The 143,964-nt window shown below is 40.4% G+C and overlaps 3 protein-coding genes across 7 annotated transcripts in view; 2 read left to right on the top strand and 1 right to left on the bottom strand.

The window, feature by feature from the left end:
* Positions 1–7,491, top strand: part of LOC116780621 (COBW domain-containing protein 1-like) — a 19,967-nt gene extending 12,476 nt beyond the window's left edge. For 3 of the 5 annotated variants that reach the window (XM_032675825.1, XM_032675824.1, XM_032675827.1), the window contains 6 exons: positions 1,005–1,061; positions 2,989–3,040; positions 4,988–5,056; positions 5,147–5,212; positions 6,145–6,274; positions 6,960–7,491. In XM_032675825.1, the coding sequence (XP_032531716.1) occupies positions 1,005–1,061; positions 2,989–3,040; positions 4,988–5,056; positions 5,147–5,212; positions 6,145–6,274; positions 6,960–7,033 (448 nt within the window). In that variant the 3' untranslated portion in view covers positions 7,034–7,491. Of the gene's footprint in view, positions 1–1,004; positions 1,062–2,988; positions 3,041–4,987; positions 5,057–5,146; positions 5,213–6,128; positions 6,275–6,959 lie in introns of those variants that run through there. The other 2 variants (XR_004354541.1, XM_032675826.1) reach the window with 2 other exon arrangements.
* Positions 7,492–22,442: 14,951 nt separating this feature from the next.
* On the top strand, positions 22,443–97,137 carry PGM5 (phosphoglucomutase 5). The gene is made up of 11 exons (XM_032676057.1): positions 22,443–22,731; positions 29,194–29,356; positions 31,859–32,005; positions 36,176–36,301; positions 38,832–39,022; positions 39,841–39,995; positions 73,206–73,321; positions 82,472–82,607; positions 83,562–83,745; positions 86,997–87,131; positions 95,589–97,137. Exons 1-11 carry the CDS (start codon positions 22,471–22,473, stop codon positions 95,676–95,678), a joined length of 1,704 nt encoding a protein of 567 aa, XP_032531948.1. The 5' UTR covers positions 22,443–22,470; the 3' UTR covers positions 95,679–97,137.
* A 7,568-nt stretch (positions 97,138–104,705) lies between these two features.
* TMEM252 (transmembrane protein 252) lies at positions 104,706–107,337 on the bottom strand. The gene is made up of 2 exons (XM_032676889.1): positions 106,983–107,337; positions 104,706–105,138 (listed from the first exon to the last, which is right to left on the bottom strand). Exons 1-2 carry the CDS (start codon positions 107,255–107,257, stop codon positions 104,781–104,783), a joined length of 633 nt encoding a protein of 210 aa, XP_032532780.1. The 5' UTR covers positions 107,258–107,337; the 3' UTR covers positions 104,706–104,780.
* Positions 107,338–143,964: the final 36,627 nt, after the last annotated feature.

The raw sequence follows: 143,964 nt of genomic DNA, 5'->3' as shown, positions 1-143,964 counted from the left end.
AATGACACATAATGTCTCTTCCACGATTAAACATTCCAAAAGTGAAATAACCACAAAATTAACTTATTGGAATGTTATTTGAGAACATATCTTTTTTAATTAGGAGAGTTTGTCCCTCAAAAGCCCACATTTAGAAGGGACTAACGTAGCACTTCCTTGAGAGTTTTGGTATGATTTTTCAGAAAGCTACTGAGAACAACTGGCACCGAGCTGGTCATGAATTTTACACAGGAATTGTTTATGTGTATTACATTATAAATCTTTTATCTTAGAAACTGCTTTTTAAAACTGCTGTTGAATGTAAAAGTTTAATAATTCTGGCTATGCTCTGGAGGTGGCTTTTTTAAACCTCTCATCTTCTTTTTATTTAGCCACATGCCGCTAATTGCATTTGATAAGCTATCAGTTCCTTTTGGCAGTGAAACCTATTGTCTGTATTTCTTTATAAAAAAAAAGTTTCTTATGCAAGTTTATACGTAGCTGTTCTTACAAGCAAATATGATCAGAGTTGTATGTTCTGTATTACATTTTTCATTTGTCTGCTTCAGATTTTAGAGTTGAAATTCCACTTAGTAGCACTTGCCTCATATAGTTATTTCAGTTTTCTTTGCTAACAACATGTCAGTATAAGCTATATATATTCCAGGAGTTTGTGTCTGTCTTGAGAGAGTCAGGATTCCTTTTCCCATTTAGGGAAAATCAGGGTTTTTTTCAGGCATCCATTATAGAGGATTTTATCATATTTCTTGGAAATATTTTGTATTTTGCTGTATTTTTAAAAATTTTGTTTCTGTACTTACTGTGTAAATAAACACAGCATTTCCTTGTAGGAAACAGTACCAACCACCAACATCCAACAATAAGGCTAAGTATGTATGGCATTAGTCTGATAGACAGGAAAACAAACATAAGCTTCAGTGAACCCCTTTAAAAATTATTATTTAAGTATACATGATATTTAAATGCATCCGAAATACAAAGCTTTTGTTTTTCCTTCTTTTTAGAGTTGATCTCTCCAATGTCTTGGACCTACATGCTTTTGACAGTTTATCTGGAATAAGGTAGGGTGATAATTATGCTGTCTTCTATTAGAAATAATAACCACTGTATAAATACATATATGAAATAGACACCCTCAAATCCTGGCTCAAATTCACATTTGACTTTTTGTTAAAAATTCTAATTTAGTCACTTTTTAAAGTGACATCTTGATGACCTGGAGGCCTCTTTAGATTTCACAGAAAAGAATGAAGAACTGAGGTTCCACAGCAAACAAAGGCACTGGAAATTCTGGTTACTGTGTTCCATGGTCCTGGTTTTTTTTTAATGCTAGCTGCATGCTTCAGCATGTTGGATGGGTGCAAAAGTAAAATTGGAAGCAAGGGAAAAGGGCTTTCTGTTCATTTTGTGTAGTTAAGTTGTTCAGCAAAGAGAATGAGAAGTACTGGAGTAATCATAAAGGAAGGGAAGGAATATGCAGCTGAGGGCAGTATCAGCTTCATTTTTCTTCCTAGATGCAGACTGTTCACTTCAGGAAAGGAAATGTAGCCACTTCCTTACAGAAGGGAGAAACTGCAGGACATGCAAGTTAGTAACCTCTAGTAGATAAGGTGCTTATTAGATTTCCCTGTGAACTGGTGCAGTACTCTCCCAAGTGCTACCCTTTTTTTTTTTTTTTTTTTTTACTGGCGTCGGCTTTTGTCTGATCAGTGAAAAGTAGTGTTTGTTTCTTTTGTGCTCCTTAAATGGCCCACTGAGATTGGTACCAATGGCAACATCAGGGAAGTTACAGACTAGGCATCCAAGAGAAAGGAAGGCCAATATATCCTTTAAGGGCAATAGATAGATATTAGTTCGTAAGCCAGATCATAAACCCATGTCCTGAGTTCTTATAACGGGTCAGCTAACTAAATTGACTCGTCCTGGAGCCACACAACAGGGATAAAGCAGTAAGAAGATGTGAACCAGAAAAGAATTGTTCTTGATAATGTCAATTGATAGTTGGATCTGATTATATGTAATATTTGGTGGTGGTCTGCAAGGTTTACTAGGAAATGCTGCATTCTACAAATCTGAGAAAGTCCTTAAGTAGCTGACAAAAAAACCCAAAACCAAACCTTTCTTGCTTTCCTCAGTCTAGTCTTTCATATCTCACTCATAGTTCCTTTAGAGGTTCTTGATATTTGATATTAAAACAAAGGAAACACTCTAAAATGTCAACATTTAAAGACACATCCTAAAAGCACTAAGAAGATTGTAGACTGCTTAAATGAAGTTCAATTTACTTGATGGTTGAACTCTGTACAGCAAAATTGCTTACCCTTGTTTCAGTTCATAAATACAGAACCAGTACACTAATAAAATTGTTCTTTTAACTGCATACTGGAGTAAGGATTTCTACCAGCATAGCAGAGAGGTATAACATCTGATCCGTATATTTGTACTGGTAGAACCTTGCAGTCTGTACATCCCCTGAAGTCACAGGAAGCAGATCAAGAATTCTGGGTTCAGTGGAGGGCAGTATGAGAAGACGACAGCAAAGCAAGGAAGATGGGAGAAGTAGGAATGTGAAATGTTACTTCAGTAGCCTAGAATGCCTCTTTTCCCCACCATTAAAGGCTTCTTAAATTTTACAGTCATCAAATTAGGAGGAGGCATTTTTATGGGCAATATTCTTACACAAAGGAACATCCAGGGTCCTATACTAATTGAAGTATACATATTTTTAATACCAAAGACACTGCACATCAGGACTCCGATTCTGTTTATATTTTAAAAGAACATAGTTTTCTAACACAAATAGTTAACTATATCAAACAAATACAAACATTTCTATTTTGAGATTAAAATGGAATTAACAGTTGAAGCTTTTTCTGAGTATATATAGTCTATTTTTGATACTTTAGTTTTGCAATACTGGAGTTTTTAAAATTTTGAAATGACACTTTGCCCACCTTTACTCAAATGTGACATTTAACTTGTTTTCAGTTTGCAGAAAAAGCTTGAGAATGTGAAGACAACACATGCGCATCTGGATAAGGTATTTACAAAAAATACTCCTTCCATGTTTTTGTAACAACAGGGTTGTTCAAGGTAATTGCAAACTTTGCATGCTAATTATGGTACCTTTTCAGAAGGCTTCAGTTAGGAAGTAATGTGTTCTAAGATATTTGGAAGATTACTTAGAATACATAAAAGAATGTGCTTTGTTTTAGACAAGATTCTAAATGGCTGTATTGTCTTTCAAAAATAGCTTAGAGGCTTCCACTGCTCCAGACAGTCACATCGTTCACTGATTCACATAGAGGGTATTACTGAAATAAATAGCACTACTCTTTTTAATATTTGTAGAAACAAATCCTAAATTTGTAGCCAGTCTTTATCTTGTAGGTTTTCTGTCTAAAACAAAATCTTTGTGGTTCAACTGTGGGTCGCAGTCCTCCCTGGGGTATCCCCAGATGGGTGGGGTTCACCCATAGGTAACAGTTCCTTCAAGGGCTGCAAAAAACCAAAAACTTTTATTTTTATAAGTTATCTTAGAAAAGTGTACTTTCCTTTTAGAAACTTGCTATGATTAAATTTAATTTTAAGGTTAAAATATGATGCATACAATGCCTTCCTTTTTCTTTTTGAACTGCAGATCTTGACTGTGAAGTTACTAGTCTTGAAAACAGAAAAAGGCAAATCTAATCTCCTTTTGGAACTAAGGATTAAATATAAAATCAGTTTCATGCTTAACTATAATTGCTATGACAGTCTTAAGTTCATAGTTTTTGTTTCATTAAAAGTCTTAAACATGCTCAGTTATAGAGTCTTAATAGATCCCTAAAGTAGTTAAACAAGTTAGGTAGAAGCCTTCCTGAACGTTACAAGTTATAGCATCCTTGTATTATTAAGGAGATTATTGTTAGTTTTGTAGTGTGGAGCCATTCAACCAGTAGGAAACAATGAGAGTTTATTGCTACTGTCTCTATTTAGTTTAACACCCACATATTTAAGATGATTGTTGAGACAGACGAGGCATAAATGAGAGCAGAACAGCTCTCATGGTAGGCTGCAAGTCCTTGTTGGCTGATAGTGTGTGCTTATTATCTTCATGTGGAAGGTCAACAGAAGTAAACTGCATTATGTGTGAAACCAGTGAACTTCTGTTGTGTTTTGAAGCTGCTCTTGTGTTGGCTTTTGGTGGTTTAGATTACTTTACTTGGTCGTTAGATAGACATTTGCTGCTTGTTGCTTTTATTTTTTTTCCTTAAGTTAGATGAGTCAACTGAAAGTAATTGTTTGAAAGAATTTTAAGTTGTACCGACAGTTATTCTTTATTCTTCCATGCCATTGAGAGGTAATAGCGACAAAAATTAAACACATTATTCATTTTTTAAATAAATTGTTAATTTTATATTACATGTTTTATTTTCATATTCTCTTTTGATAATAATAGTCCTGAGCAGTAAGCCAGTGGTTGCTTTGGAACAAAACATAACTTCAGACATGTTTATTTTCCGAATCTATCCCTGCATAGTCTGTTTGTAAAAAGCTTTTCATAAGAGGCAAGTGCAGATGGATGAAAACTATCTTGATTATTTTTTGTCTGACAGAATTGTCATGAAGATCAGTATGCCAAGAAAATAGCACTTATCCATATTTGAAAGATAGAGCTTACTATCCTCCAATAATTAAAATTCTTAGGCTTTCTTTGAGAACAAACATCAGCTACAGCAAAACATTGCATCTTAGAAGCTAATGGCATTAAACTATTCAAAGTATTGTGTATATTAACTGCACACCCAAACAAGTAACAAAAGATAGAGCATAATTTAGAAAATTAGAGCAGAACAGAGATAGAGATTTCTTTTTTTGATTTGAAATGGGTATATAGTTGCTATTTTTCATGAGGCCAAGTTACAAAGAACACCTTTTGAAATTACTGTAATGAGATGTTTATTCAGTTTAATAGGTAATAATAAGTGGATCTTTCAATTTGCAGGCTATAACTACAGTAACATTTGAAGTTCCAGGAAATATAAAAGAAGAAAACTTAAATCTCTTTATTCAGGTAAGTAATATATCACTGTCAACTCAAAAATCATTTTGTAGATATCATCCAATGCTGTTTTGTTTATGAAAACAACATTTCTTTTCATAGAATCTTCTATGGGAAAAGAACATGAAAGATAAGACTGGACGCACCATGGATGTCATAAGACTGAAGGTTAGTTAGAAATTATCAGCTGCTTTTTCTCTTTACTAAAAAACTAAAGCTGCAGTGTTTTGTCAGTACCAGACCTTTCAAAGGTGTTACTGGATCACTGTCACAGAGCCAGCTGTCCCATATGGCAAAGCAAATGACCCCCAAGTAATTCATTACAGAATGGGTTCCAAAGTTTGTTGCTTTTATATTTATTTTTTATCTGCAGTCATAATCCTTTTGGCAGTAATAGACATAGAATTCAAACTGATAGGTCAAATGCAGACCTTTATATATTAAATATTTTTAACCTTTTTTTTTTTTTTAGGGGAAGTATAAGACAAGTTTTACAGAATGTGTTCCACTAGAATATTTCAGAAAGTTTTACTATGAAGTGATGAAAACTGCTTTAATAGAACAGTTGATATGGGGTTAATGGGAGGTTAATGGACTCTCTCTGACAGTAATCTCTTCTAATTATTTTACTAGTTGTTTTACTTCACTTCTTTCTCCAGTATTCAAAGTCTGTATTTCAGAAAAGTTGAGCATGAGAGCTTAATCAGAATAATCTGAAAACAAGTATTTTGCTCATTTTACGTCATTGCTGTCAGTCAGGCTTTCATGGGCTCCCATATCATACACCATATATATACTCAAGGTGGTGTAGTAGCTGATGACATTTTATTTTTGCCCAAGCATTCTAGGTACTGACCAAACGAAGGATAGAAGGCACAGTATGGTTAAGTGTAGTTATTAGTCTCTAACAAAATAAGGAGGTGTGAGAATGTATGTTATGAGTAGAAGTGATGATAATACATGGTTATTTTGACTAACAGGTGATATTGCTAGAAATATTATTCTCTGCTGGGACTAGTTTCAAAGGTTTTTTCCCACCTCTTACACACTTTATTTTTAAAGGTTTGTTTATATATCCTAACAGTTATTTTTCTGATAAGGGACTGGTATCTATTCAAGGCAAATCTCATCAGGTGATTGTCCAAGGTGTCCATGAGCTCTATGATCTGGAAGAGACTAAAGTAGCCTGGAAAGAAGATGAAAAGAGAACAAATAGACTAGTTCTAATTGGTAAGAGGAAATTACACATCTCTTTGTTTGACTTTAAGAAGCTGTTTTTTCACAGGCAGTCCTGTAACTTGTCCAATGAAAAGCAACCAGATTAAATTTGCCAGAATAATTGCAGTATGTTCAGCATAACCTCCAGTCAAAGGTTTATCCATCAAAACTTCCTGCAGTTTTAATATTCCAGATGAGATGGATCCACATGGTCTGTTTTAGTGACACTAAAATAAAATTCCATGTAGTTTTAAATTATTTTGGCATCTTTAATGTTATTTTTAAAATCCGTAGTTATAAATTAGGTGATTGGGATGGTTTGAATGAATCAAATATTTAGTAACTGTAAGGAAAGTGATTATAGTGATTAAAATGTGTAAAATCAGTTTTGTTTCTCAAAAGCTTCATAGCAATGTGCTGTGTTTCCATTTTCTACTTACTAGTCTCTGCTTTGCAAAGTGTTTTATGATCAAAAATAACCCAGTTTTTCCTCCTTTCCCTTGTACAGCTTGAAGTCTGCTGTTGCCCATAAAATCTAAAGTTACCTTGTTATCTGCAGCTTAATTTTATTACTGCTGTTCTCATTCATTTGTATAATAAATATTTTGTTTGCTGAGAAGACTGGTGGGTTGCTACTTACATGCATTTTTTCTAATGCACTTTAAAATACAGTTAGCTATTTTATTTCTCTTTACAGGCAGGAACTTGGACAAAGAGACCATTAAAGAAGTATTCATAGCCACTGTGAGAGAAAAACAGCGAAACAGTTGACATCAAACTACAGAAAAGATTAAATGTCTGTTCTTAATCCTACAATCTGTTTATGACAGAGAAAACTGAATGACATGGGATATAGCAGTTTCTCTGTCCTTTTTCAGTTTATACAACAATTAAACCCTGAAGTCTTCCTAAGAATCCAAGCTGACTGACTACTTAAACATTAGCTCCTATGGTCTAGAATCAAACACAGTTCTACCATTTTGGATTTGGCTTAAGTTATGTCAGTAACATCATGCACCTGTGCAGAAGTGCAGATAGGCAAAAGACTGTTGCTTATGCTATACACGAAATATTGTAATAGGGATATGGTAAATGTGTTTGAAGCCTAGTGCTTTCCCTAGCTAACTGTCTTCTACTACTTGAAATAAAGCAATAGTGATTATTGCCAGTGATGTAATCACAGTAAAAATTATTTAGTGTTTACTATTAAACTGTCTTCCATCTTTCCACTTGTATTGTGATTTTTGAATGAATATTCATCGCAGGTACCGCTAAACCTGTTGTGTATATGAAACTAAAAATACATAAATAGCAGAGGCTCAAGACCACATGGAATATATGCTATCTGCATAAAAGCTGTGAATGCAGTGTTTGGTCACATAGTCAATGGGCTGAAGGATGTAGCTGAACTCTTAGATCTTCTAGGCCATGACCCTCCCAGTCCAGGATTTGAGAGACCAGCAACAGCACATTTCCACTGTGTTGTCCAGGCTGCCCTGCGTGATTTGTTATGGGGTTCTGTGACACTGCTTTGAAAACTTAGTTTGATGGTTTTTATCTCTGTACTTGTTACAATTTAGAATTGAACTTCCTACCCTGTACCATCTGCAGTATTCTTCCTTCCCCATTAGCTTTAGAGATAACAGCTGGGTGAAAGCAAAATGAGTGAATTCCAAAAAATAATGTGGAATTAAAAATGTTTCTAAGTAAAACACTAGGAGATGCAATTCTGAAGAATGAAGACTTACTACATGGTTCTACATGAATGCTTGCTGATGTCTAAATAAGTAGAAATTTGTTTTAGGTATTAGAGATCTGTTACTTGTCCCATACCCAACATGAAAAAAAAAGAAAGGGCGCTGTTGCCTTATCAGCAGTCTTAAAATTTTTCATTTTGCTTTTATTAAAATATATGACTTCAGAGTTTGTTTTTGAAAGAGCTGCAGAAGGAGACAATCTTTTGCTGTCAGGGGTTGGTGTTTCATTTGATTAAAATATTTGTCATGTTCTTAACTAAGATAGAGCTCTTCAGTCTCCCTGTGGATATGTTAGCAGGCATGACTTCATTCCTCACATTGAAAGTAATTTTAGATAGCTTGAAGTAATTTCCAGAAACTATTTTCTCTAAACTAAAGCAAGGTAAAAAGAAAGAACAACCTGCTTACAACGTTCCTTTCTGTTTAGCAGAGCTTGGTGGCATTTCAGTGAAGTGGGTATATTTCTGAGTGATACTGTGACAGTTTACCTTAGCAATTGCATCTCTTCATTTTGAAAACTAATCCGTGTTCTCACACTGATATATGTTTTGGACTGCATAAATGACACAGTCCTGCATGAAAATTTGTCAAATGATTGCCATCAGTGTTATTGACTGAATAATAAGATCGTGTATGCGCAAAATTATGGATAATGCATTTGTATTTTTTGCTGCTCTTTTTAATTCTCCCATTTGTCATAGGGAAAGTAATCAAATACCTTCTATCTTTAGCAATGCCTCATGTAATTGAAGAACTCTGTTCTCTTTAGAAAGATTAGTCTCTGAAATGCCCAGCTATCATTAACTTTCTGTTTGAAAAACAGTTCAGAGATTTAATAAGAAGAGCTTCAACCATGAGTCATAAGGGCAAAAGCCACTGTCATATTTTAGATGCTTATATTTTAATATTTACTTACCAGCCCCACACTCCTACACACTCTAAAATTCCCACAATGACTGTCAATACACTGGGTTATTTTTTTGTTGTTGTTGTTGCTGTAGTGGGGCATCTCTGCAGCCGGAAATCTTTATAGCTCATCTTGATGCTACTCTTTCTCACTAGGACTTTACCTGCCTTGCTTGCAAGTGGTAGTGTCAGAGAATCTTTAGTCAATGTGCACAGCTTTGTCTCTGCTTGTCTCTTGTAAACTGCCTTCATATTTCCAGGGATCCTTTGGGATGGAGAACAAGCAGCTCCCAGGCAGGGTGGGAGTATGTACGCCTCTTGTACTTGCTAGCTGACAGGAGGCCCAGTGCTTTGTCTTCCATTCTCTTGACACATAATGATACTGGTGTCACAGCCAAAGGCCTCATCTTTATCCTCTTCTCCCAAGAAGACCACTGTTTTCTTTTCTGGGATATTTGTTTACCAGTGTTTTCTGGTCTGTTCTTCATGTCCAGCCTGGGGTCCTAAGTCTTGTTTTGCATCATGCCAAAATGGAAGGAGGAGGAAAGGTAAATGACAGCAGTGAAAGCTGCCTGTAGTGAACTGATTGCAATACTTGTGTTACTGGGAGTTATGTCAAGGATGCCCTTCTCCAAGGAACTGGAATTGGTTTAAGGTGAGAGTGTGCAGGAGGCTGGAGGGGACAGGCTGGCACCACTCGGTCCTGTCCTGAGGTTGTGGTGGCATGGATGGTGGGGCAGCTCAGGGATGCTCGGGATGGGATGAGGAGGAGTCTGGTGAGGAAATGCGTTAGCATTTCTCCCCTTGCAGGTCCTGAGAGGGTCGTAGCAGGGAGCAAGCTGAACCTTCTCCTAAAGAAGTGGTGGCCACCCACATCTGGGTTTACTCCCAGCCAAATAACTCCCAGGATAATAGTGGTTTGTGCCCCTCCACCAAAACACATGGAGTAATAGGTACAAAATGATCTTGTCAACAAATCACACACATTTTGTTGCTTAGCAAAAGCGTTTCTGTCCTAGAGGCAAATTGCAATGATTTGATCACCACTGTGCTTTCAAGAATATCAAATGTCTACAGAAATCAACTTTCCATAACAGTGTTTTTCTCCACAGTATTCTACTTTCCACATGTTTTTGTAAGCTCTATTAAATGTGAAACTAACATAATGTTGCCCTTGCACTAACTCTTGTGCCATTTGTTTATATCACCTGTTGGTTTTAATCTTCAGGAATGGTCCAAGGAGATGGATGAGGTTTAATTTTTCTGTTTTATTATGCCCTTTAAAATTTAAGCAGTTCTGAATTTGGTAGATTTGGCACTAGATTCTTACTTCTTAATCCTTATTTATAACCTCTCATTGCACTGGAGCAGGTTGTTTTGCATGTCCCATCCCAATCCCTGTAGGCAGGATGTGGCTAGAGGGGACAGGAGAAATGGTGTTGGGGTCCCAGCCTCCTGCTGTCCCCATGAGCCACCCTGTTTCTCTGCTGCTGTGATCAGCCCAGGTGCCCTGCAGAGCCCACAGCAGCAGCACCTGCCTCCTCTCATGGGACACTCCTGCTGCCAGGAGTGTTGGCCCAAGCAGTGTCCATTGTTTCTTCTTCCTCCCTAAAATCCACTTGGGCATCATTTTTTGTATGTTTGCTACCATGCTTTGCTGATCCTGCACTGCTCTGCAGCTTCACACTGCATCCAAATTTACTATATAAATTATATATACATTATATACACTATATACAGGTCCCAGTCTGCACTGTTTGTAGGTGAATTGTTTATAACAGTGGCATTCCAGTGCCTGTGCCCTTTCTTATTCACCTCATGCCTCTACTCCACTACACCAGGTCCTTGTCTCTACTTCTCAAGGCCACTTGAGAACTGTATCAGTCGTGTTTCTCTATCCTGCTTCATTGCATTACAGCCATAAATACCTCATCCTACACAGAATGGCAGCTTATTACTGCTAGCTGTAAAAAACTATGGTTGTAACATAAGAATAAAAAAGTAAAACACATTAGCAATTTATCAACGGCCAGTTAGAGAAACTGCTGTCACAGTTTCTCTTTGTCACACAGAAGTTTAGGCAGGTCAAGAAAAGATTTGCCAGACCAGATGTGACAAACCTCAGCCCTGATGTGCTGCACACTCAGTTCAAAGCTTATGGCCTGTTACAGACAGTGGCAGTGGCATACTACATGATGACAAAGTTACACCCCAATGCCCTACACGTGGTCCTTTGTTCTTCCAGCCGTCAATAAGCAGGGAAGGGGAACAAAGAGGAAGTCCAAGTCTGGCTATGGCCAGCAGCTTCACAAAGACAGCCTGCTCAAGGCATCAAGGCTCCAGTGCACTATGATCTCAGTCCTGCATCCACCAACATCCACAGAAATTTTGGGAAAAGAATGCAACTGTAGCAGATCAAGCATCAAGCAGTCTAGGATGCCTGTTAAGAAATGAAAAAAACCACTTGTTGCTTGTATTTACTTATAAATATTGGTCTAAAATGTGGTTTGTATAACAACTTAATGCCATTCTAATGTTATAACAAGATGAAGGGACCTGATTGTTGTAGACTGATATCGCTGTCATCAATGTAATGGGGGTTACCTGAACCAAGGCTGGACATTCATGTGACATTTAAACTGTATTTTCCAGGAGGACTCAATTATAACCATAGAATTAGAGAATTATAAAATAGTTTGGTTCAGAAGGGACCTTTAAAAGTCATCTAGTCCAACCTCCTGCACTGAGCAGGGACATCTTCGACTAGGTCAGGTTGCTTAGAAATAATAGCCTGGATAAATAAAGCTGCCTAAGTCATAATATTTTTATTTGCCTCTTTGTAAAAATTCTGCTACTTGTTCCCAAAAACACACCTGTGGGATCAGCATTTGCCTTAGAAGGAATTGGAGGAACGTGAATAAAAATCCAAACTGACACAGTTTCTGGAGTTCCGGTTTGCAAACGAGACTATCAGAAAGCCTAATATCTCAGAGGACAACTCCTTGAAAGTTAAGACTGTAAAGCCACGTTACCTAGGCTAAAATAAATAATTTACTACCCAGTAAGTAAATTTTACTCAATGAAGAACTGTTGTCTCCATGAGAAACAGAATTTGTTTCCAAACGGGGATTTATCCCGGCTCCTCCATTTCTTTACCTGTTTTTGCCTTCTAGTAATCGATCTGCTCACAGGTAGGAAAATGTCAGAGTAAACGGATATTTGCTGTCATCTAGTGGTAACATTTATTTCAGCAACTGTTTGTTAGCTTTGCAATGATGTGGATTTAGTCTTCTAGAAAATTCTATGTCTGATTTTAATTTTATGCCCTTTCTATATAATAAAGGATTTATGAAGACTAAAAAAACCTGTATCCCTTTACTGATGGTTCAGTCTAAAATCACAGTGAGAATTTTTTCCCTGCAAATTCTTTCCCCTTTCTTCTAACATAGAGAGAATACTGACTTTACATTTTTTGAAGGACTTCACTGACATCATTACAAGATTGAATTTTGATGTCAAAGGTGTCTGAGAAGGTAAGCTTTAGCTTTCCACACCCTCCACTGTAGGAAGAGGGATAACCTTAACCATGGTCTTTAAAAACTGGACAGAGTGTTTTCTCTATAGCATCTTTTTAGTTTATTGTTCTCCCACTCTCCCTAGTTATTCCTGATGTTACAGGATGTACAGTGGCATATCATCTGTAATCATCTGTACTCTCATCTGTAATATACTACTCATGGTGTAGTGGTTTACAGCTCCTGTTGCTTGGTTTAGCTTTGCATATATCAATAAAGCTGCATCAGCTTATGCTCTTCGAAGAACTGCCAAATAAAGCACCCCTGCTTTGCACCAGTTAAAGGTAATTACACTGACAGAATCAGGAAAATCACAGATGTTAAACCTGGGATGCTGCATTCTACCCAAGGTTGGCATGCAGAAAAGGATGCATACAGCGCTGCTGGGAAAGGGTAGGATGGATGAAAAATTACACTCTGCCATAATGCACCCTTGATTTAGAGATTACACTACGAAAATGTGTATGGGGTCCTCAAAGACCCAATTTCAAATTTATGTGAGCCTCTTTCCAACTATTTCTAACAATGACTATTGTAAAGAAGAAATTGTCATATGTTGTTAAGTATGCTTCCAGCACCTTCCACTTGAATGTGATCTTAGGAATACTGAAAGACAAGCTTGTAAACTTTGGCCCAAATCATGACAGAAAAGTTATTTTATCTTAAGGCAGGGATAGCTTCAACACTGGAGAAAAACTAAAAATAAAGCTCCAGAAGCCCCAGGACATTGCCAGTCTAATAGGTGTTTGCTCATTAATCATGTGGCCATGGAAGAGACTAGATGGGAACTGGCATTATTGACATAATCTGATTCAAAGTAAAACCTGACAGGTAACAGGGATGGGGTGGGGGATGTGCCACCACAAAAGGTCAACAAGAGCAAGTCAAACCAGCACCCTTGGTAAAAGAGGTAGGTAGAAATAACCCTCCACTTCTGGGCAAGAGGAGTATCCTGGGAAAAAGAACTGGTAATTCTAGAATAAGTAAGCCAGCATATTAATTCCCTAAATGCATTGTGGTCTAAACATGACAGACTTGTTCAAGCCAGTTCCATGACAGATTCATTTTTGCAGCAGTAGGTGCTGAAGACTTCAACACAGGTGTGGACTACAGGTATAAATATATATACTAACTCAGTGTCTCTGGCAATCTAGAGGAAATGCCCTACTTCACACCTGCAATTTATTATTTTACTTCAGCTATCTTTTTATTGCAACTGCCAAGTACAGCCACACTTATTTTCCGCAGCACACCACATTTTTTTTTCCACTTACACTTTCATGGAATATAAAAATATAAATAAGAAAATCTGAAGTTACCCTGGGTTTATCTGAGACTAGATGAAAGGTTGGGCAAGACCAGGAATGGAAGATACACTAAAACAAAAAGTCAGTTTGTCTGACAAAAGTTTCCAAAGGTGAACATTCAAATGATTATCCCTAACCAAGCACACTTCCTGGCTTGCAGGTAGTGAGAAGTGAGAGTAAACTTCTCAGAGATGAGCCAGAGGACATGGTACATAAGGGAAAATGAAATCAGCCTTTTCCTGTGGGCAGAGCCTCAACAGAGGTTGACGGAGAAGATATCCCCACAGAAGGAGGCACTGCTCGACCACTTTCCACACCTCATGGTGGCACCTGCAGCCATATGGGGTTTTCAGCTGCAAACCAGGGCTCAGACCCAAATCTCTTGAGGTATCTGGAAATTACATCTTTGACTCATTTTGTCTGATTTTTGTTTGGACCTTAGTTAGTAGTTCCTTTTGGACTATTTGTATAATTTTGAAGCACTGCTTTTATGTCTGTCTAACCTCATTGGTAGCCAGAAACAGACTCACTTGGATGTGGAAAGGTTATTGGCAGATATGGTATGTTGCTGTGAGAAATTTTTCTTCTTTTCATCAGCTATTGTCAGAGGATACAAAAAGTTCCCTGGCAAAATCAATTTCTCGTGTAGAATTTGGATTATGTATGCTGAAAAATTATTTGACCTTTGACATGAGGTGGAGGAGAAATCTTAAAAAGAGAAAAATCTCACGTGCTTTGTCTGAGTCAGACAAAGCCCATATAGTGAAGTTAACTATTCGTTTTTCAGTGGGTGCAAAAACATCCAAAGCAAACAGTTAAGCAACTATGCAAAGTGATCAAACCCATAAAATTGACACTTTTTAAGGATCACTGGAATTCTGTTTGGGAGCCTTGCTTAAAATAGGGCGTTTTAATCCCTAGGTCTCAAAGTGCTTTCTAAAACGCCAGTTAACTTGATTGGTAAATTGAGGGACTTAAACATATTGTGTCTTCCCCAAAAACTCCCAAATAAAGCTACTTTTAAAATCCTCCCCCATTCAAAGGAGCTGTTTTTACATACTGCTTTGAGTTCTTGTCAGAGACACTGAGACTCAGAGCAGGGTAATAGCATTTTGCTTTACTTAGCTTGCTATGTTGTTGTAGAAGCTGGTATAAGACAAGGAATCCCTGAACCAATCGTTATGCTGAGTGTGTATCTTCCTTCAGATATGTTTGTGAAGGGGTGTTGTGGAAAGATTTCTTCCTCTGCGTTTTTAAACTTTTTATAGGCTTTGACTTAATGTTAAAATCATGGGCTTCTAAAATGGATGAACAATAGATCTCTACTATAAATTCAGTCTCTGTTTCATGTACTAATCTGTCAGTACAGCAAGAAACCTAGCAGTTTTCCTGCTACCTTTACTACTTAGCATCCCTGGGCTAGTAGGTAGATAGACAGGATGCATTTGAGAACAAGTGTCTCATTTCTGTATTATCACTACCCAGGCTCCCAGGATTAAACAAATCATTGTGTCTCAGCTGAGATTTTCATTCAGTAATTTTCACTCAGTAATTCCACCACTGAGAAAGATAGACATACATAGAGAATGTGCTCACTTGTAAGGAGTGGAGTTTAGACCTTGAAGTTATTTGTTTGCCAGGAATTTGCAGTGCACAAGTGGGTTATGATGTGGAAGAGGTGTCACAGTCTGATGAGACTGGAATGTTTACTAAAGAGGATGAGTTATGAGATAGACCAAACTTCTCTCTCTCAGCAATTGTAAATTCAAAATTAAGGGGCTTTAATTGAGGAAGTGTGGAAGACAACCAGAAGAAGTAACAACCCTTTATTAAAAGATATATGTATGTTGGCAAAAACAGTAACAGAACACAAAAAAACTAGACAGTAATCCTAGAAAACAAACAAACAAACAAACAAACAAGTCTGAATGAATACTTCTCTGTCTTTAGCGCAGTCCTAATCGTGGCCTGCAGGGGGCGCTGTTGGATCGCTGGAGGTGCAGAGCCTGCAGTACCCTGTGTGACCTGCAGGGGGCGCTGTCGGGCTCTGGCGGTCACCACACGGGGAGGGGTCTGGGGGGTGGTCTGGGATCGCGGGAGGAGCCAAAAGGAAAACGGAGACCCTTCCCCTAATGGGAGAAAGGCAGAAGGGAAAGCAGTTCACCCCTGCGGGACTCACTGTTCCCAGATGACGGTGTTCCAAGGCTCTCCCCTTCTCTCCCAGCAAGCACAGACCTCTCCGATCAAAAAAAAAAAACCAGTAGATGCCGGCTGGAGTCACGAGGCAGTGGCAGCACAAGGCCGGTGGTCAGGCCTCACCAGGACGAAAGAACCAGAAAGACTGGCTCCCAGCCTTTTCCTCCAGAAATGCCTGGACACAGTCCCTGTCTCCATCCCAGCGGGAGAACTCCACGGTCTGACCTGTCCTCTTTCAGGGTGGCCAGCTCCCCAAATCTCCAAAACCTTCCCCTCCTCACTCCAGCATTCGATGGGCCATTAGCATGGAATGCAGCCTGGCCAGCCATTTCTTTTGTAAGGCTAATTGATTCCCTTCCCCCTTCCCTATTCAAACTCTGTTTCTCTTACCAGGAAACAGGGAAAGAAAAATTTCTCTCTCAGATTTATAACCTATAACAAGAGACCATTCAGTTGGCAGCATCTGTAAGACACATTTTGTCATGGTTATAGAACATGATGCCATCTGAGCATTACAGCCTGGAAGGCCAAATCATATGTCAGTCTCATTGGATGCAGTGGTGAGGGGCTGGTAGTACCTATTTCTTGCATCTCTGAAAATCACATCTAAAATCTGCAGGTCTGCAGCAGCAGGAACAGTCTGTAGGTTGTGCTTTGTTCTTTCCATATTATGTGCTGGAACGCCAATCATATAGATAAAGTTTCCACTCTTAACTCATGACATAACTGGTAAATAACCACAAATGGAAGTGTGTCTTCCACAGTGTATATGAAGTAAGTTCTTCCTAAATCAGGCCTTGATTTAGGTGCTTACTTGGCAGTACAAACAGCCTTCTCCTCCAGTCAGAACCCCAGAATATTAGAATATTCTGAGCTGGAAGGGACCCACAAGGATCATCAAAGTCCAACTCCTGGCCCTGCACAGGACACCCCAAGAATCACATCATGTGCCTGAGAGAGTTGTCCAAACGCTTCTTGAACTCTGTCAGGCTTTCTTGAACAGAGTTCAAGAAAGGAGATCATGAGGCTGTATACCACCTTCCTGTCCCTAGCCTTTTCCTTACTCATTATAACTCCCCATTATAACTCTTTCCACCCTTGAATCATGTTACTTCCCAATTGGTATTTAATTAAATGACAGCAACAAACATTGCATGTGCTGATGGGTCATCATTCTATTCTGAACTTTCTGGTATTAATTTATTTTTAATCCCCACTAAAAAAAGATTAAAAAAACCCCCTCATGTCTGTGTATAATTCCCAACATAAACTCAAGTGAAAAACCAGACTTTCTTCCCAGAAGATGCACTCTGCAAATGTCCTAAGTGGCTAGTGTGAGTCCAAACAATTATACAAATTTTACAGCTCATTTGACTGATTGAATCTAGCAGATCTTAAACAAATGTTACTGAACAATACCAGGAAAAACTTGAACCATATATTACTTACAGTATTTTTATCAATTAAGCATTTATTCCACCCTTGATCCCCTTGTGCCAATCCAGATAGTCTGCCTAATGAGAAGCTGTCCAGAAGCATATCCACTGTGTCCTGGAGTTCAGATATTCAGCAAAAGTCATTGCACAGCAGTGCCTGGTTTGGTCCACATAGTCATCTAGCAAATCTAGCACATGGAGTAAGACTTCAACTTATCAGTTTTTATTTTCCTTAACCTACAAAGAATGCATAACAGGTAGTGGATCTAAGCAAGCTGTGTAAATAAGCAGAGTGGTGCTCTTGCTAATGAGGTGACATATTCAGAGGAAAAGCATTGCATATCGCCTTGCATGACTGGAGAATGAGCTTACTTCGACTCCCAGAAATAACATTTTGTTTTCTCTCCCATGCTGGTGAGTCACATTCCAAGCTGCTGTTAAGGTAAATTAAAGAATCAGTTGCTTACTCCACTCATGGCAGGACTAGAGTGGGGACAGAGACCATGGCTTGGGTCCATGTTCAGATTCTGCTTCTTCCCCACATTGTCCTAGCATTCAATGCCCTTGCATGAGTATTTCTGTGGAATTACTTGTTGAAAACAAGAGTGATGGGACTGGTCTGTCAGTAACACTGGAAAAGAAAAAATTAGTCAGTGATTCTAAGATACCTAATTTGAGTGAGCATATTGTTGTAGTTTTGAAATGGACATTGGTCTTGATTTTCTCTGCTATGCACAAAATTATCTGAATAAACTTCCTGCGGTATTTGGACATTTTGGAGGATGTTCTTTTTACAACAGTTGCTTTTTCTGTTAGGTTAATGATTGATGATTATCCTGTCTCCCTTCCTCAGTCCCTTCCTTCCTTCCTTCCTTGTTTCTCCTGATTAGATGAATAGTAACAGGCAATTTTGTAAGTCGGACCTGACTTATACAACATCACAGAGCAGTGATGTTGACAGTATTAAATCAGTTTTCAGTTATCAGAAATATGTTTTCAAGGAGGAATTTTTCTTGTTTGGGTTTTGTAAATCAATTTGCATGCAAGTTTCTGTGAAAATGTTCCTTAGAACAATTTCACAGTAATTAGAAACTTACAACTGTAGTGGTGACTAAGTAAAACTTCCAGAAAACAACCTGAGTTGTGGTATCCATGAGACCATACTTCTCAATAAAGGTCCACTACTAGGGAACTAACTTTCCTATAAAAATGTAAAATACAATTTCTCTGCCTTTTCTAACCATAATAGAAAGGCTTGCATTGAAAGACTTTTATTTGAGAGCTGAAAGACAAGAAGATCAAGTCAGTCAAAATACCTACAAATTTTTCAATTTTTTCTCTTCTAGATTATTTTTAAAGTCTAAGTAATTTACATTTTGAAACAAAGGTCATTGCAAAAAAAGTATTCACATGTAGGAAATGCCTCATTTAGAAGTACTGGGGTTTAAAACTCGTTTTGCTTTTATTAGCAAAACAATACATTAATTGTATTGTAATTCTTGGAGTGCTTTAGATAAGTCAATTTACTTTTAGAAATTTTTTGCAAAATACTTTTTTCAATAGCTCAGGTTAACAATCATCATCTTATAGTAAGTGTATGCCATTCTTCAAATGATAACTGCACTATAAGAGGAACTGGAATATCCTGTTCAGTGGCAGAATGAGAATTTGAACTTCAAAATACAGCACCATGGGGAACAGCTGAATTAATTTTGAGTATCCATCTTTCTATCTGAAAGACATTTTACATGAAACAACTGTAAAAATATGTTTTCATCTAAAACTCAGGTGTACTATACTAGTGATGCATTATGAGCTTAATGAAACTGAAAGAGCTTGCTTAGTTAACTTGCTCAGTTAATGGCGCTGGTTCAGTTCTGCTGCAACATTTGCAAGCTGATACAAAATATTTTTCATTAACAGAAAGTAAGCTTCAGGTCCACAGCAAGTTCTGTTATATTAGCATCAAATCAGAGCTGGGCTGGGCTTCCATAATCTAGCTTTAAGAAGATCCATCAGTAACTTCTGCCATTTTGCAGAGAGGACACCTCAGGTCACCAGATCAACTGAATCAGAATTTTGTGGCTATAAAGGGTTTTTGTTGCTATGGGACAGACTTCTTTCCTTCGAGTCAACACAGGTAACAACCCAATTCCCAGTTCAGTGCATGAAAAAATTGGACCTAACAGAACAAGCAAAGACACCAGCACAGTGCTGGTAAAAAAAAAAAAAAAAGATAAGGAAACATAAAAATTGTAGCTCTTAAAGTAAATTAACATTGTCTTGTTGTCACAAGACAAATGACTTATGGTAAACATTTTAAGGCTCAAGAATTAAAAGGGGTGAAAATATTCTTGAACCAGACAGCATACATCAAACCAAGTTTCTAAAACTGGCAGTCAGAAAGGTAATTTTTGACTTGGAAATGGAACAAATTTAACATGTATCTTATCACTACCTTAAGTTATTTTTTATTTTAATAACCTCTCAAAAACTAACTCACAACACACTACGGTAATATGAAGAATAAATTTAGCTGTTGTTTTCCAACAAGACATTCCAGACTTTTAATATCATCCCACATTGATAATTAGTCATTTGTTAGAGATACACAGCAGTAATCACTTAATGCACTGCAATACTGGCCATTTACAGAGACCTTCACTTTTCAATGAAATCTGCTGAGAGTAGAACTGCTTGTGGGACTTGCGTTGATATAAAAGACAAATTGAAGCACTTTTACATGGATCAACATAATGCTACTCTGGGTACTGGGAAATTGAAGAATTTATTTTAAAAATAAGAATTTTTTTCTTCAGCTTTTGTACTAAAATGTTCAGGCTCTCTACACTAACTTTTTCATGCTTTGTACTGTTACTGTGAAGGCTGGTAATTTTTTTTTTAAAACAAAACCTGAGCTCCTCCTGAAATAGCATGACTTTATGAAACTGAATTTTGCAAAGTATTACAGAAATCACAATGAAAGAGGGGTGATGTATACTTTTGCTTGGGCTTATCTCAAGCAGAGCTTGAGACTGAACTAAAAAATTTACAGTGCTCATTTCAATACCCATTACACTTCTGGTAGAGCCCTTGTCAAGAGAATGCTTGAAGACTGTAAAACACACTTTTTCATTATTCTTCAGCAATGTTTACATAAATGATATGAGTTGAGACAAACAGTTCTGGAAAATTGTCACTGATTGTCCCTTTTAAATGTATATTCTGGGAATGTTTGCAGAATTTTTAACATTGATTCAAACTGATATATTTTCTTCCAAATGCCGAACACATTTCCCTAGTACTTACGAAAAATACAGTCTACTCTTTATTCAAAGACTATTGCATTTCTTCTTACTTTGGTGATATGTTTTCCTTTATTTTGCATTTGGACATCATAATTTGTTCTTTCTAATGTTTCTGATCTTTGTTGCTGTTTCCTTGTTGGGTACTTGCTGTGGTAGATAGCAGTTATGTGATTCTATTTCAGCTTTCACTAATGCAGACTATATGTCATAGTTTCACTGGTGGCAGTGCCCAAAATTATTTGAGATATAGCAATCTCATCTATAGCTATGCCTTGTTTACAGCACGAATATGAGATCTGGCATTTCCACAGGACCGATTTGTTTCCTTTTGCTTTTTAAAATTAATTCTGAATCAGTACAGGAAGCCACAATCACGACTACAGGCTAGGAGGTCTAACAAAGAGAAGAGATTACTTCTTCCCTGTACGTGCTCTGGTTCTCTGCGAGAATATATGGCCCCATATAAGAGCGTTCTGTCAATGGAGCTAGAATTCCTGTATCTGCTTCAGTGGATTAATTTATTTAAACTTTAAACTTTATTTAAATTTTTATTTAAAGTGTTAGGCCTTGCCTACCGTAGCATGCATAGTGCTCTACTGCAATGGCAGTGGTCCTGGCAAAGGGATGGATGTGTAGCAGATAGTTGTATCTGAAACTGTCACACTCTATCTGTTATGAACCACCAAAGGGTCTGTAGAAATAGAGGTCAAAACCATGACTGAATTCCTCTCGTTACCATTCATCAGGTGATGCTCACTGATTCCTAATGAGCTCTTAGTCTGTGTAAGAGATAAAAGCAGTTTACCCCATATTTGCCCAGCCACCTCCTGTCACAGAACTAACGTGTTGTCTTATTGAGCCAGGACACTCTGTTGGATTTATACGCAGTTGATGAGCAGTCTCTCTCGTAGAGAACAGAAAAATGCCTTACAAAATTGCTTTTGCCTGCTCAGGTGCAGGTGTATACCAGGGATTTCTTTAACACAAGAATGACATCGAGGTTACACGACTATTTTTTCCAACTCTCCAGCCAACAGGGTTGTCCTGCGCGGGTGCAGTGTGAAACCAGCCTTTGGATGGCAAAATTCTGCTGATGTTTGAGAGTTACAGGCATCTGTAACTGTTACGGCCTTTATACAGGGAAACACCAGGCATCTTCAATCACTAGGGCCACCACCTCTGCATTTAATCAAAGCAGAATGAACACATATGTCACTGAACTAAGCTTTGCCGCCGGCTGCTCTCCGTGCCCGGAGGTAGGGGGCTGCTGCGGCCCGGCGGCGGCCGGCGGCGTTCGGGGGGACGGCCCCAGCGCTGACAGACCGTGATCCCCCCGAGCAAGTGTGTGGCGCTGGCTCGCCCGCTCCTCGCTGCCTCCAATTACATCCCTGGCAGGAGACGCAGCTCTCGGCTTCGCTTTCCAGGGTTATTTTTGGCCGGGGCCGCCGCATGGTGATGGCAGCGGCCTGTCGAGCCGCGAGCACCCTCGCTGACGGCCAGGCGCCGGCGGGGGCCCCGGCGGGGCGGGCGGGGAAGGGGCGGTGCGCACCCCGCGCCCGCCCCGGCTCCCCCGCGGCGCCGGGCTCCCGCCACGGGCCGCCGAGGGCTGAGCTGGCCCGCCCCCGCCGGGGAGACGCCTGTGGGCTCCCCTCCGCCTGCTCGGCACCCTGCGCGAGGGCTGCCGCTCCCCAGCGGAGCCACAGCCGGGCGGGCGGCGGCCGCCATGGAGCGGACCCCCATCCCGGTGCTGACCGTGCAGACAGCGCCCTACGAGGACCAGCGGCCGACGGGCGGCGGGGGGCTGCGGCGGCCCACGGCGCTTTTCGAGAGCCAGCGCAACTACCTGCCCAACTTCGTGCAGAGCCTGCTCTCCTCCGTCGACCTTCGCGACCGGCAGGGCTGCACCATGGTGGTGGGCAGCGACGGCAGGTACTTCAGCAAGACGGCCATCGAGATCGTCGTTCAGATGGCCGCGGCCAACGGGGTAAGCGGCCCCCTCGCCCTCCCCTTCGCCCCCTCCGTGCAGCGGGACCCGCGCTGTGCCCGCACCAGCGGTCCCGGCAGCGGGAGGCGCGGGGCAGCCCCTGAGCACGGGGAGAACCTTCTGGTGTCGTCACCCGGACAGCGCTCAATATACAAATAAAACCAGGAGGAACTTCGCGTCCGGCTGTTTCGGCGCTCTACCCGTCAGGTGCCCGAGCCAGCCCCGTGCCGGCTCGTGTGTCCCTTCGGCTGGGCTCTGGCATGGGTGGTGGCTCCGTCGGGGTTTGACGGTGGGGATGGTGGCACCCTCAGGAGACTGCCAGCCGTGCCGTGCTGTTTCACTTTATTTTAGAAGGAGGAAGGAATGGCAGTTGAAACATAGGGTTCACTCTGAAGGAGAAAATGTAGTAAGACTTAAAAATATGTGCGTGGGAAACAAAGGTATCAGAAATGTGTTTGCTGCTCAGGATATTTTAGAAATATTCAAGGAAAATGGTACTATTGAGGGAAGAGAAGTTCAGCATTTTGGCTGCATCTTAAGAAAATAATCATTCTTTTCTATTGTGCACTTGCAAACAAATTACAGAATGCAAGAAGACTGCAGTCGCAGAAACCTTTGTGGCCACATGGGATACAGATTTCTCTTCTACAGTTTTGAAAATAGGAAAGAACTTGAGTAGAAAACTGTTGTCTTCTGCTAGATACATGCGCATTCGTTTGTGGATATATATGTACAGACAGCTGGAAATACCAGATAATGTAGGCTTGAAGTTCCCACTTCAAAGCAGAACTGAAGCTACTATCTCTTGTTATGGTGGCTAAATTGATCCTCTAGATTTGGCAAAAGGAGTGATATGGTTTTATAGATCTTCTTTTGGTAGGGAATTTAATTTTTTTCAAAAGCTCATTCTTTCAACTTTGAAATGAATCTGTGTATGTGTCCAAATTTTTTCCTGCTGATTTGTTGTCGCATACAAGCTATATAGACTACCCAGTCTGATATAAATAATGAGTATTTTAAAATTATTCCTAAAGCATGTTCTCAGCACACTGATAGCATCGAGCTGATGCTTAGTGATACTGGAGATTTCAGAGAGACTGTTTATGTTACATACTGGCTTCCTTGTGCAAAATAGCCATTCACACAGGGAGTTGGTGCATAAACCCAGGGTTTATGTGACCCTGGGTGTGAGAAGGGCTGTCAGGGGGACACTGGTTAAAGTGAGGACAGTGGCAAGGGTAGTACAGGTGGGATAAAGTGCAGCAACAATTAAAGCAAGAGTCTGGCGGCAAGAACTGCCCTACTGAGGCTGAGATCCTTGCCTATGCTTGCACACTGGCAGGAGAGTGGGTTACAGCTGCAGGGTGACCACAAGGACTGAGGTACTGAAAAAGAAAAGAAATTTAGAGTATAGAACAGCAGGGGCTTCTCAACCAGGTTATGCTGACTAATTTTTTCTGTCAGCCTGCTTCCTTTCTGCTGCTTTTGTCACACTCCCCATCTTGCTCTTTCTTCCTTGAATATCTTTCTGACCTCAGGAGAGTTCCAATTTCACATGTTTCTGGCACCTTGCTATAATAATGATTCCACGTCCTTAATTTACTGCAAGTTTCTTGGAAACAGTTTCTCACTAGTGTTTTCTGAAGCCAATCCCCAAACTTTTGTGCTCACAGTTCCCACAAATATCTGAATTCATTCATGATACTTTTACTAATGGCACAGTCCTCACAAATTTGGTAGGCCAGCTGGTGGGGAGCTACTAATACTGAAAAGACGTACCATTTCCATCTGCTAATGCTTCTTTCCTTCTCTAACATCTTCACCCTGGTCACCCTCTATTTCTCTCAAGCACACTATAAGTGCTTAAGCCTCACATTTATTTAGTGAGTAGTATTGGTGTGTTTTGGTTTTTGGCTGTTAAAATACACCTGGTGGGAAAATATCTAAACCTCCTTGATGGCACTGTTTAGTGCTGTGCTATGTAAGTTAAGAGAGAGGAAGGAAAGACCCATGAGGGCAAAGATCTCTCCCCTTGGATCATGTTAATGTCACTAGAAGGAATGTAGGCCCTATCACAGGGAAAGAAATGAACTGAGGTAGGCAGGACTGGATGAAATGTGTGGAAGCCTTGAAGCTGCATTGAAAACCTTAAGCCACCCTGAGTGCCAGGAGAGGGATAGCCACATATTGCTGAGAAACTGAACTTGAATCTCCTTCCTAGGAGACACATACTGAGTGTAACTGTTAGTTGTGCCTGCTGAGTACAAAAATAAAAATGGCTTTCTATTATCAACTGTAAATGTATTGCCCTTTAGAGTTGCTAGGTTCCTCTTGTTCTAACTCGGTGACTCATCCCACATTCCCCCTGTGTTAACAGCCTAGCACAATTGGCATAGGCTCCAGTACAAGGAATGAGATGAGGTCCCCTTCCCAGTCAGCTGCCAGTGCTTGGCCTGCCTTCTTCTCATCCTCGGTCTCACTGGCTCATGCCCTCCAGCTCGGGGCTGAAGGTACATGCTCCATAGCTATAGCCTGTGTAGACTTCCACTGGTGGTAGCAGCTATAGCCTGGTCCATGCTCTGCAGTTGCAAGCAGCACATGTGCCCACAAATCTTTCTGTTCAGAGCTGAAGATGGCTAATCAGGGTCACCCTTAAATGGGGCACACAGCTGGGGCTGGAGCAAACACATTCGGGTAACATGGGAGGGTGGAGCAAAGTGAAGAAGGCCAGACAGAGGTTCTGTACCATTCTGGGTTACAACAAGCAGTTTTACAAAGTAGTAGTAGGACAGTATCTGAGGCTCTGTTGCTCTTTTCACCTCTGTCCTGCCAGTAGTAGCATCCTTCAGCCTTAATGTCTGGAAGAAGTGAGGTAAAAAGCTCCAACAGTTGCAATACAGTTCCTCTACAACTTAGATGCAAATATTCCATTAGACCCACCAGCTGTATAGGGTGTCTCATTTTTGATGCAAAGTTTAAGATAGGTTTAAATGAGAAGCTGCTATTTGTGAGTCTCAGTGGCAGATCAGAAGCTGACGATCATCCACTGAATATGGAAAGTCATGACAACATGCTAGAGAGACTGTAGAGTAATGCTGTAGAAGTTTGAGATGGCAGAGAGTTGAGTTTTACAGTTGTATTCTATATAGTACCATGTTGTTTTTAGTTTCCATGGCCTTCCATGCGAATCTTGGCCTCCTTTCCTGGCCGTGTGTGATTGATTTATTTGCTTCTACATTGATTATAGTGCTCAGTCATCTTTAGAGTATTATAGTAAATGATAGGAGGACACAGCCCCATGTTGTTCAGGATGTAATTTGCTTGCTTCATGTTCTTTTGAGTATAGTTGACAGAGGCATATGAGAAATTACTTGAAAAAATAATTTAAAAAAGCATTAAGTGACTCCATGACAATCAACTGAATTGTCTGAAAATGCACAGCTGCAAGCGGTAATATTGCATAAAAATGTTCTTGTAAAGTACTTGTTATTTTATTCTTTCAGCTGTAACCATTTGCTGAGGATCTTTGTTTCTGCTGTTGCTACTAAACGTAGAGTGACAAATTATAATGTGGCGTAGGCACAAAGTATTAGAAGAGACATGACATGCCTGTGATCTTGTAGCCATGCAAGTTTTTGAATTCCAAAGATAATCTTTCAACGCTATGTCCAAGTTTTTCAGAACAATGTTACTAAAACTTTAATTGTGAGTCAGCGTGTGGATAATATTTGGTTACTGTTTTAGCCCAGATTGTGAGAAGTCTATAAAATCTGATATTAATTAAATTAATTAAAGAATTAACTAAATGTCCATTTAGTATTTGGTTCAGAGACAAAATTAAGAGCTTCTGAGCCAAGGGAAGATGACATTCTGCATTCTTGCCATCAAAACAAAGAAAGCAGAGGAAGATGGGTAGCACATTTACACCTCTAAGATCTGCAATGTCTTCAGGGAGTTTTGTAAAAGCACTGAAGACCTTAATATAAGGTGAAACTTTATAGTAGTCACTGCAAATAAAATACCAGTTTATCATTCATGTAATTTGACTTCAAAATCCTTAATTTGAAATACTAAGTATTGCAGTATTTCTATAGTATAGAAATTAGTATAATAAATACTTCTAAGTAGTATAGAAATTATAGCCTTCTGAAAAATACTGAAGGCAAAACAAATTACTCATGTTTATATAAATATTTGGCATCCAGAAAAATGGGTAAACTAGTTTGTGTAACTCCAGTTGAACAGGAAAAATGAAATATGGTAGGTGCTAGGTAATTTATGCATTCTGAATAATCTAAGTATTAACTTTTAAAAATACAGTTTTGATGTGCACGAAGGCAAACACTTAAACTCACTAGTTTGGAAGTACAGAAAATGTACTCATGATAAGCCTGTAGGCAAGTATAAATGCATTTATACTTGAGTACCTTGAGACAGATTTAGTTTTGTGGTTTTCAAGCATTATGTAAAATGTTATCGCAGTGATATTCCTTTTGCTTACCCATACACAATGCTGTTTTAAGAGCTGGCACCCATTTCTGACAGCTGTATTTGGAAGATTGAGTCATTGCTCTAGCTTTCTACATGCTTCATAGTTTAAAAAAGGGAGAGACAATATTCAAAACAAACATTTTCAGTATTTATTTTCATCATGTTTTTCTTTCCATAATAATCTTTTTTTGTTTCTTAACTTTTTTTCCCCTCTCCTTTGGAATTGTTCCAACCTGGGAGAAAAAAAGACAGTGAAACAAAACATTTTTCTAATAGTAGTAAGAACAAGTCAAATGAACCTTGAAGATTTACGTGAACTGTATTTATAATTTTGATAGCTCTCCTGTTTTCCAGCAACAATCAATGGGCTTCAAAATTAGCTGCAAAAACTGTGAAAAGAAAACCAGGTGGCCAATCAATCATTGTATTCTTAGATCTTGAGGTAGAAATCTCAGTTAATAGAATGCATTTTCTGTGCATTTTTTTTAAATTTGAAAGCAGATCTTTTACTTCTCAGTGAAAGAGAAATGGCTAACCATAGCCTGTGCTTTGTGAGGGCTGTCAAAAAGTAACTTGTGCTTACTTTAGAAGTTGATATTTCTTTGTAGAAATCCTATTTTTTTAAACTAAAATAGTTCACAAAAGCAGGCTGAATAAATAATCTATTAATCCTTTGCTTTTCTGAAATTATTTGGAACTGCACTTCTGAGTAATTAAGTGCTTCACATGAGTGACCAGAAGGTCATCTGTATGTGAAGGAACAGCTCTTTATGGAAAGGAGAAAAGTAGCACCTCATGTACTGCTGCTTTGCCACACAGAGCTATCAAATCTCCTTCAAACTTAAGAACAAAAACTGAAGTTAAACTCCCAATCTGTTTTCAGATGGGGAGTGGGAAGAATTCAGTGTTCTGGCTCTCCCTCTGCCCCCTCTACCCACTCCCTGCCCCTTCCCAAACTACTACTCAATATTGGTGGGGGGTGGGGTTGTTTTTTATAGTGATGTTATTAAAAAACCCTGAACATTAGCGATACACTTTTCAGCTCTATATGCAGTTGCATCAGTTCTCATCTGTGACACTAACCTCCCCTTCTCTGTTTTTTTTTGTGTCTGCCTGTTTCCCAGAAATTGGAACTCTTTTGTATTTCTTTGTAAATACATTTCTGGTTGGCTTCTAGATTATTTATGTTCAGCTGAAGCTGTAGTATCTGTGTAGGGGATGAAGGCAAGGTTTTGAAATTGGAACCTTACAATGGAACTGCACATAATACCAAACACATTGAGTCAGTGTTTAATAACACTGCCTATAAGGTCTTTTTTAACTTTAAGAATGGTGGGAACTTCCCCTGCTCGACTGTGCCCTGGGAAACACACCCTGTTCATTTGGAATAGCCCAGGAGTCACTGATGGCTGAAAGAGGAGCAATGCTTTCTATGGAGCAGAACATGCAATGGTGCCTTGGCAATAGAGGTGTAACTGCAAGAGACTGGCGGTCCTAGTGTGTAGTAATGCTTGTGGTTGCACTGAAAGGCTGCTCTTTGAAAGGCTATTCTCTTTCATGCTGGTTAAAGCCCCAGACCTGAAAATTGCGTCGACACAGTCAGCGCTAAATTATATTGGTATCTGAGGGGGTTTGCTGATTTGTGAGGATACCTGGAAAGGTTTGATAGCAGGATCATGGCCCAGTGCTATGCTCGGGAGCTTTGCAAATCGCTGTCATGACTGTGCTCTTGCTTTACTGTCAGTACACAGACCACTGGTGTTTAATGTGCCAGGATACAATGTTTTTTGTCAGTGCTCCAGATTAGCATGCAACCAATGCATGTATGTATATTTCTCTGCAAAAGAACATGTTCCATACTAGGACTTTACCATTTGTATTCTGTACATAAATACCCATATGTGTGTGTTTATATATTAATTTTTAAAAATGCAGTACTATTCAGAGTACTTCGGCTTTTTTTCCACCTAGATCGGCAGATTAGTTATTGGACAGAATGGTATCTTATCCACACCTGCTGTTTCGTGTATCATCCGAAAGATCAAAGCAGCTGGTGGAATTATTCTAACAGCTAGCCACAGTCCTGGAGGACCTGGAGGAGAATTTGGAGTCAAGTTTGAAGTTGCCAATGGAGGTATGGGTTTAGCAACATACTACAACATTGCATCTTAGTATGCTGAAAATATGCTGACAAGGATAACTAGCTGCCTTTATGTGTTTTTCACTTTCTCTATTAAAACTGTGAAGAACACAGGTGTCTCTTTTTCCTTTTTTTCGGTAATAGGGGTGTATTTGTCTGCACGGATCTGTACAATAAGCATTAAATCCTTACTGAAGTCCTTGTAGTAGATGTGAGATTTCTATAAACAAGAGGTTTGCTATCCTGTTTTTACAGTATTTTATGTAGTCTCTCAGATCACTGTAACAGTTCCGTATAAAGATACTTTTATAAAGATACTTATGAGGGGGAGCTCTGTTCTGCTCATATTTGTGTTGCTTGTCTTGGCATTTACTTTAAAGCATGTAATTTCAGAAATGCTGTAAGCAGTATAACTCATTGTCTTGTATGGAAGAAAGCACTTCTTATGTTTACCCAGGAAGTAACTGGTCTTACCCAGGGAAAGGGTTGTACAATTTTAACTACTGCAGTTCCACCCCTGAATAACGGGATTTGGGTATATAGCTAATGTCCTGTTTTCCAAAACTGACAAGCTAATGCAGGTAGGTATGTTACACATTCAGTATGTTTTATATTATATATCTGTGTGCACCCATAAAACATTATGGTGGCAGTTGCTGACACCTTGTATACCTCATACATATGGAGTGTTTTCTACCTGAAAAAACTGATCTGAAAGTGTTTTTAAAATCTTTCCTTCCCCATTTTGGAAGTGGGTGAACTTGAGAAGAGGGTGCTTCTCCCTTGTCCCTTTTTCAAAAAAATGTCCATGGTTAAATGAATGGGATTTTATAAACAGAATAGCCTTGAATCCCAGAGAGATTAGAGGGACTGCATAAGGGCATCCAGTGAGAAAGCCAGGGTCACAGCACACACATACCAGAGCCAAACTGTTAGATGCATTAGCACTCTATAAACTTTAAAACACCACATATACCTAAAATCTCTATGATAAATGGGAAATGGTGGGGAAGTCTTTTTAATGTGCTTTGCCTTTTTAAAGAGAATTCAAAAAGTCTGTTAAGGTTTATATATGAAACACTCCTCAAACAAAAATCACAAGGTTCAAGTATTTATGTTAATCATTGGGGACATAATGAAAAGCAATTAGTTTAAGTTACAGCTGAGAAAATGTGGGCTGATAATAGGTAAGGCTTTTGAAGTAAGAGAATGGCTAGACACAGCAACAAGCTCCTAGGGAAGGTTATCGTTGCTCTACGTTATTTCTCAATCTATTGATCCAGGTCAAGCAGAAGTGGTTTGTTTCTATAGCTGTACAAGAAAACGTAGGGTGACACTGTGGGATCTCCTTAGCTGGAAATATCAATAGATAAGACATCCATCTATCAAGGATGTTCTGCAGCTAATGAAACCTGTCCTCACCCTTTGGATGGGTTTGAATTAGATGAGTAAGAAATAGTATTCTAAGCCGAATGAAGAGTTAAGTGACTGTTACTTATTGTATTGGTTTGGAACATCTGGTACACTGCATCTGAGATGGAACACACTAATTTACATGGCAAAGCTACATGGCATATAATGGGAAATTAGCACTGAAAAAATCTTCAAAGGCTCTTTGGCATAGGAGAGAGAACACATAAAAGAGACTAAAGGAAATAATTTTTAGAGTGAAAGCATGGCTTTAGTATAAGCTATGAAGAGTCAGATAAGCCAGAAAGGACTTGCACCACATATGGCATAATTCATCTAGTAATTTTTGCATCAAGCCTGCAACTTTTATTTGGTTAACAGTAAATCTTTAAAAGTAGAACCATTTTTCAGGCTTTGGCAGTGAAAGTAATTCACAAGTAAGATATGTTTTCTGTTTCTGAATGACGTAATTATTTCAGGTTGAGATTGCTAATTGTTGAGCAATTAAGGTATTTTAAATTCCAACAAAGATAAATTTCATTAAGCTATTGGAGGAAAACTGCAATACAGCACCACTGTCAAACTGCTAAGGCATTTAAAAGTGATCATTTTTTCTAATGAAATAATGTGGAACACCAAACTAGCAGACCTTCAGAAGTGTGCATTTGCAGAAAGTGCTATGAAACAACAGAAACTGCTGCTGAAGGATAGGCTTTCCTTTAATAACTACATTGAGATTCTGTGAAGAGTAAAAAAAAGGCAGTCGTTGAGCAATAAACTCAAAGAAAGATGACTGTGTGTTTTTTGCTTCCCTCATCCTCCCTGCTCCTGGGTAATGATTGATTTAAATACTCTACGTAAATCAAAATGTTGTGTGTAATGCACTATATTTCCATGTTTTATTTTTTAAAAAAACATTTTAAGCTTGTGTTGTGGTGAAAGAGCGGACCTTATTTACTGTAGTACTTTGTGTTTATTCCGTACTAACTCCAATATATTCTGAAAAATGTTTGCTGTAGCACTTACTTTTAAAATAGGGAACCTTCATTTAACAGAAATGACCCACCACATTATTTTCTCTTTTAGGACCTGCTCCAGATATGGTTTCAGAAAAAATCTATCAAATCAGCAAAACCTTGGAGGAATATGCAATTTGTCCTGATCTCAGAGTTGATTTATCACGCCTGGGAAGACAAGAATTTGATCTGGAGAACAAATTCAAACCTTTCCGAGGTAGCAATGTCTGCTGTTATACATGCTAAATACATTGAGTCTAAATATTAGTATTGCTGCAGAATTATAATGCGTAATTAGAAAAACAAAACTTTAATTCTTCAAAATGCCTTACGAAAAGTTATTAAAGTAAAAGTCAGTACAGAATCATAAAATGGTTTTTATTGGAAGGTACCTTAAAGATCATCTCGTTCTGACCACCCCTGCCATGGGCAGGCACATCCTCCACAGGTTACTCAGAGCTCCATCCAGCCTGGCCTTGCACACTGCCGGGGATGGGTCATCCAGAACATCTCTGGGCAACTTATTGCAGTGCCTCACTGCCCTCACAGTAAAGAATTTCTTCATAAAATCTAATCTAAATTTCTCCTCCTTTAGTTTAAAACCCTTCCATCTTGTCCTACCCCTATTTGCTTGTGTTGAAAGTCTTTGTATAAGCCTCCTTTAAGATATTGGAAGGCTACTATAGGGTCTCCTCAGAGCCTTCTCTTCTCCAGGCTGACCAATCTTACCTCTCTCTCTCAGCCTGACATGACAGGAGAGGTGCTCCAGCCCTCTGATCATCTTCATGGCCTTACCTTGGACCTGCTCCAACAGGTCCATGTCTGTTTGGTGCTGAGGACCCTAGAGCTTGACACAGCACTCCAGGTGGGGTCTTATGAGGGAAGCATAGAGGGAGAGAATCACCTCCCTTGACCTGCTGGCCATCTGTCTTGTGAGGCAGCCCTGGATATAGTTGGCTTTTTTTGCTGCAAGTGCGCATTTCTGGCTTGTGCCCAGCTTTTCATCCACAAGAACCCCAAGTCCTTCTCTGCACGGCTGCTCTCAGTGAGTTCTCCCAGTCTGTATTCGTGTCTGGACTTTCTGAACCTCAGGAGGTTCTCATGGACCCACATGTCAAACTTGTCCAGGTACTTCGCTTGGCACCCCTTCCTTCTGTTGTGTCAGTTGCACCAACCGGCTTTATGTCATCTGCAAACCTGCTGAGGGTGGACTTGATCTCACTGTCAATGTCATTGATAAAGGTATTAAAGAGCATCAGTCTCAAGACAGACCCCTCAGGGAAACCACTCCTTGCTGGCCTCCACCTGGACATAGAGCCAGTACCCACAACACTCTGGTTGTGTCAGCCAACTGATTCCTTATCCACTGAATAGTCCATCCATAAAATCCATGTGTCTCCAGTTCGGAGATAAGAGGTCACGTGGGACTGTGTCAAAGGCCTTGAAAAAGTCTAGACAGATGACATTGTTCTGTCATATATCATCTGAAAGATCAAAGCAGCTGCTAGAATTAGTTTAACATCTAGCTAGGGAGACTTGGAGGAGAGTTTGGAGTGAAGTTTGAGGTTACCAATGGAGGTAGGTTTTTTTTTTTAAATAAAGCAAAGGTCTCGTCAGCAGACTCCGCTGGTCAAGTGGCCTGTAGTAGACCCCAACCACGAAGTGTCCTTTGTTGGTCTGCAGCTTGATGTTCAAGCCCAAGGTCTCAGTCTGTTCATGGCTGTTTCTCAGGGACAGCTCTTTGCAATCTCTCCCTTCCTTAACAGAGAGCGCAACACCCCACCCCTCCTTCTAAGCTTGTCTCTTCCAAAAAGCTTGTAGCCCTTACCTGCAGTGCTCCAGTCATGTGACTTGTCCCACCATATTTCTGTGATGGCAATTAGGCCGCAGTTTTCTAATTGAACCATGGTTTCCAACTCCTCTTGCTTGTGTCTGATGCTGTGTGCATCTGTAGGTAAGTGTTGCGTTCGTTTTGCACATAGGGAATCTGAACTGCAGACTTCAAGTGCATCAGGCCTCAGCTTTTAGCCAAGTATCTTTGCCAAATATATGTGCTTATGCTTGCTAGTAGTTAAACACCAAACAAAACCTGTTTTGGGCTAGGAATGGTTTGCTTATGGAAGTCTGATTGACAGAAGAGTTTGTGAGAATCTAAGTTTATTCATTCTTTGCTCACACTTTCTGAAAAGTTGTGGCACTATGCATCCAGTGACTCCAAATCTAAAGAGAGTGCTGAAGCACGTTTAATTTTAAGCATGCGAATACTTTTATGCCTACACTTGATTCAAAATTATCTAACTTAGCTATCTCCTTGAAGGAGTCAGAAGCAAAGGAAGGGGTTCTGACATATATTTCAAATTTTGTATCTATTTCATATCTATTCCATCTCTATTTCATATATTTCAGATACTGTAAAACTCTGCATGGTGTCAAAAACTTTTGCTCGTTCCTGATGCCGTAGAATTAAAGCTAGTTTTTTTTCCACCCAGACTTTACATTTTGAGAAATAAAGTTTTTCATTAAAAAACCCATTCAGTTATGTTTTGTTTTATTTGGTTTGTGTTTGGGTTTTTTTTTTGTTTTATTTTGGATTTTTTGGTGTTTGGTGTTTTGGTTTTTTTTTATTTTATTGCAAAGAACACATTTGGGTTTTTCAGGCAAACAAAAAGCAAAGAAAATTCAGCTCCAGCACCACTCCGGAATCAAAAAATTGCCAGAATTTTAAATTTTGGTTTTTTCAAGCTTTTTAATCTCTCCAAATTGTATGTTTCTAAATGAAAATGAGACAACCCTCCCCCACATTAGTATAAAAGTGCATACAAATAGTTGCAATTTTTCTGTATGTTTTTATATGAAAAAAACATTTCCCAATCTTGTCTTCTAACAATACATCAACCTGAGACAGTAGAGCTACCAGGGAACCCTGCTGAAGCAATGCAATTGGCCTATAAGTACATGAGTAAGTGTAGTTTACACAGATTTGAATGCAGGTTGAAAGTGCAGAAAGAATGAAAGTAATTTAAAAAGTAATTTAAGATACTATCTGATGTATTTAAAACTTCTGCTTTTTCTGTTGTATGAACTAATTCCTGTGAATCAAACCTACACAGGTGTTGAAGCAACTGAGTTGGGTTTGGTAGGAGCTAAAATAATTTTTGGACTTTAATCCTACATGCACTTTGTATTGACGTGTGTGAGCAGCTCCACTGCAGATGCACATTTGTTCATATGTGTAAAGCTTAGAGCCTACTAAAATACTGCTAGGAGCAGGGCATAGAAGATATGCAGTGATATCATTTTAGTGAAAGCTCGAGACTTTCAACATATACCATAGAACTGACTAATTTACAAGTAGGTTTTAGAGATTGTTTTTCATTCTTGAGAGCCTTTTTTTGTTTCTTCCTTCAAGCATATTGTCACAATCTGTTCTAAGTGTTTTACTCAGGCTCAAAAAATGTCTGTATCATTTTCATGTTACCTGAAAGAAGAACATTAGGGCAAGGTTAGTGTTTCTGAGCAAAACTGGCTGACATTCTAAGTAATAATTTAACTTGTAACTAAAATATTTTAAGACACTTATTTAACCAGATGAAAAGACATTTTTATAACATATGCTTTTTAATTTAATCAGGAAAAATAATTCATTCCAAGATTACTGAGAAGCATGGCTTTTGACAGTCGTTTAGTAACTGCTTTCCTTATGACAGACTTATTTGCATTGATACATTTTAGTTTAATGTTTTACATCCAAAAGAACTAGTAGTGCTCTGCTTATGAATTTAAAATTCAAGTTATCAAGGCCTTAATGAAAAACAGATGTTGTATCTGAGCCTTACTTTTCTAAATCAGTGAGGTATACAATGCAAAAATATAATGTTAGATTGCCAACAAACTGGACACAGATATTCCTGGTGCCAGAATTTAGAAGAATAGGCTGTATATCTCTCTTGATGGAATGATGCAGATAGATACTGCTATCAGAAGAATAGAATGTCTGGTGTCAATTTGTCACGGACATCTTCATCCTCTGAGAATAAACCTATTTAGCTTGGAAAGTTTTTCAGCGGCTTAGTGAATGATATATAAAGAGTTTACTTTGATAGAATGTACTCTCTTTAATGTTCTCAGTGAAATACGAACTGTCAACTTACATTATCTCTGCGGTTTTTTAGCAGGCAGAACTGTTTATCTTTTCAGCTTAATGGTCACCACACTGAAGGCAGCAAGAGTCTTTGACTTTGCCTCTATGGGCTTCAGAGCAAATCCATGTTATGTAGAGGTTGTGTGCTCTGACATCAGTTGAGTTACATGACTGGTGGAACTGTGCTGGAAGAGAGATTTTCTCATGCGTGAACTGTAATCGCTTTTTTCTCTGTAATTTTTCTAGTGGAAATTGTGGATTCTGTGGAAATCTACCTCAATCTCCTTCGAAGTATTTTTGACTTCAATGCGATCAGAAATTTGCTGACCGGACCCAACCAGATTAAAATAAGGATTGATGCCATGAATGGAGGTATGAACTTAAGTGGCTGTCAGGACAGAAATAATTTCCTGATAAAAAATGTTACACGGCAATGGTTTCTCAATAACAGTACAGCATATAAAAGTCAGACTTTTATATAATGTTAAGGGTAATAAGAAAGGATTTGAACCTTATACTACCAACAAAGGCAATCTTAACGATGGGTTAGATCCCTTACTAGGCAAAGGAGTTTATCTTACTTCATAAATAAGCAAAGGCATATGTATCCAATTAAAGTTCTCTTTCTGCATTTGGAAGGAAGCAGGGTGAGGTAATCTTGCCATGAGAGGGTGATGAAGTATGTTGCAGTATCCAGTGACCAAGGAGACTCTACTAAGAGCAAATTCTAAATGTTATAAAACTAGATAAGTCTGAATAAATTGTACCCAGAAGCCCTTACAGAGTTGGCTGAGACTTCTGTCTCACTAATTTCAGTGTACTGCAGACAAGTTGAAAGTGTCACAGAAGACAGCAAGGGGACCAGTATTAAAAAAAATATAAGCTGTGTCACTTGGGAAGACATAGATCAGCATGAGATCTATCTTAGGCTATAGTATCAAAATGTCAGTAAAGATTTCTACAGATAATGAGTTGAAGGATAGGAGCATAAGTAAGAATGTTCAACATCATCTTATGGAAAGCAAATTCCATCAAACAAAACAGGTTTCATTCTTTAATGGGATTACAAAAATCAACCAATAAAGGGAGCTGTATAGACTTAGAAAACTTACGTAAAGCATTTTAGTCTTGGCCTCTAATACAGTGTGATAGTCTTCAAAATATCATAGTGGGTTCACAGTCAGTGTGAACACCCAGTTCACAGGCCGTGGCCAAGGATTATAGTCTGCATCCAGTCAGTGTGAACACCCAGTTTTGTCAGGCTCTGGCAAAAGGGCAAATCGTGTCCTCGAACAATGTAGAGAGAGCAATAAGAAAGACACTGCCCACTGTCATGTACAGTACTGGAGAGAACGTTACCCAAATACTTTGTAGAGCTCTCAGTCCAAGTCTGTTACTGAGTGTTAAAAATTTTTGCCTGTGGTCAAAGAGATGCATAGTCTGGCTTAGGGTTAGACAAACTGATGGAAACAAAAATTTTAAAGGACTAAGTTTGTTGAGTTTGTTTCTTTTTTACAAGGTAATGACCTTTATTTACAAGCTTTGTGACCTTGCATCTTGGTGCAGTAATATCCATACTATAATATAAAGTACACATAGATTAAGTGTATACAAGACTATTTCTTTGTACAACAAAGTAAGTTGGTGGGGTTTTTTTCTGCAGAAAAATTATTGTTCAGTCTGTTATTCCCAAAAATACCAAAAAGAATCAATAGAGAGAGAAGTTGAGTACAGGCAAATCCAGATTGAAATGTCGCTCACATATTCATGGGTAACGGTGAATAACTGTTGGAGCAATCTATCAAAGGTAGTTGGGGTTTGCCCTTCTCTTGATGGCATGTGATCAGAAGACTTTGTGGATGAGATGCATTAGCCAAAAGTGAGTCACTAGCCACAGTGTAGTGAACATTGGAGAGGATCGCATATGTATGTTGAAAAGCTGTCTTCTGAAATTTGTCTTCGATTTGCGCCTCTGGAATGTGGTTTTATGCCGCAGACATTGGTATTTTAACACTGACATAAAAAAAGAGTAATTTGTCGGGAGTCTACTTTTGATAAGAACCTGAATCATGGTATGTTATACAGAGTTAAATTTTCTTGAAAACAAGGTTCTCACATGGTTTTACCTTTGGTCACAGTTGTTCCAGTTAGCAAGATCTCGGAATAAGGTAGGAGGAAGAGAGGGCATGAGAGACAGACTAGTCACTCATATTTTTTCACCTCTGAGGCACCTTTTCACAGAGTGCTCAGTTAGTGACTGATTAGTCACCAAATGCATACAATAATTATGGTATATAATAGCACAAACTAGGGTCTTAATTGGCCATATCTTTAACAAAAAAAAAAAGAAGATAAATATTTTGCAGTTAGTTTTGAGAAAGCTTTTATTCATTATCTGCATGGTAGCAACTAAAATATACTAAAATTCTTTGATGTCCAAATCTATTGCAATTTTCACGTGAACGGGAACATTAAGGTAGGTGTATTTACCATTTGCATTCCCCTGCTGTTTACTTTTCTTGCTATTATGTGTTAAACTGTTGTCTGCATCCCAGGACACATAGGATAGCGTTTTATTTTCATGCTAGTGAGAAAAAACCCTTTATGCATATGATAATTTCTTTACTTAATAATGGAGAAATAAAAATTTCATCTTTCCCCATTCAGTGATTACTTTTTCACTTTCTGTAGAGGTGAACTGTGTGTTTTATACTGAATAACAAATTAATTACTCATTGGAAGAACACTTACATACTTCTCTGTGAAATAAGAGTTTGGGTTTTGTTGTTTGGACAGATGTATAGAGTTGCTATGTTTTATATCAGCTCTCCACAGTGCTGTGAAAAATTTCAGTGTCAAGCATACACTTTTGTGATTGCATGGCAGATTTCTGTTTTTGCAGTTATGGGACCTTATGTGAGAAGAATCTTGTGTGATGAGTTGGGAGCTCCTGCAAATTCTGCCATAAACTGTATTCCTCTGGAGGATTTTGGTGGACAGCCTCCTGATCCAAATTTAACATATGCAACTGCCTTGCTGGAGGCTATGAAAGGTGGAGAGTATGGATTTGGAGCAGCTTTTGATGCTGATGGAGTAAGTATTTTGATCTGTCTTGAGGTTTCACTATCGTTGTTTTGTCTGAGGTCAGATATGGGAAATGTAAGTATAATTTATTTGCTTTTCAGTAACAGGTTTAAGCTGAAAGTGGTATTACTTTCAGGTACAGATGGTAGAATTTACAACCCATCAATCAGAAACATATGTTGCAATTTGCCTCTGCAGATGATTGCAAATCAAGCAGGATTTGAAGGCAGAATTATTTAGAAAGAGACGGCATGTATACATAATATGGATTTGTCACAGTAAGACCTAACAACGTTAAGTCCATTTTGGTTAGCATCATAAATTAAGGGATTTTTAGCTAAATAAAGCATTGAATCATAATCTCTGTTTATTTTAATTTTAATATCATATTATCAACGTTATAAACAGCAAAGTATTACAGAAACTTTTTGCCCTGACAGGGTGGGAGAAGGTTGAAAAGGTTCTGAAGAGCAGAAGCTGTTTTCTATTGTCAGTAAACACAAAACACCCTCCTACTCACCTAATAGTGTGTGTCATTGGCAAAAAGATTCCCCTACACAAGCATTCCCTTGGCAGGAACAGAAGTACTGAAGTGACATGTAGGCGGCTGGAGCTAGAGACTGATCTGGAGCTTTGATTTGCAAGGCAGGAGGGAGTGATGGTGTGATAGTGAGATTGTAAACCTGCCAGGATGATGCCAGTGAACTATTCTACCCAAAGAGGGACGTGAGTAAGCCAAAGCCTGTTCCTTGGATCTAGTAAAAGAAATTACAGCTCCACAATACACGGAATTATAATTTCTTTTTTGAATTTCTTCTCTTCTCCAGGACCGCTACATGATTCTTGGCCAAAATGGTTTCTTTGTGAACGCATCCGATTCATTGGCTATAATTGCTGCCAATCTGTCTTGCATTCCTTACTTTTGTCAGATGGGTGTCCGAGGATTTGGCAGGAGCATGCCTACCAGCACAGCCCTGGACAAGTAAGATGAAACATTTATTTGTATCACCTTGGTCATTACTTTAGTTATCTCTATTTTTATTACATAGCAGTTCCATCATTGTGAAGTCTTTTGATAAGAGCTTCTAATTTTCACCAGCTTTATATGCTTTATGGTTTTAACTAGTTTGATGGCATTTTGATTTTATCTAGACTAATTTTTCCCATCTTAACTTGCATGAAAAGAGTTTAATTCAATCTGGAAAAGAAATAAATAGGTTAAATCTCATGTACAAGTCTTTGACTGGTAATTCCTTTTCCAAAAAACTTGACTCTTTTTATTAGTAAATAATGTTTTACAGTTTATCTGGTAGCCCTTCTTATGAAAGTCACGGAAGTTTAAAACAGATAAAGTACTAATTCAGTACTCAACAAGTATTAAAAAAAACAAACCCCTTCTCTCATTATAAACTGTTGAAATATATAATCTGTTAGATTATAAAATGTCCCAGAAGTGACTGCAGGCAGTCATGAAATCCATTCCCAGTTTCAAGACAGATTAAAAGTATATCTAAAGCTATTTCTGACAAGTCCAGTCTACTCTTTAAAGATTTGCTGGATGAGCATCTTGTGTTAGCAGCTCAGCTTTGAACAAGTCTCATCCAGGCCTCAATTTTCTGTGAATGTCAGGATAAGATGATTAAGCTAAATATTATTGCTGTATATATTCTGTGTGAAAAAAGCGTTCGCTAAATCCATTGTGTCTCAATGTAGATCTGATTGCATAGCTTTACTAAGACAAGAGTGATCTGCTGCCCCCATTAAATGTGTCTAACCAGGAAACAGTTATTTTAAAATTAAATGTTGCTTGTATAAAACGGTTGATTACTCTCTCTACAGTTTGCCTATTCAGGAAGTTTCTAAAAGTTACTAAATTCAGAGCTTTCAGCATCCTCTAATACTAGACAGAGTCTTCAGGAAAATGTTCCTTACTTGTGGGTAGATCGTCTAGTTTAAGCAAATACTGTTAGGTCAGTGTATGATGTATTTTGTTTATTCAGCTCAGAGATCCAAAAATCTCATTGTTTAAGTGACAAAGACAATGTTATATTGAAATATGATGTAAAATAAATAGAGTTCATTTTGTATATGAACGCCATCATATCTTAATTCCTGTTAGACTTGAAGGAACAATGACATTTATATATTTTAGTCTGTCTTCTTGTCGTGAAGTTTGATAAATATGTCAGAAAGCATGGACTGGAGTCCCCTTCAATAACACTGTGACTGTTTGAATTATGTTCTTTACAATGTTTACTTGACCTTCTGGTGCAAAGATCGTCCTGTGATGATTACTGCCTTATTTAGTTCTGTGGAGCTAAGCCTCATTATTAAATAAAACTGAGCAATTGATAATGATGCAAGGATGTAAATATTTTCCCAGCTGTTTTTACAAATATTTATTTTTATGAGGTTTGCAGTCTGTGTCCAGGACACTTGATTTTTTTTTTTTTAATTTCATTTTCTGGTTTTCTTTGTTTTCTTGAAGCCTTAAAAGTTACATGTTGTCATGTAGTTCACTGTAGACCATCTAGTTCCAACCCCTTGCCACAGACAGGGACACCTAACCACTAGACCAGGTTGCTCAGAGCCCCATCGAACCTGGCCTTGAACACTTCCAGGGATGGGACTTCTACAACTCCTCTTGACAACCTGTTCCAGTGCCTCACCATCCTCACAGTAAAGAGTTTCTTCCAGATAACTAATCTAAACCTGCTCTCTTTCAGTTTGATGCCGATCCCTGTCATCCTGTCACTACATGCCCTTGTATAAAAGTTCCTCTCCAGCTCTCTTGTAGACTCCCTTAGTTGCTGGAAGGCTACTTAGAAGTCTCTCTTGGGCCTTCATTTCTCCAGGATGAGCAGCCCCAACTCTCTGATCTTGTCTTCATAGGAGAGACCAGCCCTCTGATCATCTCTGTGGTCCTCCTCAGGAACAAATCCAACAGAGCCACATCTTTCTTGTGCTGAGAACCCCTGAGCTGCATGCTCAGTGAGGTCTTACAAGTGCAGTGTAAAGGGTTGACCTGCTGGCCACCCTTCTTGTATTGCAGTCCAGTATACAGTTGTTTTTCTGGGCTGCAAGCACACATTGCTGAGTCATTTTGAGAGTCTCATCAACAGCACCCCCAAGTCCTTGTCCACAGGACTGCTCTCATTCAGTTCTCTGTCCAGCCTCTGTTTGTTCTTGGGTTTACCCTGACCTTCATGCAGGACCTTACCCTTGGCTTTGTTGAACTTCAAGGGGTTTGCATGGGCCCAGCTCTCAAGTTTGTCAAGGTTCCTAGGGGTGCCATCCCTTCACTCCAACATGTAGACCACACCACTGTAGTGGGTTTCTATGGCTGGGTTTTGGTAGTGGGGGGGGGGCTAGAGGGGTGGCTTCTGTTAGAAGCTTCCCCTGTCTGGTGGAACCAATGCCAGCCGGATCCAGGATGGACTTCCTGCCGCTGGCCAAGGCCAAGCAAATCAGGAGTAACAGTAATGCTTCTGTGATAACATATTTAAGAACAGAAGGTTGTTGTGCAGAAAGAATTCCAGCCAGGGAAGAGCAGAGTGAGAACATAGGAATAACAATGTAGACACCAAGGTCCGTGCAGAAGGAGGGGGAGGAGGTGCTCTGGGAGCTGGAGCTGAGACCCTGCAGCCCATGGAGGAACATCGGGGTGCAGAGACCCACCTGCAGCCCATGGAGGAGCCCATGCTGGAGCAGGTGGATGCATGAAGGAGGCTATGACCCTGTGGGAGGCCCAAGATAGAGCAAGGTCCTGCTGGAGACCTGCAGCCCGTGGAGAGGAGCCCACGCTGGAGCAGATTTTTCCTGAGTAGGACTTGTGGCCCCTGTGGGGGACTCACATTGGTACAGCTCACCCATGAAGGACTGCACCCTATGGAGGAGTGACCCATGGGACAGCAGTTTGAGAAGAACTGCTGCCTGAGGGATGGACTCACGCTGGAGAGGTCCGTCAAGGACTGTCTCCTGTGGGAGGGACCCCACGGGAGCAGGGGAAGGGCTCCTCTCTCTGAGCAGCGGCAGAAACAACAACTAACCATAATCCCCATTCCCCTTTCCCCTGCACTGCTGGGTGGGAGGAGGGAGAACATGGAAGGAAGGAGGGATGGGGGGAAGACTTTTATTTCTCACTCTTTGGCTCTTATCCTGTTAGTAATAAATTTAAGTACTATCCCCACTTTGAGTCTGTTTTGCCCGTGAAGGTAATCGGTAAGTGACCTCTCCCAGCTGTTATCTCAACTCATGAATCCTTAGCTGGTTTTTTTCTCTCTCCTCTGTATAGTTGCAGAGGGAGAGTGAGAGAGTGGCTTTAGTGGGTACCTGACATCCAGCCAGGGTCAACCCACTACAACCCCAAAGACTGGTGTCATCACGAACTTGCTGAGGGTGCACGCAGTCCCACTGTTCGTGTTGTCAACAAAGCTGTTAAGCAGTGCCACTTCCAAGACCAATCCCCAAGGAACGCCATTTGCCACTTCAACACTGATCTATTGATAACTCTTTGAGTGAGAGTATCCAGCCATTTCCTTATCCTGCTGAGGTCCATCTCTCAAATCCATTTCTTTCCAATTTAGAGATAAGGATGCTGTGCAGGACAGAGCTCTTCCTTTATCCACTAACACTGTAAGCCTGTCATAGAAGGTCCCCAAATTTGTCACGCACAACTTGCCCTTAGTGAAGCCATGCCGGCTATTACCAGTTGCTTCCTTATTTTCCATGTGCTTTAGCATAGTTTCCAGGAGGATCTGCTTCATGATCTTGGAAGGCACCAAGGTGATATTCACTGGCTTGTAGTTCCTCAGATCTTCCTTTTTTACTTTTTTGAAAATGGGGATTATGTTTCCCCTTTTCTAGTTATTGGGAAATGACTTCACCGGACTGCCATGATTTCTTAAATATGATAGGTAGTGGCTTAGCAATTTCTTTCAGCAGTTCCCTCAGGACCCATGGATGCATCTCATTTGGTCCTGTGGATTTATACACCTTCAGGTTCCTTAAGTGGTCTTGACCTGATCTTCTCCTACAACATGCAGTTCTTCATTCTCCAAGTCCCTCCCTTTGCACAGTGTGGCTGGAGTACTTGCTGGTGAAAACTGAGGCAAAAATGTCATTGAGTACCTCAGCCTTCTGCATGTCCTGAGTAACCAGGTTTTCCATTTCTTTCTGGAGAGAGTCCACATTTTTCCTAGTCTTCTGTTTATCACTGATGTATATATAGAAGCTTTTTTGTTGCCCTTGACATCTCTGTCCAGATTTAATTTTGTTAGGGCTTTAGCTTTCCTAACCTTATCTCTGACTACTCAGACAATTCCTCTTATTCCTCCAAGGCTACTTATCCCTGCTTCCACCCTCTGTAGGCTTCCTTCTTGTGTTTATGTTTGTCCAGGAGCTCCTTGTTCATCCACACAGGCCTCCTGCTGTTTCTACCTGACCTCTTCTTCATTGGGATGCATCGCTCTTGAGCTTGAAGGAGGTGATCCTTGAATATCAACCATATTTCTTGAGTCCTTGTTTCCTCCTGGGCTTTATCCCATGGTACTCTACCAAGCAGATCCTTGAAGAGGCCAAAGTCTGTTCTCCTGAGGTCGAGAGTAGTAAGCTTACTGTGCATTCTCCTCACTGGCCTGAGGATCTTGTACACCACAATTTCATGGCCTCAGCAGCCCAAGGTATCCTTGAACTTCACATGCCCCATCAGCCCTTCTTTGTTGGTGAGAACAAGGTCCAGCATAGCACCTCTCCTCATTGGCTCCTCTATTGCTTGGAGAAGAAAGCTTTCATCAGTGCACTCCAGGAACCTCCTGGGTTGATTGTATCCTGCTGTGTAGTCTTTCCGACAGGTATCAGGGTGATCAAAGCTCTCCATGAGCACCAGGGCTTGTGAACGTGAGGCTGCTCCTATCTGTAGAAGAGCCCCACTATAATGTCTCCTGTCCATGCCCTCCCTTTAATCCTGACCCATAAACTCTTGGTCAGCTCCTCATCCATCCCTGCATGGGGCTATATGTTGGCTGGCTGCGTGGATACGAACAGAGTAACAAGTGTCATAGGCACCGTCCTTGGAGTTTCACTGCATGAATTATTGAGCCATCGTGTCTTCCAGAATTCCCATTGAATCCCACTATAAAAAAACTGATTAACTTCAAGAAAAATGGTTTTCTGTAAGATACACTTCTCAGTAAAATTGTAGAATATCATTGTCTGAAATCCATTATATTGCTTGAAGGAGAGGATAACAGGGGTTGATTCTCAATGTAGGTTTCAGGTTGAAGTGAATCGCAATTTCGTGTGTCTGTAAATGTAAGGGAAAATTCCATTAGTGTCAGTGAAATCTTGCAGTGGGACAGTGGTGTAAAAGAATATGCATAAGACATTCATGATTCCATTCCCATGGACTAAGTAGCCAGCTTGTGAGAAAAAGAAAAAACCTTTTAGAAAGACAAGAATATTTCCAGTACAGTGAAGCAAAAAGAAAAAAGAATTAGCACACCAGTATAACGTTTAGTATTAAAATTCTAAAACCTCAGCCTGTACTTCTACCATAGGAAGGGAAAACCTTTCACTTACAAAATATTATGTTTCATGGTGGACAGCATGTTGTTTCTGTGTTGGGACCTGCATGTTTCAGCTCCAGTATAACAAAATCAGCATGGAAAATATTTTGTGCTCTGAATACAACATTCAGAGAACAGTGCTTAATCCTACAGTAGGCTTCAGGTTACTGCTTATAAGTGTGTGCTTTAAATCTATTGTGTATTTTGTTTCTTGATCCCTTTTATTCCTTTCTAATGGACTGGTCCTACATGCTTCAGGGACAATTATTACAGAACTGTTTTGTATATCTACCTATAAAGTTCATGATTCAAGCTCACACATTACAAAGAAAATATAAAAAAATAATTAAAAAACTGTACTATGACTATTAATTCTGGCAGAAAAGAATAAAATAATCACAGAATAGTGGAGGCTGGAAGGGATGCCTGGACATCATCTAGTGCAACTCCTTGGTTCAAAGCAGGGTCAGCTAGAGTGTGTTGCTGTGTCCACACAGATTTTGAGTCATCTCCAAGGATGGAGGCTCCACAGTCTTTCTGGGTAAATTTTGCCAGTATTTTACTAATCTCAGAGTAGAAAAGTTTTCTCATAAGTAGTAACAGAATTTGCTGAATTTCAGTTTGTATCCATTGCGTCTTGTTCTGTTACTGGGCACTGTTAGAAAAATCTGGCTCTGTCTTTGTTACTCCCCAAGCCCCAAATTGGGTATTTACGCACATTGGCAAGATTTCCCCACCCTTAACTTTCTCTCTTTGAGATGAAAAATGCCATCTTTCTCAGTCTGTCCTGATATGGTCCAATCCCTTAGTCAACTTTGTGTCACTTTTCCGGAACTGCTCCAGTAGGCTCAGAACTGGACTCAAACCCCCAGTTTGCCTCACCAGTGGTGAGTAGTGAGGAAGACCCAATTCCCCACATCTGTTGGCAGTGCAGTTCTAATGCTATCTAGGATACTGTTGGCTTTCTTTGCCCTAAGGGCTTATTTCTGGCTTAAGGTCAGTTCCCTGTCTACCAGGACCTCAGGTTGTTTTCTGCTGTCCTGCTGTTTGGCCCCCAATATGTGCTGGTGTTGGGAGTTATTCCTCTCCATGTGCAGGGCTTGGTGGCTTTGCCCTGTACTGACTTTCATGAGGTTCCTGTTTGCCAGTTTTTTCAGCCAGTTAAGGTCCACCTGAATGTTAGCACAATCCTCTGGTGTATAACTCCTACTAGTGTTGTATCATCTGTAAACTTGCTAAGGGTGCACTCTGCTCTATTGTCCAGGTCATTAATGAAGACATTAAACAGTGTTGGTCACAGTACTGTTCCATAGGGGGAACCCCCAATGACTGACCTCCAACTGAATTTTTATGCTGCTGACCACAACCATTTGAGCCTTGGAACTCAGACATTTTTCAGTTCACCTCTGTTGTCTCAGGCTTTCTATGTTTATCATTTTGTCTGTGAGGCCTGAGGGAGAGACAGTTAAAAGCCTTGCAAAAGTCAAGATAGACAATATCTACTGCGCTCTCCTTATTCTCTGAGACAGTTAACTCATTGTAGAAGACTACTGAGTTGGTCAGTCATGATTTCGTCTTCATAAATCCATGCTGACCTCTCATGGAGGATCTTCTTGTCCTCCCTGACTTTGAAAATGACTGGTTGCTTCATCACCGAGGGATAAATGTGAGACTGGTTTGTAGTTCTCTAGATATTCTTTCATGACACCCTTGGAGATAGGAATGTCTGTCAGCACCTGAGACCTCATGGACTACTGTATGTCTGGTTTGTTTAAGTGTTCATCAAGGTATTCCTGCTCTTCTGAGGGTAAGTCTTCTATGCTCATCTACCGCGATCCAAAAGGGAGAGGGACTGTGGCACTACACGGGTCTGGGACACAAAGGTGGGATGCAGGTAGAATGCTTTATTCATGCGTGCACCCGGTCTTTTATCAGCTCGGGAGGGGAAAGGGCCAGAACATAGGGCGGAGCATGAGACAGACAAGTGGGGGGACAAACCAGGATAGGGACACGGGCAAAAGGGGGAGGAACGTGGGAGGAACCGGGGAGAGAAGGGGCAAATGGAGGCTGTCCCCTCTCTGCAGCTTCTCCAGCCGGTCCGCAGGACATACCCGGGAAATACAAATTTTGGGGAAGCATACAGTGTGTATATACATAACTGTAAAGTCTGTATCATAAAGTCCTTTCAATCACTGTACATCTTTTTCCACTTCTGAGATTTTCCCCATTCTGATTCCTGGTCCTTCACACTCATCCCTCACCTCACTCTTGTCTTTAGAAGACTCTTGTGTTACATAGTGCTAGTTATAGTAGAAAGTATAATTTGTTAAGGTGAGTGAAAAAATTATCTGAGAATGAAACCTTGTGGATATTGCTCAAAATGGACTTCATGAAATAAATCCTAGTGAACTTCCATGTAGTGTTTTAATGACATAAGCTGAAAGTTTTGAGTGAAATGTTAAGAATTGTCTGTCATTGGATGTTAGCTATAATCTATCCTGTTTGCATAACTTCCCAAAACTGCGTGGCTTTTACCTTCTTTGCAACTATTAAATAATTGGACCAGTGTGGGCTCTCCACTCACTGCATTTTCTGTCAGAAAATATCCACTTGCTCCACCATTGTTCTCTCCATGGGCTGCAGGGTAATCTCTGCCCCAGCACCTAGAGCATTTTTTCCTCCCCTTCCCTCCTGTCTGACCTTGGCATTCACAGGGCTATTTCTTCCTCAATCCCCACTTACCCTTTTAAAGTATGTTTTCCGAGAAGGGCCACCAGCTTGGCTGCTAGGCTCGTTTGTGTCCAGCTGGTCTGTTGAAGCTGACTAGAACTGGCTGTGTCTGGCATAGGGCAGCCAGGGCATCTTCTCATAGAGGCCACTCCTGCAGCCCCTGATTAACAAACCCTGCCTTGTAGACCAAAAACAATATCTAAACCAAAAACCTTAAATACCGAAATATTTCTCTCATATCTGGCATTAATTAAAATTAGCATTTATTCCATTTGAGGTAGTAGATACATAGCAGATCTTCATATATTCAGAGACTAAGTGGTAAGTTCTGTTCTTATTCATGCTAGTCTATACCTGTGGGTTTCTTAGACATGTCCCACTTACCTCAGTTCATTTAATCCTAAGTATGACAGCTTGAATTAGTCATAATTTGGCCTTTAATGCATGTTTTGTATCTTTCAGTTCCATGGAAATAGTTGTTTAAAAGTACTTTGAAAAATCTATTTTGTTAATGAGTTTGAAGAAATAAATAAAGGAAAAGGACTTTCAGGCCAACTGTTATCTACATCATGTAATAGTATGGACAAGAATAAGAACAACATCTGATTAACAAGGGAGGGAAAGCATACTTCATAAACAGAGTATTAAAAAAAATTCCGCTGTGCTGTTGAGTGCTATTTCTTATTTTCTGTATTTTGTTCTAACACTAGAAGTAGAAAAACTGTGTTAAAATAAAGATGATTGAAAATGACACAGCAATATTTATAATAGTAGGTGCAGTAGGATAGCAGAAGTAGTGCCTAGGAAATTAAATGAAGCTTATATTTTGCTTATTTCTCTTTCTGAAGAAGCTAGGAATTCTAACTTTAAGCACATCTAACTAGGATTAAATAATACAGTCACTACTCTATGGGAAACTAAAACAATTGGAAATCTTTTCCCAACACATGTTACTAGAATATAGAAACAGATAATGGTGACCAAAAGTATCTTGTATGTGAACATCCCTTCATGTTCTTTTTGTGAGAAAAAGCTGAATTCTGATAGAAATACTTCATTGTATTTGATAATATCATCTCAGTATCTCTGAGATAGCAGTTTTTTGGTCTTTAGAGCCCCACTATTACCTGAATGGTGTAATTTGATTTGTGTTTACAAAATGAATCTTTCTGTAGTCTCTTTTGGCCTTCTTCTGGACCTTGGTAATAAGAGTAGCTCTTATGTGGGAGAACTGGATCAATTCTGTCTACTTGGCTACTCTATTCTGAGATTATGGACATCTCCCCTGAAGTATGTGCTAGAGAGCAAATGAACCCCACCTCTTCTTATGGTGTGTCCATATTGTGTGCCCACAATTATTGAACTAGAGCTTTTCCTTAGCTATATTAAAGAAAAACATCGTACACAGTAATTTAAAGAAAGGAGTTAGAAAATCTGATCCTTTTTCACTTTTGTGCATGATGATGTGTTGTGTAGTAGTTTTTCACAGTGCATTATTAAACAGAAGGAAGCAATAATCCAGAGTACTCTAAATATTGCTTAGGAATACAGCATGAACAAATGGAGCAGTGGATTACAAGATAATTCACTCAAAATATTTAACATTTGCATATGTTTGCTTAAAGTGACTGCTGGAATATACTAGTATGTGCTGTAGGGAGAACATAACACTTTACAGGAAACATCTGCTTTAATATGCTCCAACATCAACAGGACTGTGGCAGCACGTCTCCAGGCTTCAATTCTCTGGCAATACGTACCCTTAGGTTGGTGTTCTTTCTCTTGTGGGGAATGTGAACCTGTGTACCCTGTTCAAAAAACTGTTCTTGTTTCATATCCTTGTATTCTGATTTATCTGATGTCTGCATAAAAGGAAAGGAAATGAAATACTGAGATGTTAGCTAACAGTCTACAAAATGAGAATCACAAGGGTAAGTAAAAATTGTTGCTGTAGGAAATATGAAGCTGGGTGTGTGGAAAATAGCAGTCAAGATGATTACTACAGAAAAGAGTTTTTGAGAGAATACTGCTGTGACTAGCATCATCTGCTACCATGTTTCTACAGCTAGGTAGTTTCAACAGCATGTACGTGCTCTGATTACACTTAGCCAGGGTAAAGCTAAGCAGTTTACTGTTCAGAACCCTGCCACTTTACATCTGGGAGCCCATCTTCTAATGCAGCTTTAATACGTCAGTGTTCTGTCTGCTGATTGTCTGTTCACTTTCTGGTCATCTAGAGACAGGTTTTAAGGGGGCCTGCCGTGACGATGAGTGTTCTGAGACGTTTAAAGAAACATCTTGATGCAGTGAAGGGCAGAGATGCTATAAGCTCTAAACAATGTCTTGGGTGCAAGAAGGAGGTTGACCCTTGTAGCAAGAAACATTTTGTCTGAAGCACACCAGGAACTTTGCTTAAATCATAGAAACATTTAGGTTGGAAAAGACTCATAAAATCGAATCCAATCACTTCTCCCAGTCTTCCTATTCTTCTTCCCGTTCCTTCTCCTGCTCCTTTCCCCCACTTCCTTCCTTATCTCCCTCTTTTTCTTCCACCTTTTATTTCTTCTACTCTTTTGCTAAACAATTCCTTGTATTTTTATCCGTCTTTGTTCTCCTTCTTATCTTTTACGTTTCTGTGTTCTTCCCCTGTTCCTCTTTTCCCATTTCTTTGCCATCCAGTTTCTCCTCCTTTTCTTCATATATATACCTCTGACCATAGAGAACAACACACCACATTGCACTTGTGCCTTTGTGATTATGTCCTTGAATTATTATATTACAAGGCTGCATGGATTTTTTTGTCTGTCTTTTCATGTACATTTCTTCTACATTGTTGATCATCTGAAGAAGTTTGTGCCAGAAGCAGGTTAGGCACTGTGAATTTCTTGTTCTCTACATGTGTGTCCTTTACTGTTGAGTTGTAAGGGATTTTCCCCACAAAATTACTTCTCCAAATTATAAATACGTCTTTGTACATGGTTCATACTGCATTCACTTTGTGACTGCGATTTGTTCAAGTTATGCCAGTCATGACCTCACTCTTTTTATCTTCCTTCAGTAGGATAATTCAGTCTCACTGTCTCTTATCTGAAATAGTCTTGCTGTGCATTTTTTAAGACACCTCTGTCAAACTGAATGCATGTCACATACAAGCAGTTTTTAAATTAGATAGAGCAGAAGGACAATTTATGTTCTGGAATACTGCAGAAGGACAACTGCATAAAACCTTCATGACTGTAGTTTAACGTTTGAAACATAATAGAAAGTTCTGGAGTTTTTTCTGTATCAGCTTTCAAATATATTCTAAATGTTTTATTTACACAGATGTGACATGTTTGAGAAGACTTGTGGAGGAAAAAACAACCATCATTGCAAGGCATGAATGTTCTTTGATTAGCTGTGCCTCTTAGTTTTACAGTGTGCTTGTACTCTAGCTGCTATCCTTTCATCCCTGAATGTTTTCTGAGCAGTGGAAGTGATTTATCATTGCAGATATTTTAAAGGATATCTTTAAGGAGTTGTCGTGGTCTTTATGTTTTCTTTGATGTTTGATTTGGCATGCTTTAGTGTAGTGTGGTTTATTTGACTGTTGCAGGCCCACAATATGCTTGACTACCCAGTCTTTCATTATCCTAGCCTGCACTGATGAAAACATGCAGTAATCATGACAGGCCACATTTTTATGTATGTGGGGTAAATGTTTATTCTTGATACTTTTCAGAATAGCAGCAATCAGACCCTCAAATACTTTGTCAGTGAAAGATAAGAAGTAACATATCTCAGTGTATTGCATACTTTTGAATTTTCCAGGAGAGAATTAATCTTGTGTGCAGTGGCTGCTCGTGAAGAAAAGGACAGAAAACACGTTAGTGTCCTGTGAAATATCAGTAGGACACTCTGTGTTGTCCTTTATGGATGAATGGTGAGAGACATTAGGCAGTCCTGTGGATTGCTTTCTTTCACTTGGCACTCAACTTAGTTTTTAGGTCTGAGAGGGATTTACTGGCCAGTTCTGGGCCTGGAGGCAGCTGTTCCATATTGAGAGTGGGAGGCTGCAGGGCAACCTTACACAACATACAGCTCTTACTCTCACTCATAGGTAGTTGCATTCTAGCCTGTGCTTGGAGAGAACTGCTACAGCTGCTTAGCTTAAAATGAGCAGCTTCATTGTTTGTGCAATGGGAAGCTTGCAGGACTGAGCCCAGAAAGGTGTACTGAAAGCTTTCTTCATTTAAGAAGAAAACAAGAGTTAAAAACTATGCAGTGCTCTGTTTCCAACTTAGGCTTTGGCTGAAAATGAGGTCAGTTTTTCAACCAAAGTTAGAGAGCGTGGGATTTACATTCTGTAAAATTGATTCACTCCTGTTAAGAAAGAAGTATGTGTATTTGCAGTTTTAACAAACAGGCTTAATGTGCTGTATCTGAAAAACTACCTGAGAAAAAGAAGCTTTTTGCAAAATCTTGCCAGCAGGCCTTGCACTGTGCAACAGACAGATGTTGGGTAACAGAAAGTCTACACTTTTCTTAGAGCTGCATCTGTCTTATATCTCAAAAAATATACAGCTGTGAACAAAGAACAGGAATTCCTACAGATGTTCTCATAAAAAGTCCAAAAGTGTTTCAGTTAAAATACTGGAAGGAATCCTGCAGCAAGTCACAGAAGACTTTGTGAGTACTAAAGAAAGTTTGAAGGCCCCTTTTCTTTCAAGGGCTTATGCAATCTTGCATATATACGCTTCAACCTAGAAAGGCTCCCATGTGTCTGAACGTGCTTTGCCTATGCTGGACAGTACAGCTGGTGTCAGCCTGAGAGCAACATCTCCTATCAAAGGATTTTTTGTAAATGGGTGACACTTAGGGAGGAGACTTCCTTCTGATTTCAAAAAAAACTTTCCTGGCACAGAATTTCAAAACAGTGTGTTTAAAATTCTGCTTCTACTCTGTATTAAAGTATAATCTTCTTACACTTCTTCTTTACAAATTAAGAAGACGAGATTGTTCTTTACATTCTATGTGTTTTGAAGAAGATCTCTGTAAGACTGTGACAGAGCCAGGGTACTTAACATTATTTGAAGAAATTTGAAAGTCCTGTTAGAACAGATCTTACTTTAGGTCATAATCACTTGAATTGTTATATTAATTTTGAAGGAGAAGAAACAATGTCTTCTATTTTCTTTTATGGGGAAATGAAAGAGGCCTAAAATATTTCCAACATCAACAATTCTGTGATTCTGTAGTAGTAGTCTATATCTATGACATATTGTAGTTTCTTCTTCTTTCTGAATTTTTTCTGTTTCTATGAACACTATCATAAAGTTGTGAAACTGCTTTTTTCATTTCCCTTCCAAGCCAAGTCTCATAATCACACAGAGCACTTGTTAATTTTCAGTGTCTAAAATCCACAGAACAGTTAGCAAGAGAGAAAAAGGAGAACTAGTGTAAATAAGACAATCCAAATTTAAATGGCATCATTAAGGAGCTGCTGGAATCAATCGTATCCAGGAAACTTGATTACCTGGATGATAAAACAATTGAATCTGTTGATGAGGTTGGGATAGCAGATGTCCTTTACTGCCATTTTAGCAAAGCTTTTGAAACTGTGTCCCACAGCATTCTTGTACCCAGCTCAGGACTTTCTGATTTGGATGGGTGGACATAGGTGGGTAAAAGTCTGGTTTGATTGTCAGATTCAAGGGCCATTGGTTAATGAACTGGTAAAAAGTGGGGTACTGCAGGGGTCTGTTCTGTGACCTGTCCTGTTTAACATCTGTATCAGTGGTCTGAAGGAGGGGGTGGAGGATACTTTAACCAAGTTTACAGATTACACCAAATTGGAGAGGTGCCTGTTGGTGTGCTGGAGAGCAGAGCCACCAGTCACAGAATCATAGAATCATCAAGGTTGGAAGAGACCTACAAGATCATCCACTCCAACCACCACCCAACACCACCCCTGTAAGCCTATACCTTATCACCAGATCCAGATGAGTCTTGAACACATCCATGGATGGTGGCTCCACCACTTCCCTGGGCAACCTATTCCAATGCCTGACCACCCTAAGAGTGAATTTTTTTTTTCCATCATCTAATCTGAATCTCCCCTGTCTCAGCTGAAGGCCATTTCCTCTTGTCCTCTCTCTGCAGGCACAGTAGAAGAGATCAGCCTCCACCTCACTACAGCCTCCTTTCACGTAGTTGTAGACAGTGATGAGATCCCCCCTGAACCTCTTATTCTCTAGACTAAACAAACCCACATCCCTCAGCTGCTCCTCATACAACATGTTTTCTATACCCTTTATAAACTTCGTTGCCCTTCTCTGGACACATTTCTGCATCTCAGTGTTCTTCTTGAAATGAGGGGCCCAAAACTGAACACAAGATTCAAGATGCAGCCTCATCAATGCCTAGTAGAGAAGGATGATCATACTACCCTAGTCCTGCTGGCCACACTATTTTTGATACAGTCAGGGGAACCTGGACAGTTGGCAGGAATGGATGGCAAAGACCTAGTGAAATTCAGCAAGGACAGACCATGAATCCTGCCCTTAAGAAGGGAGAGCCTTACAGTGATGCAGGCTGGAGCAGAGGAGCTGAGGAGCAGCTCTGCAGAGACAGCCTAGGGTCCCAGTGGACAGTGGGCTAGGCAAGGGCCAGCTATGTGCCCTGGAATTGGAAGAGCCAGAGGCACACTGGGATGCATAAGAATGTGGTACAGAGAGTGGGGGAAGTGATTATTCTCTGCTCACTATGTGTGAAACCACTCCCAGATACTGTGTTTGGTTTGGGGATCCCCACTACAGGAAAGACATCAGTAAACTGGAGTGAGTTCAGCATAGGATCACCAAGAGAAGTGAGGGCCTTAAAGGAGAGAGCCCTAAAAGGAGAGGCTGGGGAATGGAGTTTGGTCAACCTGGAGATGGATGGCTTTGGTGGGACCCAACAGCAGCTGTCTATAGCTGCAGAGTGCCTGTCAGGAAGCTGGAGCCAGACACTTCACTGCTGCACATGGTGGAAGGATAAGAGGCAATGAAATTTGAAAGAGGGAAGTTGTTCGATGTCCAACTAGATAAAACCATGAGAAACTTCATCTTATAGTCAGGAGGTTGGACAGAGACCTCACATGGTCACTTGCAATCTGAATTATTAATAGTACTGTGTTCCTATGAAGAGACCTATGTTGAAAAGTCCTAATGCTACCAAGACTATTGAGCCTGCCTGCACCCTTGCAGTCTTGTAGTTACTATGTAACAGAAAGATGATTTATAGAAAATGTTCATGTTGCCTTAAATTGTTTACATTTTAATTTTCTTTTGAACTAGGAAATTACCCGTCTGGAGAAACAGAACTGTTTTTTCCTAATTGTCTTCATTCTCTGCATGAGAGGATGGAAGTAGTATTATAGGACTTGAGAGGTGAAGGAGAGGCTGTGGAAGGAACCAGTAACTTCTGATATGTACCTATAGCTATTCTTTCTATTATTCAGACAATTCAGAGTACCGATAATACAATTTGAATTGCTGTCAATATAAAGTTTTGTAACACTTGTGGTGATTATATTGACATCTGGCTTGCATCTTCATCTGAACACAGGCACAGTGAAACAGCTGACCTCATTGTAATATGCCTGAAAAGGCTAATGATTATGGACTGTATGTACTCCTGAGTTAATGGAGGGTCTTTTCCCTGTACTTAGTTCATAGGATTATTGCATTTCCTGAAAAAGACCACAGGTCTTGCCACCTTTAGTTATGACATTACTGAGGCTCACCTCAGTAAGTATCTGCAGAAGGATGTAAGAAGAATACCTCTTTCTTTATTACACCTCGTAAATTATTATGTCACTTTTCTGGTATAATAAAATATTCCTCATGGTTTCTATAGAATAAGAGAACCTAAAAATGCTTCCTCCTTGCCTTCATAGAGCACTTTTATTGCTGCAAAACACATGGGCTCTGTATGCAGCAGTAACTCTGAAGAACTCAAGACCAGAACACAAAGTATCCCTTTTTGAGGGTGGGAAGATGTGAAGGCTTTAAGTGTTGGTTGTTCCTTGTTCAAGCCTTGAACCTCCTTTAGTTTTTCTACGGTTTGCATGCATTACAGACTCTTCTGTTATTTCGTTGTTATACTGAATACGAAGCTTTTGCCAAATCCTTAATGGGACAAAGTCCACTGCTGAAATAAATTTGTGTCATTTTGTGGTCAAGTGTGTCTTATGTTAGTAGGTAAGCTTCACTTTCCAGGGACTGGCTTGCCTTAGTCTGCTTGAATCTTTTTGTTTGTTTCTGTTACTTCCATGCATTTAGAAGGTTGTTCCCCTACTTGCCTTATTCAGTAAACCAGCCATAAGTCAGGCTGTTAATACTGCATACTACAACATAGCATTGATATGTGTTCTTCTGGATGTATATTCAAAAAGCCCTGACTTTGCTTGCACAGCTGAGCTAGTCACAGGTCATTCTCTTGGGAATGGGGCAGACTGTCTAATACAGTTAGTTGCAGTCATAAAAAAAAGTGGACAGGATCTTTGTCAAAACAAGGCATAATCTTTCTGCTGCCGAGCCATGGCAGAATTTGGAGGCTAAAATAAACTTGGAATCTTTACAGGAATTACCTTTGTTATGTAAAAGTTCACAAAATGGTAGAAGTTACCATACCTGATCACCATGCATTCTCTTGTCCTTTAATTTACTGACAAGGAGGAGTTAACTTACTCAATAAGCATATGAATGCTGAAATAATAATGAAAAGAGATTCTTGTGTTTCAGTCAGGAAAGTAAAGAAGGGCATGAATAACCTTAGGCATTACTGCAGTACATCTGGAGAGCATGGCCACATGCTTGCCAGATGGTTGGACTTTTCTTCATTACTACTATGAACTTTACAATCAAACCTCAAATACTCTGTTGATCTACAGTACATATGTGTGCAATTTGTCACTAGAACAGGCTCCCCAGGGAAGTGGTTGCAGCACCATGTCTGCCAGAGTTCAAGGAGCATCTGGATGATTCTCAGTCATATCATTAATTGTTAGGTCATCCTGCAAGGAGTAGGGAGTTGGACTTGGTGATCCCTATGGGTCCCTTCCAACCTGAGAAATTTTATGATTCTAATTTCACCTCACAGACACTCTGAGCACTATGCCAGCTGGTTTTATTATTGAAAAAATTCTTTTGGAGTATGTTGCTGCCAAAGCACATCTCTCACTCATTATATACTCACAGAAATGCGTGTGTTTGCTAGTTGTCTGTAGCAAAGCAGCTTTTGTCTCTTGCTTTATCCTTACTTTTAGCACACCCATACCTAGATACTGTATATGTCATCAGCTGTTTCTAATCATTTTATAAGAGCTCGTGTGAAGGGGACAATGAAATATTCAAAAGGCAGGGAGTCACAGGCACTCTGTCCTGAAGGTTATACTTCCTTTGGGAGTTGACTCTTGAAACATTTACAGAAGAGGGTGCGAAGTTATGCGTTTTGGATCTGAATCTCAAACTGATGACTAAAGCAACATGAGACAGCATTTAGTGTGGAACATCATGATGAGTACACCTGTTAACATCCCACACACGGAGGAAAACAACCCCATAATGAAACAAGAGTTACACAGACTGCATCTTATGCAAAGCTTTCCAATATGTTTGTAACCAAGAGAAACAGTTGAAAACAAGGTTAGTTACTGTAATACTTTAGAAGTTTTCAGATTTGTAAGTTTGAGTTTGTGGAAAAGTACATTTCAAAGGCAGTGATGGCACTTTTCATGAAATTGCATATTATACATGGGGGTTGCGTTATTTATGTCAAAAAGAAGGAATGTTTCCCATATATGTAGCTTATGACTGTAATGCATAAACAGTCTTTTACTCTGACTGATTTGGATGGGAGACCAGTGAGAATCTTCATGTTTTCATCACTTTTATCAGTCATATCAGTCATTTGAGTTTATGACAAGAAGTATGGGCTTTCTTGTTGATGAAACTTACTAGAGTTTTGCTGTCCAAGTATCATTTATTACAACATAAAGCAACATCATGAGGATGCCAAAATGTTACAGGGTGGACTAAACTATAGTCTGTAAATTTCCTTAAAAGATTGCTCTTTTTTTAAAATTTCATTTGTCACTGTGGATCTCGGGTGTGGTGTGTGTAGTTATGGGTGGTTTGACTGGCCTGCAGAATCTTTTTGTGATGCCAGAGAGCAATAATATATCTATGGCAAATGTCTCCATGCACTTACTACTGAGTTGTGTTAGGAAATTAGCTTAATTGTAGATCTATTTGTAAATTGTAGAATTAAGTTCTTTAGCAGCTGCTCCTGACTGTCTGATCACTCACTGCTGGGTTGTTTTATCTCTGCACTCATCCAGTGTCACATTTTTCTTGGTATCTTTCTTCCCAAGCGCAGATTGATTTCTTAGAGAAGATGGGACAAGGATAGCTCATTTGTGGGACAGTCAGCATTGATTGTCAGCCCTTGGGCACACCAGCTCTTGGCTCTTGAGTCTTCCAGAATCAAGAGCTAATTCTGCACCTCTCCCAGTTAGAATCCCTAACTCTCTGGTTAGAATCCTGTGTAGATTGTTCTTCAGAAACACGAGAAACTGTTGTCTAAAGTCGTATGTTCTCAGGAACGCTACTGTGAGTTGATTGTTCTCTGAGATTACTTCCTCTTGTTCAAGTGAATCAAATCCCAATCAGGTACAACTCAAGCTCTCTTTGCTTCTTTTTGCCAAATCTCTGCACAAATATGGTTTGTTTTTCTCCTTCTCCCATCATTTAAATGGCTTATGATGCTTGATTCATGCTTGTTTTTGCCAATTCGAGAATCTTGTTTGCACTGTTAGCAGTCTGTGAGCTGTGTGCTCCTTGTCCGTTTTAAAACTCTCTTTGCTCCTTTGCAAAAATTGTCTTTGTGGTGGGCATCACTCAGGCAGCATTATTAGAGCATTTATGTTCTTGTAACTCACTGAAATGAAGTAGTGGTAGATTGTCATGCTGAGTTTACTGTAATAATACTTAACTGCAGCTTGAACTAACCTGTCAGACCCTTTCTTTTCTGTCCTTGCGCTACTATCAAATGCAGAATGTATCAAGTCCCACATGTCACAGTTTTCAGAGAACTTTATTATTTGTATCAGATCAGTCAGTTCTTTGTTTCACTGGAAAGAATTGTCGAAAGCCTGGCAATATCTTTTTTTAAATTCTTCAAATGGATCATTCAGCACATTAAAAGTTTGTTGTTAATGAATGAATGAATTAGAGTCTTGGTAATGCTTCAGCATGTCTAAGAGTATTGCCATACCTGAGACAATAATGGGCAAGGAGTCTGTGTTTCTCCTGTGCCTCTTGGTATTAGTTCAGCAACATAATTAAGCACAGTTAACTTTTGGACTCATGAGAACTCCCAGAGATCTGAATGGAAACATGAAAACCTTTTATAAAAGTTTATTAAAAAAATAAATTGATGGAGAACATAGAAAAAAGAAATTTTGCACAAAAGTAGTGTTTTTTCCATTACTTTGCTGTTTTTTCTTTTTCTCCATTTTGTTATGTACTCATCTCTTTTTGGCACTGACCCCTTGTATAAAACACTTCTTGTCCTGTAAAGGAGAAGTTGAAGTTGTGCTGTGACTGAGTCAGCATCCCCCAGTACAAACCTCTGAGGTTGCTTCTCTTCATAAATATCAGTGTGGGTGACATGATGGTGCAGGGCCAAAAACATATAAGAAAACATGGAAGGAAAAGGGTTAGGAAGAGCACAACTCAGAACATTATGAACACTGCTCCATTTAAGGAAAATACAGTGCAGTTAATTCAGCAAAGCCTGAATTATGGCTGCTTCACACAGTGCAGTGTTTTTCATTGAAACCTGGATAAGTCCGTATGTCTTCATGGTGTCATATAGAGCAGTGCAGAGATATTGTCTAGAGTCCCTCCACCTATGTGTTTGTGCTAGCAAAGCACCAAACTTGGTCTTTGAAGGAAACCAACAGAGACACAGTGCCATACTGATGGGACCAGATTAACAGGTAGCTTCTTCACCCTGAGGTTGCAGATACCTGAACCATGCTCAGTTGCTCCATGTGGCATACACCATTTGCACCTTGAGAGGTGCGTAAGGTGGGTGAGTATCCAGCAGAGATTCTATCACTCTAGTCCTCTTCTCCCACAAAAATTTTGCCTACAAAATTTGTGGAGCTGCCCCTGAAAAATGCTGCACACTTGTTTCTGGTCTTCTTTCTTGTTTATTCCCATCCTATCAGGTCTGTGTTTTCCCTCACACACAGCAGAAAAGAACACTGTTGTAAATATGGCACTTAAAATAAATGTTTGCTCTTAGCAAACTCAGTCCAGATACAGGCATAGAGGTTGACAGTCTGGGTTAGCTTTAGATACAGGGGATTCATTCTGAATTGTATCATTCAGTGGAAGAGAAAGAAAAGATAAGTGCTGGCAATGTGAGGAGTTCAAAAGGGTAAAATTATTAATAGTTTAGAAAAGGAGTTTTAAACTTAACTAATTCCTGGTAAAAAGTACCTGAGAGTCTTTTCTAGCACTTAAATGTGAATTCACATAAGACCTGGTTCTGTTGATCATAATAAGAGCACAAATGCTTCATCTTAAATTAAAGGTTTTGCATTATTATTAAATTAACTTTTCTTTTAAAAACAAAGGCAGGAATATTGTCTTTTTTCTTGACCTGCTAATGTACTTATTACAGGTGAACAAGATAGTGGTCCTTAGTAGCTCTACTCATAGCAAGCACCACTGAACCAGTATTTATTCAGTTAAATTTCATTATTATTGTCTAAAAATCTATCATCTAGTAGTTGTGTCCACTGTCTGTCCACTTCTGATTCCTTTCTGAAGATCCAAGATCTGCTCCAAACTAAAATCTGTGCTGTGATTTTTTTTTTTTAAGCTGACAGAAGGGATTAAGGTGGGGTTTTTTTGTTTTTGTTTTTTGTGTTTTTTTTTTCTGGAGAGTGCAAAGAATTGTGTTTTGTGGTCTGACCTACACTGTTTTCATGCTGACAGCAGTGTCTATACCATAATAGTCTGACTGAACAGAAACAGATGCCATAGACTTACTGGCCAGTTTCCTGTATGAATTAAGGAGCTTATGATAAAATCCAATTTTTTATGATGGAATTTTTTTGGGGCTGTATTTCCTCAAAAAGAAGGATAGTTCTTAGTTTCTGTATGTACAAATTTCAATTACATTGAATTAAACATTTAACTCTTCAGAGAACTTTTTTCTTCTGTGGAATCTCATTGCCTAGACTCTCTATTATCATCCAGACTTCAGAATGGAACTTATAAGCCAAAGCTGTACTCAAAGTCTTAAAACTAAGGCTGTATATTGGTAAAAAGTAACTTTTTAAAAGTTCTTGTGACTTCTTAAAAGTAATTTAACTTCCCAGAAAACAGATTCTTTAATGATTCATGCTCACAAACTGAGAATGGTAACAATCTCACTGTGATAATACATATGTAACTTGCATGCCCTTGGTAGTTTTAACATTGACAGTAATTTCATGTCTTGATCATAACAACAATAACCTATTTGCAGCACCTGCAAATATGGGGTGAAAAATTCCAGCTTTGCATGCCATCTGCTTTGTGTATTTGTTAGAGGTGCATTTATCATCCCTGTTCACCAGTGAATTCTGCATCAGTGGCAGTTCACAGCAAATTAGTGAGACTTGGTTAAAGTACAGTGCCCATAAAAAGTACCTTTGCACCTCCTGCCCATAGGGGACAGGATTATCACATTAGTTTTGAAGGCAAAGGCAGACTCAGCAAGGAGCCATGCTAGCTATTTTTATTTTGCCCTCTTACTCCCTGAAGAGCAGGGAGGAGGCAGTAGCATTCTGCAGCCCTTTCTGAGATCAAATCAGAGCTGTGCTGCAGCTATTGGGCTACTTACAAATGCATTTCAGTTCTGCACTGCTCCCCTGGCACTGTAGCTGGCTATGGAATTAGGCACATGAATTTACTTTTACCCCCCTGAGTTGTCTGTTGGGACTGAGATACAAATTAGTTTTCCATTATTTTGTAAATGTATCAAGTACTTTTAAAAGTGCTACCTTTTTGATTTGTTGCACAAGGTGCTTGTAACATTTGACTGAGGTATTACAGAGCCTGTGTAGGAAAACTTGGTATGAAATACAGCATTATGTGTTCACATCGTGACCTACAGGTGACAACAAGGAATATGATTGACTGCAGTGCCTCTCTGTGGGTGTTTGGGAGCCTAAGTTCCCTGGTGAGTGTTCTAATCACCCTTGTGATGGTGCAAGCCTTTTCAAGTCTGCTCCCAAGAGAGACGGATAAAGTCCGATGAACTTGAACTACCCAAAGGGAGGTACTAAGTTTTAAATTTGTTGGTTTAGAGATTTAAAGCCAAGCAGCTGGTATTCCTCACAGTAGTCCTTGAGTATGGTGTTCATTGTGCTGAACATGGATGTGTTCCATGTAGCTGTTTCTACTATGTATGTATGGTTGCTTAGTATTACAAGACAAAAGCAAGATAAATTGTGTTTATGGGATTTATTAGAGAAACCAACGAAAGGAGAAGCATTACTGGACCTGGACCAGTGCATATGAACTCATTAGAGACGTTAAGATTGGAAGCAGCCTAGGCTGTAGCAACCATGCCTGGGTTGAGTTAATGATCCTGAGGAACACAGGCCTGGCAAGGAGCAAAGTCTGGACCCTGAATTTTAGAAGAACACGCTTCCAGCTGTTCTGTGGATGTGATCCCCTGGGAAATTGTCCTTAGGGACAGAGGAGCAACTCTTTAAGACCACTTTTCTTAGCACACAAGAGCTCTCCATCCCAGTGTTTAGGAAATCAAGCAGTGCAGGACAGAAACTGGCATGGCTGAGCAAGGATCTGCTCCTCAGACTGGGGAATAAGAAAGAAGTGCACAGCCAGTGGGGGCAGGGACAGGTGACCTGGGAAGAGTACAGAGATATGGTTTGGGTGTGTAGGGATGGGTCAGGAAAGCTAAGGCACAGATGGAATGGGTCTTGGCAAAGATCTGAAGAATAATAAGAAAGGATTCTATAAGAACATAGGTCAGGAAAAAAAGACCAAGGAGAAATGAGAAGGGAAAACTGGTGAAAACAGATATGGAGAAGTCTGAGGTAGTCAGTGAGTTCTTCACCTTAGTTTTCACTGGCAGTTGGGCTTCCCATGTTTCTCAAGTCCCTGAACCTCCAGGCGGGGGTTGCAGGAGTGAAGTTTCTACCACTGTCAGCAAAGAGCAAATGTGAGACTACTTGATGAAGCACAAGATTATGGGATCTGATGAGATGCACCCCAGGGTCTGGAGGGAATTGGCTGATGTTGTTGCCAGGCCACTCTCCATCATACTTAAAAGGTCATGGTGGTTAGACGAAGTCCCTGGTGACTGGAAAAAGGGAAGAATCAGTCCTATTTTTAAAAAATAGAGAAAGGAAGACATAGGGAGCTACAGACCGATGAACCTCACTTCTGTGCCTGGGAAGATCATGGAGCAGAACCTCATGGAAGCAATGCTAAGGCACATGCAAGACAAGGCGACAATCCAAGGCAGCCAGCATGGCTTTGCTAAGGACATGTGCCTGACTGGTCTGATGGCCTTGTATGATGGAGTGACTACGATGGCTGACAAGGGAAGACCAACAAAGGAAGACCATCAGATGTCATTTATCTAGTTTTCTGTAGTGCCTCTGACATGGTCCCACATGGCATCTTATCTCCAAACTGAAGGCAATGGATTGAATGGATGGACTATTCAGTGGATAAGGAATTGGCTGGATAGATGCAGCCAAAGAGTTGTGGTCAATGGCTTTATGTCCAAGTGGGGGCTGGTGACGAGTGCTGTCCCTCAGGGCTCTGTCTGGGGACCAGTGCTCTTCAATATCTTTACCAATGATATTGACAGTGAGGTCGAGTGCACCCTCAGAAGGTTTGCAGATGACATGAAGCTGAGTGGTGCAATTGACACAACAGAAGGAAGAGATACTATCAAGGGGGGTGTGGACAAGCTTGAGAAGTGGGCCCAGGAGAACCCCATGAGATTCCACAAGTCCAAGTGCAAGGTGCTGCACCTGGGTCAGAGCAATCCCAGACATGAGTACACACTGAGAGAAGAACTCATTGAGAGCAGCCCTGTGGACAAGAAATTGTGAGTTCTTGTGGATGAAAAGCTGGACATGAGCTGGCAATGTGTGCTCACAGCCCAGAAAGCCGACTACATCCTGGTCTGCATCAAATGATGTGTGGCCAGCAGGTCAAGGGAGGTGATTCTCCCCCTCTACTCTGCACTGGTGAGATCCCACCTGAAGTACTGCATCCAGCTCTGGGGTCCTCAGCACCAGAAAGATGTGGAGCCATTGGAACGGGTCCAGAGGAGAGCCACGAAGATGATCAGAGGGCTGAAGCACCTCTCCTATGAAGTTAGGCTGAGAGACCTGGAGTTGTTCAGCCTGCAGAAGAAAAGGCTGCGAGGAGACCTCATTACAGCCTTCCAGTACTAAAGAGCTCTTATAAAAGGAGTGAGAGCAGCTTTGACATGGGCAGATAGTGACAGGACAAGGGTGAATGGTTTTAAATTGAAATACAGGATGTTTAGAATAGATATTAGGAGGAGATTCTTTAGCATGAGGGTAGAGCGGCACTGAAACAGGTTGCCCAGAGAAGTTATGGATGCCCCATTCCTAGAAGTGTTCAAGGCTGTTAGATGGGGCTTGGAGAAATGCGATCCAGTGGGTGGCATCCTTGCCTATGGCAGGAATGCTGGAACAAGATGACCTTGAAGGTTGCTTCCAACCCAAACCATCCTGTGATTCTATGACTCTGTGATTCTATAACTTTGCCTTTCTGCTGGGATAATTTTTAGTTTTTCCTGTTGAAAGATTTCAAACATAGAGAAAGGCCAATGTGAGACTGAGCAGCAGGAGACAATACTGGAACAGCTAGTTGGCACTGCAGTTACATTACATGAGTGCCATGAGACTCCATTGATAGGAAGTCAATTCAAAGTCCTGATTAGAATCTAATGATGATTTCTGCAATGATTATTAATGCCTAACTGTCCGCGGAACTATTGTCATCCAAAAAAATCCACCTAAAGTTACCAATTTTCGGGACAGAAACTACTCCTGAACGCCAGAGCTTGATTCAGCATACCTTCAGTCCAACTGCATGAGTACTTTATTTAAAGCATTGCAGGGGTTGGAAGGAAGCAAAACAAAAAACAAAAGCTAAATTTTTTTGATCCTTTATAGTTAAATTGCCTTCAGATGCTTTTTTAAAATTGATTTGTGATTTTAATTGATTTTTAATTGCTCTTTTTGAGATGTAGCATACTAGAAAGCAAAAAGTAAAAGCATTTGTTTACTGCCTATTGTTTTCTGCTTTATGCTCCTGACAGTCTCTCTGCCAAAGATGACAGCTTACATCTTATCTTAGTGATGTGTCCTGGTTATCTGTGTTGTGTGCAAGGGCTTAGCATTCCACTGCTTTTTTACTTAATAAATTAAAGACTGGGAAGCAGTAACACTGTAATACTTGACCATATAAGGGAGGTGGCTGTTATAGCTCTGCTCCTTGCACAATATGCAGTTGAAGCCTTTTAAGGGAAGGTGGTGCAGACAGAGTGAAAACATCCAGAAGCAGAACATCCATTTCACATTATACTTGGTGCCAGTGCTGGTGCTGTCATTGCTACTGCTGTGAATTTCTTAGTCTTTTGCAGTTGCACAGATAAAAAGGGGAGACTTACAGATGGGATTGAAAATAGATGTTATAACCATTTAGTTCATGACTCTTGCATTCTTGAGAAATAATAAGAATGAAGAGAAACTGACCAAAGGTGAGCTGAATTAGACTTCAAAAGTTGAAAAATGAAGTGGCAAAGAGCTCTCAAGCATCAGGAAGAAGAGACCACAGAAGAACAACTGGAGACGTCATGCAGTGAGAGTAGGCTAGGTACTTGATGACTAAAAGGGCAATTAATATGGTGTCAATAAAGTTAATTTTTTTTTTAATTTTTTTTTTTTTTTTGTAAATGAAATCTAAATGTTGAAGAGGGTACTCCAAAAGAATGAGCCCATTAAAGTTTGGGTCTGGTTGCAAGTACACTGAAGGAAAAGTCTATATTATATAGTTAGAAAACAGCCCAAGCAGATTTTTATTGAAGGGATGGAAAAATAACGTAGGCAAACATAATCAGTTGTGTTGATCTCAGAAGTATCCAGAGTGTTAGAAAAAAAATTCAAGCAATTCAGGCAGTAAAATGTCAGATACAAAGATTTGTATGCTAAGGCTAGACTGTGTGAAGACTTATTTTTAGCTAGAGAAATTATTTTCTTAATAAATCAGATGTGGATCCTTACTTGAGATACCTTTAATTCTTTTCCTGAAGAAAAGAAGAGGAAAGTAAAACAAGTTTTCTTAATTTCAGTCAAATCGTAATCTTGTCTTTGAAATAAAATATTCAGACCTTAAATCAAATGAGGCTTTTATCAGCTGGAGATTAGATAGCACAGGCTACTTCAGTGGCTAAGGAGAGATTTAGAAAAAAAAGGGAAACCTTTTTTTTCTATAGCCATAGTAACTCTGAAAGAAACCTTTACAGAGGTTTGATCTCTTATCAGATGCTGCTGCCACACACTACCCTTCAGTGGCCCTCATGTCTGTCCCACAAATTCCTTCAATTCCTTATTATCAGGGCCTGACAGTGCTTACCCTTCTGCAGAGTAAGGCTTGCTGGTCTCTAAGTTACAGCACCTTGTCTTCCTTAGTGCTGGCATCTAAGAGGAGTAGGATTGAAAATAATTGTGTCCACGGAACACCAGTCTTTGTTTTGAAGCCTGTTCATCCAGGTGTCTGTGAGCATCTTCCACATGTCAACTGATACTTACAGGTGGTGGAAAGTGGGAGACAATGGCATGCAATAGCTGCTTCTCTAGTGGTTTTTTTTTTCATTTCTATTTATTTCTTCCTCCAAGTTAAGACTCCAGAATTAATGGATTGCTGCAATTTACCCTAGACAGTTTATCCCAGTTTACACTGGCATTTCACCTGCAATGCAAAGCTCTGGCCAGTCATTTGCATCATGAGGCCTGTCAAAGAAAGCCTTTCTCCCAGTGTTATGACCTTTATCTTTGTGATGAATAGGCATCACAACTTTGGCAGGATAATTTTGTTCGATTGACGCATCTGGTCTTGGAGTTTCACTGGGCACAAGAAAGTCAGCTTGCCACAGGCCATTTATTTTATTTGAATGACTTGTATTCATAAGGAGGTTTTTGTGGCATTATGTAGATTAGGTTGGAGAAAACTTCCCTCTGACTTTTGTTAATGTAAGTCAGGGTAATTCTGCTGATTTCAGAGATATTTTGCTAGTGCAAAGCCACGGTGTCTGGGAGATACTCTCAAGGACCACTTTGCTTTGTTAGTCCACCTGAAAAAAATAGTCTCTTGTCTCTACTGAAAACTAGAAGAAAGGTATCACAAGGATATTTCTTTAACACTTGTAAATAAAAGAACATTTTTTTAATGGAAAGGTATCTTTTTACACAGCTTAAACAGGCTAGTATTTTTACTGTAATTCAAAGGAAAATAATGTGGACTATCAAGAGTCCTATACCCTCTATTTTCCTAATTAGGTGACATGTAGGTGGCTATGAAGTATAAGGAAGAAGACCTGGGATATTCAGCTGTGCAGCTGTACAGTTAGTAGTTCAGTTGCCTGGTGCAGAAGCAGTAATATTAGAACTAGCGGTTAATTTTTTTTTTAATCTGTCAGCAAGTTTGTAAAAATCCTGATCTTTGTTATGAAGGTTATAATTAATGTTCATTATTACCTTTATTATAACTGGCAAGCTCATGCTTAGGTAAGACTTATTGTAGAGTTTAAGAATTGGCTTAACATTTCTGTTTTGGTACTAAACTCTCCAATAATTCTGTTTTCTAGGGATGAAACTGCTTCTCATGGTTGCATTGTATGCATTCTCCTCGGGTTTGAAAGAAAAGAGGGCAGTCTGCACAGGTAGTGTGGGACTAGCTCTTCAAAATAAAAATGACAGTGAAACTGTACAGTAGGAAGGTAAATTTAACTATATAACAGTACAAGAATTTTTATTCTTATTTTAACTCATTTTATCTCCGCATTTAAAAGCATCTACTCCTGCTTTTTTTAATTTCACAAAATATAGTTTTAAATAATGGGTGTAATTGCAAAAAGTACAGTTCACTGTTCTTTGATTCATCTTTTTCTCCTTAATTAGTATTTCAGCATCCTGGGAACATAAACACCCTTAGCTCTGATATGGTCAGAATAACTAAGGTATTTTCAATTTAGTTTCAAGTGTAAATACTCTGTTTCCTAGTCTAGCAAGAGCTAATTAGTGCTACACACAGACTGAAGAATCTTTATTGTGTAATCTCACTGATGTAGTGAAAGAAGGTAATCAAGAGGACTGTTTGAAGTCAGTCCCATTAAATGTCCAAGATGACAAGAACCAGAATGTCTGTGGTCATTTGTATTGTTTCTACATAGTTCATACTCATGGAACACATAAACACAGGTATATCAACTGTATGGTTAGACATAAATAGAATGCCTTTACTTCAAACAAGGAAAATGAACCTATTCATAGGGCATATTTTTACCCAGTTTTTATTTTAAATTGCTCTGGAACTATATTCCATCTATCAAGTTAGACCTTTTGACAGCCTACGCCCCAACAACTCAGAGCCTGAGGTTTTGCCCTTACAGGTACACTACTGCATCAGTATCTTATACATATATCCTTATACAAATATAAGGACATACAAAGTTTACGCTGTTGAGTGAGACCTCTGCAAGATATAAACCCTTTGCAGTACTAGTTCCGAAACTAACTTTCTGAGAGAAGTAGTATTCTGTCTCATCAAGAGATCTCATATAGACAAAACTCTTTTTCTTAACCACTTGATTTTCCATTTCTGATTCCCCAAATTTAGGGATTCCAGTGAAAGCTGGAAAGAGAAGAGAAACTTGAAAAGCTGTACATACATAATCTTGTTTGAACTGTCCTGTGAAGGTACATTGCTGAAAACATCATAGAATGTAATTAATGGATCTGTGATTTGTTATAGATGAAAATCCTTACTGTGACTTATCAGCAGTTGTTCTTGCAGAATTACAAGTTCCTGAAACCCTCATCCTAAGCATTTTTTTGCCTAACATCTGTCAAGCTTGTCATGAAGCCATATGCTGCATTAAGTAGTGCTGGAAACTTCCAGTGTTACATAGAAACTAATTTCCAAATTTTGGTCCACAGGGATTCTACCAGTCTCAGCTGGAACTTCTTCAAACAAAAATCTGGCTTTTGTGACTGAAAGCTCTGATTTAGTTGTTTTGTCTACAGAAAAGCAGATTGGTTAAGTAAAAAAAAAAGTTTTAGTAAATGAAGGTTATATGTATTTTTTTAATTTCTCTCCACTGAAGTAATACCAGTCACATTTTTTGTTTAGAAAGATGTAGATGTAGGAACATTAAAAAAAAAACCCTCCCCTTTCCTGCATCTTATCTCTGTTTTCCTTGGCTTTGAAGATCTCGTAATTTTACAGTCACATATTAGTTTCCTTCCTCTGAGGCTGTTTTCCTGTATTTTGTGTGATTATTTGTTTGATCTGATGCAATACATTATTTCTCTGAGTCTGCAGCTTTGAGAATTTTTGCATCTTCCTGTGGGAACCCTTTTCGTGTTTTCTGGGTGGTCATAGGTTGCATAAAGTCACATTCTGCACTTATTGAGACTTCCAGTGATGATTCTTTATTTCAATAATATCAATAAAAAAGAAGCATGCCAACAGAAAAAACATTTTTATTTTCAGTGCTAGGCTAGTGTCTAGAAATCTTTGAAAACTGCTACAACCTCTGGAAGTTTTTCGTGCTTACTGGTCAAGGTAAGTTCATTCTAGGCTGTTTATCCTCAGAGCAGAGGAATACAGAAAAGTGAAAGGGAAGTGATTTCCTTCTCCAAAACCAGTACCGGGATGTGGGAACATTTCTGCAAGCAAACATATTCCTACTGTATTGTTAGACTACCTCGAGAGAACTGGTTTTGTTCTTCCAGCATGTTAGCTATTGTTTTCTGGTTTATTGTTTTCTATTTTTTGGCAGTACAGTCCTGTTTCCAGCCTGCAGTTATTGTCATACAGACATTAAATCCTTTTATGTTCTTGATTTTTTTACAGAGCCAGACAAAATCCTATTCTGCTGCACACTCTGAAACCTCCCTTATGCAGCAGCATTTCTAAGGGTCAATAATATATATAGTGCTGTATAAACACAAGGAGGTATACACCTACCTCTACCTCTAAACCAGACATTTGAGAGCTCAGTTTAGGATTAACCATTTTGATAATACTTTTTTCTTCATGTACATCTTCAGCTCTTTTCAAATAAATATCAGCAATGGTTAATCTGTCTCATTTAAAAATCACTCTTTTTAGGTGTAATACGTAAGTACAAAAATTAACACCTAGGCTGAATAGGAGGAAACGTAGATAGCAATGGATATTTCTTACATAAAAGAAATGTTTATTTGGGGACTTAATATCAGTGTTGGTTAACAATGTAAAGATTTCGGAGACAGTACGTAAGGGCTGAACTGTCATGTCACCACTTACCATGGTGAATGGGACTAAGTCCAGTTAGTGGACGGTCACTAATGGTGTTCCCCAGGACTCAGGATTGGGGCTGATCCTGTTTTAACATCTTTATCAATGATTTGGATAAGGGGATTGAGTGCACCCTCGGTAAGTTCACAGATGACACCAAGTCAGGCAGGAATGCTGAACTGCTGGAGGGTAGAAAGAGTTTGTAGACATGTCTGGACAGGCTGGATCGATGAGCTGAGGACAATTGCATGAGATTCAATAAAGCGAAGTGCCAGGTCCTACACTTGGGTCACAACAACCCCAGGCAGCACTACAGGCTAGGGAAGAGTGGCTGGAAAGCTGCCTGGTGGAAAAGGCCCTGGAGGTGCTGGTTGACAGCAGCTGTACATGATCCAGCAATGTGCCCAGGTGGCCAAGGAGGCCAATGTCATCGTGGCCTGTATTCAGCAATAGTGTGGCCAGCAGGACCAGGGAAGGGATTGTCCCCCTGTACTCAGCACTGGTGAGGCCCCACCTTGAATCTCGCGTTCAGTTCTGGGCCTCTCACTACAAGAAAGACATGGAGGTGCTGGAGTAAATCTAGAGAAGGGCAATGGATCTGGTGAAGGGTCTGGAGCACAAGACATATGAGGAGCGGCTGAGGGACCTGGGGTTATTTAACGTGGAGAAAAGGAAGCTGAGGGGGAACCTTACTGCTCTCTACAACTACCTAAAAAGAGGCTGCAGTGAGGCAAAGGTTGGTCTCTTCTTCCATGTCTCAAGTGAAAGGACAAGAAGAATGGCCTTATGTTTTGTGAGGGAAGGTTCAGATTGGATACTGGAATGTTTATTTTCACTGAAAGAATGGTTAGACATTGGAATAAATTGCTGATGGACGTGGTGGAGTAACCATCTCTGGAAACGTTGAAGTGGCCTCTGGAAGTGGCACTTGGGATATGGTTTAGGGGTGATTATGGTCATTCTAGGTTGATGTTTGATCTAGATGATCTTTGAGGTCTCTTACAACCTTGATGATTCTGTGATTCTGTCATTTAGGTAGTTTTTGAAGGGGTTAGTGCTGGCATATTTAGACAGTTCATCCCATCTACTTTATGTGCCTAATTTAAGACAAGAGTACTGTACCCTCAGAAAACAGGTGTCTCTGTTGATCAGAGTGATGACTGCTTTCACCTTGATCTGTAACTTCTGGGTGGATTGTATTGTGTTGAATCCAGCTTTGATTGATTTGCTTTGCCTGGGCTTGACTGCAGTTAAAATTATGTAAATTTTCTTGCTTCAAGAAATGTTTGTTAGGTATGAATGTTGGAGCAATCATAAGGTCTTTGTTAGTTGGTCAGATTGCTTCGCTCTATATCAGTTCTTATTTTTCATATTATAAAAGAGTTGGTCCTGAAAATCCTAGGCACACAATGAAAACCAGCAAATGTCATTAGAAAAAAGAAGATTGGTAATATTCATTCTACATAAATCCCATTTTGGTGGTGAGTTCTTTAGAGTTGTTGGGTGGGTTTTCTTTCTTTCTTGTTTTTTAGTCCAATAAGGGATTTTTTCATCATAGCTTATAATATGAATTATAATGAGTTAACAACCTGGGGAAGAGAACACACATCCAGATTATATGGTGGTTAATTTTGGTCCTTGAAAATACTGGCACGTCATCCAGATAGTGAGAGGGCCCATCTTGTGTGTCAGAGGAAACAGGGGAAATCAGGGAACAGTTCTTGTTCAGATTCAGTCTGAGACTGGGAAAGGTTTTTAAAGGGCATTCTGTATCATGGAAACATCCTTGTATTGTCTTGGGCTTTGAACACAGTAACAGAAGTACAAGTCTTTCAAGCATATTTATTTTGACCACCTGTATTTTGTAAAGGAAGGTAGTTCAATATGGTACTTTAACTTTCATTAAAAATATTAATAAAACAAAACCATGTATCTAGAGTTAACTGTTTCTTGCTCAGTAAGAAGAGAAAGATACTGGTAAAGCCTATTGAGCTAACATCCTACATTTTCCAAAATACTGCACTTAGTGTATAAACATACCTGGGTTCTGGTTGAAGTTGGGTTCTGAGACAAGGATCAGTTTTGAATGGTGGTGTTGATCTGTTCTTGTTTGGTTTTTTTAACTTATAGCCCAGCTGTCAGAAAGTGTAGTGAGACCTAGAATATTCCCCAAATGACCTCATATCATACGTAAGAAAAGCACTGTCTTAATCTTGTGATGTTTTATTCCAGAGTGGCCAAAGTAATGAAGGTTCCTGTGTATGAGACACCAGCAGGATGGAGATACTTTTCCAATCTTATGGACTCTGGACGTTGTTCACTTTGTGGAGAGGAGAGTTTTGGCACTGGTAAGTAATACATACTCTAAAATTGCCACAGACTTTTATTGACAACTTTTAATTTTCTGGATGCCTCAAGTCAAACCCAAAAGAATCAGAGAATTAACTGTTTTGTGCTGGAGAACTGTCTGTTGTTCGCATTTTGAGGGTCATCTTTCAACTGTGGTGTCCATCACCTCCACCAGAAGTGTGAAAAATGTAGAAGACAGATGTTCAGAAGTGACAGGCAAACTTATTACTGTGCAGACAGCTTTTGAAGGTGCCTGGCACTCTCTTCTGACTTGAACATAATGCAGAAAGGTTTCACTGGTTCCACTGTAATAGTCTTTTCACAGACTGCAACAGCATTTGGAGGGATTTTGCCCATATGGAAACCACATGGTTTTTCCTAATGTGATTAGGCGTACAAAGTATGAGGATTGGTATTTCCAATGGTGTGTCTAAACAAACCTGTTACAGGCAACCCTTTTTGAAACATCACAATTAGTCAAACCTCAGATAAAATCATCAGTAGAAGAAATTCAGTTACGTATTACCATCTCTGTTTTCCCTGGGTATTTCTCCCTTATCTGTCACAAGAACCAGTCAAGCAACAGAATGCAGAATGAACAACAAATTTGAGTCATCAGAAATATAGTGCTGACAGGAAGCATTAGAGCAGACAATTAAAATATGTAGTCTGTAAATCTGCACAACTATGGCTTTAGTTTATGAGGAAAACTGCATAAATTTCAGAATGGGTCTTTTTTTTCTTTTGCTGGATTCTGGCACAGGATCATGTACCGGAATAACTTAACCATATACCTGGTTAATAGTTTATTCTATATTTTGATGTGAGTTCCATAGAGTTCTTTATTTTGAGTGTGAAATTCTTTGGCTGCAGCTTTTAGTAGAAAATTATTTACCATGCAGTGACACTTGTTACATTTTTCTCTAATTGAGTTAAGTCAAGTATTCAGTTTGTTGGTTGAGGTCAATTAGAGCAGAATGCTACTTCTTTAAAAATGAGGATACCTTTAATCCATAGACATGCCACTCTATATGTCATTTACTGTATAGATCTGAATAGACTATGATGGAAGAACCAAAAATGTGTTAGATTTCTTTAGATGTCTGTAAGTAAGAAGAAAGAGAATTTAAATTAATAATGAATGTTAATTTTCTTTTTGTTGTGAATGATAACCAATGTCCCATGATTAGCAACCTGGATGCCTTGACTAATCACTGTGAGTGGCACAGGTTTGCATTGCCTTGAAGTATCTTTTGAATAGATATTTTCTCTACGGGGTGTTCTGCAAGGTCACTGAATGATTTTTAATTTGAAGAGAAGGGTAGGAAGATCTTGACCTGTCAGAATATACTATTTGTTGTGGTGTGTTGTTGAACTCTGCCTCTGTTTGCCCATGAGAGGTGTGAACTGGGAGTTTTCAACTCTCACTGCTTTTTGATGCTTTTTCACCAGGCCAGTTCTGTACCTCTTCTCTCTAAATATTTGAAGTTCCTCCTGCTCATGCAAAACCGGATACTTTCACGAAACTTCAGTGGGTTTAGAGGCACCAGGATGACCTCATTAGCACCCCAATTATTTTGAAAAAATATCCTACCGTTAACATCATACTGAAGAAAGGGAAGTGTGGGTTTTAACTGGAAGGAACTTGTATGAGTTTTGATGGTGAGTTCCCATAGGCTGAAGTACATCTAGATACCTTAGCCCACAGAGTGCAGCATATCCTTTTTCATGCAGGTTTATCTGTAGAGGTATGTAAAACAAACAGAGGGGTTGAGATCTTGATCTACTGAAAAGTGAGGACATTGTGATCTGTATTGGCTAAGTTTATTATCCTCAATATCTGATAGTGGTTTAATTTGGGAAGGGAAACACTCATGGAGGTCAAGGAAGGGCATCTGGGGTTTGTCTGTTCCAGATAGGTAATAAAATTCCCCTCACTTCTCTCTGTTCTTGCCCTTGACTTTTTCCTTTGCTTGTATCTTTCTCTAGGGCCCTGAAACAATTGCATTTTGTGCTATAGCCTCTCTTCCAAATTTGCAGCTCCTGTCTCCTGATCTCAGAACAGTCTCTGCATTCCTAGCACTCTCTGTATTCTTGTATTAATCTGGTGCTCCTATCCTGTCCTTAATTCTTCAGATTACTGATAAACCCTGTCTCTTGGGAATTCTAAGGGTGCTTGAACAACGTATTGCTGCCAGCACGGAGAGCTGTTCTACAGCAATATCTCTGCATCGCAGTATGTTCTTGTCAGATGAACTTTATTGTACCTGCAGCACTTCAGTGCAGAAGGCCTTTTGACCTCCAATTTAATCCAATTCCATCTAAAGGCAAATCTGGACCCTCAAGATTCAATCCCATGGGCATCCAGAGAACTTGAGCATGGGGTTTAAATTCTTCAGTGCATGTGTAGTTGCTGTGTAAAAAACACAGATGACAGGAAGAGAGTTCCTCAAGAGGTTGTGGAGTCTCCCTCACTGGAGACATTCAAGAACTCTCTGGATGCAATCCTCTACCATATGCTCTAGGATGACCCTGCTTGAACAAGGAGGTTGGATCAGATGCCCTACTGTGGTCCCTTCCAACCTTACCCATTCTGTGACTGTGTGACTATGTGATACTTGCACAGGCAATTATGCAATGATTATGATGCCTAAAGTTTGTTTTGCTCCCTGCCTCATTTTCCTTATCATCTTTCAGTTCAATGCAGCTGTCTGAAATGTGTCCTCATAAGCCAGCAGGTTTATTAGTAAAACATAGTCTGGTTTGTAGATGACCAATACTTTAGCAATGTGAGCTATTTTTAGCAGCAAATATTTATCTCGTTGCGAATCTTTTAATAATGTCCTAAGCTGTGTGACCCTCACAAGTTTCTGCCAGTATTGGGCATTTGAATCAATTTCACAGCTTCTGCTCAATCATATCTATTTAGGGAGTTGAAACTTGGCAGTTCTTCAGCTTTCAGCATGGAATATTTATATAAATGTACCATATAGTAATCAGAGCGGGTAACTTGGTGTTCTGGGCAAGAGGAAGGAGTTTTAAAAAATCCACATTCTATCATCAAACTGCATTGGAAAGTGATTGCCTGTGTACCCAGGTAATTTAGCCCAGCTGGTATTTCCAAGTAATGCAGAGCCCTAGTTTTATAACACAAGGGATTTTGCTCCGACAAGTAAATAAAAGCAAATTTTCTACTATAAAAGGACAAAAGATTTTGAAAACATCTCATAGAGCTGTGTTTCCCAAACTTGTTTTCTGGCAGCTGATTTTGGAACTCAACCAGTGCTTTAAAAACTTCTTCCATTTTTGTAGCAGTGTGGGGACCTTGTCAGATAAAGTTAGTAGCTTTCTGGCTCTATTACTAATGCCCAGCATACAGTTCAAAGAGGGGCATGAGTTTAGCAGCAATTAGTTTCTCAATTTCATCAGAAAACTATTAATCAGGATTAGGAGAGCTGTGTGACTGATTTATCTCTCTGCAGTTTAAGCCACTTCAGTAATTGCTACAACTTCTATAAATTTGCTTGCTTCGTTCCAAATTTCCAGATTCTATTAACATCAGCCACCTTTCCCTGAAAGATTATGCAGAAGAAGAACTAGTGGGGAATATAATTACGTGCTGTTGCTAAAATGAATGAAAGCCTCCAAAGAGCTGTTTGGTATCTGTTACAGTAACACAAATCTAAAATAATCTCATTAACTTGAATAAAAGAAAAGATCAAAATGCTCCTAAATTTTCATTTGCCTAAAATATCAAGTTTCAAATTGCTGGAAATTGTAGGACTCAGAAGTGTGTGCAAACAACATTATTTACTGTGTGTTTGTGTAATCCTGTGATTTTCCTTGTTTTAAAGTCACATTTATAAAATGCAATATGCTAGACAGTGATGACTAAGTTAGTGAAAAGCAATTACATTTTATTTGTGCATATGGCCCTCAAGGCTTGCTGTCCCTGTCAGAATTGGATATCTCAGATATCTAAGTTAGACGTAAAAGCCAGCATATATGGGCAACAGCTTTCAAAGAGCAGAAAAATCATAATATGAACATATTTGCATGAATTTACTTTGTTTCTCAAGCTGCTGCCTCTGAAAACTTTTCTTCCGTTTAAGCCTGTGTAAGCTGAGTACTTCTTTATGAATGGTAACATGCTCTGAGAATTTTTCCCAGGTTGTTCACTCTGAGTCTGGACATAGCAATTGACTGTTGCAGCAGTAAAAAATAACTTTTGCTTTGTTATATGGAGAAATAACAGATTAACTTAAAAATAAATTGTTGAAACAGGTATTGCAGGTATTATAATTTCTCAGAGCAATGACAAATTACATGTAATAGTTAAATCAGAAAAATGAATGGTTGACTCCTCTGTTTTCCCTTTTTACTTCATCTCATTAAACACAATTCCTTAAATCTGTGGATGTTTCAATTAAAAGTAGCACTGAGAATCATACTGATACTGAGACCCTTCAGCAAGTTGGGAGGGATATTACTATTTGGATTTCAGGAATACATAGTTGCAAGGCACCTCCTTGTTCCCTTTGCACAGGTCAGGTCTACCTCTGCAGATCCACTGGATCTGTAAAGCACAGAATGGTGTTAGCTGAACTGAGACAGAGGAACGAACTCCCTCCCTGGAGTTTCTACAGTGTGAGGTGGGCTGAAGGAGCAAGATTCAGGATGGGAACAGTTTCAGGTGTGGAGAAAAACATACAGCAATTGACAGGATTTTATTATATGGACCTTAGAGTTATTATATGGACTTTACTGTTATTATGTGGTTTCATTGTATTCACACTACACAGTGCACAACCTGGACATGCCCAGGCTTGCCATGAGTTTGCCTGCTCCCTGCTTCCCCTGCTCCTCCCCCTTTTGCCCGTGTCCCTATCCTGGTTTGTCCCCCCACTTGTCTGTCTCATGCTCCGCCCTGTGTTCTGGCCCTTTCCCCTCCCGAGCTGATAAAAGACCGCGTGCACGCATGAATAAAGGACTCTACCTGCATCCCACCTTTGTGTCCCTGACCTGTGGTGTGCTACGGTCCCATCCCCCCCCTTTTTGGACCATGGCACTGGGCAGTAGGAATAAGATAAGAGAGAGTAACCAAAGACACTTACAGACAACTGTATGAAAGGTGAAAATCAGTGTTGACTAATAGCATTGCAGTAATAGATTTTAATTTGCTAAAAGAAGGAAGGGCAATAAATACAACAGCATATGTCCATACAGTAACACAGTTGATGGATGTGCTGGTGAAACAAAAGCGGGGGAATAAACTAGTGCTGAGAAATCCCAGCTGTCAATTTTCCTTCTGTTAAGACTGATGAACTAAGACACTTCCTGGGCACACATACTATAGTCATGTCAGGCTAGCATTTTTAATTGGTGACTTTTGATTCTGAAACACTTGGGTTGTTTCTAGCTTTTCCATCCAGACTTTTGCCTTTGGATTACTTTCTCCCAATCCTTTCTCTTTCCAGAGAAGCAACAATTTATGTCTTCCTGATGGACATGCAAAGACAGACCTCATGCTAAAGCTCCTAAATTGATTAGAAGAATATCATGTGTATACATTCAGCCCTCTTCATATAGATTTATGAACTTAAGCCATGTCAGAACAAAGTTCAGAGATACACAGTAGTGTAGATTCACATTAGAGAGCCTTCCAGAAATGCTCCTGCCCATGTTTCATTGGAATGTTTTGGTTCAGTGAAACATATTTGAAGTGTTTGTTAAATCCAAATGCATTTCTCTGGTGTTCAGCTCAGCCCGTTGCTCAGTGGTCATGGTGTATAGACCATTTTGCTGAATGACTGCTGTGCCTTTCACTGTATGATTTGCTGGCCTGCAGTCTGCAGAGTGTTACAAAACGGGAGAATAAATGGTCATTTACCTTGGAACAAGTTGCTAAGGGATTAAGCCTAGTGCCATGTCTCCACTTCTTGCTGGTGTCTTTTGAGACACTTAAGCCGTTTAAGTGGCTGGTGATACCAGCAACAGAGATGACTTTTTAGGTGAAACCGAATTTTTAAGTGCTAAGGATGAATGGCTGAAAGGAGAGGCAGGCAGGTTAAGAAGGAAAAGAACAGCCACAGTGGGTTGAGCTTGCTGGGTGACCTTGCTGTTACCAGTGTCCTGCCCGGCCCCCTGGGGCTCCTCCACTGCCCAGGAGTGGCACCCGGGCTGTCAACCCCAACTCCAGCAATGCTGCAACAGGGCCAGTCTCCAGCTCCCCACAGCCCTGCCATGCCTGCCTAAGGCCCTCCCCAAGCCAGGCCTGCCCATGGCCCCACATCCTGGCCTGGCCTTGCCCTATCCCCATCTCCAAGGACATGCCTGATGCCCGGGGCTGGGGTTTGCCCTGGTGCACCCGGCTGCCCTTCTCCTGGAGCAGCAGGATGGGCCCTGGCTGCTCCTGCCCTGCTGGCCTAGGGGAGCCTCCGGTGCTCCCAGTCCCCTGAGTGTCCCCAGCCCCTTGCGTGACCTGATGACTTTTCCTGCTGTTACCAGAAGAACGATGTATATGCTGAGGGGGAAGTGACAGTTCTCTTGTAGATTTCTCTTTTGGTGGCAGGGGCAGAAACCTGTACCATTATCTTGGATATGGTACTAATGACTGTGACTGTACTGTCTGCTTTGCCTATAAGGAAGCTGACTTTATTATCCACAGCACATACTGCTGGTGTTCGTGTAGAAGGTATCCTTAAGCTGATCTAGTATGTTACTGCAAGGAGGTAGAAGAAGAGGTGAGGGATGACCTTTAAGGTCCCTTCCAACCCAAAAAATTCCTTGATTCTATGACCTGACTGTCTGAAGGACTGACTTCCTGTAGAGGGACATTTGTTTTCCTTTCTTATCTGAAGCTATTTGCAAAGCTTTGGGAGCTCATAAGTAACACTGCCCTTTTTCTTCTGATTGTTTGGCACTCCGTGCTTTCACAGCAGGCAGGGCTTACAAGCAGAGAACAAAGTGAGCTGTGGCTCCTCCTACAGCAGCTTCTCAAGGATCAGCCCTGAACTCTGGCTGTTGCAGTAGGAGACTGCTGTTGTTCCAGAGAGCTCCCAGATTGCAGTTCAAGACAGATAAAAAGTAGCACAAAGGAGGTGCTCTTACTATCATGACAGCCACTTTGCAAATGCAAAGGAACGTTACTGTCTCAGCTCTTAAATCTTAAATACCCTTTTCTGTAATACCTAACACATAGACACAAACATAATTTATCTTCATGAAAGTCTTTCTCCATGTTACAAGTGTTCAGTAACCATTCCCATACAACTTGGATATTGTGCTGAATAGAAATTTGCATTTATTTAAGTGGATAATGTTAGATTCAGGGTGTTGAGGTTGAATGTAACACAAGAAGTGCAAGTGCCAGTCCGACCTGTGGCAGACCCAGGACAACAAGCTCTTAGCAAAACCATATGAGTAGGGGCTGCTGTCCTGATTGTTGATCTCTCCTAAACAGTGGGACTGCAGGTTCAAGGCATCAGGAGTGACTGGAAGACTGAACCCAAAGAATCACCCTGTGGCTCTCTGCACGTCTTGTTATTTTCCCTATATACCTTTAATATGTTAACAGTTTTTCACAGGTTTAGCAGCTTCAGGGAATCAATTTACATTATGGGAACTGTGTCCTCTGCCAGTAGCAAAACGCAGCTAACTGTGTGGACCTTGCAGGCTGTTATGTAAAACCACAGCACTGCAAAGCAGTCTTGCTGCAATAGGATTTTTGTGTTTGAGGAAGGAGGATACTTTTTCAACCTAAAACTGTTTAGATTCCTCTCTGGAGGATTTTGCTAAGTATCTTCTGATGACACAGACAGTTCAACTGGTTGCCTCTATAAACAGTAGTTAATTAATGGAGAAAACAAAATGGAGAAAACGTCTGAATTACTGCACTTGCTTTGTACTCAGGATTTCAATAATGTGCATCTAGACAGAAAACCATAAGGTTGCAGCTAACAAACTTCAGCCAAATCTAGTATATTATGCCAGAGCAGTGGCCACATATTTGATCTCTCTTCAATTTTCATGAGTCTATGAGCTTATATAATTGTCTTCATTACTACTGAATGTCAGGGATTTTGGATCTTAATTGGATCTGAGACTATATGCTAAATCCTATGGGATACTGCAAAATTGTTACTGGTCTTCATTGTTGGAATAACTTCTCTCTTCTGAAATATAAACCTAGGAAGGGGTTTAGATCTGGGCATCCAAACATCTTTAGATAGTATAGAGAAATGTAGAAAGGAGAAAAAGTGCCATTCTCTGGTTTGCTTTGGGGTTTTTTTGCTAGAAAAATCTTTTCAAGCTCTTGGATTTTGTCCTGATGGGAGATCATGAACATTCTGAAAATTCTTTCACTGCAACTTGACAGATGAACATCTGCAGAGATAAGAAGATGCTGTTGAACATGACTGAACACAGAACATTCTGGTTCATGCCTAGGTTTGCATATCTAGCCCCATTCTGGAAAACAGTAGCAGAGGTGAAAACACCCTTCTGTGAGCAGGAATCATGGCTAAAATTGTTTTCCTACTACTACTGTTTCTTTTCAAATACTTGTACATATTTTTATTTAACCTGAGAAATATGGATTTTGTCATGTATTAATAAGTCGTATCCTCTAGTGGTTAGGATGCGGCGCTTTCACCGCCGCGGCCCGGGTTCGATTCCCGGTCAGGGAACTCCCCCGGGCAGATGGAACTCGTCAGCCCTGTAAGGCCATCCATCTAAGAGAAGGTCACTCTAAACAAACCTACGTCCTGAGGACCTCACTGCCACTGTCCAAGCTCGCTCGGCCCCGGCAGATGAACCTTAGGATTAAAGGGTGGGCTCAGCTCAGCGCACACTGTGTCTCACCTAAAAAATACACTGCGCAGGCTCGAAGGGTAAAGACCCTTCCCAAATCTTCGTTCGCGAAGACTGGCCATAAACACACACACAATAAGTCGTATTTTAAACTTCATTTCTGTTTGTCTGACTGGAGTATATTAGAGCTGCTGAGATTAGTACTGTTGATGACTGTTATGTGACATACAAAGTTAAATTAGACATACAAAGTTAAATTAGACATCTGCCCAGCTTCCTTACCTTGTTTTCTGATTTGCAGTGATACCAAATAATGCACTTTATGTCTGTCTCTTTAGGGTCTGATCACCTTCGAGAGAAAGATGGACTGTGGGCTGTGCTAGTTTGGCTTTCAATCCTAGCAGCCCGAAAGCAGAGTGTGGAGGAGATTGTCAGGGATCACTGGGCAAAATTTGGCCGGCACTACTACTGCAGGTGAGAAAAATGAGGAAAAGGCTCTGGAACTTATGCAGTTGATAGGAGAATTCTGCTACAGTCGTTGTTTGTTTAGATATGCTCAGCTGCACTTAGGTGTGCATTTGCTGAATGAAAATCTGCCATGGATTATCACTGTTCTGTAGGCAGGTTTTTCCTGATGAGTAAGTGGCAGAAGAAAGAACAGCATGTATATGTTGCTGCTAGTATATGAGTAATTGAATTTTCTGATATTGAATGGCAGAAAGATTTTAATCATTTACTTGTGAAATATGTAGGTGTAGCTTGTTATATGACATTGAAAAAGAATCAATCCCAGTTACATTTACTCCTATATTTTTTTCTGCCAGGGCTTCCATATGGCAGTGTTTTAGTGAAAACTGAAACTATGCCTACTTTCAATTTAGGATAATTCCTCCAAGGATCCAAACATTTACTTATTTTTATTAAGGTCTCAAAATGGTGAATTCTACATGTCTTTTACATTTTAGCTTCTGCCCCTCTCTTAATCCAGACTTAATACAGAGGAGCTTGCAATTTGTGAGGTTTTTTGCATGTAGCTGTTCCTCAAAACTTTTAGCAAAGTTTGCTCTGTCTCCCTTGTCTGTTGAGCACTGCACTGTGTCCTTAATTTTGGAAAGGTAGCTGTGTATCAGTGATGTTTTCTATGCTACTTTAGAAACTATGCATTTTCTAAATTATTTCTGTTGATTCAGAGTCAGGTGGCCAGTGCAGAACTGTGCTGCACACATGCAATAGTCAGATTGTACAGGACTTGCACATGTGTGCTGGTTTAATTTGCAATCAGTGCTTCATTGGTCCACCTCTAATTTTTGAAGGGAGCAATAAATTGCTAATTTTGAGTATATAGAGTTCTGTGAAAGCAGAACTGTCTTCTCTGGGGCTCTGAGGACTTACTTCTTGGTTCTGCCTTTTTTTTTGTATATATGCAAGGTTTGATTATGAAGCGCTGGAACCCAGAACAGCATATTTCATAATGAGAGACCTGGAAGCTTTGATCACTGACAAATCATTCAGCCATCAGCAGTTTGCTGTGGGTAACAGTATCTACAGTGTGGAAAGAACAGACAGCTTTGAGTTCGTAGATCCTGTGGATGGCACTGTGACCAAAAGACAGGTATGGCTGTAGTGATAGAGTAACAAGGTTTCGCAGTTGTCGTGTTGTCTCCAACAGTGTTGTTTCTAAAGTTCAGCTGGCAAGACTGTCCATTTATTTATAGGATGATGTTTTCTTTGCTTTGATAGATACTGCATTTTCTACTTAAGATTAGCTTGGTCTGGATAAGATAATCCACCTCTGGTTTAGCTTGCACTTGCTGTACATAATTGGAGACAGTGAACATAGGATGGGATGAAGTCTCTGTTGACAGCAATGCATGTATAGGGAGGGTTCCCTTTCCAGAACAGTGGAAAATGTCATATAAAAAGATCTTTCCTTTTTCTATTTTCTATCTATATGCATGTATTACAAAATTTTCTTGCTCTTGGTGACCCACAGGATTTACATAATTAAGGTAAAATATCTATTGTAGCCAATAGCATGCAGAGGACTTTAGTAGATTGTACCCTCTGTGGGCACAATTGACTTCTCTAGTCCAAATCACCAGTTCCTTCTGGGCTCTGCCTATATTGAGATTCCTTAGCTATCAAGACCTGCAGTTCAAACTGAGCCTTCAGTGTTTTGAAACTCATTATGTGCTCAAGAGTAACCATGCACTTTTGCCAAGTGTAAATGTATATTCAAGTATTTTGAATATGAGCTATGACTCATATTAAAATTTGTCTTGATTTTATGTTATTTATATTTTTTGTCCTGGTTTCTCTGGTTTTTTAATTACTTGACCTCACCAGACTCTAGCAAATGATATTACAAGCCATTAAAACTGTTGTCATGCCATTCTGCTGAAAGTCTTTTACATTCATTGTTGCATCCAGAAAACATAAACAGCCCATATGCCACTGAGCTACTCTCTGTGTGTATTACTATTGAAACAAGATATGAGGATATTGTCATATCGAAGTCCAGTGGAAAATTATAGGCATAGCATGGCAGACTTGTGACCTGTGTACTTTAAAAAAACAGCTTGTGGATTTTCATTGCACTTTTCTTTCCCTTAATTTTCATCCAGAGCCCTTGCTCTATATTGGAATATAATTGCTAATTCATGTCACTGTGTAACACAAACAGAGAAACATAACTTGGCCTGTTTTCAGATGGACTCTGAAAAGGAGACCATAAAATCAGAAAGCATGTTTTGTCACAGGGAGAAGCTCTTAATTATTCAGAGTACAGTTCAACCATTTGCCTTTTGGCAAGGACACATTCCTAGCTCCGTGTGTCTGCAGCCTCAGTGGGATTCTCCAAGCATGATAAAATAGGAGAGGACGTTGATCCATGACAATGAAACAAGAGTTCACTGCTGCCATTCTCCTCAGGTAGTTTGCTCATCCTCTAAATGCAGATACCTCTTCCAGGCTATCCTAAGCTTCATGTGGATTTTCCAGCTATGTATGCAGGAACTTGTTCCAAGTTTTGTTCCCTGGTAGGTAGGGGAGAGCACTTTATATTCAGTGAATGAAAAGCTGGCTACATGCTAATTAATCAGTGTTAATAAATGACATATTCAGAAAACAAATACAGCAACAAGAAAATAGGCCACAAATAATACACTAAGATTGTAGCTTCTAATTAATTTTATCTGTTGAAACACGGGAATATCACAGTGCAGTAATAAGGCATAACATTAAATTAAACATTCTGCTGCTCTTGAAGACTGTTTTTATTTTTATTTTAAGTGCTGTTGTGCTAGCTTTTGCAAACACAAGCACATAACAATGCTGCTCCTGAGGATCCAGCAAGCCAGGAATGGAACCAGTTGCATTTTTGTGTGAAATTTGAATTATAAGGATGTAAGGTACAAGTTGCCCATTCACTAAGAGACAGAAGGCTCCAGGGAGACCTTATTGTGGCCTTTCAGTACTTAAAGGGGGCTTGTAAGAAACATGGGGACAATCCTTTTAGCAGAGCCTGTTGCAACAGGACAAGTAGTAATGGCTTTAAACTAAAAAAGTAGACTCAGACTAGGTATAAGGAAGACTTTTTTTTTAGTGAGGGTGGTGAAACACTGGAATAGGTTGCCCAGATTGGTGGTGGGTGCCCCATCCCTAGAAACATTAAAGATCAGTTTGGATGGCACTCTGAGCAACCAGATCGTGTTGAAGATGCTCCTGGTCATTGCAGGGGCATTAGATGGGATGACCTTTAAAGGTCCTTCCAACCTAAACCATACTATGATTCTGTAGTTGTCAACCAATCAATGCATTATATGGTGCTGAAGATGTTTTGGCATATAACTGAGAAAACAATGGTTTTACTTATTCTTTAGAATATTGGAGCGCTGGGTTTCTAACATCAGTGTCTTCTCAAGGTGCTGATAAAACTGGAAGAACAAAATGCATCTCTTTAATTCTCTTCTCTCATTTTTTAACGGTTTAATGCCTTTTAAACAAAAGTAGCAAGGGTCTCAGTTTATGCACTAGGCGTTTGACAACAGCAGGACTAAGGGGAACTGAAATTCAGTGGCAAAGCAGAGGTGACACTTAGTCTGAGGGTACCATTTACAGTTCTTCATATTAGTGCAGAACTGGTAGAATATTGCAACACTATAACTATTCATCTGTGCAATTTGGTTCTCTGGCCTGAATGGCCCCCCTGTAGAGAAACTGTGGATCCAGGTATATAGACTCTGGTTTATATATGCTGTGCAAAATGGGGAAGGAAGAAAGAAAAAAAGAGGTGAAGATGGGAGCAAAGAGCAAATTCACAGTTAATTAATAAATTAATCAATCACTTTTATTATACACACAGTTAATATGCATTAATTAGTGTACTTGAAATTAATTACACCTAAAGTTTTCCAAGTTGTACTACAAACTTATTGAAATTCTTGCAGTCAGATATTAGTGCATGGTCTTTGAGGGCCAGCAGCTGGTCCTGTCTTTTGTATTCACTGCTGACAACTGGTTTTTGATCCTGGGACTCTGTATTTCTTAGGCCACTCATCCTTGGAGATATTATACCTCAGGCCACTGATTTTGCACTCTGCCACATAGAACAAGAACAAATCAGGTCAAGAAAATAAAAACAGCAGTAAGACAGTATTTGTTATGAAGAGTGGGAGGGAACGTACAACATAATTTCTAGTCTTTAATGGAGAAAAAGAGGAATGAATGAGTTGTCCAAAGTTCCAGGGAAAGAGGAATCGCATCCAAATGCCTCTACCTTTCACTTTTTATTTTAAAGCAGTGAATGGTGATTTGTAAAGGTACTACCACCCTACATATATGCTGTTTCTTCTTCTATCATAGGGGCTACGGATTATTTTTTCAGATGCTTCCAGGCTCATCTTCAGAATGAGTGCTTCAAGTCATGTGAGAGCTACTCTCCGGATCTATGCAGAGAGTTATGAAAAAGATCCTAGCCAACACAATAAGGAACCACAGGTAATGAAATAGGATTGTAGTACGTCAATAAGTAATGCACTACCTCTGTAATAGCAGTGGCTATGGGTTCTCATCTTTAATCAGAAGTAACACTCAGTGTTTGGACTGGTTTACTGTGTTTGTAGATGATTTTCCTAGTCTTGTAAATGTACTCGCTTTGAGGCAGGAACAGCAGTTTTAATATATGTTTGTGTAATATCTAACACAACAAGAAGGTGCGCTAATATCTAGCACTCTCATGGACTGAGATGCCTGGTGATGAATTCTGGGCAATGACTCCAGGTCTATTAAGAGAAGACATTCTAGTTTGAATTTTTTTCACTATTTTTTAAAGGGTCATAATCCAAGTTCTAGAACAATATTTTAAAAATAAGATAACCATTTTTCAAGAAGATTGTCTGGAAGTCAGGGCATCCCAAGGATTCCTCATGGTGAGACTACAGTTAGGAAATATGGATGCCAGATGCTAAACAATGCAGAGATTCCTTTTAAGGGAAAGACTTGCAGTTGTCTAAGAATTATATCATAAACAGACTTTTTCCTAAGAAGAGGGAATGTTGAAAGCAAGTTGCTGTAAAGTCCAGCAGATGCCTAGAGCAATTAATAAAAATCGCGTTTCACACACTCAGATTTTTCCCAGGAAACCACCTTTATGCTGTGATATACAAGAGAGTACTAAGTATGTTTCATGGAAAAGAGGTTAAGCATTTGGTTGTGGTAAATCAAAACACTGTAGTTTTAAGTCCCCTGTAGCCGTGTGTTCATGACTGGAATGCAAATGCAGATGTCCCAAAACATAAAAGCTTTCAAATGCGTTTGAACCCTAGGTAAATGTTTGGTGTTGCCTTTTCACCAGATTCTCACCATAAACTTAGCAAGTTTCTTCTTGTGCTGTTAAACATTGTCTATCAGTCACAAAAAGTGCTTCAGTTTTTACAGAAATGTTGCAGATTCCATGCCTGCAGATATGATCTATTAATTTTATTTGCTTTTATTTTTAAGTAGCAGTTTGCATCCTCAGTCACTTCTTGGATAGAATACTTATAATGTTAAAGCTCTGACAGAGTGAAGGACCTTTTTTTAGCAATTTTATTGGTTTTCTGTGTATCTAGATTTACCCAACTAGCAAGATCATTGATGTATTTTGACTAGGGAAGAACACTGCTACAACCCCATTACAGCTGCTACTGTATTGGATTTACATGGCAAGGTTTTGATAGCAAGAGGGCTACAGGGGTGGCTTCTGTGAGAAGTTACCAGAAGCTGTCTCCTTGTAAAAAAGAACCAGTTCCAGCTGGCTCCTAGATGGACCCACCACAGCCTCAAGCTGAATTCCATTTTTCTTGTAGGCTCCCTTCAGGTACTGGAAGGCCACAGTTAGGTAGCCCTGAAGCCTCTTCTTCTCCAGGCTGAACAAATCCAATTCTCTCAGCTTTTCCTCATAGGTAAGGTGCTCTATCCCCCTAATCAGCTTGATGGCCCTCCTTTGGACTCACTCCAACAGATCCATATCCTTCTTGAGCTGAGCACCCTCAAAGGTACAGAGTACTCCAGGTGGGGTCTCAACAAGAGCAGAGTACAGGGGCAGAACCACCTCCCTTGACCTGCTGGTCACGCTGCTTTTGATGGAGCCCAGAATACATTTTGCTTTCTGATTGGCAAGTCCACATTGCTGGGTCATGTCCAGCCTCTCATGCACCAGAACCCCCAAGACCTTCTCAACAGGCCTGCTCTCCATCCGTTCATCCCCCAGCCTGTATTGATACCGGGATTTGCCCCGACCCAGGTGCAGCACCTTGCTCTTGGTCTTATTAAACCTCATGGGATTCCCATGGACCTACTTCTCGAGCTTGTCCAGGTTCCTATGGATGGCATCCCATCCTTCAGGTGTGTCAACTGCACCCCTTGGCTTGGTGTCATCTGCAAATTTGCTGAGGGTGCACTCGATCCCCTTGTCTGTGGTCAATTATGAAGATATTAAATAACACTCATCCCAGTATGGACCCTTATGTCACTGACATTCTTTGGGACTCTTAGCTGTTGACCACTACCCTCTGGATTCCACCATCCAACCAATTTCTCATCCATCTAACAGTCCACCCATCAAATCCATCTCTCTCCAATTTAGAGAGAAGGATATTGTGGGGTACCATGTCAAAAACTTCACAGAAGTCCAAATAAGTGACATCTGTAGCCCTTTCCTTGTCCACTGCTGTAGTCACTCCACCCTAGAAGGCCATTCAGTTGGTCAGGCAGGACTTCCTTTTGTGAAACTCTGCTGGCTGTCCTGAATCACTTCCCTGTCCTCCATGTGCCCTAGTATAGCTTCTAGGAGGATCTGTTCCATGATCTTCTCAGGCACAGAGAGGAGGCTGACAGATTGGTAGTTCCCAGGGTCTTCCTTTCTATCCTTTTTAAAGATGGGTACGTTTCCCCTTTTCCAGTCACCTGGGACTTCACCTGATTGCCATGACTTTTCAAATATCATGGAGAGTGGCTTTGCAACTGCATCAGCCAACTCCCTCAGTCTTGTGCAATCTATATTGGGTACTCCTTAAATGAGATACAGTGAATCATAGGTGTTGCAAATACTTTTGCCGAAGACTAGTAAAGAACATGCTAGTTAGCTACAGAATCATGAGATTAGCAGCAGCCAGGATTTTGGGACATGAGTTGTTTCTTTGTGTTTTAATTGGAAAAGGCAAGCCAATTAAAAAAAAGAAAAAGAAAAGGTCAAAAATATGTCTTGATCATCAAACACTGAATTTCCGAAACAATTTTTGAATGGCAAGTAGCAGAGGAAAAAACAAACTGATTTGCATGTGGACCTTGTTTGGTATGTGAAAATATTGTGGTACATATGGTTGTATATATGAGTGATTATATAAAGTGATTGATTGTGGTGTGAGTTTATCCAAGAGCTGAGAACTGAAATCAACAATCCAGAAGTCCTCGCGTCCACTATCACTTAATAGGGATAAAATGAAAGGAGTCTATATGGTTCTGTCAGGACATTGATACAACCTTAAGCACAAGCGCAGTTTACTAGAGAATTATTACCTGTCTTTACTTTTGAAGCATTGAGTCTTTTAGCATGGCTCTGGTCAGCTATTAAAACATACAGTATGGTCCAGAAAAGTCATATAAAGTTGTTCTAGCTTTGTCTGGGTTAGTTTTCTTCTTAGTAGCTGGTACAGTGCTGTGTTTTGGATTTGGTATGAGAATAATGTTGATAACAGAATGATGTTTTAGTTGTTGCTGAGTAGTGCAGTAAGTATGTTAAGGACTTTTCAGTTTCCCATGCTCTGCCAGTGAGGAAGTGCACAAGAATCTGGGAGGGAGCATAACTTTGACAGATGACTTGAATTGGCCAAAGGGATATGCCATACATCAGGATGCCACATTCAGTATATAAACTGCAGGGAGTTGGCTGTGAGGGGCTCATCACTGCACTGGGACAGGCTGAGCACAGTCAGTGGGTGGTGAACTGTTGTATTGTGCATCGCTTGTGGGGTTTGTTTGCATTTTATTCCTCTCTCTTTTTCCTTTTATTATTCATATTATTATCATTTTTAGTTTATTTCAGTTATTAACCTGTGCTTATCTCAACCCACGGGTTTTGTCTTTTCCAATTCTCTGCCAATCTCACCAGGGGCAGGGAGTGAGCAAGCAGCTGCGTGGTACTTAGTTGCTGGCTGGAGTTGAACTACACTATACAGTGAACAAATTTTAAATCATCTGAGACTGCAATGGAAATAGATCATGTGAGAGTAATTATAAAATATTTCGTGAATCAAAGAAATTAGTTCACTAAACCTGATCTTTGCTCATTGCTCTTTGGACATACTAGAAAAGAACTAATCTGTTGCAAACATAGATGTTTCCATGCACCACTTAGTTTACATTTTCTTCCTATCCGTTTCACCCATCATGCCTGCCCTCCTTTATTCTAGGGGCAGAACTGACTTTCCAACCTTTATTATTATTTTATTTGAGTTGACCGGGAGACCTCTCTGAATGGAGAGGTCAGTTTCCTTTTTTCCCCGTGGAGAGTGTGCTGCTTTGTGGTAATAAACCTCACCACCAGTGCTGTGGATATTACAGAGTAGGTTCAGTTTGTTCCACGATGAACATCTGCATTGCTTAGATCTTTTAGGACAGGTGGCTGTGGCGTAAACCTTTCCGAAGACTTCTGGGTTTTTTTGGAGTGCAAGGCCAAAGCAGCTTGAGCTGAGCTGTGTGTTGAGCCCCTAAGGCAGAAGCTCTGCAGGAGGTACAGCTGTGGTGCCAGACGTCAGTGAAGTGTTAAGCTCCCTTTGTAGTTGTTTCATTCCATTCTTTGTGGCTCTCGAATCACTTTAGTGTTGCTTTGTAAGTGTATTGATTTGACTTTTAAAATGTATTAAAGCCGAAGGAAAAGCTCCTTCTGATAAATAAGGCCATCAAAACGTGTTTTGGGGGATTTGTCCCTCTCTTCTACCTTTGTTTTTCTTTCATTTAGTTCATATGATAGTGATTCTGTTGCCTAGGTTACAGAGCGCTAACAACAGCTTTAAGCGGTCACATGAAGCAGGGGAAAATGATGTGCAAGCTGGAAGAGGTAAGAAAGGAAGGAGTTATTTCTCAGTTTCCCTGTGTCCTTGTTCTAGCTGTCTCATTACCCTGACCTGTCTGAGCAACCTCTCGTGTGATGTTTAAATGATAAAAAGAGAACTGAGAAATAATTTAAGTGTTAGGAGAGAAAAGGATTTCTAGCCCATGTCTGAAATGTCAAGGCTTATTATGATTTATGCAATGATAACACCACCTAGCAATTACCGATGTTGTTGAATTCAAAGCATTCTGCAAGTACGTTTTTCTCAAGGCTGCCATTATAGGGAACTACTTTAATTTATAGTAAAACTGATAGACAAACAATGGAAGACATAGAATTTGAGGTTTGATAGCAGTTTTTAGAGAGAGAATATACACAGATGGTAAAGACTTGGCACATCTTTTATCATGACAGAACACGAGGAGTTAAACTATAGCCCTTTTTTGACAACTTCATTCTGTACTAACCCACTTATTTATCTTTCTTTAATTCTGAGCCATTAACATTTGTTCCAGGGAGGTGCATTCTTTTGGAACATGGAGTACTATGCCAGCACTGCTTAGAAATCTGTCACAAGGTCCGAATGCTTGATCTGAAATAATTACTTTCTGTATGTGTCTTTTTGACTATTAGTATTTCAGGTGCCTAGGTGTCTAGTCATACAAGGTTTAACCAATTGTTGCTGAATCTTTTTCCCCAGTAGGACACTCTTTTAAGACTGGCTAATTCAGATGGCCTTACATTACTTCTCCATACAACATTAAACAACATAAAAGGAGTATGTTGTTTAATGTTTAATGGTTTTACAAATAATAACATACATACAAATGTATATACATGCATACAAATATAATAACTTTGATCCTAGTGTTCCACTGTGTACCTTCACTTGTGTATATGTAAAGCTGAGAGAGCCCAGAAGAGCACTGGTGGATGCTATGCTGAATGCAAAATGCAGATGGGTGCAGTAAGAGAAGACAGAGCAAAAGTTTGAGAACAGTAAAAGAGAGTTGTAGTTACCTGATGTTCACTAAAACATTTAGATCCTATTTGAAAGTATTACCATTCCCTTAGTGTTTGTTTGTTTTATTTGTCCCAGATAAATTCTGCAGAATTCTGTTCACTGATGAGACCGATGGGGCAACTTGTTTTTGAGACTGTGAAAAATGAATTTAAGATCTATGGAAAATGTCTGTGCATAGACTGTGTAAAATTGCTTTTCCTAATAAGACTGAAATTCATTGCAGGCTTAGGGAGAAGCTAAAGAGCCTCATGGGCTTTCCAGGCTAAGCCTGGACAGCTGATTTTGCATCAGAACTGCATGAACTTGTGATGAAATTTGGCAGGTTTTAGCATAAAGGCTACATGTAGAAGGCTTTCACAAGGTGTTTCTTGACATATAGATGGCATTTATGCACCTATTCTGAGAAAATTATTTTCTTAAGCCAAACTCCAGAGACATGCAGAGCTTTTAACCTGCAAGCAGGTACATTTCAGCCCTGCCTAAGCCTTGATAAACCACATGCATCATGGGACAAATCTTATGTGAGACCTTGATTAGAAGAGCGTGAGTTGTATGGAATTTTCTTGCAAGATCACAGAGAGAAAAAACACTACATGAACCAAGCAGGAATGATATGCCTCTGACAGCTCTGGTACAGATTATTCCCTAGGAAAAGGCTTTTAATCTTTATTTGCCTGACGTTAGATATCTGCTTGCTTGATTTATTTCGTGGTACAAGTAATCATTGCTACCAGTTATTTTTTTAGAGATATAACTTCTATCTGTGGTTACTAAAGTAAAATTCTGATTAAATCAGTTCTGTAAATTTTCAATTCTTTAATTTTGTCTAAAGGATAACATGCCATATCTCCTAAAAAGTTGCCAAGAGATAAATGTGTTATTTAATGTACTGAGTGGCATGTCAATCATAAAGTTTTACAATTTCTTAAGTAGAAAGAACCATTTGAAAAATATTTTTAAATCAAGATCTCTTTGAGATATAGAAGGCTTTCTAGAATCGTATTAACGATAAGTGATTGCTGGCTGGGATTTATCTGTTGCAGTTGAAGTGTAAATTATTCATGGCAGAGGTAAAGAAGTTTTTAAAAGGCATGTGCAGTTCTACTTCCTCGTTATTCTGTCCTGGTCTTGCCATTCCAAATATAATGCACTTTCACTTTTTTGTATCTTCTGGATGAAGAAAATATAGTTAAATTGAAGTACGAGAAGACAGAATTAGAGAAGGACTTTCTCTGTTGAGAAGCGTGATTGTAACAAGAAGAACATTTAGTAACAAGTGAAATCATTTGGCAAAAGTGCAGCACCTAAATTGTTTATGTAAATGCATGTCACATAAACTCATTTCGTTTTGTGTTTTGTTCCAGCATTGTATAAAGTGTTGCTTGTTTATTTTTTAATTTTAATGTTGAATGCCTTTGTTGCCTAAGAAAGCAGAGTCTAGTGAAACTGGTCAGCAGGGTTGCTTTTTAAATTTTCCCTTTGTTTTAGATTACATAAGGAAAAGGTTTCCTAAAGGAGTGCCAGAGAAGTTCATATGCTTTGGTGTCATCCAGACCTTATAGATTGGCATATTTTAATATTTACTTTTGCAGCATTTGCTCACAGATGTGAATTTGTGTTCTGCATATTAATCTTCTCTAAGTATGTTTGACTTTAATAGATTTGTGTTCTGCTTCAGTAATTATTCACTAGATAGATATCTACAACTATGGAGCTTTTTTAATAATAACATGTCAGACCACTCACGCTTGTGCATTACTAAGTTTAATCATAAACTCACTGGACACCAATGGCATTCAGTAGTCATTACTGCATGACTACTTGCACAGCTAGTCTCTTCAGTCTTTTGATTGAACCATCTGACTGCTTGTGTAAATAAAGCAAACACCTCATCCTGTCAAAAACTGTTAGGTGGCTGAAAGAGATTAAAAGTATTGACTATATTAAGGTTATAAAAATATATCTGTAAATTTAAGCTCTCCAGAATTACTGTTTTGTTTCATTTCTTTTTCAAACCTGAGGTGTTTGAAGCCAGAATTAGTTTATTTGAGAGGGGCATCCAGGGGAAATCTCTAAGGGTCAGAGAATTAACTCATTAGTTTGGTAACCAAATATACAATTCTCTGAAAAGTAGGTTTTCACACAAAACTCAGCTGTGTCTATCTTTGTGTATCATTTAATTAACTGAAAGAAGATTCAATTGCCATTTGAAAAATTGTATTTTACTTGATTTTCACATGGTACTATCATAATAATTATTTGCACTCACCCATCTGTGCATGTGTATGGCCATTTAATAAGATCTGTAGCCTGAAACTTGAAAATTCATGCTCTTCTGTTGGAATTTATCCTATCAACATGTGGTATTACTCAAAACCCACTTCTGTGAATTCTGTTTGGGTAGTTGTTACAGTACCTTCTGACCTTAAGCTTCACAGAGTAAGTGTGTTTGGGAGGAAAATATCATCTATGTGGCTTCCACTTATCAGAATGGAAACAATTCTACTCTTGTACAATTTTTTCTAGTTTTTTTGTACAACACATTTCACAAGAGCTCCACAATTCCTGTGACATAGAAACATCAGTGCAGTGTATTTAGTGGTTTCTCTTTTCTGCATAGCTTAGATACAGTCAGTGTAACACTTCACAAAACATGCTAAACATGATACTTCATTATGCCAAGTATAACTATACAGACACTATGGCTGTGTCAGTTTTTCACATTATTAAATTATTTACTATTATTATATAATTCTACAGTTAAAAGAAGGATTTATAAATGTCAGATATCTTTTGTTATTTATGCTTAATGTAATTGAATGTATTTCTCCCTCTTTAGGCTGTGCTGAGTCCTCTTATAGCAATCGCACTGAAAATATCTCAGATTCATGAGAGGACAGGACGAAAGGGACCCACTGTCATTACCTGAAGCCACAGAAGATTGTTAAACCAGGGCCAAAAGAGAAACAGCAAGGAAGAGACTGAACCTTGTTAAGACTTGTTAGCCATTTGTGCCTTGTGTGATTTTAAAAGTTTTCTTGGGGAGAGAGGCAGGGTGGGAACTAAAATTCAATATAACATTGAGTATAATCACTTGCATTGATCTCCAGATGCAATAGTATATTGACTTCTTTGTTTTACCTGCAATATCTTAATTTCAGATAACAATATAACCAAAGAGGCCTTAATCTTCAAATGTTGTCAGCAGTGTGACAGAAAATGACAACGGCTTGGTTTTGAATGCTGTGATAAAAGTTGGAGAAATTTCAATTGCAGAGAGAGGGGGAGGAGTTGCAAAGCAAAGACATACTTGGTGAATATTGTTTGGGAATATTGTCGCCTTCTTGTCAGTTTATAAAAAGCATACAGAGCATGTATGAGCACGTCATAAGGGCTGTATACTGAACTATGTATTTCGCCACTGGACAACTGTGCCTCCTCTCCTGCCTTTCCTGTTGCTCACAGATTCACACTGACAGCGGTGTTGTATACACATTTACACATGCTCCCAAAGAAGTGGTTATTCCGTATTTTTTTACCCCTGCTTTTAAAACATATCAATGTGACTTGTGCCTTTAGATTTTCCAGATTTTTTGACTCTTTGGTTGTTTTCCTCCAAAGGGAGGCATTTGTGCTATGGAGCTGATTTTATCCTTCCAGCACTATGTTGGCTATGGAATCTGACTGTCTTTTGCAATATTCCTCATGTCAGGAGATGATACTGGTTCTTACTGTGTTTGAAAGGTAATTATTGCAAGTTCAGCAATTCTTTATGAAGGAGTTACAGAAGTCTTTTAAGTCTTTGGAATACTCATGCTCCACTACTACAAAGTGAAGTAAGTGAATAGGGGATTAAAAAAACTAATAAATTAAATAGAAATACTTGACTGATTCACTAGCTGAACACGGTTTCTGTTAGATTCTTAGTAACAGTGGATCATGGAATAAAAATTTGGGGAGTGCAAAAGGCGTCTCAGCATAAATCTGAGAAGGCTGTTGGGGATATGGACATCAGCATTTTTCTGCTTGTGAAATGATACTGTGGTTCTAGCTACAATACTGTGCCCTGAAGAAGAACACAAACACTTTGCATGTCATTTGTTTCAAAGCTTTGCTTTGTTGTTCGCTTGTATCATTCATCAGGGTGGCTTTGTGCAACTTGCCTCTTTACAGTGTATTTTAATTCATTGTGGTTGTCAAATTTTAGTGCAATTTATATAATATTGCAGCAAAGGAAATTGTTTTTATTTCTTTCAACACTTCTGTCAAAAAAAGGCTATGGCACTTAGTACACAATAAAGAGTAATGCTGTATATCTGTCTTAAAATGTAATTGTGGACAAGACACACTGCACTTTGAAGCATCCTAATAAAACTGCCTTTAATACAGTTACATTATTACTTAATTGAATCTAAACAAATGAGTTACTAATGTTGTCACATACTATCCTACCTTACCATTACACATTCCCACAAACCAAATGAGATTTTAAGACTTTAGTTCTTTTTATAAAGATTATTCTCTTATATGACAATGGCATTCTCACACAGTTTGGACATCTGCTTTTGAGTGTAAGAGTATTCATCTTTACAGAAACCTTGCAAAGAACATTTCTGGAAGAAACTTGGTTTATCTAATATTTTATATTTATTATAGATCAAACTCCTCTAGGTGCAAGATAGTAAGCTCCTAACTAGTAGATCACACATAGTCACACACTCTGGATTATGACAGTTCAAATTACTGGGTTGCTTGAAAGGGAGCTCACTAAGACTTGTAAAATCTCCTACATGTTCTCTGACAATGAAATAATTTTTGATCACATAGTGAGCTAGCTATTTATACTATGGAATATCCCATTTGTCAAGCTTTTCTGGGATGGGAACAATGCACTTCGAAAAGTAAGATATTCTGAAGCCAGGTGTCTTTTCAGGATGCAATGGAAAAGGCTCACAGGGAACAGATGAAGACTGTGAAGAATCACACCTGTGCTTTTATCAGAAAGCTATCACTAGAGCTGCAGAAAATGACAGTCTGCTTTCCTGAAGGCAGTCATGATAAACAAAGGGTATATTTTCAAATCTTGATATTGACTTTGCCTTAGGCTCCAGGTCCCTTTTTTTATAAAGATAGGTGATACTGATAGAAGGTAATTACTTTTCTCTGCAAGAAAATGAATAAAACTTTGTAAGGCTGAAGTGCAGTGTATATCTTTATATCTGATGCATGCGGGGAAGGACTGTAGCCATAGTCTCATAAAGTGTGCTGCATTTCCTGAGGTCTTTTAATTATTAACATGAAAGATGAATGCGTGGGAAAAAAGCAACATATACAAAGTTACACAAAAATGCAAGGCTCCTAAAAACACCCCACACATCTAGCAGAGGGAAAACTGTTACTAATTCTGTTCATCTTATCACAGTGTCTAGGCACTGTGACAGAGACCTACACCCTTCTGTGCTATTTTTGAATAAGCAGTTTCCTCAAGTCTGGAAATTGCAAGATTCCTTTATTGTTCAGCTAATATTTATTTGGACATAATTCTGTTTCCCAAAACCTAGTATTCTCTCTGTGTTCAGAGACAATTTGTAAGGCAGTACTACTCACCTGAACCACAGAATCACAGAATCCTTGAGTTTGGAAGGGGCTACCTAGTTCATCAGGACTAAAATCTCCTAGTCCATGTCCCAGCTCACAACAGGATCATGTAGAGGAAGCTGCCCAGGACCATATCGAGTTGGGTTTTGATTATATCCAAGGGCTGAGACTCCACAACCACCTCAGGGCAAACTGTTCAAGTAATTGACCGCTCCTGTAGTGAAAAAAAAAAATGAACCCAAAACTTCTATGAGTGGTCATATGGAATTTTGTGCGATTCAGTTTGTGCCCATTGCCTCTTGTCCTGTCATTGGGCACCACTGAGAAGAGCCTGGGGTCCATACGCTTTTTTCTTTACTATCAAGTATTTACAGAAATAAGATTCCTTATGAACCTTCTGTCTTACAGACTAAGCACTTGTAACTCTATGAGTCTCTTGTCATATGACAAATGGTCCATTCCCTTTATCTTTCTGGCCTTTTACTGGAGGTGCTCCAGTATGTCCATGTCTCTTTTGTACTTGGCAAGCTCAGACCCAGCCCTTCAGTTGTATCTTACTTTTACTCTGCTGAGCAGAGGGAAAGGATCACCTTCCTCCAACTGCTGGTGATGCTTTTCCTGATGCAGCCCAGGATACCGTTGGCTGTCTTTGCTGTGCAGGTGCATTGCTGGTGTGTTATCAGCTAGTTGACCGTCGGGTTCTTCTCTGTGGAGCTGTTTTCCAGCCCACTGGCTGCAGCATGTGCTGGTGCTTGGATTTGTTCCTCCCCAAGGGCAGGACATCACATTTTCCTTTGTTGAACTTCATGAGGTTCCTGTTGGCCCATTTCTCCAGCCTACATAGGTCCCTCTTAATGGCAGCACATCTGCCTGGAGTGTCAGCTGCTCCTTCCAGTCCTTACAAAACCACTGAAGATGTGCTCTGCCCCATTATCCACATGATGCCAGTATTTGCTCCAGGATTGACCTCCAGGTTACGCTGCTGGTGACTGGACTCCAGATGGACTTTGTGGCAGTGGTCACAACCTTCTGGACTGGCTGTTTAGCTGCTTTTCAATCCATGTCACTGTCCACTTATTTAAATCATATTTTGTCAGTCTGAAGATGTTTTTGGATGTGGTGTCAAAAGCCTTACTAAAGGTGGAGCAAACAACATTCAGTACTGTCTCCTTATCCGCTGCTCTCTCCTCATCCACTAAGCCACTCATCTCATTGTAGAAGGTCATCAAGTTGGTTAAGCATCACTTACTCTTCATAAATCCATGATGATTACTTCTAATCACCTTGTCCTTCATGGCTTTGACAAGGATTTCCAGGATTGGTTACTCCATCACCTCCCAGGAACTAAGGCGAGGCTGGCCAGGCTGTAACTTCCCAGATCCTCCTTCTCTTACAGACACGAGTGATATTTCCTCTCTCAGGGGTCTCTCCCAGTCACCCACAATCTTTCAGAGGTAATGGAGGGTGGCCTTGCAATGGCATGACTCAGCTTCTTCAGCTCTATGCATGCATTCCATGTGCTCCCTGACCTGTTCTTGCTCCACCCAAGGTAAGTCTTCCTTGTCTCAGATTTTTCCTTCGGTCTTGAGGGCCTATAATACCTGAAGGCCAGTTTTACCAGTAAAGATGGAGACAAAGAAAGCTTTGAGCACTTCAGTCTTTTCTGTGCCCTCTTTCAACTCATGTGTACATGTAGAAACTTTTACCATTACCCTTGATGCCTTATCCATTAGGCCACTGGGTCACCCCTTTCATCTGCCCAAATAATGACCATACACTTACAGATAGTCTGCAAAATTCCTCCTTTCTTAAAGTTGTATTGGGACTGGTTAAAATCTTCCAATACTTCAAAACCATTCTCAGGGGGGATTCTTTAGGGATCTCAACTTTTGAATCCACACAACCCATGATTACAAAATACAAAAACAGACCACAGTCACACACTGGGATTCGAACTTGCTACCTTGAGGTTACAAATGCTGTTCCTGTAACCTCTCAGCTATTCTACCGAGTCACACTGACTCTGGAGCCCCACCGGCTCCCCTGCAGCATCAGAGCACTGGAAGGCGTCCTCTCCAAAGCCAAACAGCCCTCGGCTGAAACACCCGCCCTGACTTGCGTTGGCGAAACTACTCATTCGCCACCTGGAAAGCGACTCTCGCAACTATCTAGGCCCAGGTCTTTAAGTTAACTTTCCAGTCACCCGTGTTCCCTATCTCCCGGAACACAAACTTTTCCCACAGCTGCTAACTAACCAGATACCTTTTTCCCTTATCCGTTCTTTTCTTATCTCACCTCTGTGCTCATTGCTTGCTTCTGTGGGTTCTGTGGAGCTGGGCTTCTCGGACCGGGACGGGAATTATCTCAGATAAAAGCTGGCTTGATGAGGAATTCCTGCACGATGAAAGTTTCCAGTCTGAAGAAGTCCCGGTCCAGGTTTCCCCAGTGTATGGGCCACCAACTGTTGCCGTGAGATTTAGGTGCTGAAAAAAATCTCCCGGAGCAGTTAATTAGGGGTGAGATAAGAAAGGGTTTAATATGCCAAAGCAAAAGATGTTACAAGACACGCCCCTGTGCCCGAGAGGTTACATTTTATAATACCATCCATCCAATCACAAATGTGTCCACCCTGTGGCCTTTACTCTGGACCGCCCCGGGTCCACCCCCTGAAAATGGGTCTGGGGTGCATTTCGGGACTACCTACTTCATCACCTTCACCATCATCAGAGCACAAAGGGTACATAGTCACCCAGTTTTTGACCGTATTCTGTGGTTTAGGCCCTGATATGCTGTTCTGCCAACAATCTAGGCCTTGCCTTGACAAAAGACTAAACATTTCTACTGGATTCGGGGGTAGGAGTGATATAGGGAGCATAGAATGGGGTAAGAGGGTTAAGGAATGTGTAAACTAAGGGTGCTAGAGGGAAAGGGACAAGGGACAAGGAACAAGGGACAAGGGAGGGAGGGTTGCTGCTTTTAAAATCTACCTATAAAACTTACAAGGCTTACAAATATTAGAAAAATAAAAAAAAAATTAGGGGCTTAAGGCATCACCCTTCACATTCCTCACCTCATTCGACTCCAAGTGGGCTTTGGTTTTCCTGATCTCAACCCTGCATGATTGGATAGACAGTGTCAATCATGCAGTTGACATGCATGTTGTCCTCCTAGTTCAGTTGTCCCTGCTTCCACTTATCATACATTTCCTTTTCACATCTGAGTTTAGTCAGGAGCATCCTGTCCATCCATGCAGGCCTCCTGCTGCCTTTGTTTGATTTCTAAATGTCAGAATGAACCATTCATGAGCTTGAAGGAGGCAATCCTTGAAAATCAAACAGCTGTCCTGGATTTATCTCTTCTCCAGGGCCGTAACCCATGGGACTCTTCCAAGCAGATCTCTGAAGATGTTAAAGTCTGCTCTGCAAGCTTTGGTCTTGCTTTTTGTCCTTTTTGCTCCTCTAAGAATTCTGAATCCATTGTCTCATGATCAATGGAGCAAAAACCTTCACGTACGCACCTGCTTCTTGGTATTGTGAGTATGAGGACAGCAGCATCTTGTTGGCTCCTCGGTCACCAGTGCCGGGAAGTTATTTGTCAATGCACTGAAAGAATCTGTTCTGTTCTGAAGCCTTAGTTTGACTGGTTCTGTCCTTCTGCCCAAAGAAAATTCCTTTTAACTTAAAATTTCTAGCTGCTATTCTTGGCAAATATGACTTCATGCTATTAAATTTGATCAAAAGCAAACTGTTTAAAAGCCTTTGCTGCTATAAGATTGTTGACGTTTTTGAGCTCATTGCCCATGCCATTTTTCATTAAGTTCATAATCAAATAGTTCATTGCCTGAAAAGACAAAGTGATTGGATCAAAATACCAGATTGTATCAAAATATTAGGCATTAACTTTAATGTTTTTTTATCTGAGTAACTTTCATGTATCAAATACTTTATGACATACTGCAGATGGAAGATGCAGTTTTCTTCAGTTTCACATTTCTGGACCCATTGAGACCTCACAACATCTGCAAGGCTTTCCTGGAACTGGGAGAAAGGAAAGAGGGTTAGCTCTTCCTGTTTGTTCATAAACTATGTGGAAAGCTTCTGAACTAATTTCCTATAGCAAACTGGTCCAAGAGCAAACTCAGGGGTACTCCTGCAGTACTTGCTCTCAGTATGACTCAGAACTGTAGTCTCAGCCATTCCGCACTCATTTGGTCTTGCATGAGTAGTTACCTAGTGGAAAAGTTTGATTTCCACTGGAGGAAAAAAAAGAAGTTGAACAGGCAGGACAGGCATTTTGCCATGGGATATCTCGTGGCTGATCAGTCTCATTGCAACAATACTTGTGCCCACTGCCTTCAGGATCTAGGACTCTGGAATAGAGAAGCAAGAGATTTTGGGGGATGGATATGGTGGTAAGGTACAGAGGTAAGACTGTAACAAGATCACTTGGCATAGTAGATCCTCACTTTGACTGGAAATAATGTGTACTTCTGGCTTTTATTGTTCTCTGTGCTGTGCTGCTTCTCAGTCACTTTGAAAAATCTTTATATGCTGATAGCATCTTCTATCAGCTTCTTTTCAGGAGCTCTGTTTTAGACTCTGGATGTTTTAATACATTTCTCATCATCAATTTACCTTGAACTGATTTTTCTTTCTCTGTAGTTTGTTCACCCCATTTTACTCTGCTTTTCTTTTTGCTTAAAGCAACGGAAGGTTTGTATGTTTTTCCCATAAAGGATGAAATTCTTTGAGGGACAAAACTGATGCAATTGTCAGTTCCCTGGCCTTAGCTATTGTTACCACCATGGGTTGCATTTCCAATGAATGTGCAGCCATAGTGCTTAACTTGTAATAGTATGTAGGCATCTGGAAAGTGTGATAGTTTTTCTGTTTTGCAGGTGTGTAACAAAATCAAGAACAGGTTGCCCAGAGAGATGGTATAGGAGCCCATTCCTGAACAAATTCGAGGTCAGTGTAGGAATAGATACATTTCTGGAAGAATTTGTAGCAAAAGGTTAGAACTCGTTCTGCTAGGAAGGCTCTCTGCCTAAATGGTAACCCTTTCTCAAAGGGAATTTTAATGCTTCCCCACCCGCCCCCCAACCTCCCCTGCATGGCAAGAGAAGTTCTCAGCCTTGCTTTCTGGTATGCAGAGAGACAACATGTTTGCAGACATGTACAAGTCCTCTTTGGGCCAGAAAGAGAGTAGAGGAGGAGAGAGAAAAGATAAAATAGCCTTGGAGGAGGAGGGGCATTGCCTTTGCCCCTGGGGCCTGATGTGTGCAAGATCAAAAAAAGTGGTCCTTGCATCTAAAATAAACCTCTTCTTTTTTTTTTTTAAATCCTTCCACTGCCTTGACATTTTTGGGAAGAATACCTGCATGTGTTTATCTCAGAGCCAGGTTGGATGGGGCTCTGAGCAATGCGATCCAGGTCATTGCCAGGGCTTGGACTACATGACCTCTAGAGGTCCCTTCCAACCAAACGAGGAAAACTCATTTATAGTCAATGTTGCAGGTTCAAATCTCAAGGAGCCCTCTTGAAATTTTTCTTGTCATCTGGAATTACAGATGATGGTGCCTGGATCCAAATTTGCCTTCGTGATTTTGTGGGAGGAAGGGCATATATCCAAGACTGTCCTTTTTTCTGGTATTTGTTGTGTAATTATGAGGCCACTTGTGTCAGAAACAGGATACAGGGTCCCTTTCTCAGTTCCCATAGTCTTGAGTAAGCTGCAGTGGAAGCAACTGCCCTTAGAGGTAGCTCAGAGGAATCAGAGATGATTTTTCCTCCTGCAATTGGTAGTTTCCTCCGAGGAGCTGTGAGCATAACCAGGATTCTCTTTTTGGCAGCTCAGAGGCATATTTTCTTGTGCCCTTATCTGGAATCATGGACCTCTTGTATTATATAAGCAGACACAAGGCATTTGTTTTAATTACAAAATTTATTCATGAAATCGACAGTAAAACAGATATTTTTACCCCAAAATAAAACACATAACTTGAAAGGCATACAATACAAAAATAATCAGTTATAAAAAATAATCTACAGGTTTCAAACAAAAGCTGAGTAAAGAGGTTTCCCAAGTCAGCTAATGTTTCAAAACCACAAATGAAGGCTTTCATTTGAAACTCCTTACAAGGCACAAGACATTTAGGACTAATAAGAGCATGATGCTTCGTTTATCTTGTAGTGTAAGAAACTTCTATTACCATTGATGGTGACTCCTGTAAGATACAGCCTGAACATTTCTATCTCCATGGAGATTTATTCTGCTTTGAAATACTGAGCATCTTTGTATATCTCCTCCAACTCCACTCACACTGACAAATGGTCAATGTTTTTCCTGTGCAATTTCACCTTAAGTAGTGTACTACTTGGGATCACTGACCCAAGTTTTCTTCCAGTTTTCCCTGCTTCACAGATGCAGAATTTTACTGGCTGCCCATCTCAGATGTTCTGACAGATGTTGCTCTTTCTGAGGTCCCCTGGAAGTCTATATCCTGTTGGTAACTGATTTCTTGCATGGATATATGAGAATTTGACTCCAGTCTGGGGTTTGAGTCTTGGTCAGCTGTTTGCTGCTGCCATAGCTCCTGCACACATAACTCGTATGGTGGTGGCTGTTCCTGCTCATTTGTTTCACTGATGAAATCTGCACTGCTTTCACTATATGGAGGTGGAGGGACATTGATGGGTTCTTGCTGTTTTACTGTGAAGGCAATTGACAGTGGGGAAGTCTGCTTTTCAGGATCTGTGCAGTCTTCATAGGAGGGAGGGTAGAAGTCAGGCCTAAAATAAGCAGTCCGAAAAGAAACACTTTGTGGTGAAATGTGATTTATCTCACAGAGCTTGGTTAGATGCTTTGTCTGTTACACTTCTGAAGTTTAGATGAGGCTTAAACTGTAAATGGAAACCTAAATAGGTTTAGAACAATGAAATAAATTAAAAAGGTAGGCATAGCTGGGATCTTTTCCTGTGGCTTTGTACAGAATGTTTTATTAAAACATAACATTCTAAAAGGACAAGCCTTCCCTGTGAAAATTCCCACCCCTGACATACAAACACTTGTGCTCATATTTCAACAAGTGCCTGAGAAAAGTTTAATTTGAAAGAAGATTGAGATCACTGTTCAAAGTTATTTGCTATTACAATAAGCATTGTTTTTCACAGTGCTAAAATGCATTTTGTATGACTCTACTTATCTAACCAAAATTTGCTGAATGTTGCTTTTATAGTGCCTTTAGAGAACCCACTGTCAGTGTTTCTGGTGCAGTTTCCACAACAGTCCAGGAAAAGTAATTTGTATCCGGTGACCCTGTTAAAGGCTTTTGCAAGGCCTAATTCCACTCAACTCCTAACTCTCTCTCTCAAAGCATCCGACTTTGTTAAAAAATAAAATTGTAGGATCACAGAATGTTTTGGGTTGGAAGGGAACTTGAAGATCATCTAGTTACACACCCCCCTGCCATGGGCAGGGACACCTTCCAGTAGATCAGTTTGCTCAGAGCCCCATCCAATCTGGCCTTCAACACTTTCAGGGATGGGATATCCACAACTGTGGACAACCTGTTGCAGTGACTCACCATCCTCACAGTATACCATTTTTTCCTAGTATCTAATCTAAACATAACCCTTCTCAGTTTGAAACCATTCCCCCTTGCCCTGTCACTACATGCTCTTGTGAAAAGTCTCTCTCCACCTTTCCTGTAAGTTCCCTTCAGGTATTGGAAGGTGCTATAAAGCCTCAGTGGAGCCTTATCCAGGCTGAACCCCAGCTCTCTCAGCCTGACTTGATAGGAGAAGTGTTCCAGCCTCCTGATCATCTTTGTGGCCCTCCTCTGGACCTATTCTAGCAGGTCAATGTCCTTCCTGTGCTGAGGATCCCAGACCTGGATGCAGTGCTCCAGGTGGGGACTCAGAAAGGCAGGGTAGAGAGTCAGAATGCCTTCCCTTGACCTGCTGCTCATGCTGCTTTTGATGCAGCCCAGGATTCTATTGGTTTTCTGGGCTGCTAGGGCACATTGCCAAGTCGTGCTGAGCTACTCATCAACCAACAGCCCAAGTCCTTCTCCCCAGGGCTGCTCTCATTTCATTCTTGGCCCAGCCTGTGTTTATGCTTGGGTTTGTCCCAGTCCAGGTGCAGCATCTTGCACTTGACCTTGTTGAACTTCATGAGGTTTTCAAATAGGGGGGACAGTTAGACCAGAAAACTTTAGCAGGAGCCATATAATGAGGTGAAGCTCCCTGCATACCTCAATGCTGATAACTTATATAAGCACCTACCCTACAGCAGCACATCTGAAATTGTCTGTTGAGATGGAACTCGGGATGCTCCTGCATGAATTTGGTATAGCTGCACCTGCTGCCTCCGTGTATGGCTTTGGAAACTGGAAACTGTGAAACCTTCTCTGTTTCCTCTAGTAAACCTTACGTTATGTATCACTTGCATGAATTACTGCTTGCACGTTGCTCCTTGCTCTAGCAAATAAAATTTCAGACTACAGTTCTCTATAGTAAATATAAAATTTTATAAAATTTTGTAAAAACCTTTTATTGCTCCTTTTTTCTGACAGTATGTTTGCAAAATAACATCCCTCCCTCCCAAATCATCTGCAGCAAATTGCAGCACATACCTGTCTATGGTGCAGACTCGTAGTTCTCGGTGGCTGGGATTTCGAATGACGATGCCAAGGGCCTTGTATTTCAAGACTTCATGGAAAGTGTTCCAGAAAATGCCAGTAACAAGGAGAAAGAGCCCCAAAACTACCAGGCAATAAAACACTAGCTCATTATTTCCCCATCTGCACATGGAGGAATTTGTGGAAATGCAAAGGACTCCCAGACAAATAGTGGAGAAACTGAGTAAGAGCACAAAAAGACGAATGAAAGTAAAAACATCTTTTGGCATCTTTCACAGCAGACACAGCACTTTGTTCCTGTCTGCTGTTTGTTTGCTGGCTCTCTTGGCTGTACTTCTCATCGTCATGCATGGGTACTTTATATACTCCAGGACCAACTGGCCTTAGGCAATTAAGAGAAGCAGGCAGTTTTAAGATACTCATTAACTCTGAGAGACTTATAAACTCTTCTGAGATTAATTTGTAACCTTCTACATACTTCAAGGATGGAAGCAGAAACTTCTTGAACCATTCCTTTGCTTCTGTAAGCTCCAGAGTGCATACTGGACTGCTTCATTCATTGTATGTTATGATTTGCAGTGGTTTATACACTTTGCTGTTTATGAATGAGACCTGCACTTGTTAAATTTTGCTTATTTGACTTTAGCAGAAAAACAACCTACAAAAATGCTGTTCATAATTCCTCATTAAAGGTTTGAAGAGCAAATATGCTTTTTTCTTAATCATCCCTTTTCATCTGTCATTGGATTTTGGTCTCCTTCTGCCTTTACCACATTATTCAACTCCCTTGATATTTTTAATAGTTCTTTGGAAAAGGGTATAATTTCTAGCTTGCAATGTGTTATAGTAACTGAATTTAGTACATAAAATTAAAGAAATCAAGATTACATCATGTCAAAGAAAAAAAGGCATATAAGAAATCTTCTTTGTCTGCAGGTTCAGTTGTACTCTGATTCCTTCATCATTTATCTGTTCTCTCTTCCAGCAAGTTTTGTTGACTGATTTTCAAAAGGGTCAACACTCAAAGCTATGAGGGAACAGCTATAATCAGTTTTCCAAATAAATTTAGACATTTGAAATTCAGAGATGCTTGCTATCAACAGATTTGAGGCTTAAATATTGCTACCTTCAAAACAAAAAACAGTCTTTAGGATTAGCCAAATGATTTCCTGTTGGAGCATATACCCACTAGTTTTCAACAGGGTGTAGCAAACTTCAAAATCAGAACTTGACTTGTCTAAAGATGCTACCTTATTTGAAAGATTACTAATTATATTTTCAGCAATGAAGTTATTAACAAGACCTTGCCTAGGTTTGTTGCAAAATCTCCATTGCACACAGTGAATAAATCAGAACAGGGAACAATGTGAAAAATAGTTTTAGTCTCAAATCTTCACCGAAATAATGAGTTCATTGCAGGTATTGTTGAGTGATATTCAATGAGGTGATTTACATATGGATAGCAACAAATGATTATGAAGATTTTCTGGCATTGCCTATAAAAAGGTTTCTTCCTACCTGCTGTGGACTCTTCGTTTTACTACTGCAGTCTGGGGGAGCTGTGAGACTTCTGTAGTCAGTGTGCAATAAAAGTTTCTAATACACTGCTTGGGTCTAGTATGTAAATCCTTAAAGCAGAAATCATGTTTGATGGGATGAAGAAAACTCCAGCTCTTCTTAATGTAGACCTTCCCTGCAGCTCTGGAGGGGAAAACTGTACACAGGCACTTTCAATAGGATACCTGAGCTTCATATCATCAACTTAGAGGAGACAATTTTGATTTTTGACTGGTCAGAGTTCTTCAAAGTACTGGGTCTCCTGTCACTTGGTGTCCTGGGCTGTACCTGTGTGACTGCAAAACAGTACACAATCCCATGTTATATCTCACTGAAACTTTATGCAACATCTCATGTGATGTTGCATATCTGCTCAACTAGCACTTTATTTTTCTGCCTCGTGTTTATCCAAATGTGGCAGATGTTTACAACAAATGAGAATACTTATGAGGAAGCAGCAGTTGGTACCGAGCTGCCACACATTCTGATCAGGCATAATTTTTTTGAGCTCCCACCATCATTACTGCATCTTTAGTTCTCAAAGGATCTGTGATGACATTCTCACAGTTTCTTTTCAGTATCTATCAGAATGTCAACAATGAGAACAAATCTCATTAAACAATATAATCATTAGACAGAAGTTTTTTAAAGTGGGTCAGTCTTATGTCATAATAAAAGTGAAAGTACAGCAAGACCAGCTGCTACCCTTCCTAAGGAAAGCATTCAGTCAAGGAGTGATCTGGGGTAGTCTTCATTTTAGGGCAAAACCCTGACAAAGTTGTGATAGTCCTGTTCTCTCAGGCCTTGGCTATAGACACCTAAACATCACTAAGGAAGGATGGCACTGCTTCATGTGCAGGTGAGGCTATGAGTGAGTGCCAGTTGGTCTGTGACTGATATGATAAAACAGGTAAAGTAAATCTAGTGTTTTCCACTCTGCAGTGCCTTCTGACAATTCCAACAGGACAAATTTTGTGTAAGCCACATTTTCCTTCAGCAGAAGTCACCTATTTATTTTATTCTGATGTGTGTGCTTGAAGCTTATGTGAAATTCACATGTGAGTTTCTGTACTATGCTTACCCTATTGAATTATGACAAGAAGGAAATTATCTCACTTATAACTTAGTAGACCATCAATATTCTTGTGATTCTCTGGCATTTGAACAACAGAGGTTGGTGTTGGGATCACTATACACAATAGCAATTCACAGACCTATTTCAATACAACGAATCTCCCGATGCCTTGAATGCACATAACTGTCATACATGTTCCACTTACATGTCTTGAACCCTAGATCGCAGCCTGTACCATGGCAAGTTTCTCCTCCTCACATTTCCACATGATGCAGGCTGGAAAGCAGGTACTAATTATGTACTTATCTCTATGGCTTTGTTTCCCTTCTGCCCCCCAAAATTTGCTAATAATTTTGAGTGACACATTGTCTTTTCTGATCACAGATGAATAGAAAAGAAAATTGCTCAGTAAAGCTTCCCCTTGGGAGTTCATGTCTTGTTCTGGCTCACTGCCACAGGTTTTCAGGTAGAGCAGTTCAGTTAGGGAAGTTGGTAGAAAATTTTGGATAGCAGCAGCAACCTGATTCTCAGTGCTGCATGCTCCTCACCTGCATGTCCCTGAAAGAGATAAGCTCTTACTCCTCTTCAGGAATGTGCTTTTCTTAATCCAGTAGTCACAGATACAAGATGCAGATAATAGCTCTGGTCAAGACCCCTGCTGCTACTGCAAAACTACTGGCCTGCTTGGAAGGAGTTTCATCTGCCCTTAAAAACCTGCATCAGTCATGAAAAACACTCTGCTGACCTCCCATCACATCGAGATACAGCTAACAGACCTTTGAGTCTTGGGCTCTAGATCTGAGAAGCCCGGAGAAGATGAATTCTGTTCTTGTCATCCCATGGTAAAAGCACAACTCCATGTGATGCATACAGAGCTTGGAAATTGGCTGTAAATGTGACAAGTTCATTTTTCACGTGGTCTCAGTCCATGTACCTGCACAACACACAGACTGTGGGCTGCTGTCACAACAGCTACCAATAGGTAACTTTCCATGAGGTGAGCTGGCTCATTTTCCGAAAGACCTGTTACAGCCAAGATGGAAGTACAGAGGTATGTATGATAGAACTGTAGGAATAGTTGTGCTTTTACAAGAATTTGTAACTGGAAAGCTAGAAAACCCGTTTTGTTAGGAAGCCTCCAAAGGGCGTTTTCAAGAGTGTTATATGGGGTTTTTTCCCTCTGCAGTCCAGAGGGGGCTGCAGAAAGCTATGTAATCTCTCTCTGTGCTATGCCAAGAGAGATAACCCTGACAGATATGTACAGAGGCCTCAGGAAGGCAGGGGAGAAACAGAGAGGATAAAAAGGCCCTGGAGAGGACAAGAACTTGCCTTTTCTGTCTGAGTCCCGGTGCTTAATAGCCCTGTGAGGTATTTGTAAGTTTCTCATGTTCTGGCCTTCTAAATAAACCTTTGAATTCTTTCCACTGCCTTGGTGTTTCTGGGTATACTTGCATATCTTACTTTACAGAACCATATCTATACACATGCATACATACAGACATTGATGTGGGAGGGAAATGGGCATGCATGGATAATAACTGCTGTTTTCTGAGAGGAATATCATCTCATCTTTTCCCTCTGACTTGTCAAGGTAGCACTAAAGATTATCAGTCTCTGACAGGTATCAATCTAGATTCAACAAAGGATTTAATTCTCTAAGCACTAGCTGTTACCATCCAACACTCAGGTCCAGAGAGCCTAAGAAGCTGACATGAAGCACTAGCATGACCTGTGCAGTCCACAAAGAGTCCAGCACCTCAGACTGGGACAGAGGGAAGGCCTGAGAGGTGTCCGTGAACTCCCAGAAGCAGCTGCAAGAGGCATTACATCTCTTATGAGCAGGTTTCCTAGACATGAAGCTACCCCAAAGCTATGCTGGGTAGCTCTGAATACCACTCACAGGTTTATCCCCAGCTGCTTAAACTGCGGCTGATGGATATTAGAACAGGCAGATCACACCTCCCTATACTGTGTTGTAAGGTTCAAGCTGCAGAAACAGCAAAAAATTCAACTGCAAAAAGCAACTGGTGAGCACAACAAACAGATAACTTCCCTTAAAAGAACTGGTCCATCGTAGAAGGCATTAAGTGGAGCAGATTCCCACTAATGTGAGCTGCCACTTAGCAGTTGTGCAGGTTTGTGCTTCTCAGGGACTGGGGGATCATGGAAAACTGTCATTTTAGGCACTGGTTTCACCAAATTCAGGTTGCCTAAAGATGTGGCCCAGTTGTGACAGAGGAATCGATGAATGCTCTTCCTGCAATTTGTTTTTCCCCATAGGCTACTAGATTCAGCAGAATTTACAGTAATATTTTTCCCTGTATAATTTCTATTTTCTCCCTATCTGTTGAACATACTTTGCTTTGTAAAATATTTTTTCTTACTTCAGGGTTTTTTGATGTTTCAGATCTCAATCCATTCTTCCACCACATGGCATTTCTGAAACAAGTATGTTGATACTTTCTTCTTCTTTTTTTTCTATATAGATCTGTACTCACTGATCTGTATGTGGCAAATTTATGGCTGGAACATGATGCCATCAAATCTGTGGTGATAGAGGCTAAGTCAATTGTTATAGGAACACCTGGACAGGAAATGATATTCTGTCTATGTGGAAAAATCTAAAAATTTAAATACACTCCCTTTCTATACTGGGGAAAATGTTTAAAAGAGATAGTTTGAAAAAGTCTTTAATGAGGAAGTTAAAAAAACTAAAAAAATATTTAAACTCTCAGAAGAATCAAAAGCCAGTGAGTAGGCTACACCTCACTTAGAGAATGGAACTACTTTGCATTATAAACTATAGCCAAGGAAAAACTAATTTCCTATCCCATCCAATTCCCTGTCAATTCTAAGAAATTAAAGAGGAGCAAGTCAGACCTGTCAGTAGCAGCTGCTGGCTCCACAGGGTGGCAAAGGCAGAACCCACCCCTCTGTGGGGAACAGGCCTGCAGTGTGACTGCAAGGTGAACAGAGAAGAGATAGCTCAGCATTGCACAGGAGCTGTGGATGGAGGGGTAACAGAGAATGAGGGGTTAGTCCTTGTGATGCTGCGGTAGATGAAGGTATATAGAAGCCCCTTTTATGGGGAAGAAATATATCTGCCTCTTGTTTTCCTTTTGGAGGTCTTCCTTTTTTTTTTTTTTGCAGGCTGCAGAAGTTTGATGGTTTCTCTAAGAGGTCAGTTAAATCTATGGCAATAGGCTATGGGTATGTTATCCTTGAAAATAGCATTTGATTCCAGATTACTACATCTCACACAGTAGGTATATAAAGGAAAAGGAAAAAAAAATAGGAAGATGAAATAGCTCCATAATGATCTTTAATTATTGGGATTCCACTGTTTTTCTTATTTTCCATCACTTCAGAGTTCCTGCAATGTTGTTCTTGGCCTTTCTCAACTCCTCTAACATTTTGCAGCTTGATTGTTTTATTGGCAGTGAGTGTATTGGACTGCATCAGGCTGGATGAGCAGATTTCCTATTCCTCTTACAAAACAGGAAGAAAGTCGCTTCTAATGAGGACCAGGTCAGAAAAGGAATAGCTAATATGGTGGAAAGGTTGCTGAGCAGAATTGGCTGCAAACCAAGGTCAAAAGGTAGCAGTCCAGACGCACAAAAAGTACTTCTTAGGAAGTCTGATTGAAGATGAACTTCATGGATGTTCCACTGGATGATTTGAAAATTGTGATTGTTTGGCAACTTGCATTTCACTTGGAAAGGTCATTGCTTATCCTGTATCCTGTTGAAACATGTAAGGCTTCAACAAATTAGCTTTTGGAATTATGCCACTCAAAAAGAAATTTGTGATATCATACACATTTTTACAAGAGTGGTGAAACATGAACATATTTTTAAAACTACTAATAAAATGGAAAACTTAAAATCATTTCACGTGTGCAGCGAAATAGAAAGCTTTTAAAATGAAAAAAAAAAAGCTAACAAAAACCATGCCCACCAGAAAAATGGCTTTGGTATCTGTTTACCTAAGCATAAGGATTGGAGCCGTGGGTGAACACTGCAATGTGAGTTAGTAGTGTGGGTATGTAAGGTGGTAATTTCTGTTCTACTCTTTACCAACTGTTTGCCTCACACAGTGGTGCCTCAAGGAGAGTTATATTTGTACAACTTCTGAGTAGGAAGCAATTTTACAGCACAGCTTAGCAAACACAGATACCTTTGACCCTGATGAATGAGGATCCTCGATCCTCTGTACGTGAGACAAGTTCCCTTTTTTTCATGCACCAATAATGTATATGATGTGCCAGCTGAAGTGTTCATCTTACAGAAAGTTTCAAGTTCCTTACATTACACGTGTAAGGATTTTGGCAGAATTCTAACCAAAAACTAGTAAAAATCACTGGTTAGATAGCAGTGCTATCATAGGTAATTAGCTGATTATATGGTTTAATGACAGTGTAAAATGTCTGGGGAAAAAATTTACCTAAGAAAAAAGTGAAAAAGCATAATTTTCCATTCAAAGTTTATGTGTCAGTCTTCTTTTTTCCTTTTGCTCCTCCTATATACTTAATTTCCATAGAGGATGGTTGTCCTAAGATTTTTAAAATGAGATTTAAAAGTAGAATATTTTTATGTACAAGGAGTCGAAGCAAGACATATACCTTCTACAGATGCTTCCAAAAAGGACTCAGATAAGTGTGCAAATATATGATATTGCCCTTATGAAAAGTGCTATCCTTCTCTGGGAAAGGTGAGGACTATCCTGGGCACTTGTTGAATCTTTAGTTTTACAGTGAGCAAGGTGCTGAAGCACAGTCTTGTTGGCACTGATGCCTATTTCCCATGGGCAGCAGGAGCAAAGTCAAGTACTCTGGCTTGGCTTTAAGACTTAGTTGGTTTTGTCAAAAACAGATCAAAAGTGAACTCTGAAGGAGCTGCTGGTAGTTCTTGTTCTAACAAAGCACAAAAAGTTTAGAGCTAGCTGTTTGTTTGTGCTGGAAGGTTTAATATTAAAACAAGAGTTCCTATTTGCTTTCAAATAGTTAAATATTGTAACACAATTAGATTGAACCTTCAGAAACTCTTCTTATTTGACATCATTCCAGTAGGTTGCCCAAACTCTACAGTCAAATATTTTATACTAATATAGCTTAATTGTTATAGGTGTAACTTTTTAGAATTTTAAGTGGGAAAGATGCAGAAGTCCTACTCTAGTTTAGAGAAATATCTTTTGACAGAGTTTTACACAAAACTAACAAATGGTCTCAGGTTGTAAGGCCTTAAAATATTTTTAAACAACTATTTCCAAGAGTGAATCTGATGTCAGAAATTACAATTATCTGTATTTGCTTAACTGCAGAGCATGTATGTGATTTTGTTGGCAAGGGTCTATCCATCTCTTATTTGAACTAACTGGGTTATTCAGTACCCAAGTAAATCTCAACAGTCCATCATTCAGTCAGGTTTATAAAGAAGCAGGTTTCCTGCACTTGCAGCATACTTGGTCTGCCAAAAAAGTGAGGAAGGGGAATGTCACAAGAAAAGGCAGAATAATTTCAAAAAAGAGAGAGAAGCACAGCGATCTAAGCAGCAGTTAGAACAAATATGGGTTGGCTGGGAAAACACATGGAAAAGAGCTACAGCCTGTGGCATGTACAAAGCTTGCATTGTACAAAACTTTCACACTTCTGTGCAAATTAACAGGCCTGATTGAGGGAGAATTTGTCAGCCATACTTAACAAAAAGATTAAAAAAAACAAAGAAGAGAGGCCAGAGCAATAAGGAGACTCCCAGGAGGTGGAGGTTAGAGATGAAGGTCTACATTCTGGTGAGTTGACCTGGAAATATTAGCAGAGCCCCAGGGCTCTTCAATTCTCAGTTCAGAAACCAGACTGCTGATACTGTTAAGGAGTACCTGCACAACACTGCTCATTAATGCAAGGAGCATGGAGACCTACATGTAGGTAGTTGCTTTACAGGAAAATGGAATGCAGCAGACTGAAAGCTCCCTGTTGATTCAAGGAGGAATGTCTCCTGCAGTCACAGGATCTGAAATTCACCACCCACAGGTGCATGCAGAGGTTGACAGTCCTATTGCAAAAACTGACCAACTCCAGGCCTCTGGGAAGAATCTCTGTTCTCTTTGCAGACTGATATAGAATACTGTGTTGGCATTGCTTGTCATGATTTGAAGATCCCCTCACACACATGATATGGGAACAGAAGCTCCACAGAATGCATGTGCAAACTCTGTCTCCTTTGTAGATCACAAGACTTTCACTTAGAGAAGACTAACAGGCATTTTCCACCTCAGAAGAGGCATCTGTTAGGGTGATTATGAAGGGTTTGCAGGAAAGGAGGGGTCCTTCTTGAAGTCAATGGCTAAGCCATCCCATGGGCATGGAGAGGGAGAGTAGACACTATTTCTGGTCAAAAAGATATGTATGTGTACTAAAATACAACCTGGTCTGCAACATCATGGAGGAATGGCATGAAGCTGTGTCAGGGGAGGGTTAGATTTAATAGTTTGGTGTTGATGGCTTCATAAGGGAGGTATAAACCACACTTGTGGTCTAGTACCCCATTGCTTACCCCTTAATGGATTCTATATCCACAGTGGAAAAAGGCAGCAAATGCCACCTTTATTCTCTAGGGTATAAAGTTTAGGAGATTTTAAACAGCACAGGTGATGGGGCTGGTACTAGAAAGATCTCTTCTTCAGGGATGGAGAAGTGTTAATATCCACATTCAAAGGCAACGATGCTATACATGGCTTATGTTATTTTGGTCAAGGATTCTTTGAACCTGCAGCAGACAGACAGAAGCACTACGAAGTGAAGAATTGAAAAAACAGCCCATTGTACGGGGAGAAACTGAAAGTACTGGACATGTTGTACTTGGCAAAAATGAAAGCTGAGAGGCAATATGGTTATTGTTTACAAACACATCAACAAGTGAGCACCAAGACCAGAAAGAAAAGAACTATTAAAATTACTGTGATGGAAGCATGAGATAAAAAAGGATTCAAAATAGCCAAAATAGCCTGAAAATGAGTAAGCTTAGAAAAAAGAAATTCTTGATTAATTTCAGAAGCAGGATGGAAAAAAAATAACGGCTATAAATCTGGCTTGATAGAAAGGGACTAAATACCAGTGAGTGCATATCCACAGTGACTAGCTTCCCTGCCCAATATTCCCAAGACACCTTAAATAAACAGAATTCCATAAAATGAGGATGTAGACTCCATAAGGGCTATGAAGTTCACCTACTGATATAACAGATTAATCTGAACTACAGATTTACTCTCTTGTAAATACAAATAATATACTCTAATTAAAAAACCAATGTAGTCTCTGAGAGAAATAATGTCAATCTTTCTCTTTCCTTCCCAGCATGTTGCCTCCAAAGCAAGAAGACATAAAAGGCTTTTTGGAGGTATTTTACCTGCAAAATTTAAGGTGAATCTGTTCTCCAATTAATTGTGTCAACAATCTAACTCACTTCTGTTACTGACCTCAATAGCTTTCCTGAGCTTCACACTAGGCAGCTCTTTTTCTGAATAATTTATCTTTCTGTTGTATTTCAAGTAGGAGATAGTTTACTTATGCTGTAGTGCAAAAGATGAGGCTTTCTTACCGTGAATAGCCAGAGGAGGTTTTCAGCAAAAGGGAGATTCACATGTTGGTGAATGCCTAATATGAACAAGCATCTCCATGAACAAGCTAGCAACAGTAATTTTTGTTGTTCCTTTTGCTACCATGAAGTATTATGCTTTCAGATCTATGAAATGTACTTCCATTGTTTTCAAAAATAACAAAAAGCTTCCATCTAGTACATATGCCAGATAATTTGGGTATTTCCACAAGGTAGTAATAATTATTGTTGCATTTAGACAGGGCTGCTAAGACAAAAACCTCTGATCAGCACTACTGCAGCAAATTTCCCTCCATATTTTCATCTCTGAGCGTGCATATCAGTACTGGTGGTGGCAACTCAGTTCAAACTCACTGTGAGTGATCTCTTCTGACAGACATCCACAGATGGACATCAATAAAATCATTGCCTTCTAATATCTGAAAAAAAAGAAGCACCAGAAGCTGAGCACAGCAGAAAGTGACTTGAACTTAGTTTCTTTTGTATCCCAAAGTATACACATATAATATGTAGAATGCATTTGGTATAGACGTATTAACAATTTTCCAAAACATGAATGCAAAATAAATCACACCATACTGTCACAAAATAATTTCTATGATTCTCTGTCTCTCTCTATCTGAGGTGATATTAACCTGCTGGACTGTGACAGCAAACAGTAGTTGATAGATTCTTTACTATTTGTTTCCTGCACATACATAAATCCATAAATCCTAACTCATTCCTTACTTCAAAAGAAACCTTGAGCGATTAAGTGCAGTCCAGAAGACCTTTAGTAAACCTCATAAGTAAAACATAAAATTCAACACTATCATCCTATCAACAAGTGAGGCTGTGCAGTATTTGCTGAACAGGAAGGCTTGTTAGAACAAAAAAAAAAAAAAAAAAGAGAATTTTAGATATAAATCCTGCAATACTTAGTTCAAACCAACTTGCTGAGATGCAAGAAAACACAGCAGCTACAAGGGTAATCTGCAGCAGAGGCAGTATTAATTGTACTTTTCAACACGACCTGTCCACCACAAACATTAGTAAATTTTTTTTATTCCTTCCAGAGGCAGGAGCTCAGCAATAGTGCCTCGCTGTCTCTCTCCTGTAGGCTTCTCCCACCCCAAGATTTTGCTGCCTGTCTGCCATGGATGCAACTCTGGTATGACTAACATAACGTATTAATATGACAGCTGCATAACCTTGACTCAGCCAGCCAGGTGGTGAGACAGGACTGTGCACAGCTCAGGGGTTCAGAGACACTTGATCCATGGCTCACCTCAAAGCCTGCACACAGGTGACCACTGCTTGGAGGTGCAAGCTTGAACAGTATGAAGGACCAGAGCTGCAGGGCTCAGAAACAACCTTAGAGAGAAGTTACAAGGATCTTGTTTCACTGTCTTAACACAAATCTGAGCACCAAATATTCCTTTCCACACAATAGGAATAGTCTGCAAGACTAGCATGACTGGGGATAGTCGTCAATTGAAACCAATGAGACATTAATGTAATTTTTTCCTCCAAATAAAAAAAATCATCAAACTTCAAATTAGCTCAATTTGTGCTCAATTAGCTCTACAATGCAATAGAATAATTGTGGCTTTTAAAACAGAGGCATTTGCCTTCAGTACTGTGTAGATGCTCTACAGATTATGATAAAGAATGGCAGCTAGAAAGGTTTGTAGGAATCAGAACTATTATTTGTAAATTGTTAAGCATGAAACTGCTTCACTGACAGTAAACAGTGCAGATAAATGTAAGTTTTTGCAGGCTGTAGTGTTGGATTTGTTGCTTTTCCAGGTACAATCAAAGCAAAAGGATTTTTGAGCAGTTGTAAGTAAAGTGGCATTTTCAAAAGATAACGTATAATGTAGTTCTACGTCTGGTTACACTTCACATAAAAATTCATGAACAGTCATTTTTGTTTCAAAACTTTTACCACACTTCAGCAATTAAACATTATTTTTTCACAGTGTCACAATATCTATCTCTATATAAAAATACATAATTATTTATGCACATTCATATATTACGTTGATAGAAAAAAAGGGCAAGAGGTTATGTTAACCTTAATTGCACAGCAGGAAATTTTCTTAATATAATATGTCCTTCACTCAGGGAATCATTTCCCATGTTCTTCCATATACTTACCTTCACATTTCTTTAAGCAACCTGTATGGTTGAAACATTGCACCTTATCCCCTTCTTCTGTGAGCTAGAAATTTCATACTTCAGAAATTATCATGGGCATAATTATTCTCCTCAATAATATGCTAACAGCATCATAACTGCAAGAATCATTATTTCATGATTTTCACTGGTAACATCCATCTCAGTTCCATCTTAGTTCTCAAATTTTAGTGAACTACATTCTTTTTAAATCTTGAACAACAAAAGTTAAGGAAAATAAAATCTCACAGAAGTGAGAGTGTGGTGGATTCACTTTGGCTGAACACCAGGTGCCCACCCAGCTGCTCTATCCTTCCCCTTCCCAGCCGGACAGGGGAGACAGTAAGGATGGGAAAAGAAAACAACACAAGTCGTGGGTGGCAGTTTGTATTTATGCAAAAAAGAAAGCAAAAGCAGCGTGCACGCGCAGAAAGCAGAAGCCAGCAGTTAATCTCTACTTCCCATACGCAGCGATGGTCAGGCACTTCTCTGAGGAGCAGGGCTCCAGCACAGTTGTCAGCAGGCAGCCATCAGAGACAATGAGCGCCTCCAGTCCTGCTCCTTGCCTCAGCTTTTATGTCTGGGTTGACACCATATGGTATGGAATATCCCCATGGTCAGTGTGGGACAGCTGGCCTACTTGTGTCACCTCCCAGGATCTCACCCTCAGTTGAATGTTACAGTGCTGTGCTCAGCAGTAGCCAAAACATGGGTGTGTTATCAACGCTCCTCTAGCTACCAATGTAGAGCTACTGTGGGGAAATAAATTCCGGCTCAGCCAGATCCACCACAGAGAGGTTCCGTAGGATGGGTGAGGATGCTTACAAGAATTTTATTTACTTTTTCCAGAACTGCAGTGATAAAACCTCTGAAGGTACACAGTCCTGTAGGCACAGCAGTCTTAGCTTCTGGTTATCTGAAAGAGCTGCACCCAGTCATCCCTTCCAGGCACACCTGTCTGGCATGTCTGGAGGGGCCCCAGAGCAAAGCAGCTCAGCCTCAACTTGCTGCTGAGAGCCCCTGTCCAAGGAGGAGAACTAGGGGAAGGAGTTCCCTGTTGCCTTGGCTTGGCTGAGACTGTGCCAGCCTCAGCAGCTGGTAGTGGCACTGCTCTCAGCTGAAGCCAAAGTCGCTCTTGGCTGTGTTGTGAAATTACCAGAGCAGACATGTAGCTGTCTTCCTGCTTGATCTGTGGCTCTCTTTTGACAAGGGAGGATGATTTAACACCACAGTGTGTCTGACACCACAGCCTGTCAGAAAGGCTTTTCTGCAGGGAAGTTCTGATGAGAAGTGCATGCACACTACTGTGGGAGAGGGTCATGATGCAGGGTCTTTTTCAGAAGTGAAGACTCAGTAGACATCTGCTCATACAGCTAGGACAATACAGAGCAGTGATCTGCTTGGGAAAGACTAATTCCTTTTTCTCCCTCACAGCAAAGAGCTGCTATACATCTCTAACTGCTGTGTAGGAGGGGTGTATCAGGAAATATCTGTATCCCCAAATGGTCCCAGTTGGATCCTGTGAGGGAGTGCTTTATGCTGTGCCTGCTTCCGAAGGAGCACTCTGACTGAATGGAGATCACAAAGATGTAGATACCACAGCATCATGCACAGGCAAACCCCACGGAGAGTGCAGCAGTTTAGTTGATCTTATGTCCCTGAGGACAGCTGCAAGCATCCCGCTCTTTGCCACAACAGTTCTCCTTAAGATCTGTCTTGCCTTGGTGACTGCAAGGGCCAGATAAACGGTATGAGTCTGGGCTGGGAGTAGGGAGTGCAAAACATCCACGTCTAGGGTGCTTCTCATCACATACATGAGCTCTCCTCTCTCTCACTCTTTCAATCACTCTCAGAGTAGTAACAACGGTTTGGGAAGTCTTAACAAGAAGGGTTGCAGAAGGTACTAAGTGGCTCAATGTAAATAATGTGGAAAAATGCAAATAAGGCAGAGCTACCCAGTGCTGACAGAGAAGGTGAGCTTGGGCCTGCAGAGTCCAGGGAAATGAGGGGGAAATACACTGGGAATTTAGCACATGAAAGGAGCCACGGGATGGGGAAACTGAAGATGTCTGGCCTGTGGAATTAAAAGAAAACAGATAGGGTTTTATGATACAAAGGAAAGGCTTAGACCAGTGTAGAAGTGAACTGCTCTGCTGATTTTTCAGCCTGTCTCATTCCAGGAATGGCCTTTTCTGAACTTGTCAGGAAGTCATGTCTCTCGAAATCTTTTTCTAAACTGCATGCTTTCCAGGTGATGAGCCTACAGCCATGGAGTTATGCTACATTAAACTTCTGTGGTTCAATCAAACTCCATGATTTTTTGCCCCAGAAATCTCAGAAGTGACAGTCTTTCACTGACACCTGTGGATATAAGACAGAATTGCATGCAAGCTCTCATACTCTGAAAGTCAGGGATTTTGGCTCCCAAACTTGCTGGAAGAGTGCATTGCCTCAGAATTTTGACTGAGGGGGGCCTCAGTACCATGCAATGTTCATGATACCACTGGATTGATGAAGGCAAAGCAGCACGTGTTAACCTGTGAGATCAAGGTTTGTCGGTCTTTCTCCCTTTCCCAGGGGAAAATTATCCATCCAAAGTGATTTAGGGATTTTGCCTTTTCCAGGTGCACACCTGGCTATGTGTTTTACAGGAGGAAAAGCAGAGCAGAGCAGTATACCTTGTAGTTGGAGGAGAGAGGTACGAGGCATTTGCAGAAACAACCCATTCAGAAGCTGCCTTTGGCCTGCCTGTGGCTTTGCCTGATGAGCAGGAGAGTGGGACGGGAAGAGGGGACAGTGCCTGGTTCCCAGTTTGCATTCCTACTCCAGTTAAAAGTGCTGCTGAAATAGGTATAACACTACTAACATCCTGCCCTAGACCTCCTTGGGCTAACACAAGTTCACATTTAGCACAGGCTGAGGTACAAATTTCATTATGTACCTCTGTGTGCAGCATAAACTTTTAAGTGTTTGTTTTGCTGGTAGTTAAAGGTGTGGAAATTCTTTTGCTGACATACAGGATTTCAAAGAAAGTTAGTGGCTTGTTGAAGGGAAGTTGCTATGAAAACTTCAATATGGAACTAGGATAAATCGACCTCAAACTAGGATGATTTTGATGCCAAAAATGCATATTTTGATAAGGCCTATCTTGCCAGTGTCACATGCACGGAGAATCTGACAGGAATTAATCTACATGTAGCATAATAGATCATTATAAAAGAGAGAAAGGCAAGGCAAAGCAAGGCAAGGACCATCTCTCACCACCCTATCACTCCCACCAATGAGGGCTACCCCTGGCCAGGGACTTGCTGGACTTAAATGATTAAGTGAGTAGATGCATTAATCATCAACACGGTCTACCATCACTTGTAGTTTATGGTGTTTTGCTGTACTGGTGTATAGCGTATGCTCGTTAGGAAACATTTCTCATTTTCTTGCCTTTGTCCTCTGTGGTTGTCTTGACTGTCTTGGTAAAACAACAGCTCTTGTAAGATCAGTTTCGTCCCTGACAGAAAGTTCTGCACTAACGCTAACTCCAGCTGAAGCTGAGCCTAGGAAGAGTCACAGACATTTGACAATTGTCTGGGGTCAGATTGATTAACTGCAGGAGTACCTCTTCCCGACTCAGAAGTACCCTCTCCCCCACCCTTCTTGCACAGTAATTTGTGTGCTTTGTTGAAGCTTTGATTTGTAAACTCTTTCTTGCAAATAGATTTTGAAAGAGCTGTTTATTACCCCTGTGACATGTGGTGGGGTTTCTGCTACATGCTGGAAAATAAATCATTTTCTAAGTGGCATCTGTGGTCTTTTGGAAATAAATAGTGCCTGATCTTCAACACTGTTTGGGGTAAGAGAAAAAGAAAGCCTTTTGCATTGTTGACAGAAAATTTTTGACTTTCCTGTGGGATCCTCTTGGGACAAATAAAGATTAAACAAAGTTGTTTGGTTATGGTGGGGCCTTGCTACCATATCATGAGAACCATACACTCATGGCTTGCGATAGATGAGGATCCATGAGCAGCCCTCTGGCAAGGAAAGCTTGGGAGAGAGAAAACCTCTTGGTAGTAGGACTCTTTTAGCTTGCAATAGACCTAATCACACATTTCGGTGATTTTTGGTTTTTTTAAAATCTTTTTCAAGATCTTGAAATAGATATGGACCTCTCTCACAGGAACTCTTCCTGTTTGTCAGTGTAGGCATCCTTTTCCATATCCTGTTCCAGTGTTATATCAGTAACTCCCACTGAATGGCAGTAGTAGCCTGCTGATATAATCCTGGCTTATCTAAAATGCCAAGTATTAAATTAAGCACACACATTCCACCAGAACAGGTTGCTCAAAGCCCCATCTAACATGGACTGGTTATGCTAAGGAATTTGTAAGCAGCACCCCATCAGTGCCCTTGTAGACTGTTCATATTTCTCATTTAGCTTAAACAATGCCTTGAAATGCAGTAGCTCTTCACTGAGATACCTCTGCTCAGATTGCTACCAAAATACCAAACCAAAAAAACACAACTTAGTTGTGCCAAATACTTACTCCTCTTTATGTTCTCTTTAAAATACATCCCCAGATAAGGGACACCAGTGGAATCCTGGCTTGTATCAACAGTAGTGCGTCCAGCAGGGCCAAGGCAGGGATCATCCTCCTCTACTCAGCACTGGTAAGGCCACACCCTGAGTACTGTGTCCAGTTTTGGACCCCTCAGTACAAGAAACACTGAGGTGCTAGAGCAAGACCAGAGAGGGGCAATGGAGCTGGTGAAGGATCTGGAACACAAGTCTCATGACAAACAGCTGAGGGAGCTGGGGCTGTTTAGTCTGGAGAAAAAGAGGTTCAGGTGGGGCATTATTGCTCTCTACAACTACCTGAAAGGAGGTTGGTGCAAGGTGGGAATTGGCATCTTCCCCCAGGTAACAAGTGACTAGAAGAAATGGCCTAAAGTTGTGCCAGGGAAGGCTTAGATTGGACATTAGGAAAAATTTCTTCACAGAGTGGGTTGTCAAGCATTCCCATGCATGGCATTCCCATCAAGGGTGACTGAGGAAGTGGATGAGTCACTATGCCTGGAGTTATTTAAAAGACATGTAGATGTGGCACTCAGGCATGTGGTTCAGTGGTGTACTTGGCAGTGCTGGGTTAACAGTTAGACTTGATGATCTTAAAAGTTTTGATTCTACTGAGGTACACTTGCATGCCCTTTATGTAACAGGACTGCCATGTTCAGCAGCTCTGGAACTTTATGTCCTAGTTAGAACAGCTGGGACCAGTTCATCACTGAATGGGTGTAACCCGAAACTGTGTATTCTATAGCCTTCCATGCCATTTCCCAGAAACTGTTATCAATGAACCATTTACACCATCTGCACATAGAGCCTGACTCCTCAGGCTATAAACTGGGTGTTAAGACGCCTGAGAGATAGGAGGTTGCTCTTGTCCTCACACTCATTAAGGAAACCCCTGCCCTGAGGGAGGTACTGGGCATTCCTGCCTGAACTGGAGGATATATAATCTTGGAGTCTTGGGACTTTCTTAACCACTTGTGGGATCCAGAGGAGGACTGCAGATCACCGCTCTCAACCAGACTGCAACCATCGCTCTCAACTGGACTGCAATCACCACTTTTGACCAGACTGCAACAGCACTCTCACCGACAGGTTTTCCCCCTCTCCCTTTACTTTGGACTCAGGGGTCCCAACAAACACCACTCTGTTCGTGCCCCAGGGTGCTGGGTTATACATTTGGGTTTTGTGGGTTAAAACCAATTGTTTGTCTGTATAATTGTACTTATTGTATTATTTTATTAAATTGTTATTCTGACTTATAATCTCTCTTTTGAATTGAGTTCATTTTCCCCTACTGGTTTACCTTTAAACCAGCACACCTTACTTGGACTACATTACTGGTTTTAGGTAATAAAACAATCTGGAATTCATTCTGTGTCTGACAAATTCTGGCTCTGAAGTTAGACAACCAAAGAAGGCAAAGGGAACCTTAAGTTTAGCTTGTGTGGAGTCATATGGAAACTGCAGCTCATTGCTGCTGGAAGATCCCCAAACAAGCAGTACTGCCATTTTATGAGTAGCTAGCTTGCATATTAGAGGTGGTTGTTGCTGAAGTTATTGCTACCAGCAGTATGCAGGCCTATGAAAACTAACACTTCTTTTTAAAATGTATATAATAATTGGCCCTTATAAGCCACTTCTGAATGCCTCATTGATAGTATGACTACCTAAATATACTCTTTTTTCAAATAAAACCTGCAAATTGAATAATTGCTAGAAGCATAAAATCACCACTGATGTGTGATTGATACACATTAGGAAAAAATGGAATTGCAGGTTTTTCTGCTGCCACTAAATTAAGTAAAAACACGTTTCTGGAGCTGCCAAATTTCCTTTGTAAATGGTGATGTTTTGGGTTTTGGTGTTTTGTTGGGAGGGTTTTTTTTTGGTTTGCTTTTTTTGTGTGTGTGTGTTTGTTTTTGTTTGTTTGTTTGTTTGTTTGGTCACTTGTTGGGTTTTTTTGGTGCTTTTAATTTAAAGCACAGTTAAGGCAAGTGATTTTAATGCTGGGTGCACAAAACCTGCATAGAAAAGGAACTGGATATTTTAAAGAAATCTGATTTTTCATCTTATCCAGGACTTGACTGATAGTTAGGAAAAACAAGCAAGCATCATAATAAGCCCCCGTTACTTCAAGCCACGAAGACCTGTCATAGTTAATTGCTACGCATGTTTCACACTGCTGGAACTTAAGTACTGTTTTCTGATCTAAGCATCACTGTGTGTAGCTCAGTGAAACATCTGCTCTACAAGTTTTAGTTGTCAAAGGGAGATGGTAAGGGAATATTTTTCCCCCTGAATATCACTGTTGAGAAGACATTAGTTCCATAAGAGGACTGAAGGGCACAGCTTCATGTCCATGTGCTATCTGCACTTCTTGTCATGGCAACATTGTAAAGGAAGTGGAGGCTGTGGGAAATGAAGACCAATAGGAATAACGAGAAATGATGGCATGTGGGCCTGAAAAGAAGAGCTCTTTGATCTCTGTAGAGTAAAACACTACCTGTAGCAGTATCTCAGATGATGGGGATTACGATAAGGTCATGAAGGAGAGGGTTTTTAATGGAGAGTTTGAAAATGGAAAAGGTGGAAATAGTTGAGCAAGTAAAGGCCATTAATGCAACTGTAACAATTTAGCAATGTCTATATGAGAGCATCTGAAGCTTGACAAAGGAGAAAGGAGGAGAAACAAAGACAGAGAGCCATGGAGATGGGGAAACTCTCTGCTCTCAGTCCCAGGCTGAGCTCTGACCACAATGAAAGCAAGAATCAAGCTGAGCTCCTGGGTTGTTACAGCTTGAAGAAGGTATTTTTCTTCCTTGAAATCTAGCATCTGCCTAATGCAGTCATCAAGACATCATTACTTCTTAAAAAACAAATAGTCCCTCCCAAACTTAAAAAAAGAACAAAACAAAACAAAAAAACCCCAGCTCTGTGTATTGTTTTACCCCCACCCACCAGCCCTCCTGCTGACTGAAGAGCTAACAACAGAGATACTGAGCCCTGCCATCTCCAGATGCCGTCTTCAGATGTTGCTGATGTGCCTTCACTGCAGAACTTGGGCACATGCCGAAGGAACATAACACCAAAGCATCAGTGGTGCTCATTTCAGTGCATGTCAGAGGAGACCACAGAAGACAGCTTGGGACTCAAGTCAGAATGTGGGGAACCAAAAGGAGTTGTTGGAGGTACAGCAGACTTCAAAATGGAGAACACTAGGGGTCTGTGGTCAAACCCCTGCTCAGGGCACCTCTGTGGGTTACTCCAGACCTCTCCACAGGTGGATATTTCACAGCCTTTTCAAGAAACCTGTCCCTGTGTTTGACCCAATTGCTGTAATAAGGGCCACTTGGAGGAGAAGCAGAAATTTCAGCTGTTATAGAGCTTAGGTGATAGACCAATCTTGAGTGCAAACTGAAGTCAGATCTCAGAGTGACCTTTGAAATTTGTGACCTGAAAGAAATTTATGGGTTTCTGTGACCTATATGTAGAATTTGACCTAATTCTTGTTTAGATCTTTCTTAAGATCTCTGCATCCTTTGAGAAAAAATACTGACATGTGAACATACCTATGTGTCACTCGAGTGGGTGCTTGTACCACAAAGCATGAGTACATGGTGATGTAGGAAAGCAAATATTTTTGAAAGGTTACAGAATTATGAAATCACAGAATGGGGCAGGTTGGAAGGGACCAAAGTGACAAAAGTGGTCCTCAGAAGAAGTTCTTCCTCATATTCAGGTGGAACTTCCTGTGCATCAGTTTCTGCTCTGTGACTCTTCTCCTGTTGTTTGCTCCACTTGAAAAGAGCCTGGCTCCATCCTCTGAGCAACCACCCTTCAAATACTTACATACATTGATGAGGTTCCCTCTCAGTCATCTCTTCAGTTCTGTTTAGTATCTTTATTGATGATTTAGATGAAGGGATTGAGTGTACCATTAACAAATTTGCAGATGACACTAAGCTGGGGGGGAATGTCGATCAGCTGGAAGGCAGGAGGGCTCTGCAGAGTGACCTGGACAGACTGGAGAGATGGTCTGATTCCAGTGGGATGAGGTTCAACAAGGCCAAGTGTCAGGTCTTGCCCTTTGCAGGACCCCTGCAGCACTACAGGCTGGGGACAGAGTGGCTGGAGAGCAACCAGGTAGAAAAGGACCTGGGAGTTTGGATGGACAGGAAGCTGAACATGAGCCAGCAGTGTGCCCAGGTGGCCAAGAAGGCCAATGGCATCCTGGCCTGGATCAGGAATAGTGTGACCAGCAGGACCAGGGAAGTGATTCTTGCCCTGTAGTCAGTGCTGGTGAGGCCACATCTCGAGTACTGTGTCCAGTTCTGGGCCCCTCAGTTCAGGAAGGATATTGAGGTGCTGGAGCAGGTCCAGAGAAGAGCAACAAGGCTGGTGAAGGGACTCGAGCACAAGTCCTATGAGGAGAGGCCGAGGGAGCTGGGGTTGTTCAGCCTGGAGAAGAGGAGGCTCAGGGGAGACCTCATCACTGTCTACAACTCCCTGAAAGGAGGCTGTAGCCAGGTGGGGGTTGGTCTCTTCTCCCAGGCAGCTCTCAGTAAGACAAGAAGGCATGGTCTTAGGCTGTACCAGGGGAGGTTTAGGTTAGATATTAGGAAGAAATTCTTTACAGAGAGGGTAATCAGGCATTGGAATAGACTGCCCATGGAAGCGGTGGATTCTCCATCCCTGGAGGTTTTTAAGATGAGACTGGATGTGGCACTCAGTGTCATGGTCTAGTAACCACGGTGGTGGATCAAGGGTTGGACTTTATGATATCAGAGGTCCCTTCCAACCCGGCTGATTCTATGATTCTATGATTGTATGATTCTTGAGGCTGAACAGGCCCAATTCTTTCAGACTTTCCTCATAAATGAGGTGCTCCATTCCCTTAATCTCCTTTGTAGCCACCGCTGAACCTGCTCAAGGAACTCCATGTCTCTCTTGTCCTGAGAAGCCTCCAGATGTGGCATCACCAGGTCTATGTAGAGGGGCAGGATCACCTCCCTCAACCTGGCAATACTCTTCCTAATGCACCCCAGAATACCACTGGCCTTCTTGGTCACAAGGGCACACCATGGTTACCTACAGAGTTGTCTGTGCTGCACTGACAGGTGGTGGGCACCATTAAAATTCATCTGTGCTTTAGGTGATGCTAAAGTAAAAGAAAGAGCTACAGAGGAGATGAGAGTGAAATAAAGCCCATTTTGAAAAGTCTGCTGATACTTATGCCTATCATGTGTCAAAGAAGGCACAGATGTATATTACTGTCATTCTAAGAGATGATTTCTCTGACAAAGGAAAATATGACTAATTATTCAGGCCTGTGAGGGTGGGAAGTCCCTGATGTAGATGCAACTGGGGAATGTGGCAATTCCTCATACCTCCCAGGAGTGTGTGAAGCCAGCAGCACACAAGCAGGGGTCAGGAGGAGGAGGATCCCTGCATCCAGTGATTCTCAATGTGCTTGCCCACTTACATGGTCAGCAAAGAGTACAGAGAATGCAAACAGAAGGGCTTTGGATCAGTGCTGTCCCAGAAGACATTTAGTCAGCTTTTTAATCTCCTTTTAAAATTTATGACTACTAGTAATACTGCTAGGTAACTTTTAAACTTTTTTATTATTTTAAGGAATCACAGTGGAAACATCTAAAAAAGCAGGAGAAATCTGATATCCCTGGCATTTACAACACAGGCAGCAGCATGAGCAGCTGATGTAAAGAAGCCTCATCTGTTCTAAGTTAAACAGGGAAGAGGCCCGTGTTCATAACCCAGTGTTAAAATCAACAGTATTTCTTTTGAGGATAGTGCTGAGCCACTGGTGGCTCAGTGCAAGACAAGTTTTGGAGTTTTTTATATATGTCGTGTTTTCTTACGTGTTCAGTAGCACAACTCATCATCATCATCATGGCTAGGCTTCGCGAACGAAGATTTGGGAAGGCACTATCCACATTTGCTGCAGGCACGCTGGTGGCTTATGAGGCCAATACGTGACAGACATATCCGATTGCAAAAGGCGCAGCAGAAAGACTCCTTAGATGGTGTATTTTGCAAGACACGGTTCTTTCTGCGTTGCCTTTTTTCTTGTAAATCCCTTTAAGATCTGACAGCTTCCTTGGTACTATATGGAAAGTATAAAAAAAGCATTCCTTCCTCCAAAAGGCTTATAAATTAAGTGCCCAGGTGTTTTTCTTCAGTGTGTTTTCCCACTCAGGTAAACAAAAGGAGGACTAGATCAGTCACTCTCACTCATCTCACTCACGGCTAGGGTTCGTGAACGAAGATTTGGGAAGGGCTTTACCCACGTTGGTGGCTAAAAAGGCCAATACGGGACAGGCACATCTGATTGCAAAAGGCACAGCAGAAAGACTCCTTAGGTGGTATATTCTGCAAGACACGATTCTTTCTGCGTTGTCTTTTCCCCTCAAGAGTGATCCTGTGTGCTTTCTCAAAGGCATCAGCAATGTTATAGGTGGTGTGTTTTCAGACCTCCTGATTGGAGGCCAGAATAGACCAGTTATGTTGATCAATCTGGTCAAGGCTGAGATGTTGTTTCAGGGAGTCCTTGTATCTTCTCTTTGGGGCTCCTCTCATGCGGCAGCCAGTGACAAGTTCACCATAGAGCAAGATCTTAGGGAGGCGGTGGTCCTTCATCCTTGAGACGTGTCCTGCCCAGCACAGCTGTGTTCTCAGCAACATGGCCTCAATACTTGTGACTGCTGCTTGTTCTAGAACAGATGTATTCGTCACGTAATCTGACCAGTGAATGTTTAGAATTGTACTAGATCAGTACTGATGTAGAAAAAGCACAAGCTCTGCTGAAAACCCCAGACCATGGAAGACTCCTGCTTTTCCGTCCACAACCACATCTCCTTGGCCTGGCAGCCTGATGGAGTGGTCCTGTCCCCAGAGAAACTCTACTTCCTGAGTTTGGCTGAGCTGGAAGCAGCACAGATCATGGTGATTTGTGCTCTGCTTGTTTTGCTCCTCCTGATGTGGAAACAGAATAGGAATCATGGCTATTGAGAAAAATAGTTGATGTTTAAAAACAAACTTCCTGATAGTCAGCTGTAATTAGCAGTTAGGCTTGAAAATGCCAGTTTAAGATAATAAAAATATGTTTCCTCTCACCTCACTTTACTTACTCTGCACTCTGCAAGAGGCCAGAGGTGGCACAACACATCCGAATTTGCCACTCCTGGAAGGTGAACCAAGTTCAGCTGGGAGATAAAAAGCCTAAAATGGGATCTAATCGTGGGGATCTGATTGCAGTTTCCAGGTACCTAAGGGTTATAGAGGACATGGAGTCAGTGTCTTTTCCAAGATATAAAGGTAAAAGGACACACCAAGGAAAATTCTGAGCAGGTATTAGGAAACAGTTCCTCACTATGGCAGTCATTACACAGAAACAGGCTGTTAAGGGATGCTGTGAGGTCTCTGTCCTCACAAAAACTGTCTGAGAGAAGCCATGAAAAACCTTATCTAACTTTGATATCAACTCTGTTTCAATGAGGTTGTTGGATTAGAAACCTCCAGGGCTTTCTTCCAATCTATGAAACTAATGAATTTATCTATGAGGTAAATTGATAGGTTATGATGAATTATTCTATGAGATTTTTAGACTCACAGAGATTATTTTACTATTTTGGGTTAAAAAGAAATCAGCCAGGTAATACAGAATATGGGAAAGCCTCTTTTATCAAGCTTAGGCAAAGGCTTAAGGGAAACCCGTTCTTTCTGTAGCACACTCTCTCCTTCTGTATTATTCTTATGTCAGACTCTTGTAAATAAAACAGTATGTATATTTGTGAGGTGATGACAGTGACTGTAGATATGTTTAATGTTGCGCAACATAGCACGATACACCGTAATTATCTATCCTGAACAAATAAAAGTGAGACCTGTAATAAAAATTGAAGAGGACTATATTATTTGATTATATAAGTTTTTAAATAAAGATACACAACCTTGACAACTGAGCAAGAAACCAAGAAATTGTGCATCTATTATTGTGTTCTATGAGCAATCCCCTTGCTACTGTGGTTCTGTGCCACCTCTGAAGGCACCTGTGATGTTTGAGCCAGTTTAAGAGAGATAATCCTTTCCCAGTGGGGCTCTCAGTGGCACTGCAGTGTGTCGTTGCAATGGGGAACTTTAAGGATCCTTTTGCATTTGTGTTTCATTGTTTGTGGCAAGTGAAGCTTTCATCACAGCGTACAATTCTATCTGTAATCATAGAATCACAAAATGGTTTGGGTTAGAAGAGATCTTTAAAAACCATCTAGTTCCAACCCCCTTACAATGGGCAGGAACATCTTCCACTAGAACAGGTGGCTCAGAGCCCCATCCAACCTGACCTTGAACACTTCCATGGATGGGGCATCTACCACCTCTCTGAGCAACCCATGCCAGTGTTTTACCACCCTCATTGTAATAAATTTCTTATATTTCTTATATTTCCTATATTTAATCAAAATCAACCCTCCTTCAGTTTAAAACCATTATGCCTCATCCTGTCATAACAGACCCTTGCTAAAAAGTTTGTGCCCACCTTTCTTACAGGCCTACTTTAAGTATTGAAAAGCCATAAGGTATCCCCAGAGCCTTCTCTTCTCCAATGTGGTTCTTCAGCATAGCTATGTAAGTATTGCAGTCTCTAAGGGTTAGGAATCAGTATTCATTTTCCCTTCAGGCTATGGTAAATCTGTAGGAATATGATCTGACCCTGGTAACTTTCTCCATGTTAGTCATGCCTGCTGTTTCTTGCCTGAGCAGGGTGAGCAGGACTTGTGTTCCAGGCTATGCAGCAGCAGTGCTAGCCACCCCAGGATGAGGTGGGTAAGAAACAAAGAAGGTGAAGGTGTTGGCTTCCCCTGCCAGCCTCCTTTCGTGGACACTTCACATGGCCAGTGGGTGATAAATATTATCTACCTATGGAGAAATGGTGAAGCCTGGGGAAGCCAGTGTTGCTGCATAACAGATGGCTGTGTCCCTTGCTATGCAGAGGCAACAATGCAATCAGGGGGTCAGGCTAAGTGCATCACCTGGAATTTCAACATTTAATTGACATTTACAAAATTTTGTGGATCCTCATGAGACTTTTCTCTTTCTGTAGGGAATCAGCCTGTATAGTTATTGGGCAGATGTCACTCCTTGGTTTTAAGCTTGTAAGTCTGAACCACACTAGCTTTTTCCCAAGTTTTATGTCTTCATCTCTGATAACATATTCACTCTTGAGACGGAAATAGCAAGTCTTTACAGAACTCCTCAGAATTTTCTCCATGCAAATGTGTGTCTCTGCACATACCCTGCAGCCAATCTGTTTGAAACTCGCATCCAAGAACTGCACCAAAATCTGAAATCAGTGCTTGTAATGATTTTTTAAAGTAAAAATAGAAAATACCCTTATCATAGGATATTAAATAACACATTTATGGTTGATTGCTGGGAAGGGTGGCTTACAGCTACAGGAAGTGTGAAAAACATGTAAAAGAATACAATGGTGTGAAGGTATGTAGAAGAAAGGGATTCAAAAAAAGCACAAGGCAGTGAGATTTTAGAAAGGCTTGAGGTGAATGCTATTAGAAATCTCCCTAATGAACATAACACCTTGATCTGGTTAGAAAATCTTACAGGGCAGAAGGCAAAAAATCGTGCTTGGAGGGGCTGCCCCAGTGGTTTAATGGTACATCTAACCTCGGCAAATGCAATGTAATCTTACACACCAGTGAGATAAAACATTTGCTTAGAGTGTTGTTTAAGCCTTGCTTAAAAAACACTCTTAAAAGAAAATTCATGCGCATTCTGTATTGCCATATTGCATATTCTGGATGCCAAATACAGCATACTACCTTTGTACAGTTTCATTGCCTCCTCTGATTTCTCTCGGGGGACAATATTTGTTAGAAACATGATTTGGAAAAGACAAATATCTGAAGGATCAAAAGAGGAAGTCTTAAATTATTCTAGAAATTTGACTTAATTTGTTGTTATTGTTTTCCTTCTTACTCTGTTTTTTAACTTACACACTTAAATTAGGCGAATGGATCAACTTGCACACATCGCAGCTCATGTCCTTGTCTGGTACTATTTGCTTCAGACACTGCTGTTCTTATCTGAGGAATATAGTCACCAGAGGGAGGTGGACACATGGTCCTGCTCTTCTCACACTCATCCCAGAGAGGAAATTCATAGGTAGTGACCTTAGTAAAACCTTCTCTAGTTTAGTGCATTTCTGTGTAAACCTTGTCAGGAGATGTTGTGGGTGTATTTGAAAAATAGCTTTAAAAACCTATCCAAACAAACGAAACCAACCCCTTCCTAAATATGAATGTGTCTTACTGATGCAGCCATGCTTCAGGTAGGAGCATCATCTCGGTGAAGTGTTTCACTTGCATCAACAGAGGGCATGATTCCCATAAAAATCGTCCTCATTCTTTATTTAAAAGAGGTCCAGGTGAAGCTTAACTGTTAATATTCTGAACCTTTGGGTCTTGAGGAGAAAAGCATCTGCTGCTGCTCCCCCACCCAGGTGTCCAGGTGGTTTTGGGTGGGTACACTGTATTTCTCAAGGGGACTGTGCATGTATTAGCACAAGTGGCTGTTATCCAGGCTATTTTCCCACAAGCTGTTGAGGTAATAGGTCTCCAGCTTTTTAAACTGGTTGTTGGAACCTGACACCAAAAATCCTTTTAAATGTAGCCCACTGAAACTGCATAGCCAACTCCTTTCTTTTCTGATAGTTGCTGCGTCTATGTTTTTAAGGGAAGCATCAAAAAAAGCATTGCTTTTATAGATTTCAGCCTTAGTTAGTATATCACTTGATTTCAGACAGATCCTTCTACTTCAGTAGTTATTTGGTAATAATCAGGGCTCGTGGTTTGCTGTTATAATCTTTGTAGTTACCTTTCTCCACAGCAGATCTCACCATCTGCTTTAGCACTACTGCCTGGGGGATTGAAGTTGCTTCATTCTCTCTCTTTCTAAAAGTTCACAGAATCACACCATCAGCTAGGCTGGAAAAGACTTCTGAGATCATCAAGTCCAGCCTAACACCATCTTGTCAACTAGACCATGGTACTGACTGACACATCCAGTTTTTTCTTAAACACCTCCAGGGACAGTGACTCCATCACATCACTGGGCAGTCCATTCCAACGTCCAGTCACTCCTTCTGTGAAGAACTTCTTCCTACTGTCTAACCTTAACCTGCCCTCACACAACTTAAGACTGTGCCCACTTGTCCTACTGCTGTTGCCTGGGAGAAGAGACCAAATCCCCACCTGGCTACAATCTCCTCTCAGGGAGTTGTAGACAGTGATGAGGTCTCCCCTGAACCTCCTCTTCTCCAGGCTAAACAACCCCTCCTCCCTCAGCCTCTCCTCATAGGACTTGTGCTCCAATCTCTTCACCAGCCTCATTGCCCTTCTTTGGGCACATTCCAGCACCTCAATGTCCTTCCTAAATTGAAGGGCCCAGAACTGGACAAAGTAGTCAAGGTGTGGCCCCACCAGCACTGACTACAGGGCAAGAATCACCTCCCTGGTCCTGCTGGTCACATTGTTCCTGATCCAGGCCAGGATGCCATTGGCCTTCTTGGCCACCTGGGCACACTGCTGGCTCATGTTCAGCTGCTGTCAGTCAGTATCCCCAGGTCCCTCTCTGCCTGGTCACTCTCCAGCCACTCTGTCCCCAGCCTGTAGGGCTGCAGGGGGTTGTTGTGGCCAAAGGGCGGGACCTGGCACTTGGTCTTATTGAACCTCATCCCACTGGATTCAGCCCATGTATCCCACCTGTCCAGGCCCCTCTGCAAACCTCTCCTGCCCTCCAGCAGACTGACACTCCTCCCCATCTTGGTGTCATGTGCAAATTTGCTAATGGTGGATTCAATCCCCTCATCCAGATCATCAATAAAGATATTAAACAGAACTTGGCCCAACACTGATCCCTGGGGGATCAGTGAGCAGCTGCCAACTGGATGCAGCACCATTCACCACCACTCTCTGGACCCGGCCCTTTAGCCAGTTCTTAACCCAACACAGAGTGCCCCTGTCGAAGCCTTGGGCTGCAGTTTTTTCAGGAGTATGCCATGGGAAATTGTGTCAAAGGTTTTACTAAAGTCCAAGTAGACTATATCCACAGTTTTCTCCTCATTCACCAGGCAGGTCACTAGGTGGAGATCAGGTTGGTTAGGCAGCACCTGACCCTCCTAAATCCCTGCTGGCTGTGTCTAATTCCCTGTCCACCCTGTAGGTGCTGTATGATTGCACTCAAGATGATCAGCTCCACAACCTTGCCAGGCACTGAGGCTGACAGGCCTGTAGTTTCCCAGATCCTCCTTCCGGCCCTTCTTTTGGACAGGCATCACACTGGTGAACTTCCAGTCATCTGAGACCTCCCCAGTGAGCCAGGACTCGCAATAAAAAATGGAGAGCAGCTTGGCAACCTCTTCCGCTAACTCCCTCATCACCCTAGGATGTATCCCATCTGGTCCCACAGACTTGTGAGGATCCAAGTGGTTCAGCAGCAACTGCTTCCTTCTGGATTACAGGCGAGCTATTCCGCTCCCCATCCCTGTCTACCAGCTTCGGAGGCCAGTTGTCCTGAGGATGACCTGTCTTGAAAACTGAGGCAAAGAAGGTGTTAACTACCACAGCCTTTTCCTCATATTTGGTAACTGTGTTCCTCCCCCTGTGTTCAATAAAGAACAGATGTTTTCCTTGCCCCTCCTTTTGCTATTAACATATTTATAAAATCACTTTCTATTATCCTTTACAGAAGTGGCTGGATTAAGTTCAAACTGTGCTTTCATCTTTCTAATTTTCTTTCTGCATGACCCAACAACATCCTTAAACACTTACTGAGTTGCCTGCTCCTTTTTCCAAAAGTGATAAACCTTTTTCAACCTGAGTTCCTGCAAAGGCTACCTGCCTAGCCAGGCCAGTCATCTTCCCCACTGGCTCATCGTTCAGCACACAGGAGCAGCCTGCTCCTGTGCTTTCAAGATTTCTTTCTTGAAGTATATCCACCCTTCCTGGACCGCTTTGCTTTTTAGTGCTGTTTCCCAAGGTACTCTCCAAATCATCCTCCTGAATAGGTCGAAGTCTGCCCTCCAGAAGTCTAGGGAAGAGGTTTTGTTGATGCTCCTCCTTGTTTCACCAAGTATTAAAAATTCTATTATTTCATGGTCACTGTACTCCAGATGGCCTCTGACCACCACATTTCCCACCAGCCCTTCTCTGTTTGTGAACAGCAGGTTTAACAGGGCCCCAACCCTGGTAGGCTCACTCACAACTGTGACAAAAATCTATCCTCCATGCCTTCCAAAAACCTCCTAGACTGCCTCCTCTCCTCTCTGTTGAGTTCCCAGCAGACATCTGGCTAGTGAAAGTCTCCCACAAGAACAAGGGCTGGTGATATTGAAACATCCACCAGCTGCTTATAGAATAATTCATCCACATCTTCATCCTGGCTGGGTGGTCTATAACAGACTCCCACCAGGATGTTGACTTTGTTGGCCTTACTCCCAGTTCTTACACATAGGCACTCAAACTCGTTGCCACTAACCTCAAGTTCTACAGAGTCAAGAGACTCTCAAACATATAGAGCCACCCCTCCACCTCTCCTACCTTGCCTGTCCCTTCTGAAGAGCTTGTAGCCACCCATGGCAGCACTCCAGTCGTGCGAGTCATCCCACCATGTTTCCGTGATGACTACATTATAGCTTTCCTGCTGCACAATGGCTTTCAGCTGGGCTGCTGATTTCACCTCCAACTCTGGCTTCCCACCCTTAGGCTCATCTCTGGAAGCCTTGTTTCATCCCCTTCCCCCTTCAAACCCGGTTTAAAGCCCTCTTGATCAGCCCTGCCAACTCATAGGCTAGAGTCCTTTTGCCCTTACTAGATAAATGAAGCCCATCTGACTCTAGCAGGCCTGGTGCCATAAAAATTGCCCCATGATCAAAAAAACCAAAATTTCACTGATGACACCAGCCATAAAGCATTTATTGATAATATGGGTTTTCCTGTGCCTTTCATCATTCAGCCCTGCTGCTGCAGGAATTGAGCAGAGCACCACCTGTGCTGCTGTCCCATCAGTGATTTGACCCAGAACCTTGAAGTTCTTTTTAATTACCCTGGTACCCCTCTTATCAACCTCATCACTGCCAAACTGGACAACCAACAGTGGGTAACAATCAGAGAGCTGAATTAGTTGAAGGCATCTCCTGGTAATATCCCCTACCTGGGCCCCAGGGAAGCAGCAGACTTCCCTGTGGGATAGGTCCAGTCAGCATACAGCTCCCTCAGTTCCCCTCAGAAAGGAGTCACCTACTACAAATACCCTTCTTTTTTCCCTAATACCTGAGGTCATGATCCATCTGGTAGATGGAGCACAACTGGGAGACCTTCCAGACAGATTTTTTTTCTGGAGTGTAATCTACCTGACTTTCTAGAGCCAGGTCCTCATACCTATTCCGTAAGGGCACCTGGAAAGGTGATGGGAGTTGTGAGGGGATTCTTTTACCTCCCCAATTAGGGTCCCATTTCCCTTCCACCCCAGATGTGAGGTCTCCTCCTTCTGCCTGATGGCAAGAGGGGAGAGGCATCTCTGGTTGCTCTCAGGGTCGGAAGGGTCTAATTCCACCAGTCTGTTTCCCTTTCACTCTCCCTAATACTCTGTAGGCTTTCCACTTCTTCCTTAAGCTCTGCCACTAGGCAGAGCAGATCATTTACCTGTTTACACTGTATGCAGGTGTCTTTCACACTGTCTTCCGGTACTAATGCCAGGCTCATACACTCCCTGCAGCCACTCCCTGCAGGCTCATACACTCCCTGGACAACTGCATCCTTTTTGGGGGGTTCTTCCTGGGTAATCTCCTTCATTTCTCCAGTCACAGAGGAGAAACTAGCTGATTTCAGAAGCAGGATGCGCCTTGTCAACTTTTGTAGCCTGAGCTTGCAGCAGAGCATCTTCAGTCTTGGTGGCACCATGGAGGAAAGCCCCACACCAGTAAGCTCCATGGTTTCTGGGAGATTCAGCTTTAGGTTTGCACTCTTTGACTTAGGTCCATCTCCTGTGGATGTAAAATAACAGTTGTGTTGTGGGCACACCAAAAAGCAGCTGAGTGCCACTTGGCTGTTACTGAGCTTGAGGCAGGAGGGCCTGCTACAGACATGGGGAGGGAGGAGAAGTTTCTATTCCTTTTCCCAATACTATTGTCCAGGGCAGACGAGAGATGCAGGGACAGCTCAGTCCTGCTACCTCTCCTTTGGAGAAGCTACAGAAAAACTCTTGGCAATGTCTGGCAGATGGAACTGTGTGAGATGCTGTAGTAAATATATTGTTGCCCGCACCAGCTTCTGACAAGGAGTATGCTTTGTAAGCAAATGACAGCAGCAGAGTCCTTTTTTAACGCTTCTGAGCATGATCCAAAAGAACGTGACTGTTCTGCATACGGGCAGAGGCAAAGTGTGATAGACTGGCAAACTCTAAAGAGGTGTTATCCAAAGAAACTCAGCTGGGTAGCAGGGACTGGAGACTAGCTGTGGCTTCCAGCAACTATTGTCTGTTTGGGTATCTGGTTATGATCACTGGTAGCACAAAATGGAGACTGGTGGAAGCTACGTGTCACCAAGTTGTAGCATGAAAAAGATCTGAGATGAGACTCTCATTCTGAAAACTTTCATCAAAAAATAAAGGAACAATCCTGTAAATGCTTTCCTCATGCTTTTGACTTTATTTTGCTAGGGTGTTTCTCTTATCTTTGAGTTCATTACCCAAAACTCTAAGGAAAATATAATGGCTCAAAAGAAAGTAAACAAAAGCAAGGGTTGTGTGCCCAGTGTTGCAGACTGCTCTGTACCTGGGTAGGAAGTGACTATGTCTCACAATGAGTGCCCAGTTTTTGACTTGGGTATCACTGAAATAGAAGTATCCTACAAGATAATGTTTAGATATTAAAGAACATAATGTTTGCAACCTTGTACTAACTACCCTGCTCACCCTTTACACTACAGCTCTCCTTGAATAGGCAGCTGTGATAGAGAATGTCACACTTGAATCCATTTAATATCCTCTTGAGAGCTTTTAGAAGGCAGATTCTTAGTTGATATAGGTCAGCGGGACTTGCAGGAGCTGACATTTTGAGTTCTCTCTCCACTGAGACTAATTAGTGCATGGGAGCAAGTTCACGTGTTTTGCTGTGTGGGTTGAAGTCTGTACTGCTTTTCATAAGAAGAAGCTGTGGAAGAAGCTGATTGCTGGGAACACCCTTTTGACTTCTTCAGGGTCCCCAGAAACGAATCAGCGCAATTGTGAATGTTTCCACTTTGCTTCCTCCAAGGCTCACTATTGGCTCAGAGGTTTCTTACCCAGCCTGTGAGAGGAAGGGTAGACCACACACTCTGCATGAGTCCTCTCTGTTTTTGGTCTCTCCTGCTTTGCTAAGTTAACCAGATAAGGGGAAAGTTAAAGCTCTCTGTTACCTGCAAGCTGTTCGAAATCAGGAAAAAACTAAAGTCTCCAACTTGGGAATTCCACAAGGTAGCTGACAGGCTGACCAAAGCCAAGCTCAACTGAAGCCTGAATGTTAAGAAGATTTTAGAGAGTGAAATCTTGGGCTGGTAGGAACTTTATTTGTAAAATAAATTTGTACTTTATTTGTAAAAATAAAGCAGTAATAAAGCACTAATAGAGTTATCTCTTTTAAGCTTCTTGTGCATGTAAGAGGAAAGAAAAAAAATCTAAGATATTGATGTGTATGTATCTGGTTTTATTTTAACTGCTGTAACAGCTGGTGATAGATGAAGCCATTCTAATGAAGAATGTTCTCCACCAGAAAAGTAGTGATTTTCTTCAAGGTTTATTGTCCTTTGGGCTTTGAGTTACTTGTGGTTTACTCTGTGTTGCATATTATATAATTTTCCAGTATGATTGACATGTTGGTGAGTCATATCTTTGTTTTTAATTTCCCAGTGACTCAGGAGCTGATAGCTGCTTTGTGGGAATATGCACTGCAGTGCTGTGCAGTAGCATAGCTCAAAATGCAAGGGGCACCACAGCAAAAAAAAAAACAACAAACAGCTTGTGCTTGGCTGTAGTACTTGGATTTAGCTACAAGCTTCTAATTACTGAGTTGTGGTGAATAACAACAAAGGCCCTCCATCCCTCACTTCAGAAATATATTTTATCTGTAAAAATTCAATTTTCAATTAGGTGTAACAGGAACCTGTGAGGAAAAGAAATCCATCTATTGCTGCAAGGGAAGGAACAGCTTTTCCAAAATACCATTGCATCTAGAGCAGAAAAGGAAGGCCTAAATTTCTACTTTAGCTTTAGAGAAAGTAAATAAGACAACTGTTACATCAGCTGTGGTCTTTGCCAAACTGTTTGCTGATAAACACATGGAATTGTTCTAATACCATGATTAAGCAACTGTCTCAAACCTCACACTGTCCATGATTTTTCTTTGAGTGAAGAAGTCTGTAGGAACATAGTTATAGTATACTTGCTGACTCAAGTCCTCCATATTCCAGAGTCAAAAGTGAGTTGCTAAATACAATTCTGACTAAGCTATTCAAAGACATCCCCTTCAGGGACATGTTTTGAAAATTCAGTCTGGGGAAAAAGAATGAATGACTGTGGCCGTGATTGCTATGGCAGTGAGCATCACTGCTGGCCCACTGGAAGGAATCTCATAAAGGGTGGGGGGAAAAAGCCTGTCATAATAAGGGTTGCATAGGAAAATGTCCCCTTGTCTATAAAATTCACAAATTAATGAACTATGTCTGCTGGCGACAAGCAGTGTAGTCTCAGAAAGAGCTTTGCATTCTGTCCAGAAGAAGTGTGGAGAAGTACTGTCTTGCAAGCCTCTGACAGGTTTTTACCATGAGTGTCGTTATGCATTTGGAAAGATCACACTTAAAGCAAAATTTATGAAAACACTCAAGAAGTAAAGTTTGCAGAGGATACAGTTTTACTGATTCTTTCATCAGAAAGGTAGAGGTGCCAGCTGAGCACCCCAAAGCCCACAAACCAGGCCTACAGCTGTAATTAAAAGCCTATTGAGCTCTTTCAGGTAAACACAAGGCAATATTTTCTACCAGTTCCAGTTCTTAGAACCCAGTCATTGCCCAGTATAGTGTCTTCAACTGCTGTCACTGTACAACTAGGGTTGTTCAAAGCAAGGTGCTTATTCCACGGGGTCTAGGAGGAAAGTGGGACATGTCATCTGAATGTAACTGATGCAATGAAGGTCTGTACAGACACGGAGATGTTCCAAGACAACAATTTGCAGATATTCAGCTATCCCAGGCCTCCCAGCAGGGTGTACTGGGAGAAGAGAAATGGGAAGAATTCACAGCTCAGGGAGTATTGGTGGAGTCTGCGGGGTTGCAGTCTGCCTTGTGGAGGAAAGGCCATATTCCCCATCCACAGAAAATGGTACTTGTGGTTTCTTGGGGAAGGAGAGCGATCACAGCCTGATCTCTCCACTTTAGAGAGGGAATTTTGTGTTCCTAGTGTGGACTGACTGAATGCAGACTACATGTGCCCTGGGTGCTGAGTACAGCAGGTTATAAAGGAATTGAGAACAGTTCAGATACCCCTCCCATGTTGAGTGCAGTGGGATGAATGCATATATTTTATATGTCATCAATTCTAAGGTGAATTCTTAATTCTTCCTTGCTGTCTGTTCCAAAAAACATCTTACAGAGTATACTTTCTGGTCTTCAAAATGAAAGTTCAGTCATTGTAATTTTCCTGTTACTATTTAAAATGGTACTTTGATGGTTACAAATGGAACAAGGATCTTAAAAGATGTGTATACTATTGTGTTTCTCAGCCAACAATATTGTTGATATAAACAAATGCTACCTAGCCTGCTGGCAAGCTTGAGACATCGAAATGCCAGCATCTTTTTCTGCAAAACAAAAAATAAGAAAGAATAGAGCAAGATTAGCCTGTTTCAATTGCTAACTCAGTTCATAAACTGCAATCAGGTGTGAGGTTGAACATACAATAGAGTGAAATCACTTTCCAATTCCTTGCTTGACTACAAGATGTTCCAAGATGTTCCTTGACTATAGGAAAAGTAGTTTGTTGAAGCAAGCTTTGGATTTCAACTTTTTCTTCACCGAATGCATTGTCTGTATGTGTTAGTGCATATAAAGTCAGATTTTTCTAATTGACCTGATATTTAGAAGTAAAATATATTAGCTGACACATATATTCAGCCTTTCACCATCATGATGTAGACATAATCGTCTTGTGAGGGGATGCTTTGGTATTTGGGCATGTTCACATTTGACAAAATGAATTTTTTATCATTCTGAAACAGTTTTGTTATAGTCTTTAAGATCAAATTATTACTATCTATGGTATATTTTGCTGCATGATTTAGTATCTAAATGGAACAATTATCTAGAAGTAAATTTCACCCCACTTTTCAATTCATCTGTGTTTCTTCATCCTGTGTACCAAACTCATCTGCAAAAGATAATCTATTGTCAAGATTCAAACTGTTTGGCTGTAGCACACTTTTTGCAGATGAAAAAGCTCATAATGCAGTACTCCAGTGTCAAACAGAGAAACACCAACAAAACAAAAAAAACCCCACAAAATCCTTGGATTATTTATTTTTAGTTCTGTAATGGTAAACAGCTAGGAAAAAAGCTTGGTTGTTTCCAGAGTTTCAGACAACTGTGCCCGTAGAGACAATTATGTACTCCTGAGCCAAGACTCCAGTTTTCTCCTCTGTTGAAAGAAGGCATACTATATTACAGGCCATATGTGGATATTTTTAATTAACAAAATATATGGTACAGCTATATGTAACTCTTGAAAAAACTTAATTTATTTTCAAGAGTATGAGTATGAATAACATTATAATTCACTCTTTCTGCTTGAATCACTTTGACATCATCTTCTACATTTTCACATTTCTTAGCAAGAACTCATTCATGGACTTTTCTAGAAGTTAGGCTGGAATGTCTTTTATGATCTGCTCCA

Source organism: Chiroxiphia lanceolata, chromosome Z (genome assembly GCF_009829145.1).
Source record: "Chiroxiphia lanceolata isolate bChiLan1 chromosome Z, bChiLan1.pri, whole genome shotgun sequence".
Lineage (NCBI taxonomy): Eukaryota > Metazoa > Chordata > Aves > Passeriformes > Pipridae > Chiroxiphia > Chiroxiphia lanceolata.
This window is presented reverse-complemented; position numbering and strand designations above follow the sequence as displayed.

Coding starts and splice junctions, on each gene's coding strand:
- PGM5 (XM_032676057.1), top strand. CDS start 22,471: ATGGAGCGGACCCCCATCCCGGTGCTGACCGTGCAGACAGCGCCCTAC. Junction 39,023..39,840: donor CAGCTTTTGATGCTGATGGA/GTAAGTATTTTG, acceptor TCTCTTCTCCAG/GACCGCTACATGATTCTTGG. Junction 83,746..86,996: donor GCACTGTGACCAAAAGACAG/GTATGGCTGTAG, acceptor CTTCTATCATAG/GGGCTACGGATTATTTTTTC.
- TMEM252 (XM_032676889.1), bottom strand. CDS start 107,257: ATGCCAAAAGATGTTTTTACTTTCATTCGTCTTTTTGTGCTCTTACTC. Junction 105,139..106,982: donor CGAGTCTGCACCATAGACAG/GTATGTGCTGCA, acceptor TGCTTATTTTAG/GCCTGACTTCTACCCTCCCT.